Source organism: Camellia sinensis, chromosome 15 (genome assembly GCF_055761805.1).
Source record: "Camellia sinensis isolate YWXY chromosome 15, ASM5576180v1, whole genome shotgun sequence".
NCBI classification, from domain to species: Eukaryota; Viridiplantae; Streptophyta; class Magnoliopsida; order Ericales; family Theaceae; genus Camellia; species Camellia sinensis.
The window spans coordinates 133761056-133905234 of NC_138975.1; the positions used below are offsets into that span (position 1 = coordinate 133761056).

General features: G+C 36.1%; 7 protein-coding genes and 2 long non-coding RNA genes across 12 annotated transcripts; 3 read left to right on the plus strand and 6 right to left on the minus strand.

Moving 5' to 3' along the window:
• Positions 1-2849: 2849 nt before the first annotated feature.
• On the plus strand, positions 2850-5517 carry LOC145812674 (uncharacterized). The gene is made up of 3 exons (XR_014356098.1): positions 2850-3193; positions 4264-4943; positions 5023-5517. It is a non-coding gene; the product is annotated as an uncharacterized LOC145812674 (long non-coding RNA).
• An 18130-nt stretch (positions 5518-23647) lies between these two features.
• On the plus strand, positions 23648-24382 carry LOC145813301 (uncharacterized). Its single transcript, XM_082908593.1, has one exon. The coding sequence runs from the start codon at positions 23648-23650 to the stop codon at positions 24380-24382; it is 735 nt and encodes a 244-aa protein (XP_082764719.1).
• An 11644-nt stretch (positions 24383-36026) lies between these two features.
• Positions 36027-43226, plus strand: LOC145813755 (uncharacterized). Its single transcript, XR_014357003.1, has 2 exons — positions 36027-36519; positions 42976-43226. It is a non-coding gene; the product is annotated as an uncharacterized LOC145813755 (long non-coding RNA).
• LOC114273100 (F-box/kelch-repeat protein At3g06240) lies at positions 39554-50055 on the minus strand. The gene is made up of 4 exons (XM_082909689.1): positions 48622-50055; positions 47541-47754; positions 44401-44712; positions 39554-39752 (listed from the first exon to the last, which is right to left on the minus strand). Exons 1-3 carry the CDS (start codon positions 49800-49802, stop codon positions 44419-44421), a joined length of 1689 nt encoding a protein of 562 aa, XP_082765815.1. The 5' UTR covers positions 49803-50055; the 3' UTR covers positions 39554-39752; positions 44401-44418.
• Positions 50056-51666: 1611 nt separating this feature from the next.
• Positions 51667-59330, minus strand: LOC114273110 (F-box/kelch-repeat protein At3g06240). Its single transcript, XM_028214875.2, has 4 exons — positions 57959-59330; positions 55898-56108; positions 54598-54914; positions 51667-51894 (listed from the first exon to the last, which is right to left on the minus strand). Exons 1-3 carry the CDS (start codon positions 59128-59130, stop codon positions 54603-54605), a joined length of 1695 nt encoding a protein of 564 aa, XP_028070676.2. The 5' UTR covers positions 59131-59330; the 3' UTR covers positions 51667-51894; positions 54598-54602.
• Positions 59331-71620: 12290 nt separating this feature from the next.
• On the minus strand, positions 71621-75624 carry LOC145813429 (protein FAR-RED IMPAIRED RESPONSE 1-like). 2 transcript variants are annotated; one of them, XR_014356491.1, is made up of 2 exons: positions 75263-75624; positions 71621-72006 (listed from the first exon to the last, which is right to left on the minus strand). XR_014356491.1 is itself a non-coding variant. In XM_082908843.1 (2 exons), exon 1 carries the CDS (start codon positions 74374-74376, stop codon positions 73462-73464), a length of 915 nt encoding a protein of 304 aa, XP_082764969.1. In that variant the 5' UTR covers positions 74377-75624; the 3' UTR covers positions 71627-72006; positions 72109-73461. The 2 variants fall into 2 exon arrangements, 1 of the variants encoding a protein (XP_082764969.1); XM_082908843.1 differs by having other exon boundaries at positions 71627-72006; positions 72109-75624.
• A 7766-nt stretch (positions 75625-83390) lies between these two features.
• Positions 83391-89334, minus strand: LOC114273125 (F-box/kelch-repeat protein At3g06240). 2 transcript variants are annotated; one of them, XR_014357004.1, is made up of 5 exons: positions 87837-89234; positions 86547-86766; positions 85729-86211; positions 85274-85602; positions 83391-83727 (listed from the first exon to the last, which is right to left on the minus strand). XR_014357004.1 is itself a non-coding variant. In XM_028214883.2 (4 exons), exons 1-3 carry the CDS (start codon positions 89000-89002, stop codon positions 85279-85281), a joined length of 1710 nt encoding a protein of 569 aa, XP_028070684.2. In that variant the 5' UTR covers positions 89003-89334; the 3' UTR covers positions 83391-83727; positions 85274-85278. The 2 variants fall into 2 exon arrangements, 1 of the variants encoding a protein (XP_028070684.2); XM_028214883.2 differs by lacking the exon at positions 85729-86211 and having other exon boundaries at positions 87837-89334.
• A 35651-nt stretch (positions 89335-124985) lies between these two features.
• Positions 124986-127178, minus strand: LOC114273149 (uncharacterized). Of its 2 annotated transcripts, XR_014356271.1 has the most exons (3): positions 127033-127178; positions 125953-126556; positions 124986-125229 (listed from the first exon to the last, which is right to left on the minus strand). XR_014356271.1 is itself a non-coding variant. In XM_082907920.1 (2 exons), the coding sequence occupies exons 1-2, from the start codon at positions 126441-126443 to the stop codon at positions 125226-125228; spliced, it is 486 nt and encodes a 161-aa protein (XP_082764046.1). In that variant the 5' UTR covers positions 126444-127170; the 3' UTR covers positions 124986-125225. The 2 variants fall into 2 exon arrangements, 1 of the variants encoding a protein (XP_082764046.1); XM_082907920.1 differs by having other exon boundaries at positions 125962-127170.
• Positions 127179-130605: 3427 nt separating this feature from the next.
• Positions 130606-133041, minus strand: LOC114272941 (F-box/kelch-repeat protein At3g06240-like). Its single transcript, XM_082908858.1, has 2 exons — positions 131754-133041; positions 130606-130960 (listed from the first exon to the last, which is right to left on the minus strand). The coding sequence occupies exons 1-2, from the start codon at positions 132911-132913 to the stop codon at positions 130957-130959; spliced, it is 1164 nt and encodes a 387-aa protein (XP_082764984.1). The 5' UTR covers positions 132914-133041; the 3' UTR covers positions 130606-130956.
• Positions 133042-144179: the final 11138 nt, after the last annotated feature.

The following is a 144179-nucleotide window of genomic DNA, read 5'->3' on the forward strand; positions in this document are numbered from 1 at the left end:
ATTAACAATGAAGCAGAGCTTCTTGGAAAGCAACAAGAAATAAAACTAGGAGGAATAGTAGTTTACCAGAAAGAGAAAAAGCTAGAGGATTGAATGAAAAAAGAGAGAAAAATAGTCAAGAAGGCGACAAAGTTCAAAAATAAAGCCAAGTGCACAGGCAGTAATTATGTGAAGAACAAGAAAGTAATGACCCAAACATGATGCTAGCAACAGAAAGTGGATATGACAAGAACAGTTCCAGGCATTTTAGCAATAAGAAATCAAAAACTTGAAGACAGACGAGAACAGAAGGCCATAGATGGAAAATAAACAGATTCAAAGTAAATCAGAAGAGTTATGAAAGATTGAGCTTAATAAAAAAGTAAGAATTTATGAACCTACCAAATGAACGCCGATATAAAGATCGCCAGAGTCAAATAGGTGACTGGAAATCAGGAAACCCACCGGAGAGTGTGAACGGAGCAGTTGCAGAAAGCTTGAAAAGAGATCAATGAAGGATTAGGGATATTTTTTTGAAAAGAGAAAAGTTTTAGCATAGAAAGAACATGAATGAATGCAAAATGAGAAGACAAAGGGAACGAGCGAAAGCTTTGTTGAAAACTCAAAAAAGGTGACAAAGGAATTGTACCTTGGGTGACGTACCTGTCTGGCAGCGTACGCAGAAATGACGCAAACCTGATAAGCGCGTACAAGAAAGTAAGGGATGAACGTATGAACAAAACGGTTGAGGAGCGTATGCATGGTAGCTTATACGCAGTTGCAAAGCTTCTGGAGTTTACGAATTGATGGAACCATAAACCTCGGCTAGGAGGTGCGATCTCAAGTAGCCTGAAAGACATGAATCTTGATACTTGACACAAGTGGACAGTAAGGTCTAGGGAACTTTGAGGTCGGCGAGTTTGATCTTGGACAGAGGGGCACAGATGAACGAACAGTGCAGGTTCCATCACCTCAGAATGCCGAGGTAATAGAACCTAGGGGGCAGTTGTGGGGATATATTTTCTAAGTACCAACACGTGGCAAGATGACGTCGACGTGTCAGCCGAGGTGCCACGTGTCCTGGTCGTGACGCCGAGGTGATCTCGGCAAGGCCGAGGTTATCTCCGAAGATATCGGAATCTGAGATAAGTGGATAAGGGACAAGAGTCCTAGAATGAAAAGGGAACTCAACCTGGATGAAGGACATGAGTCCTAGAATAAGAGAAGACTTCAGTTTGTATTAAGATAAGACTCTTAGAGAGTTTATCCTAATCTTACTGGGAGTCCAAGATTAGCAGTAATCCTGAGTCCATAGAAGTTAGGCTTCTATTGAGACTAGGTTTATGTTGGCTATAAAAGAAAGGCACCCTCGTGGGTCTAAGGTACGCAATTTTTATGCTTTTTGATACTCAAGCTTGTGAGTTGGATAATTGATTTATCTTTGAGAGATATACTGACTTGATCGTCGGACTGCCCCCGGGTGGACGAACCACCGCCAGAATCTTCTCTTTCTGTTGCAGGTCAAGTGGGTGCCATCTATTCTGCCGGTGCTCTATAACTGGTTACTAAGCGGGCAGTGTGATCAAAAAATCACTCACACAGTTTGATATGTCATTTTATAATTATAGATCTGATTTAAAAATAAATGACTCATATTTTACAGTTTCATATGTCATTTTATAATTATAAATTTGATTTAAAATTGACACAGACTGTTTAAATATAATAGGTATATTTTCGTCTAAATAAAATTTATATAAAAGGCAAGAATATTTTTAAAATGTCTCAAAATATCAGAAATAAATTTTGAACCAACTGTTCCGATTATAGTTACAATATCTAAGCCTCTGTTTGGCAAGATGGTTTTCAGGCTTTTTTGGCTATTTTAGCCACAAAAAACAAAATAGGCTATTTTAGCCATAACAAACAAAACATCACATCCAACCTATAATCATTACATTCTTCTCTCACAAAAAAAGTCAAAAAAGCCAAAAAGCCCTTCCCAAACCAAGCTTTTTAGCCCAGGCTAAAATAGCCAAAAAAGCCAAAAAGCCAAAAAGCCAACCTACTTCCCAAACCAAGCCTAAAGGTTAAGGTGATTTTTTCTTTTTTACTTTTCCCTCTAAAATATCTCTCTCTTTCTTTTTGAGTTTTTTCATCAATCTACCCACCCACTTTTCTCTCTCACGTCTTACTTTTGGCGTATGAATGGTATGAATTGATTTTTTAATTTTTTAATTTTAGAATTAAAAAGTCTCGTTTAAAAAAATATATATATTTTAATTTTTTTGATAGAAATAATGGGCTTGTTTGGTTTGATTATGGGAGATGAGTTTGGGAGATAAAAAATACGAAAAGTTGTTTGGTTTGATTTTTTTGGAAAGATGTTTTGGAAAATTATTTTGAGAGAGAGTTTTGGAAAAAGTGATTGATTTGATGTGTATGAGAGAGAGATTTGTTTGGAAAACTTGTTTGGTTTACAAGTTTTGGGAATTTTTTTGGAAAAATTTGTTTGGTTTGAGTTTTTCTGAAAACTCATTTGTAGAGAAATTTTTCCAAAATTTTTTGAGAAATTCAAACCAAACGAACCCAATATGATGATTTTAAGCATGTGTTTGGCAAGTAGGTTTGCAGGCTTTTTTGGCTATTTTAGCCACAAAAAACAAAATAGGCTATTTTAGCCATAACAAACAAAACATCACATCCAACCCATAATCATTACATTCTTCTCTCACAAAAAAACTCAAAAAAGCCAAAAAGCCAAAAAGCCCTTCCCAAACCAAGCTTTTAAGCCCAGGCTAAAATAGCCAAAAAAGCCAAAAAGCCAAAAAGCCAACCCACTTCCCAAACGGAGGCTTATTATATGTGATGTTTTGTTTTATTAATCTATAAAATTTATAAAAAACTTGGTAGGTCGAAATTTGGGGCTCGAATGGCCGGATTTGATAGAAGGCGTCGGCAACCACTCTCTCTTCAAAACCCACTCCAAAATCAAACACTTTTCTCTCTCCTATCTATCTCTCTCAGACCAAACCCAAGAAGGCTGTGATATTTGTTCTATCTCTCCTCTCTTCAAAATGCACTCTTTTATTCCTCTCTCTCATCCTTCTTCGCTCACACTTGACAAAAAGCAACCGGAGTCGACATATCTCAACCGACGCCGGAGACTTGGTTAGTTATTCCTCATTATCGACCAGAACAACAAGAATCTCAGGTAAACCCTGATATCGCAAAACTAGGGTTATTGTTTTGATTTCAATTTCTGTAGGGTTTTTGTTTTGATTTCAATTTTTGTACAAAATCATAAATTGTGACTGTTTGGGTTTGGATTTTGCGTTTAATTTGTGAAACTAGGGTTTTTACTTTCTATCTCTAGCCTGCTAGCTCTGTAAATTGGTCTGTGATCTATAAAATAAGAATTTGATTTTTCCAATACCATTTCTACAAGTACCCATTTGGTGAATTTGGTTTTTCTTTGAAGAATTTAAGCAAACATTTGATGCTCTCCAGGGTTCTATCAAAAACCCAATTTAGGAGCATTGTTTAGAGACTCTACACATTTCAGTTCTTGTATAATTCAACTAGAATTTAATGTTTTCTGGTCCTGTTTTGCGTAACCCTTAAAGGGTCTATGCAACTACCCTTTGTTTGGGTTTTTGTGCTTTTGATTCATATCTTCAACTTCTAACAACTGGTATATTTCCGTATCAAGAGTTCTTTAGACTCCATTATTTCCTAGTTTGAATCTGAATTTGTTCTCATCATCTGTGTCAAAAAAATTAAGATATTCAAATAATTATTTTCTAGTTTGAATCTTATAGCATATTATTATATTCAAATGTGTTTTAGACTCCATTAGAACAAGTTTCTAAATTTTTCACTCATATTGAGCATATTTAAATTGAAAGACGTCATAGTTTTCCTTTTCTACCTCTTAAATCTTTATATATATTTTCTTTTGAGGGTTAAAATAAAACTGAAATGTTTAAAGTTAACATTGATGATAAAGAATGCTTACCTTTCTTACCTTATGTGCTTGAACAATAGATAAGCTGCTGGGTTTAAAGTTCTATATAAATTTGTGTTTGACACTGTAATTCCATGAGTTCTGTATAATTTTGTGCACGCTATTTAGTAATTCAAAGGTTTGGTCATTAGTAAATTCAGTTCTAGCTTGTTAAAGGATTTGAAATCCTAAGGAATTTTGAAATCTAAATTTAGTTCTAGTATTTCACAATAGAAGTTTACAATGGCATAATGAATACTCTTCGTTTGAACATGCAGGTTAGAAGGCCTAGTGCACTCAGTCAAGCACATCTAGCATGCTAATGCAGGCAAAGGCCTACTCCCCATCAAGCAAGTGCCCACTCACCCACATTCCAATCAACCAAGGGTAGCAACCTAAGAATTTTTCTTTTGTTTTGTTTGTGTATCAAGGGTAACAGAGAAAGACAATTGCTTTTGTGGGTTTTTGTTTTATGGACCGTTGCTGCTGCTATTTTATATGATCAATTGAATATTAGTTTATATTCTTAATATTTTTTTGTCATTGCCAATGGTTTATCTATGATGAATTTGTTTAATTCGGTTAGTGTTTAGTTGCCAATACATGTTCATTTTCATGTCACATAACTTTACATTACAAATTACCTGTTTGTTTTCATTACATTAGAAAACATTTTGTGTTTAATTGATTATGTTAGTTTTTCATTCCACATTTCAACCAAAACATCACAAAAAAATAGAGTTAATATTCAATTCACATAACATAATAAACATCACAAAAAACATATTCATTTTCAATTCACATAACAACATAAATATACAAAACACAAGTTCATTCTCATTTTACAAATAGTGGGGCTGAAGAAACAAGCTCAAAGCCAAATGGTTGGTGCAGTTGGAGGATTAATAAAGTTCATACAGACGAAGTGTCGCCTTCAACAGCATAGAAAACAAAACAGGTAGCTCAATCAAAAGCTTCCCTTAACTGGGGCTCTTCAAATAGTGATGTTCTACGTAAGGAATTTCAATCTCTATCAGGAAAGAAGAAAGAGTGGCCTTTCAATTCTTAGAAGTCCAGTCAAAATGAGGACTCTGGTAAGGAATGGAGGGTTGACAAAAAACCAAACTTGGGAGTTGAAGAAACAAGCTCAAAGCCAAGTGATTGGTCCAATTGCGGGACTAATAAAGTTCATACAGACGAAGTGTCCACAATAAAGGCACATCAAATGTGAATGGGCAACTCCGTCAAAAACTTTCCTTCACTACGCCTCTCCATCAGGACAACAATAAGAGTCACCATCCAATTCCTGGAAGTCCAGTCACAATGAGGACCACCGTAATGGGAAGTCAAGCAATGGAGGGTTCACAAAAAACAACATTTGGGGGCTAAAAAAACAATCTCAAAGACAAGTGGATGGTTCGCTTATAACACAGTTCTGGGAAGGAATGGGTGTTTCAAAAAAGGAAAATTGTTTGAGTATGAACCTCGATCATGTTTGTTTTTTTTAATAAAAATTTGACATATTACTTGCACAGTGTCATATACTGTTTTTAGAGTAAACAGTTCCATGTAAATTTACATAATTATTGAAAAACTGTTTTTGGAAATTCCAAAACTAAGTAAGTTTTGGATTTTAAATTTATAAAAATTATTTTTAATATATACAATCAAACAAAATTTTAAGTTTGACAAAATCTTTTAAAAAATGTAATTATAAAATTCATTTGAAAATCTAAAACCATACGAATCATCTATTTGAATAAATTCCATTTTAACCCAATACTTTTATATTCAATTACATTTTCATTCCAACAATATTTTCACCGTGCCTTCAGGCACTGGCATACACTAGTCTTCCATATCTATTGGGTTAAGTGGGTGTACGTGGGATTTGCAAATTTATTACGAGTGATTTGCAGAAAAAATCAAAATAACAATTAATCTTCCATAACTATGGGGTTAAGTGGGCGTGCGTGAAATTTACAAATTTGTTACGATTGATCTGCGGATGAGTACGTTACGACCAATGTTCAGTTGATGTTGTAAACGTTTACAAATTGAATATGCAAAAGTTGATTTTAAAATAATTACAAATGACAACAAAAAATCAAATAGCCATACTTTTTAATGAAATACAAATAGTTGGTCATAACAACGATTGATGCATAACTAAGTTAAACACAACATTGCCTACATAAGCTTCCTTTTTTTCATACATTGAGTAGTTAAGTCGTAGAGAGACTTGTCAAGGGGTTCAAATATCCGTCAAAAATGCCTCAGTGATGCAGTGACATTGAACAGAGTTAATAAGTTAATCCCCCTACGAATTGGTGAATTTTACATGGGCACAATAAACTTTGTACGCATGCGTGCTTCTTTCATACAGTGAGTAGTCACTTCGAAGTTACGATATCGAGGTCAGAAATATGGTGTTTTGAAGAAATTTGAGATTCAATCATAAAATCAAATGGATGAGGGTAGAAGATAACATGCTATACTAGTTCGTGACTTGTCAACATGCAGTGACTTATCAACTCAGTTTGGTTCGGTTCAATTGCTTTTTTCAGTTTTTCTTACATCCCTCATTATAGTGAGTTGTCACATCGAACATGCAAATGAGTTATGTTCCAAGAAATTCAAGTTACGTTTGTAACACCCCTCCCCCTTTTTACTAGATTGACAGTGTCACATGGCAACAGTGACTTTGCGCATACGCGTTAATTTTCACTGATCTACCTTACAGTGAGCATGCCTTTCTTATGTCGATATATGCAAATGGATTGTCAAGTCATGTGACTTGGTGCACAGGCATTGCTTTTCTCTGTTTTCTCATTACAGTGACAACTCATCTCTTGTTGATATATGTGGGATTGTCATTTCATGTCACTTTGTGCAGAGGCATTTATTTTCTTTGTCATCTTCTTACAATGTCTTTCTCATCGTTGTGTTGGAATATGGCGTATGTGTCAGGTCATCATTTGTAAGTGACATGAATACGAGCATGCCCTTCTTTTAGTGAGCATGCCCTTTTTAGTCAATTCAAAAAGTCGCATGGCAACAGTGAATTCACGGATTTACCTCACAGTGAGCACCCCCTTATTTTGTCAGTATATATACATGGATTGTCAAGTCATGTGACTTGGTGCACAATATTTGTTTTTCTCTGTTTTTTCATTCTAGTGACAACTCATACCTTGTTCGTATATGTGAGATTGTCATTCAGAGGCATTTATTTTCTATGGTTTTTCCTTCAGTGTCTTTGTAAAGCCATTCATAAACAACTATATAAACGACTAAAGGTGAAGACACAAACTTACAACTCATTTCGCCCTACAAAATTATCGTTCATTTAAAAAAAAATAACATGGCTACACGATTCATGGGAGAGAATGTGAATCGTAAAGGTGGTAGGAACTTGCAAAGGGGTGACAGTCCACGACAAGGAGGGGGAAGGGGACGTGGCAATGCTGAAAACGAAACAACAATACTTGTTTTAGATTATGCTTATGGTTAACGTGATAGGTTTGGGAAGCGACATTTTGTGACGCCCAAGTATTATTCAGTTCAAGGAGGTTCATGTATAGAGCCATCTGACAATCAAACAGGATATGGTTTAGCTGATGCTGCTCTTCTCATGTAGCCTGCACTATTTATAGAGCGAGTACAACTCGAAACCTTAAGTCGGGCAAATCAACTTAAGGTGACAAAAGCACGTTCTGTTGAGATCCAAAAGGAAGAACCTGATAATGTTGATCGACTATGTGAAAGACTACAACGTGAGATTTCTCAAATGCGATGTAGGTTAGCACGTGATATGCAACTATATATAGTTAAGAAGGATGCCCAGAAGAACAGAACAGAACCAAATGTCGCGACTATCAAGGGTATCATAGAGGATCCTGCACTTGTCTCTGACCCTGAGCTTTTGGATTATTTAGACTCTGCGATTGCCGATTTAAGCGCGAATTAGGTGTTTATGTATGTACTAGAGTATATTAGGTTATGCATAATTATGTAATGTGTGTGTTAGACTAAGTGTTTCCGTCATGAGTTTGTCAGATTTTTTGCCTAATATTTGTCTATCTAAGCATTATGTTTATGTATTGTGTGTTCAGTTCAGGGTGTCCATAATGTATTTTTGTGGGAGACTTATGTCTGTACTACCTATGTAACTAAAAACTGTTACATTTACATTTTCAGTTATGTTGTTTTCATGCCCATATGATTATTTACTAAGTTAGTGACTTTGTATATTATGCATTGAGTTTTATTACAAAAATGTTCACAAAATTTATTTTAGGGAAAATACACGTTCTCTTCACTTGTTAATCTTTTCAACTGTGACAACCCAAAAATGTAACAATTATTCATTGAATATAACAAATAACGTTCTTATTCATAAAAAAAATATACTACCAATTAAATAAAACAAATAACCTTTCTATTCATTCATTCATTGCACAACATCAGTCTTATGAAATAAACGAAACCAATTGAATTACAATAACATCAACTCCAACCCAATATTTACATTACATAAGTTCCTGTCCGTAATCATACACCAAATTACATACAAGTTACATTGCATAGCAAAAAATGAAAAAAGTACCATTCGTATATAAAAAATATATCACCAAAATTTCATAATTCCCGTTAGAACAAAAGTAACCATAACGCCAATGGAAAAGAAAAAACAGTACGCTACAATGGACCCACAAGTTTTTGCAGCCTAATACCATTGAAATTGGCACATGTGTAGTTTACTAAATGTTCCTCTTCGTTACCATCCACTTCATCAGCTGCACTTCCAAATTGTGTTTTCCCGGGCTGACCGTGTACGCATCTGTTCCTATAATTAATCAATTCATTGTGCGCCTCATTAAACGAGTTATACCTTTGGAATACAGTCCCACACAAATCGGTTAACTTCTTGGCTGCATTCTGCCCAGGTTGTGTAAATCCCGGGTGCCCTCCTCATAAACACAACGTAGTATGCTGCTATTTCCTACGACAATATGTAACATTTATCGTCATTGTAATGAAAGTATAATAATTTTTACAGTAGACAATTTCCATATGTGAAGCGTCATACATCATAAAAAATTTGCATTCTAACAATGTGTCCCCAACAATTACAACAAACTCATGCATCAATTTGAAAACCAGTTACATTAGGAAAACTTAAAAAGTTAAATTATAGCTATTTCCATGCCTTGCATTCTTCTAAAAGACATGGAGTTCACATTTTGGACTTCCCTACACACAACATTTACCAACTTTCCATCTTTTCGAACATTGTAATTTATATTGTCATGTCATAACTAAAATAAAAAACAATGCATCTAATAATAAGTTTAACTCAATTACAGGTAAAACTTTCAATACATTAAGTTTAACTCAATTACAGATGAAGCTTTCAAATGAACATAAACCTGACAAAAAACTAAATTTATTTGGTTATCAGTTTTGAAAACAATTTTCAATTGTATTTTAACTTTTCAGTAGTCTTCTAAAATAATTTTAATTTTTTTTTCCAATATTTACAATTTTTCCTAATTTTCTTATTCCAAGTCCTACATTAATGTGGATTACATTTCACGACCATCTTTTTCCTTTATTTTTAAAAATATTACCAAATTGAAAATTTTGAAATTTTCATTTGAAACATGTTGTCATATTTCAAAAAAGTAAATCCCAATACTTTCAACTACAACTCCAAATTGAACAACTGACAACTCAAAAAACAACTCATAACTCTTTTCAAAACTGAAGCCTCTATTAGAGATAACAAGTTCAAATACTCTTTCCAAAATAAATTTCAAAACACATTTCAAAAGTCCACCACTAAACCAAACACAAGCTATGTATTTCAATGTGATCATTTTCGTTTTTCATGACTAACAAATTGTTGATATAAAGAGGATAAGTGTTGTAATCGAAATAATGCACTTTACTTACGAAATAATTGATAATTGGGTGCGTATTATTTCTAAATCTTACAGTATTTCAGTGTCATTTATACTTTTCAGAAGAGTTCATAATTTCATGCAACTCCCTCACTTGTGTACTTCCTTACCAACATGAACAACCTAAAAATGACATTAGTCCAAACCGACAACAATCAGTCTATCCTTTAAGAACCTAAGTGCTACTCATTGCCAACAAAAAAATAAAAAGGTTCAAATAAGAATAAATTATTATTTTTCAGGGTTTTAGCGCAACACTACAAACTATGGAGTGACAGTTGACTACTTGTTGGCAAAAATATAGCAAAAAATATCCAGTAATACAAGATTCAACCAAAACAAACACACTTCGGCCAATATCTACGTCGTGCAGTTTACATTTTATTAAAGTTCCTCAATAGTAGGTTTGAAGAATTAAATATAGAAATATAAACACCTTATAGGGAATGAAAGCAAGCCCACCACAACAAATTTCACAATCCAATCTACTCGTGTACACCATTACAATTGTCAAACATATACCATTACAATTGTGAAGCATACACCATTACAATTGTGAAACATACACCATTACAAATCTCAAAAAGGATCTTCATTCAAACTGCCACAATTGCTTAAAGAAATCAAACGACGTTGAGAATTACATTAACACAATAACTTTGTAAAAACTTATGCAACTTCAATCACATATTACCCCTTCACAATTGTGACAGATGAACCTGTTCTGCAAGCTGTAGACCGCCCGAACTCGCTCCGCGCGCCCCCCCTTTCGGAGAGGGTGCGGATTTGGGTTCTAGCTACTACAGTTCAGACTCCTGTCACGGTTCTGAATCTAATCTCACACAGTGTAATGTAAGATTGATAAATCACCAAAGAGTCCAAATCCGACAAATCGTTTTAGAAAATCAATTTTAATCAAAAAGTGCCAAACATGGATTGTTTTGCTAGATTTTAGAGTCGCCACCTAAATATTTTGTTTTGAAAAATTTAGGAAACCCTGACTCGTGCCTAAGGCCACGTGTCCGTCATCACCAAAGTTACCTCGACTCGGGAACTTGGGTATGAGAGGGGAAGGTCCTGAAATGAGCACCCCCGCTCACCCGATCAAAGGATCAGCCTCTACTAAGCATAATATGTTGTTTTGAAACCACATGTGTTCTTATTCCGGTTTATTAATCCAAAATTACTATGTGATGCGCACAGCATATAAGTATAGACTCAATCACGCGGATTGGAACAAAACAACTCATGTTTGTTTTTGAAAGTGGTTTAAAAGTGCTACTCGCAAGTAAACTAAAGCGCGAATTTGCCACCCTCAAGTGGGCTTAAAACTCACAATCATCGAGTTGTTCCAATTCAAGCAATCAAGCCTTCGCCCACAGGCATTCATACAGTTATAGCAGTTAAGCAAATAGCCTCATGGCAAGCATGCTATCATGGAAACACTTACACACATACAAGATGTTAAAGCATAAACACTTGCAGTGTACTCCGAGCCAAAACAAAAGCTAGTTAGTAATCAATGCATGATCCTAACTATGTCAACAATGCCTAATGTAACACATGCAAAATGTAACTAAGTAGGCTCGGCTATTCTAAGATGGCATATGAATGTAACACTTGATAACATGCTTTGAAACACGTATTCAAGTAAGTATTGAAATTCAATGCAGTTTGAATGATGCGCCGAGCCCCGTGCATGCAATACGAATGAATGATGCACGCATGCAAAGCATAAGTATGCTAATTGAAACATGCCCTAAAACTAACCATCAAAAATTGGTAAATAAAAGGGAGAAAGACGTGAGGTTGGAAGACATTCACACACACACGCACACTTATTACAACATTTGCCCTCTCGACGGAGGGTCCGAATAAATCAACTAACTAGTTACGCTAAGCTAATTAATTACAAACCGAATTGAAACTAACTATACTAAGCTCATTAGAATATTACAAAGATGAAATAAATTAGCTAAATACATTAACTAATTAATTACAAAATCAGCAAATTAACTAGCTAAACAAAGCAGTTAAAATGGCCTCGAGGGGAGGGAGATATGCTTGCTCGATTGCCTCGCCCGGAAATCCATTGCCATGCTACCAATTGCCCCTGTTTGCACTTGATTTGATTTCTGAAAGTTGCACAAACTTCCAAATTGCTTCTGCTCCAACACAGGGACCCTCTGGTGGGCTGCCGACCAGAAAAAAGGGGCTGTAGACCAGAAAAACTGGTCGGCCGACCATCCTTACTGGTCAGTTGACTAGTTTTTGTAGTCGGTCGACCAGCTGATTCTCCAAACTCCAGTTTTGCTGCAACAGAGAACAGCAAGGGGCATATCAGTGTATTTGCAAGATATGTGTGCACAACCACCCTCCCTATCATTTCTCAGGCTTAAGGGAGTGTGGTTCTCGACTCTTGGGCCGCCAACCAAGCATCGCAATGCACGATGGCCGAGAAGCCAAGATTGCATGAGTCAATGAATGCACAAATAACACATAAGAGCCTTCACCTCTATCATGCATGACCAAGAGGGTTGGCGACCAAGAAATGCTACGCGTTTCATCACTTTGAGTATGAAACGTCTCTCATTTCTTGTGTTTGGATTAACGTCTGATCCAAACACATGCAATGCAACACAACATGTTATCTTTGACATGTTTTACTTGGTTCAATTTTGTTTACTCATTTTAGATTACCAATCCATCCTTTAATTGGTTAAGTCCAAAAGCGAGAAGCCCTCTAATTGGAAAGACAGACCAAGCCATAAGCTTCTTGAGCATGAAAGAAGCATCATGTTGTTGGTTAATAGAAACCTTCAAAAGAAGGCTAAAACCATTAGGCGTGAACGCCTTGATTTCACACTCAAACCAACAAAGGGCTTAAGACCTCTTTTAAAGCGATATAACAAATGAAAGATGGCATGCAATGGCATATATTTCAGCATTGAAAAAGGATGCTAAAGACCTTAAAGCATGCAAACAATGCAAGCATAACATGTTAAAGGCCAAAAACATCAAAGATAGTAAAGAGCATCTCACAAGAGACATGCAATCCCAAGCCTAAATGATTAAACCAACTATAGATAGACCTAAACCATGCCAAAACAGAGGCCAAAACATCCTGAAACTTGGGCACATGAAGCTAGAAATGCATGCTCATATGATGGCTCATAAACAAGGCATAAAGGCACAACTCTTAAACACAATTAAAGAGTGATAAACATGAGAATATGGAAAAGATATAAGCTCTAGAATACTATGCCAAATGATGCCAAGGCATGCAAACATCACAAATATAGCATGCCATAGTGCTCAAAACTCAAGACTAGCTAAGGCACTTGCACCATAGCCATATCAAGCAAGCCCCGAAGGACTAAGATCACTCAAAACAGTCCTAAAGCGTGCTAAATCAGTGGAAAAAAACATGTTCGAGTAGGGCACACACATGCTTGATTAATAGGCTACAACATCAAGCATGTTAAGCTAGTAAGCACTATTTGCACTACAAGTACAAAATGCAAGCAAGAAGTGGCTAAGCCAGCCAAAAACAGAGTTTAAGCATGCTAAAACAAGAGTAAAAACATGTGGGAGCATAGCCAAAATAAGCTAGAACGATGAGCCAAAGTAGCAAGCATGTAAGGCTAAATGGCAAGATTACACTACAAGTGTAAAAAGCATGTAAGAGGTGACTCAACCAAGCCAAAGCAAAGTTATGCCATGCTGAAATAAGCCCAAAAATAATCTAAGAATAAGCCAACACATGCTAGAAAAACATGCTCAATAATTAGGCCAACAAGGCATGTAACCAAGAAGCAAGGAGGGAAGGCCAACCCCTTCTATTTTGGACCTCAAAACATGGTTTCCACCACTGAAATAGCTCTGATTTTCAGTGGTAAAAAGGCCAAAAAATTTGGATTTGAAGGTGGTGAGAAGTTGCACAAAAAGCCTCACAAGCCAAGGAACAAAAGGGAGAACAACCCCCAAACTCACCAAGCTTTAAGCTACCACTTTTACACCTTAAAAACAGAGTTTCTGATGGTTCAAAACCAGCCCCAAAATACAACAAAACAATGGAAAAAGGGGGATAAAGCAAGTGTGCAAAAACAAGCTTGAAAGGAGGAAGTTCTTACCCTTGAAGCACCTTGAAGAACAGTAGTAAAACCAGCCAAAATCAGCCTTTTGGAGCTCAAAAAATGTCCCAAGCTACCTCAGCCCAAAGATGATCAACTTTGGTTAAGGATCTCTTTGCAAAAGTGTAGGAAATTCTCACTTCTAAGCCTAAAACAAGAGGAGAAAGAGAGAATTCTAGAGAGAGGGAAGAATTTGCTCACAAATCTTCTAGAGAGAGAGGATTCTAGAGTGAGAAGCTCCCCAAATTTTCTAAGCCTTAAATGTTCTAACCTTGTAAAATGGGAGAAATGCCTCATATATAGCAATATACAAGAGTTTGGTCAAAATAACTGATTATGGAACAGGTGGCACAACCCGGGAGCAGCTGGAGGGGAAAGATCTTCAAAATATTTGAGTTTGGGACCTTAGTGGTCGGTCAGCCACATTTTCTGGTTGACCGACTACCTTTTGGGTCAACCGACCACTTTTCTAGTCTACAGCCCATTTTTCTGGTCGATAGGAAAAATTTTGCTTTCCAAGTCCAACTTTAAATAGGCATATCTCTTTCATCTGGACTCCTTTTCAGGTCATTCTTGTGTCCAAAGTGAAGCCCCAGAAGTAAGCTTTCCAACGGTGGCAGCTTTGCATCAAAATTTCAACTGTGAAAAAAGTTATGCCTATTTTGGTGAAGCCACTCAGTTTCGATCCTACCCGAATTTATGCCGAACTTCTCCTCAACTAGTTTTCTTCTCTCCTCTCTCATTCAACTCCAAATCCCTAAACAAGGTGTTTTGAAAGATTTTTCAAAGATTTCATCTCTCTTTCATTCATTTTCACTTTATCCTCGCTCGGTTTACTGAAAAGCGCAACATTTAATGAAATGCGAGTCTTGGAACATCGTAGGAACTTTATTTCAAAAATATTTTGAAAGAGAGGGTTTTAAGGTCAAAAAACCATTCAAAATATCTTTGGTCCAAAATGAGGTGTAAGGTTGGGATTTGACTCTCCTCTTGTTGAAGGAATCAAACCTTTGCACTTCACAACTTTCACCACCAAGTAAGCAATTAGTGACGCCCAAGTCTTAAGGGTGGTAAAAAATGGGGTGTCTACATAAGCTCATAACCCAGTTGACATGTGGATAGAACAGATAATTGGGGTTCAGGGCCTATGGTGTCCAAACCAAGTTGTTGGTCCAATTGGGGGGCTCATACAGTCCAGTCAGAATATGTAGAATAGGTAACAGTTACAAACTTATGTTGCTTGGGGTTCTTCCAATACTGAGGGGAGCAAAGTTTAAATACAATATCAAACCAGGCATGAGAATGAGTCACATGAGTAAAGTTTAAATACAATATCAAACCAGGAATGAGAATGAGTCACATGCTAATATATGGAGTTCTAATAAAAACAGTGAGTCCAATGGTAGCAAGGAGTGGGCTGTTGACAAAAAATAGAATTTGGGAGACGACATGACGTCGAAGGCAAATGGTTGGGGGTCTAATAGAGGAGGTTGGGGTTGTTCGAGTGAAGAGGACTAGAGTAAAGTTGAATTTCAGAGCTGGAGAAACAATCTCAAAGCCAAGTGGTTGGTCCAGTTGGGGGGGTAATGCAGTTCAGACAGATGACGTGCCCTCTTCAACGATACAAAAAACAGAACAGGTAGCTCAATCAAGAGCTTCCCTTAACTAGGCTTCTTCAAATAGTGATGGTATGGGTACAAAATTTCATTCTCTGAAACTCAAGAAGATAGACTCACCATTGAATTCTGGCAAGTACAATGAGGATGACGACTCTATTACGGAAAGGGGGGTTGACAGAAAACTAAACTTGGGGGCTGGAGAAACAAGCTCAAAGCCAAGTGGTTGGTCCAGTTGGGGGACTAATAAGTTTCAGATAGACGAAGTGCCCACAATAAAGGCACACCAAATAGAATGGGCAGCTCCGTCAAAAACCTCCCTTCACTGGGCCTCTCCATCAGGACAGCATTAACAGTCACCATTCAATACCTCGAAGTCTAGTCAGAATGAGGACCACAATGATGGAAAGTCAACCAATGGGGGGTTCACAAAAACCAAAAATTAGGGGCTAAAAAAACAATCTCAAAGGCAAGTGGATGGTACGGTGACACCTCAATTCTGGGAAGGAATGGGTGCTTCACAAAAATCAAAAATTGGGGGCTGAAATAAAAATGAAATTTGGTGGTCTGGTAGGGGGGCCAATACAGCACAGAAACATGATAATCTCTCTACTAGACCACAACAAGCATAACACCTATCTCAATCCAAGACAACAGTTGCTTGGGGTTCAGGGGATGAGAGCCAGGGTATAACTACAATCTCAGACATGACAGCATAAACAATCTACTGTCAATGTCTGGAGTTTCATAAAAAAAACTAATTTTGAACTTTAATTCCCCTATCAAAAATGTAAACCCTAATTTATCCAAAACAAACCTCAATGTCGATGATGGAAGGGAGAGGTGCGACGATGTTTTGAGGTCTTTTTCTTCTTCTTTCTTGCTACAACTCTCGCGGTGGCCTTCTTCTTCTTGGCCTCCTCTGCGGTGCTCTTCGCGTCTCACCCTTCATCGTTGTTTGTCGAAGTGCAGTGTGTGTGGATGTGCTTCGGACTGTGGAGCATATATATCACCTTCTAACCCAAAACAAAGAGAAAATAATAATAATAATAATAACAATGAAAACGGCTTTACTAAAGCCGTATTAGAAAACGGTTTTAATAAACTCATTTTTTGAATTACATTATTTATGGCAATTTATATTTATGTTGAAAAATATTGGGAAAAAAAAAATACTAAAAAACGGTTTTAGAAAAACCGTTTTCTATAAACTCAAAATTAATGAAACGTTAAGTAAAAACGGTTTTTCAAAAACCGTTTTTGTGAAGGAAAATTTTATTATTTTTTTATTCTTTAAAAACAGCATTGGCAAAACCATTTTACAGAAAATGGCTTTAGGAAAACCGTTTCACCCTATAATGAGAATAAAGTAAAAAACACACCCTAGAGTGGGACTAAAATTTTGAAAATGCCATAGTCAGGAAAATTGGCCGATTTTGTCCCACGCCATAACACCGCACAAAATTATATTTTATTTTATATATACACATCCATCCATATACACATATTTATTCACCGTGCACACACAAAAGTGGTTCTGTCCCACGCCAACCACTTGGCGAGGCACACACAAAGACCAAATATCTTTTGAATTTTAAATTTGTAAAAATTATTTTTAAAATATACAATTAAATTGGCTTCCTGTGGCATTATAGGTTAAGACCAAAATAGTCACAAAAATAATAAAATACGATAAAAATTAATAAGATAAAATATCTAAATTATAATTATTTTAATTTTTCTCTCACAAATGTCAAAAGAATTAACAAGTTTATCTCAAACGAGACTTTTTAATTCAGGTTAAAATAGCCAAAAACTCAACCTACTTCACAAACGAAACCAAAATTTCAAGTTTGACAAACTCTTTTTAAAAATATAATTATAAAATTCATTTGAAAATTCAAACCAAGCGGACCATCTATTAATATTTTTTGACCTCAAATTTTTTTTTTGGCAACAGGTTAGATAAATTATATTTTAACCCAATAATTTTACATTCAATTATATTTTAATCTCGAAATTATTTTCACCTTGCCTTTAAGTACAAGCATACACTAGTATATATATATATATATACCATGTATATAATTTGATACCTATTTTATAAACACTCAAATATGTTATTAATATTAATTATGAAAGGTTTTAAAGAGTCTCAAATATTTTCTTAAATTATAAAATATTTTAATCTCAAAATTATTTTTTTTTTGGGGGGGGCTAAAATATATGCATAAATATCTACTTTTACCAACATACTCTTTTATAGTATTAAAAGTAATTTAGTTCATAAGTTGTAAAATTATAAATAATATTTTATGATCATATTATAAATAATATTTTATCGTAGTCAACTTAAACCGAAATGCTTTTTAATGGTTCATTGTTGTTTTTTTTAATGATTCACTCTTGTTTGGTTAAACATTTTCATAGTTTATTTTAATTTCAAATTTCATGAAATTATAAATAATGGTTCAGTCTTTGATTTACTCCAACAAACCATGCTCACCCATACTACCTTCCATCGTGGTAATTGTGGATTGCCAAATGGCCAACCTTATTGGTAGTTTTAAAGTGGTAATAGAATTTGCAGCGAAGAGATGGGCGATAGGACCGTTAGAGAAACCCAATGCTTCCATGGAAGCTTCACTGAAGAGATTGATCTTCTTATTTGTAGCAACAAGAAAATTAAGGGTACGGCAGGGGTTGAAGATAAGAGAATGGAAGAAAGCCCTGTGTCTGAGATGGGAGGGGAACTTCCTTCCTAAGATCGAGTACCAGACCAGATGATGGCTGAATCTTTCGAAGCCCTAGTTTCCCTAGATGTGCAATTGGGGCCATCCGAGGGAATCTATGATGACCGAGACTTGCTAATCGTGATTTTAATTAAGTAATTATGTGTTAATTCTAATTGAACTAAGTGCCTAGTAATTTAATTTGTGCCTATCTATCCAAATAGGGAAAAAGGTTACAACTTTGAAACTAAAATCGAAAATCTTATTGGGTGCACAAATTGAAATTGCGTGCATGGATGGGCTCATGGGAATTGTTAGAGCCATTTGAGAAGTTTAATCGAAAATTGATTCCGTTTTCTAAAATTTATTGTGATTGAATTAAGCCTTAATTGGAACTATTAATTATATTCCTACATGTTAATTATGTGATTTAAGTGTTATTGATTGTTATGAGATTTATTGACTTGTATTGTTTGAATAGATAGGTTAGAATGAAAATTAAACCTCTCTGATTCGCTAATTTTAACAAGTTAGAATTAAATCATTGGATAGGAATTAGAGCCTAATTTATATTAGTATAGTTTAGATTATTTAATGTAGATGATTAATTTATTTGGGTAGAAATGAGTGTTTCTTTTTTTAATTATTTATTTATTTTTATTTAATTTAATTGGAACCTCAATTTAACAAACTAATTGAAAAATTAAATAATAAATTGTATTTATACTCATCTCATAAATATAGACTAAGGTCAAGTTTGGCAACTCCAATATAATCTATTTTTTTATATTTTTTCCATCACATCACCTCTCTACTTTTTTGCACATCTTTTCGTAAAAAGACAAAAAGTGTACTTAAGTGCTTGGTTGTCTAAGTTAGTCATCTTTTTACACACCAAACAGACCGCGTAGACAGAGAATGGGGGGAAAAGTGAGTTAAGCTTAAGATCATAGAAGAGAAATTGAAAAGGAGAAAGAGGAACCTTAAGAAAAGCTGGAATTTTGGTCTTGAAGCATTAATTAAGGTAATAAATCATTCCAAATTCTTGGTATTGAAGCTCTATTACGCATCATCTTCCAAGATATAAGTTTAAATGAATTGAATTTGTCCTCAAATAGGAGATTTGCTCATATAATTGAGAACTTACGACATGCATGTTAAAACACATTGAAAAATTGATTAATTTAACTCATAATCATTATGTGCATGGCATATTCTTAAGAGAACTTGGGTTCTAAACTTGTTTTTAACTATGATTCATGGAGTTTGAGAAGAGATTAAACATGAATTAAGCTTGGGTTCATGAAAATAGAGATTTCATGTAACTAAGTTTTAAATAGAGGATTTGAACTCAAGAATGTAAAGTTGTGGGATTATATTGAATTCAAGAGTTTGATTTATTTTGTATGGAAATTGAGTTTCAAAAATGGAAGAATGAGTTGAATTTGATATTTAGAGCCTTATAAGAATTCAATTAAAAAATTCATTTAGGTTCGGAAAATTAGATGTGGTCAAATTAAGCCTTAATTGAGAATTAATTAAATTCAATTGAAATTGAGTTAGGCTTAAGATTATGGAAATAAACGTGAAGATTAATTATTTGGGCATTAATTTGCTTGAAAATGGAGTTGAAATTGCAAAATATATATATTTATGAGTTTCTGATTCAGTAATTTACACATAACTGAATAATTGTAATTTAATAAGTATGAGCCTAATTTAAGTTTGATTGTATAATTAGTGAACATAATAAGGGTTTGTATATGATTCGATTATTTATATTTAATTAGTTTGGGTAATACATAGTTAAACATATTTTAATTGGAAGTTAATAATCTAATTAATTCCTAACACTAGTCATCCATATTTAAGAGGAATGAAAGGAAGAAAATATAGGAACAACCGAATAAAAAATTAGAATCAAATGAGAGAAATCAAAAGACAAACAAGTAACCGAATTAAATTGATTGTAAGAGTGTAATTGTAATCGTGTTGTGCTTGACTTATTTATTTAGGTCAAACGTCGAACGATTACCACGTGTTTTTCAGGAGCCCACTGTGAGTAACAATGTTGTAAAGCTATGTTCAATTATAATTATTCTGAATGATTAACTGTACTGCTCTCTGAAATAATATTGTTTTCTGAATGAATGTTTATCCTATTTTATGAACTATACTCGTGGCATCCATAGCAATTGACTGTTACTGCTACTGTTACTGTTACAGAGATCTCTGTCAATTTCAATTGTTGGAACTACTGTTTACTATTTGATGACCATCAATTGACTATTCGGTCTTTTAAGACCTACTGTACTATTCTACTATTGGATTTACCACGTATGACTGCTATGATCACTATATGACAGATATGATATGAAATGTGAGATACTGATCGAATAAATGATTTACTAGTACAATTGACTGTTTTATATATCGAATGGACATTCATTCTTAACCTATTTACATATTTGTTATTCACTAGGCTCTAGCTCATTGTTTATTATATATATGTAGGTGATTGGACACCGGATCAGAGTTAGCGGCGTCGACCCGAACCCTGTTTTTGTCAAGCCAACTACTATACCTCACTGCAAGGTTCCGAACCATTGCATGTTAGGGTTTATTGGGTGATTCAAATTCACCCTTTTGACATTGTGTTTATGAGATAAGAATGTTTATTGAGTTTTGTTAACTGTTTTTGGCAATGGTATTTAATTCCCTAGCTTATGTTTTGTTATGAACACATATATGCTATGGACTTAGTGTTTGTATAATTACAAGTGTGTGAAATTTGTTTTGTTCATTTAAGTCTCCATAGCTCATTGGATGGTATTTTGTATTATTGATTAGCTTTCGCCAGCCTCTATTACGGGGTTATTGTCATTATTGTTAAGCAGGCCTTTGGTAATCACGGATTACTGGCCAGTTACGGTGCTAAACCTATAGGGGCGGGTTTGGGTCGTGATAGAATTGCAAAGGGACAAGCTTCTAGTAATCCATCTGCAGCAACAGTAGAGGTAAACCCAAGATCCTTCAAACAAGCTTTGCTTCACTCTCGATTCAATGAAAATCTGAACGAAAAGAACTTTGAATGCAGAATGGACAATCCCATATCTGAAGATGATGAGGAAGATATGGATGAGTAGGAAGTGAAAGAATTGAACTCTGATAAAGAGGTCAAGGGTGTACCAAGAGTTAGGTTACCCTCGGGGTTACTTCAAAAAGTAAGGAAACCATGGGGAAAATGCCTCATTGTGAGGCTACCGGGGAAAAATATAGGTTACAAACTGTTCACTTTTAAGGTGAAAAAATTGTGGGGTTTGTAGGGTGATTTTGAAGCCCTGGATATAGACCATGGATTTTATATTTTTAAATTTGACATGCTAGAAGACTACACTAAAGTCTTTATGGGTGGACCTTGAATTGTTATGGATCACTACGTGATGGTAAGGAAATGGCAGCCAGATTTTAAACCAAATGAAGTTGAGGAAGATAAAACTACAATTTGGGTGAGATTTCCTAATCTTCCTATAGAGTATTATAATGAGAGGGTGCTTGAAGGGGCTAAATGTGTAATGGGTCAGGTTCAAGCCTTGGGCCGGCCCAATCCGCTGAAGTCCGAATCCCAGTGGGCTGGATGAGTATATAGGCAAACCAGTTGAGCCCAACTTCATGATCTATAGTCCACCCAAGTCCTCAAGCACTTGGGCCCAACACCGCAATGGAAAGGCTAGTCCAGCCGTGGTGCTAGGCTGGGCCGAGCTGCGATACTGAATCCGTGGGCCGAATAGATAACTGGCCGAGCCCATACAAAGATATCCGAAAGGACCAACCCATCTCTATGAATGATCCTGTACAAGGCCGAGACAGGGCATAATGATGCCGAGCTGAGGTATATCAGTACCGAACTGAGGAAACCTCGCAAGGAAACGTGGAAACTGTGAACGTGTGCATGTGCAAGTTGCCACCTCAGCTGGTTCCCTACACCTAGAATCACGGAAGTTGTTGAACCAAAGGAATGTGGTTTGTTATCAGCATGATTACAATGAGTATACGCATTCAATGACAACTACCAGGTGGTCCCCCCTCTTGAGCAATGCTAAAAGGACACCTAGCAGCATCCAAGCTCCATGAACCCACCTTGAGAAGCAAGCAAGGAACACTATATATACAACACGAACTTCACATTGAAGGTAACGAAGAAGACTGAACAAAACAATTCCAAGCAAACTCACAAACTCTATTCGATATTCATTCCTTCTCCGATCACTAATTCCCACACCGGAGGGGTTATCCGGCCAACCCCGGCCCGACAACTCTAATGGTGCTTCTTGTGGCAAGAGCCTTAGTCCCTGGATAGTCCAACCGAGTGTAGGGCCCCGATCCATTTTCATCTAATGCGGAATCCGATACGCTCAATTGGTGCGATGAGCATGGATCACTTCATCTCTGAGCTCTGCATTCAGTTCCGGCGATGGGGATTGAGGACGTTCCACCTTCAGCACATACTCCGCAGACGGAGAAGACGAAGGACAAAGGTTTGGCACTCCCAACAGTCCCGGAGGAACAAACTGTAAACAATAATCAAACCCTTGAATCTGTCAAGCATCGATTACCCTTCGTTGGAGGCTCTTCTCATCACTTTCTTCTAGAAAAGGATTATAGAGATCGAATCATAGACTCTATGGGGATGGAAATACAGGAGCTGAAAGCCCAACTTAAAAGGATGTTGGGTGATCCGACGGAAAAGGAGACGGAAGCGGAGCCCTTTCGTTTACGGCGGAGGAGCTCATCCAAAGAGCCACCAGTGAAGAAATTCCCCAGGAATGAGTCTGGGCAACAAAGCCAGCCTATCTCGGTACAGAGTGAGGCAGCAAGCAGTCACACCCGTGGGTCACGCCGAAAAAGGGCCAAAAGGTAGAAGACCGTTAGTCAACAGACCGAATACCCTCTTCAGGACCTTCGTACTTGGTTGATTGGCAATAGACAGATTGAATAACATCGGGATTATCTGGACCGTACTGTTCACCAGAGAGAACATCGAGCGCTGGACAGGCTCGTCTCTTTACCATTCTCCCCGGAGATTGAGACCATGAGACCTCTAAAGAAATTCACCCCACCGAAGTTCACTCCATACGACGGGAAGTCGGACCCGCTGACACATATTAGTCATTATAGACAGATGATGTCCCTATGGAACTGAGATGAGGCACTAATGTGTAAAATCTTCCCATCCAGCCTGGGAGAAACTGGACTTCGATGGTTCGATCGTCTCCCTGCTAGATTGATCCATGGCTGGAAGCAACTCTTCGAAGAGTTCCTAGCCAGGTTCGTCTCCAACACTAAGATCCCGAAGGAGCCGGATACACTGTTCGGCCTCCGGAAGGAGCAAGAGGAAACGCTGCGCAATTATACTAGGAGGTACTGGGAAGAGTACAATGACTTGGAAGAAAATGTGTGCAACGAGCAGATGGCCGTTATGTCCTTCAAGCATGGTCTGCGCCCGGAAAGTAAGCTGAGACAATCACTTACCAAGCGCCTGGCCACAGCTTTGAAAGACTTGCGCGCCAAGATTGAGCAGTACGCTTGTCTCAAAGACGATCAGATCCCCGTCGAGGTAGCGTCAGCAGAACAAACAACTCGACATAAGAAGAGAACAGATCGAGGAGAACACCGAGGGATTGCAGTGAATAAGATGGATAAGTCCAAATCCCACAAAGCCGTTGTGACTGTATTCAAAGAGTCAATCTATCGAATCCTAGAAAAGATCAAGAGAGAGCCCTTCTTTATTTGGCCGTCGAAAATGTTGGGAGACCCAGCTCGGTGCAATCAGAAGCTCAGATGCACCTACCATCAAGACAGGGGGCACATGACTCAGAACTGCAGAGCACTAAAGCAACACTTTGAAGACCTAGTGGCAGCTGGACACCTAAGGGATTACATTGATTAGGATAAGGAAATGACCGAACCGGGGAACCCACCACCAGAAGCAAATATCGAGCATCCACCTCGGCTGATAATAAATGTGATCCACGGGACAGCGATTCAGGAATCTGAGGAGGCACTGAAGGAAGAGATTACTAAGGTTGCGCAAATTCAGCGGGTCATGTCAGTGGAGCCTGCATCAAAAAAGGTACGTACAGTGCCTAAATCCCCCTTGTGCACAGTTTCATTTACTAGCAAAGATTTAGAAGGCATACAGCACCCACATACTGATACATTAATTATAACTGTGGGAATTGGGAAATGATCTGACGTAAAACGAGTCCTAGTAGATCAGGGCAGTGCAGCAGACATACTGTATTATGATTTGTTCAGAAAGCTTGGTCTCTCCGAACAACACCTCACCCCAGTGGCAGCCCCGTTGGTCGGTTTCAATTGACAGCCAGAATGGCCGCTTGGCAGAATAGTGTTGCCAGTCGTGGTAGGGACAAAAACCCTCCAGATAGAGTTCTTGGTTATTAATACACTATCCCCTTACAACGCCATACTTGGCCGTCTGTGGATTCATCGAATGGAAGTAGTCCCTTCAACCTACCACCAGCTCATCTGTTTCCCAACGAAACACGGAGTAGAGCAGATCTCAGGGGATCAAGTTGCGTCCAAACATTGCTTCATGGCAACATTAAAGGCAAAGCAGCTCTGCAATCGGGTACAGACGGTAGAAGTGGCCGAACAGCCAGTCTTGGAAGATGTAGGGGGAATTCCAGAGGAAAAGATAGTAGAGGATTTAGAGAAAGTCTTGGTAAAAGAGGATGACCAAGAAAAGTACTTCCTTATCGGTACCTCGCTAGGCATTGATGAGAAACTTCAGCTGCTGGAACTGCTGAGGGAAAATGTGGAGGTATTCGCGTGGTCAGCATATGATACTCTAGGGTTGGACCCAGAATTTGCTTACCACAAGCTCAACATCAACCCATCAGCTCGACCTATTGTGCAGAAAAGTCGGAGATCCTCAGTTGAGCACACCGAAGCAGTAATTGCCGAAGTCGAAAAACTCCTGGCCTCGGGAGCAATCAAAGAAGTTCAGTACCCGCAATGGCTGTCTAATACAGTTGTAGTCAAGAAGAAGAACGGAAAATAGAGAGTTTGTGTTGATTTCACTTGCTTGAACAAAGCCTGCCCTAAAGATAGTTTTTCGCTGCCTCGCATTGATCAACTAGTAGACTTGACAGCAGGGCATGAACGTATGAGCTTTCTGGACGCTTATAGCGGTTATCATCAGATACCACTGTTCGGTCCAGATCAAGAAAAGACAGCGTTTATTACTCCAAGGGGAACTTACTGCTACAAAGTAATGTCATTCGGCCTCAAGAACGCCAAGACAACCTATCAGCGAATGATCACTCGGATGTTCAAGGACCAACTAGAAAAACCATGGAAGCCTATATAGACGATATGGTAGTAAAAAGCAAGCTCGCTACAAATCACCTCACAGGGTTGAGAGAAGTTTTTGGCATCCTAAAAAACCACCAGCTTCGCCTCAATGCCTCGAAATGCGCTTTCGGGGTAGGAACAGGGAAGTTCTTGGGATACATGGTCACTCACAGAGGTATCGAAGCGAATACGGATCAAATCAGAGCAATACAGGATCTTGAAGTACCAACAAAGGCTAAAGAGTTGCAAAAACTAGCCGGAATGGCAGCCGCACTGAATCGGTTTATTAGCAAATCCTTAGATTGGATGAAGCCCTTCTTTCAGCTTTTAAGGAAAAAGACAGCATTTGAATGAAGTAGCGAATGTACCGAAGCACTGCGAAGTCTCAAAAGATTCCTCAGCACACCTCCTCTACTGTCCACTCCAGAGCTGGGAGAAGAGCTGTGCCTCTATCTAGCAGTCTTAGATCATGCCGTGAGCGCAGTATTAATTCGAGAGGTTAACAAGGAACAGAGGCCTGTATATTATGTCAGCAAGACTTTATTAGATGCCGAGACACGATATCTACCGTTGGAAAAATTAGCATACGCGCTGCTTATCGCCTCAAGAAAGCTGCAACATTACTTCCAGGGGCATACTATAAACGTCCTCACTGAATTCCCCCTTAGATCTGTTGTAGCGACCCTAATTTTCTTAAGTCATTATTTTATTATTATTATGGTTATGATTATCTTATTTTATTGTTGGCTTTATTAATTAGGGGGTTACATGAGATTTAATGTGATATTTAATGGATTTAATGTTGTAATTATTAATTGGGTGGTTACATGAAATTTAATGTGATATTTAATGAATTGAATGTTGTACTTATTAATTGGGTGGTTACATGAGATTTAGTGGGATATTTAATGTTGTAATTAATAAATTTAATGTATCTATATTTAATCTTATATATATAGTAACATAGAAGTATTCAACTAGGTTGGAGAGATCAAAAGAAAAGAGAAGAAAGAAAACAAAAAAAAAAACGAGAGAGAGAGAGAGAAAGAGGAGAGGGAAGAAAAGGAAAGATTAGGGTTTGTTTTGGTGGCTCTATTAGTTTGCCAGATATTCTTTGATCTTATATAAAATATTGTGAGTACAAAACCCACTTCCTTTGATTTATGTTTAATTCGTGTTTTTTTTAATCTAGTTATATTTTTTTTGATGTTGGATTGATTTTGTATTTGCATGTAGATGATGGATTGATTTTTCTTATTTTGATTAGTTATGTATGTCTTGTTTCGGGTTTTTATATGGATTTATTTTATGGTTGTAATCGCACTCATGGTTATATGAAAATAAAATAAATTAGAAACCCATAGATAAATTCCTTATACTCCACCATGACTCCATGGATTGTTGTTTTATTTGAGTGATGGGGAGAAAGAGTGTATAAAAAAGTGAGGATTATGAGAGTTGTTTAATGCCTTATGCCCGGCATTGTTATATTTGTCTCATGATGTTGATGAGATGCTCGTTCTCATGAGTAGACGAGTGCTTTGATTTACGCGCGTACGTATATGCTAACCATCCGGGGAGCGTGAGTCAAACTCGGGACGATATCCCCGTGCAAGTTTGGCTTCGGAGCGGTGTTAGGTATACGGGAGGCACATGGGATATATGTGTAGGCCAGAAGGGGAGAGCCGAAGTGGTGGAGTTAAGGAACAAAGAATTTAATTATGAGTTGATTGGTATAGTGTGAATTGTATTGATTTGTACATGTTGATAAATAGTAAACGATTTCGATAAATTATGAGATTTGAACAGAGGCATGCATACGTGATTTTGGACAACTTTTGTGTTGTAGCTTTTATTTAAAAAGATCGATTAGAACTTATAATCGGATGACCTTGGTTATTGTCGGTTTGATTCATTTTGATAATGCAGATTTTATAGGCTGTTTTAACCCACGAAACGAGCTCATTTTTATTGGTTTCTCGTAAATTGATGTAAAACATTATTCTGTACAACTTTTGTTCTTTGAGTCTTGGTCACTTTGAATTATTTAAGCAGGAAACGGTGCATTTTTATACTTCTTTAGCAAATTACTTATGATTATATTATACTAACTTTGTTTTGCAGGATGGTGGGTCTTACTAACTTTTTATGCAGGGCTGACCCACCATATTTTTAATTATCTTTTGTTTATTTATAATCAATTTATATTTAGTTGTGTAAGGGCAAGAAACTAAATGCCACCGTATCTCTGGAAACTACCCATTCGTCTCAGTGCGGTTGGAACTACTTGTCTTGTCCCGTAACAAGAATTAACTATATTGTTGTTTGTGTCTGATGGGCACGTGGGTATCAATTCTTGTACTCATACCAATATACCTGTATACTGACCCGTTTTGTCTCTTGGCAACTCGGGTGCGTTCTGTTTGAGCACAGCCGAGCTACCTTTGCAGGATTAGTTGAGGCTACGGTGGTGACGTGGAATTACGTTAGTTGTTGGACTTGTTATTCGGATTTCTCATGTTTTCTTGAGCTTAGGGTGGATAATCGTTTATGTATTTATTATTTGTTTTTATGACTTTAGTATTGGAATAATTTGGCATGATTTGTAACCGTATTTTATTTAAGTTGTTTGGACTAGTTATTTTAATGTTGAGGTATTTGTTAGTTATAAATTTTTGGTGGATGGTTTAGTTGGCGTTTTAGTTTTTTTGTTTCACCCTTAGGATTTGGATGATGGAATATTGATTGGGGTTTAATCCTAATTTAATATTTAATTGTCCAAATTTTGGGGCGTGACATCTGTGTTCAGCCGAGCCAATTTCTCTGGCCGAACAGCAAAATGGGCGATAGAACTTGGTGAGTTTGACATTCGGTATCAACCCAAGACAGCGATCAAGGCCCAGATCTTAGCGAATTTTGTCGCAGAATTTGCTCCCACCCAGAGCACCGAACCGGGGGATCCGCGTTCGGCACAGGTGCCATGCACTACCGAACAAGGAAAACCCTGCGCTTCAGAAGCTTGGAAACTCTTTATTGGAAACATCTAGCAGCTCTATGTTGATGGATCGTCCAATAACCGAGGCTCGGGGTCAGGAGTAGTACTTATTTCACCAGAAGGGTTTATCTGGGAACAGGCTCTCAGACTCGGTTGAAAGGCTTCAAATAACAAGGCCAAGTACGAAGCGTTATTGGCTGGTTTACATAGCGCCGAACACTTCAGTGCAGAACAACTTCTTGTTTTCAGCAATTCACAACTAGTGGTCAACCAGCTTTCTGGGGTCTATGAAACACGAGATGAAAGAATGGCTATGTACGCAGGAAAGGCCAAGGACCTGCTCAGAAAATTTCAATCCATACGAGTAGAACGAATTAGTCGGGACAAAAACAGCCACGCTGATGCTCTAGCATGCCTAGGCTTATCAGTAGATACAAAGGATGCCAGAAAAGTTTGGGTTGAGTTTGTACCAGAACCGAGTATTGCGTCTCCAGTCCTCTGCAACAACTTAGAGCCGAGCTGGATGGATCCGATATTTGACTTTCTGAAATCTGGTGCACTCCCCGAAGACAAAAGGGAAGGCAATAAGGTCAGACATAAGTCAGCTCGATTCTGGATCTCACCATCTGGAAAGCTATACAGACGCTCCTACCTTGGCCCCTACCTTCTATGTGCGCATCCAAATCTCATCGAGAATGTTCTCTACGAAATTCACGATGGGATTTGTGGATGCCACGTTGGCGGAAGGTCACTGGCACACCGAGCCCTCACTCACGGGTACTGGTGGCCACGGATGCAACAAGATGCGCAGCAGTATATACAGAAGTGCGACAAATGTCAGAAGTTTGCTCCACTTATTCATTAGCCAGCCAAAACTCTCACTCCACTCACCAGCCCATGGCCCTTTACGCAATGGGGTTTGGATATTGTCGGACCATTGGCACGGGGCACTGGAAACAAGCGATTCTTCATTGCCGCAACCAACTATTTCACTAAGTGGGTTAAAGTTGAGGCGCTGGCAAGTATCAAAGAAGCGGACACGAAGCGGTTTGTTTTGAGGAGTGTTGTGGTCCGTTTCAGCATTCCGCGGGTACTGATTGCGGATAATAGAACACAGTTCGATGGTAAGGTCTTTAGAAAGTTTTGTGCCGACCTCAGAATTGAGTATAGAAACTCTTCTCCAGGATACCTACATAGCAATGGGCAGGCAGAAGCGTCAAACAAAACCATCATCAACGGAGTGAAGAAGCGGCTTGAACATGCAAAAGGCAGATGGGTTGAAAAGTTACCTCACGTGTTATGGGCCTACCGAACCACAGCACGACGCTCGATGGGAGAAACACCATACTCTTTAACTTATGGAATGGAGGCCATCATCCCGCTTGAAGTAGGTCTCCCAACCCTTCGATCTGAATTATTTGAAAGCTCCAATAACGAGGAAGTTATTGCGCAAGCACTGGATATGGCAGAGGGCCGAAGAGAGGCAGCGCTGATCAGACTTGAAGCGTATCAGCAGCAGCTCATCAGAAGTTTCAACCAAAAAGTTTTCCCAAGGCAATTTACACCAAGAGAATTGGTTTTAAGGAAAGTTATGGATCACAAAAGGGTGCCTGGCGAGGGAAAACTTGGGCCTAACTGGAAAGGTCCCTATAAAGGTCCCTATAAAGTCACAGTTGTTGTTGGAAATGGAGCTTACTACCTAGAGGATCTGAATGGCAAAGCTATACCTCGACCCTGGAACGTAGCAAACCTCAAGAAATATTATCAATAGAATTATCCCCCAACTTCTCTATCAGAATGTAAAGACATTTATCTGTTGACCAATGCAAATGTTTCCCCATTTCTCTTAAATTTTTCAAATTCTTGTAATTAGCTTTGATGTTTATCAAATGGAATTAGCTTTGGTTCTTACCAAACGGAATCAGCTTTGGCCTTAACCCAAACGGACTTAGTTTCAGAACGACTGAACGAAATTTAGATTTGGTTAGTACTCAAACATGCTAAGTGGTATTGCTTGGTGGAATTATGTTTGGCAACTAAATTGGACTTTAGCCGAGTGGAATTGCTTGGTGGAAACCGCACTAACATATCTTAAGTAAACATCTCTATTTAGCCAAGTGAAATTGCTTGGTAGAAACCACACTAATGTATCTTAAGTACACATCTCTATTTAGCCAAGTGGAATTGCTTGGTGGAAACCACACTGACATATCTTAAGTAAACACCTTTGCATCTACAGAACTTCTTAAATATCAACACGTCAACACGTCAGTACTAATGCGAACAAACAAAGTTGGAACAAACTTGGCCAAGTTTAGCCAGGAGCAGGCCTCCAGCAGTAGTCTTACTCAACTCCAGCTAGGGGCAAATAATTGTTTTTTCAAACCAAGCTGGACCTGAGTTAGACGCCTTTTCATGCCTTTATTCCGTTCAGGCGCTCTTATGCTATCAAAGTTGAAACAGACTTCAGCGGTTCTACCTAAGAGCACAGTCTTCAGTGCCGATCTTACTTAGCTCCAGGTGGGGGCAAACAATTGTTTTCTTTCAAAACCAACCCGGACCTAAGTAAGACCCACTTACGAACTCAAGCACAGCCATACCACATATCCGTTAGCCACACCGAGCATCAATCCGGCCCCGAGGTCCCAACAATGCTCGGCCGGAGGGCAAATAGTACAAAGCCACACCGAGCATCAGTTCGGCCCCGAGGCCCTAATAATGCTCGGCCGGGGGCAAGCAATACAAAATCAGCCAGAGCATCTATTTAAAAGCAGCACAGAACCAGATCGAGCATCTATTCGGCCTCGAGGCCCCAACAGTGCTCGGCCGAGGGCAAGCAGTATAGAAAACATTCAGTCTTAAAAGCCAAACAAAAGGCACAGATGGCCTCACAACCAGCAGCAAAGAAAAGAGAACGTAAAAATTGTCTTGGCAAGTGCAGAAAGAAAGCTCGTCATAGAGACCGAGCCATGGTACATCAAAGCAAAAAAAAAAAAAAAAAAAAAAGCAAAAAAGTTCAAATCCTTTCAACATCAATTTTCATCAACAGAGGTCAACTTAGGAGCAGCATCAGCAATTTTGTCCAGGCCGTCTGCGGAAGGAAAAGTAGAGAAAGCTCCAACTTCCTGAGAAGTAGAAGCCTCCTTAACCACATCTCTCGTGGCTTCAGTCTCTGGGGTTTTAATCCCTTCAACATCCACCGTTTCAGTGGCAACATTCCTGTCCTGGGTCTTGCTTGCAGAATCATCGTCTGGGGAAACTTTGGCTGGAAGAATAGCAGGGGTGGAAACAGTCTTCGAACCCAAGGATCTCGAAGGAACGGGGACATCCTGAAACAGGGAAGAGCCTTCAAGAACCAGCGCAGCAGTCAAGGCACTCGTCCAACCCTTCATGAAGAGCTTATCTCGCAGCACTAATACCTCTTCTTTATAGGCAGCCCCGGCTTTATCCCAACCCTATTGCCAGTGTTTGGCTTCCAGCGCAGAACGCTCTGCAGCCATCACGGTGATAATAGCCTCCAATTCGGCCACTTTCCCCTTAAGTTAAGCTTGTGTCCCAATAGCAGTCTCCTTCAATTTTTCAGCCGAAACGACAATCTTGTTCAAACGAAATGCTTCCCTCTCAGCTGTTCGGCGTCCTTCCTTCTCTGACTCCAAGTTTACCATCAGTCTTTTCGCGTTCATTGCGGCCTCCAGCACGGCTCTTTCTAGCTCTTCAGCATGAGTAATGGACAGATGCATTCTCTGGATACACTGCAAAGGACAACGAAGAATTAAGAGAAAAGGAGATAGCAACGCAACAGTAAAGACAAGTAAAACAGGAAACACTTACAGCGGTCATCATCTGAAGGGTCCTCTTTAGGATAGAAATATCACGGGGCCCATTATGGTCGGCCATATCAACTGGCATCAACAAAAACTTAGTCAAATCAAAGGCAAAATCTTGTGAAGCAACAACTGAATCAGAAGTGGAAATGGGCCTGCCCTCATGCGATATTGGCGGCTCCCATTTCTCAAAAGCATCATCCTTGGCAGGATCCTCAGAAGCTTCTCCCACCACTGCTTTGCCAGCCTCCTTCCTTCTCTTTTTTGCTCAAGCAGCTATTGAAGTTGAGGGCTTGGCAGCAGTCGCAAGGATCCCAGAAGCTCCAACCTCCATCTTTACCTCCATGAGGCTCTTCACCTCGGTCTTTCTCAGAGGGGTTTGCAAAGCATCGAAGGCTCCGAAGGCCTCGGCCTCTAAATCCACCAATACCCTTCTCTTCACCGCAGACCCGCTCCCTACGAAACTGGGAGCGGGGGAGGGCGCTCTCTCAGCAAGTGCACCCAGACTCTTGCGACAGCTCGTGACCAGAGGAGTGAGAGACGTGTCGGTCTTGGTATCAGAGTCCAGAAGGGCAGCAGCGAGCCTTGCCTTCTTTGGAATAACGGAGCGGTAAGTAGACTGGTAATCCAACAACTCGGGTATAGATCTCTTTTTATACCTCAGGGCAGCTTTTATGGCCTCAGCATTCTCTCGGTTCGGCCTTCGTTGGAAACGAGAGGTCTCTGCAAAAAAAAGAAGTGACCCGTTAGAGCAATATCCGAAATAGAGTAAGAAATACAAAAGTCATTAGAAGGAGAGGCCCGAACCTGGGTAGCCATCTTTTTGGGGCATCATCTCAGACTGAAACTCAGTTCCGGCAGGGAACTCCCAATTTCCACCAACTTGTAAGAAATCGTCGTTGTGTTTATCCGAATCAGGCAGCCCAGTAACCAAATGGCAATCAAACGAGCGAACATGCAAGTAATATGTATTGTGGTCTTTGTTATGAGAAAGAGTATAACAACCTAAGATATCCCATATGTCAAGGTTCAAACCCAATCGTCTATTAAGGGCAGATACGCCGCAAACAACACGGAAAAGATTCACAGATACTTGCATTGGGGTTAACTGGACTTGATGCAGAAACCGGCGCACCAACGAGTCAAGAGGAAACCGAACCCCTCCCTCGACTATGGCCGCGATGGGAAAAGTGATGGTATTCCTCGTGCCCATACGCTTGGCGTCTACTTTCGCCAATGAAAGGGTAACGTCGTTAGGAATATTATAGTCCATGCGAAACATAGCCATGGCCTCGGGGGTATCAACCAGTGAACGAAATTTTCCCATTCAACAAACCTAATGGGACAAAGGTAGGACTCAGATAACAGAGTATGAAATACAGACAGTAAGTAGGCCAAACAAGATGATCAAGATAGGAAGAAGCAAGAGAAGAAGAATCACAGGAGGACTTACAGAGATTAGAACAGTGGCACCAGAGCAAGATCAGCAGCGAAAAAGTCTGAGCAGAGCACCAACGAGACTGGTTCAAAGGAATAGGAAGAGTTCTTTCGCTCTCTTTGGAACTCACTAGAGGAACGAGAAAAGCAAATGAAGGGATTTGTATTATTAGCCAGAACATTAATTGCACCAGTCGACGCGCAGGTACACGGAGCACGACCTTCGGTACGGAATCGACGCACTATCTCTGCACACCTATCACACGTCGCCACGTGTTACGTGAAAGGACGCATGCAGAAATTGTGTGTCAGGATTGAACCGTCACCAAGGCCGAACTGGTGGAAAACCGAAACGACGCGACGCTTGGAGAGCAGAACAATAGCTCCCTCCAAGGGGAACCTTAGCGCGAGCTAGGGGGCAAATGAAGGGGCTAAATGTGAAATGGGTCGGGTTCAAGCCTTGGGCCGGCCCAATCCGCTGAAGTCCGAATCCGAGTAGGCTGGATGAGTATATAGGCAAGCCAGTTGAGCCCAACTTCATGATCTACAGTCCACCCAAGTCCTCAAGCACTTGGGCCTAACATCGCAGTGGAAAGGCTAGTCCAGCCGGGGTGCTAGGCTGGGCCGAGCTGCGATACTGAATCTGTGGACCGAATAGATAACAGGCCGAGCCTATACAAAGATATCCGAAAGGACCAACCCATCTCTATGAATGATCCTGTACAAGGCCGAGACAGGGCATAATGATGCCGAGCTGAGGTATATCAGTACCGAACTGAGGAAACCTCGCAAGGAAATGTGAAAACTGTGAACGTGTGCATGTGCAAGTTGCCACCTCAGCTGGTCCCCTACACCTAGAATCACGGAAGTTGTTGAACCAAAGGAATGTGGTTTGTTATCAGCATGATTACAATGAGTATATGCATTCAATGACAACTACCAGGTGGTCCCCCCTCTTGAGCAATGCTAAAAGGACACCTGGCAGCATCCAAGCTCCATGAACCCACCTTGAGAAGCAAGCAAGGAACACTACATATACAACACGAACTTCACATTAAAGGTAACGAAGAAGACTGAACAAAACAATTCCAAGCAAACTTACAAACTCTATTCGATATTCATTCCTTCTCCGATCACTAGTTCCCACACCGGAGGGGTTATCCGGCTAACCCCGACCGGGCAGCTCTAACGGTGCTTCCTGTGGCAAGAGCCTTAGTCCCTGGATAGTCCAACCGAGTGCAGGGCCCTGATCCATTTTCATCTAGTGCGGAATCCGGTACGCACAGTGCTGTTCCACATAGCAAAATTTCCTGGTGTTCCACTGAAGGTAGATATCAATACAGCAATGGCGGCGATGGGAAATTATGCGAGAGTTTGTCTGGAAATGGACCTACAGAAACCATTGATCTCCCACTTCTCCATTGGTAAGTATAAATATAGAATAGAATAAGAACATATTTACTCAGTCTATTTTTTGTGTGGTAGGATTGGTTATTGGAGAAAAAGTTTCATCGATAAATCAGCACCAGTGCCAAAGAAGACAACCCTAAATGAGACCATTGTGACAGAAGACAACCAGCTAGGACCAGGCTCATCTGACATATCAAGCCTAGGGAAGGAAACTAACAAAACAGAGAAAGAAAGCCCAAGATTTAGCCCATGGACTAAAGCCCTCAGCAAAAGGAGAAGAGTTAATAATGGTAAGGCCCAAAAGGCTATCATTGGCCAACAATCCAACAAATTTGAACTACTTCAAGAAGAACAAAGTTAGTCTTAAATCCAAGAAGCTTAGTTAAGGCAGGAGATACAAGGCCCAAGCCCAAGTCGAAATGAAAATAACTTTAGATATAAGGCAAAGGCCCAAGATCCAAAAGAAAGCAGGCTCCAAAATAGAGCAGGTAGCATTTCAACAAAGGATAAAACCAAAGAGGAAATTTGGAGAGGAAAGAAACCAATGAATAAAAGTTTGTCACAGACTGAGCTTGTTATCAAAAAGTTTGAAAAGAAAGTTGTCAGTTCCCAAATGCCAAAGCCAAAAACATCCCATCCTCTTACAACCCCCAACTACTCCATCCATACCTCTACATTTAGACCCAACTCCACCTTCATCACCCACGTCAGTATTAACCCTAACCCTGAAATTGTTCCTAATCCAGTATCTCAGAACAAGATTGTCACTCGTGAACTACCTGATAAGGACGAAGAAGATAAAGGCCAACAACCCAGTGGAGATAGAGCACCACCAAGTGGCTCACCATTGAGTTATGATTCTACTAGCACCAGAGAGAGAAGCATGTTACCACATCGATTTAATATGGTGGGTAGAAGCAGTGGAGCTAGTCCTCAAGCCATGGTGGAAGACAGAAGCCAGCCAAGAGAGCCACTTCATAATGGTAACTCCACTTAAATCTATGGAGGAAAGCCATAGTAGGATCAAAGCTATTGTTGTTGGAGGTAACTCCCCACTACCTAATCTCAACCAAGTATCATCTATGGATCTACTACTCTGGAACTGTAGAGGTGTCGGTTATGGAATGTTTAAGAGAAATTTTGAAGATCTTATGAAGAATTAGAAACCTAATATTGTAGTTCTCATGGAAACTAAAGTCGAACTGGGTACGATGGGTTTGTTCTTCAATAGGTTAGGGCTTACTTCATCTGCACATGTTGATCCCATTAGCAGGAGTGGTGGTATCTGGTTGCTTTGAAATCCTAACCAAGCAAATGTTAGAGTCTCACAAGTGATTACGGCAACTATTTCTCACCAAGGTTACCCAAATTGAATCTTATCAGCTGTCTATGCGAGTCCTATTTAAAATATTTATAATAAAAAAAATACAATGCACAAATGTAATAAATACAACATACATTAAAATAAATAAATAAATAAATATTTACAATAAAAAATGGTTATCCTAAAAAGATAAAATTAAGAAATTTTTTTTAAAAATAAACCCAAAATAATTTCAAAATATAATTCACACTTATTTTCAAAAATTTATTTTTCAAAATACAACTTAAACTCAAATTATAATTCTAAAACTAAATCAAAATAACCGTGACTTTTTAATAATAACTTTTTAACTATTTTAACTAATTCCCAAACTCACCTTTATTCTTCAATTTGATAATATTTCCTCCGTCCTAAAATATTAACCCTTTATTTCATTTTTTATTGTTCTAAAATATTAATCTTTTTCAAAAATCAACAACTAAAATAGTATAAATTTCTTATTTTTCCATTCTATTAAATTCATTAACACAAAAAATACAATTATAACAATTAATATTCTCTAAAAAATATACTATTAAAGAGTAATTTTGGAAAATCAATGGATCCGTTTGATTAAATTTTAAAACTATGATTTGAGTGAAGTTATATTTTATGTTTTGAATTTTTAAATTATAATTTGAAAAAAAGAAAATTTGTTTGGTGAATTTTGAAAATTATTTTGAAATAATTTATAATTTTTTATTTTGTTTTTTTTGATTGATTGATATATAAAATATGAAAGAAGAGAAGAGATATAAGAGAAAAAAAATGATTGATTGATTAATTAATAATAATAATACAATATGAGATGAGTTTTAAAAATAATTTTAAGTTATATTTTAAAAATATGTTAGATTAACATATAACATTTAAATCATGATTTAAAAATAGAATTAAATTTTGAAAATAAAGCAAACGCTATTAATATTTTTAAAATACAATAATTATATTATTAAAAAAATTATTATTTTAAGATAGAAACAATAACATATTTGACTTAGAATTTTAAATTTGAAAACACATATGAGGTGTTTTGAAAAAATAATTAAAAATTAACTTTATAATTTTTTTTATTGTTTTTACTGTTTCATGTAAAAAAATAATATAATTTAAAATAAATTAAAAACTGACTTTTAATTTTTTTTTTTTTTCTTTTTTTTTAAGAAAGTTGTCAAAACAGACCTGTATATATAGATTGATTAATTAGATGATTGATGGATGGGATTGGCTGCAGCCATCTACCGATGTGAATTTGACAGATCTTTGTTTTGATAAATGAATTCAATGAAGGAATCTGTGATCCTTATCTTTACAAACTCATGGTAGAGAGATGGTTCTCGATACAATGAATTCGTATTCAAATAGTTTAATTTATAAAATTAATTTATAGTATATATAAAATTATCGAATCAAATAATAAATTATTTAAATTTAACTTAGATCTTATTTGGTAATATTATTTTTTAATTTAAAATTTTAAAAATTATTAAAAAAATTAAAAAGTCAATAATTTATATTAAAAATAAAAAAATTTATTCTTTCTACTTTTTATATATCTTTTCATAAAAAATCATTCCAAACATATTTAATTTTTTTTATATTATATTTTAACTAAAAAATAAAAAAATTACAAAACGAGGCCTATTCACCTAACAAATTAATCTTAAATGAGCTTTTAACAAACTCAATACAATCCAAGCTCGAATAACTTCATTCGTTCAATAGAGTCCAGATCCCCTCCTTGAGCCCCTCCTTCATTCCCTCCTTGTAGGGGCCTTCGGGTCCACTTTGAGGCCCAGTTTTGATAATCTGAATCGTTCATATTTTTAGATTTATTCAGTATAGTATACCTGTAAAAAATCAAGTTGATCGGATATCAGAAAGTATGCGTTCAGAAAATTGGGACTACAAACTATTTTTTAATAAACAGTTTTCCGAACACATACTTTATGATATTCGATCAACTTGATTTTTTACAGGTATGATATAATGAATAAATCTAAAAATATGAACGGTTCGGATTATCAAAACTGGGCCTCAAAGTAGACCCGAAGGCCCATGCAAGGAGAGAATGAAGGAGGGGCTCAAGGGGAGGATCCCAATTCCGTTCAATAACTCTAAACTACTCCCTGATTTATAAGCCCAACCAAATAAAAGTAAGGGCTAGTTTGACATGTACTAAATAAGTCAAAAAGTCACTATCTTATTTAAGTCACATCATCTTATTTAAATCACATCACCTCTCTAACACATCACATCAAACCCAACCCAAACCCAACCCAAACCCACCAATAAATCAAAAAGTACACTTTTTTAGGACATCCCAAACCAACCCTAAACTAGTTCTTTTCTCATAAACACATCCTCAGATATGTCACGGCTGAGCTCCAAAAAAACAAAAAACAAAAGAGGCTTTGTTTGGCAAGGAGTTTTGAGGTTATTTTAGTCACAAAAGACAAAATAGACTATTTTAGCCACAACAAACAAAACGTCACATCCAACTCATAATCGTTACACTTTTCTCTCACAAAAAAAGTCAAAAAAGTCAAAAAGTCAAAAAATCCTTCCCAAACTAAGTTTTTTAACCCAAGTTAAAATAGCTAAAAAAATTAAAAAACCAAAACGCCAACCCACGTCCCAAACGAAGGCAGAAAGAAATATGTAAAGGGAATAAAGTTAACAATTCAAGTTGATTGCCAATGCAACTCGACAAAGTGCAAAATATATAATTCCAAATTAAAATGCAAATGTTAGCATTACAACAAAGTACACTTAAATTCCAAAAATTACATCATCAGCTGAGACATTTAGATATTAACATTCATACCTGGATCATCATCATTACCTTTAGATGCCCTTGAAATTGAAATAGGGGAAACTCATATCAACTCAACCCTTCTTTCAGATTAGGTCCCTGATAAAGAAATCACCAATTATAGCTCATATTAAAATAAATAAATAAAAAATTGGGAACCTTTCTACAAAATAATTAAGTGCAAATGTCAAGTAGATGCACACACAAACATTCCTTAACAAGCAAAACTAATGAAACATAGGACAACATATACCTCATAATGATAATATACCAATGTCAAATTAAAACAAGAAAGTCTATTCTTACAACCCAAATACAAAAACTTGTACTTAGCCCAAACATGTTCCAAACGCGTCAAATCCAATTATGCTAGTTCATGTTAAATGTGGCAGTTGATATGTAAGGTTTTACTATTGTTTTTGCACCTCAGGTGGCCAAAAACAAGTTTACGTTTTTTTGAAAGGAAAAACGAAGGAAAAAAATTCACTAAAAATGAAAAAATATGAAAACATAAAAAACTTAATTTTTAGAAAATTGAAACCAAACAAAGTGAATGGTTTTACTATTATTTTTGCTCTCCTTTTCATCTCTCTTGTGCATATTTCACTGACACCATACACAAGACCTATGTCAAGTAATCAACATCAAATACAGGAGCATCTTCAGCACATCCATTGAGTTCTTCTATCCTCCCAGTCAAGGCTCAATTGTTCTATACACCAAATCATTCAAGCAAAATTCTGCTGACTTATTTCTCTCCCTATGTACCTATATTTTCTTCTTCTTCTAGAATCTAGATCTTATTAATAAGTAATAAAACGTTGGCTTGTGTGTGAACTCCCAGTCAAGACATGTATCTCTGCACCAAGGCTCGAGCGTACTTAATCTACTTGCTTTGTACCTAGATCTTAATAAGCTTAAAAGTTTGTTTGTGGCATAGCTTCCACTTTTGGTATAAAGGCTTTTGTAGTGATTCTTCTTTTGTTCTTCTAGATTTTAAAGAGCTCAATTCTTTTGTTGAGCATTTTTTATCTGACATCTTTGTTTGTAGGTTTCACCCCTTTTGGCATCTTAATACTACATTTATTTGGAGAAAAAGAAGCTTGACAATAAAACCAGATTACCAATTACGAACACTTCACCTGTTCATTGAGTGTTATAGCGATTCCGGTTTCCCCCCGTCATATAGAGTGTTCCGAACTTAAGTTCCGTGGTTGGTTGTTGTTATCTATATCTTGTTTCCGTCATTTAATTCTTTATATTTGAGTTTTGGGATGTGTTGGGTAAGTTTGGGACAAGTTAGTTGGGTGTTGGAACAAATGGTTACTGTTCAGAATTTGGCATCTTCGCTCGAGCGAGGCTTTTTGCGCTCGAGCGAGCCTTAGATTTTTGCTTCTTCGCTCGAGCAAGCTTTCTTTAATGTGTCTCTTGGCTCGAGCAAGCACTTTTGCGCTCAAGTGTGCGTCTGCGTCTAGTTTGGACCTGAAGGTTGGTATTCTTCGCTCGAGCAAGCTTTCCTTTGCTCGAGCGAGCAAGCTCTATGTTTTGTGTTCCTTCGCTCGAGCGAACACTCTTGCACTCGAGCGTGCGTCTGGGTTGCAGACCTGAAGCTTTACATTGTTCGCTCGAGCGATGCTTCCTGCGCTCGAGCGAGGTTCTTTTGTGTCTGGTCGCTCGAGCGACCACTCATTCGCTCGAGCGAGCCCTGTATATATCAGATCGCAACATCGTGATTTTAACCACTTTTTCATCCCTTTTTTCACTCCAAACCCTAGATCCGACTCCCTCTCTCTCTGAACACTCTCTCTCTCTACAAATACACCTCGTTGTGGTGGTTTTCTACCCTAATCCCTTTGTATAAAAGCTTGAGTATTGCGTAGGCTTCGTTTTGATCCGAAAATCCTTGGATTTAGAGCATCTTGAGTCTTCCTTTTCGTCTCCTTTGGGCTTCTCCTTTTGAGGTAGGGACAATCTACTCCTTCCTATGTGGGTGTTTGGAAAATGGGTTTTTATGTAGGTTTTTTTAGTTGTAGGATATTATTGGATAAAAAAATTTTGATGTTTGGGAAGATAGTTGGATTTTTTTGTGATTGGATGTAATGTTTGTGAGAGAAAAAGTGAAATGATTATGGGGTTGGATGTGATATTTTGTTTGGATTTGTTTTTTTTTATTTTGCAAAAAGTTTGTCTTTTAGTGTAAAAAATCAAAAAAAATTCAACACACAAACTTCCCAAACACCACCTATGGGTTTTGACATAAATATTGGTTATTTTGTATAGATGGTGGTGTTTGAGAGTTTTGGGTAAAGTTAGGGTTTGATTAGAAATTATAAAAGAGGGGTTTTCATGTCTTTGGGCTCCTTTGCGTATGAGAGGTCTTGAGATTGGATCCATTTGTGTATAATTGATGAAGTTGAGTATTTGGGACTTGACGTTTAAGGATGGGAAGTTTTGCCCTAGTTGGAAATTAAATAAATTATTTGGTATAATATGAAATTGATTTGAAGATTATGAAATTGGAAGAAATTGTAATTAAATGGTGTAATTAGATTGATAAATCACTCACTCATGGATAATGTAATAATTTATCTGTTTGATAGATTTGTTTATTTATCTAGAGATAACTATTTTAGACAATCGGTGGAGGATAGCTATAGTTGTTGTAAAACTATATGATGATTAGGTAAATTGAAACTAATAAAAGGAATTATGTTACTAAATATGACGGGTATATGTGCTTAAATTGATCATTGTATATGATAAAGTGTTTAAATACATTGCATATATATATTTGCTTGGGAGGAGATAGGGAATGTACTCCATTGTGTGGGAGGAGATAAGGGATGTACTCCACTGTTTGAGAGGAGATAGGGAAAGGACTCCATTGATAATTAAGTTGACCAGAGTGTCCAGGATGAAAATCCCGAAATCTTATATACGTTTGAATAACGTTGATGATTGAAGTATGAATAATATGAGTTGTAGTCTTATTTTGAATTGTTGACAATTGAAGTGTTAATAATATGAGTTGTAGTCTCATTTTGAATTACGGATAATTAAAGTGTTAATAAAATGAGTTGTAGTCTCATTTAAATTGTTTGGATAAATAATGAAATGTGTTTATGAATCGATTTGGATAAATAAATGGAAGTGGATTGAAATACTGTTGTAAGTGTCGATTAATTTTGAAAAGGAGATATGTTGGTTTACAAGTGTTGACCATTTATCAAATACTAATGTTTTAGTCTTTTCTCATATTTAATTTAACACATCTCTACTGGGCTTTGGCTCACCCTATTTAGGACACCATTTTCAAATACAGGTGATATGCCGCCTTCAAGATCTTAACTTGGGAGGCTTAAGAGTTGAAGACTCTGTTTTTGTTATTTGTTTTGTTGATTTCAAGTAAATGCAAGCCAAGGGCTCTACTTGTAAAGAGTTAGCACTCTTCTTTTGGTTGTATCCAAGTGTTGACTTGGAAAATTCTAAGCCTGTAGGGTATCTACTTTTGTTGTCAACATGTAACATCTTTTGTAAACAGGACTCTGATGAATGAAAACATGATGTTTCCTTTAAGATTCTAGGACTTGTAAATGATTGATTATGTATTATTTTGAAGGCATTACATGGACCTTTCCTCGAACCTATTATGCCTCAACATTTAATTGTCCAAATCCTTGGGTTTAAAAGGCCCAACATTTTCGGCAACCTTGTGTCCGATAAGGAATCATTAATTAGGACTTGATTTTTTTCCTCTTTTCTTAAGCCAGCCCAATTTCAGAGACATATTTCCTCTAGGCCTTAATAAAACTCATTCTATCTTACAAACCCAACCCCTCACTAACAAACTCCTTATTATTACACCCACATTATGCAGGTTCTGATTCTTCTTCAACTTCATAGATAAATAACTTTTAGATAGTTTTATATATTCATTATATGCCATAAAAAGACAAGCAATTATTATGTCATATATATATGAATTTTAATTCAAAGATAATAACTTTTACATAGCTTAAATATTTATTATTTTATTATTGGATTCCAAGTTATTTTATTCAAAGTTACATGTTTCATGTTTGTCTAAGCAATCCAAGTCTGAAATTTTTTTTAAAATAGTTGGACATGATTGGCAAGTGTCCAACAAGTGCCCGTGTCCAACACGACATGCCACCTATGTGGAAGTGTTTGTGCTTCGTAGACGGTTAACTTCATTCCCTCTCCTCTTAGTCACATTTGAATTTACCTCCCCAATTAAATTTCTTGAAAGGGACCAAAATTCCTAGGAATTATTAGATCAATTTGGCAACCCAACCACCATTTTGTTCTATTGACCAGTCCTCATTGAAATAATATCTGACACCTCAAGCAACAATAACGACTCACCACTCCTATCACCATCAAGAGAAACCCATAAACCATATGCCAACAACGTTGACAACATTTAAAACATTAAAACTAACAACTAGACAAGGTTTTGAATAACACTAGCAAATGTAAGGTAATTAAAAGATGATACATGAATATATATGCATGAAAGTATATAATACAACAAAAATCAGAAAACAATTTTGCCAATAAGAAACAGTTCGTGCAACCTCTTCAACATATTGATTTTATCTAAAGATACTACAAATATCATAATATTTCCAACTCAAACAACACGAAAAACAAGTGAACTCATAGATATATTAATAACCAAAAGCACACAATTCAATAGAAATTTTTAATAAGCTTTAGATTGTACCTGGAACATGGCTGTGCATTAGATGCCAGCACTGTAATCCGTAGGTTTTAACGATTTGCTAATGATCTGCATTATCATATCCTTTATTTGAGACAACTTCTTCAGCCCTTCAGCAGATTCAGCCTTCATTTTTATTAAATCTGCCTCCAAATCCTTGCCTTGGCCTGAGGAGGTGCATCCATTCGAATCTTTGCCCTTGACGCCCACACCCTTGCCAAGAACACTACTGTTGCTCAGTTTCTCAGCTACATCACAATCATTCACCACGGAACCTTGAGAAGTGGCAGTGAGCATCATCGAATCAATTTGTTCCTGAAAAAAATATATTAGATACATCAAAAACATCACACAGTAACTAATGAATGCCAGAAACTGCATAATTAGATTGACTTATTATGTAAGCAAAGTCACATTCCTTTTATGTTAATTCATACTATTTATGCTTAATAAAGTTTCGAATACATCGTAGGGATCATTTCAACAATTAAAGTGGAGTATATGAGGAAAAGGTCGGCCCAACTCTTGGATACACGATTTGCATGGCTTATATGAAAATTAAGCAAAGTGAAGAGAGGAAATGTGTTTCAATGTGTGGGCCGAGGCCCAGCTGTAGATACACACGAAAGGCCATATTAGTTGTGGGGCAAGAATACCAACCAGACCCTGTTTCTGGATAATCTATTCAACCACAACTTTTTTTTTCTTTCTATAGTGTACTAAATTATTAGGCATATCCCATGACTCCTGGGCAGGAATCCCATGATGTTGCCATAAAAGTTCCTTAACACTTGTTCATATAAAAAATACAATAAAAATTCACCTTGAATTTACATGTCACCCAAGGTTCTGAAAAGCGGTTGTGGACGCCGTAACGGTGGCAGTGGCACGGTTGCGGTTGCGGTTGGGGGTGTAAAGACCGTAACATAACGGTTGCGGTAACCGGAACTGTGAATTTTTTTATTTTTAGCATAATTTTAAAAAAACTTACCAATGCGCATATTTTTTTTCCATGATCATATTTATTGGGTTTAAAATAAATATTGATCAATTGTTGTAAATTTTTAAGTATGATCCAATATATTTTATATTTTTAAATCACTATAAAATGAGTTTTTTACATTTTATTTTAATAATTAATGACTTTATATTATACAAAAAATCCATCACTAACTATTATATATAAAATAAATAATGACAAAAGTAAGAGAATAAATAAGAGCCTAAATATATATATATATATACATATTTTAACGAAGCCAAATAGATAATGATCACATTTTTTTTTAATTTATTATTATTATTATTATATATAGATAGACACACACAAACAAAATAATTGAGTGATAGCAGCTGAATAGAATAGCATAAGTCTTACAGTTTTAACAAATCAATAACATGTTCTTCATATTCCCTCTTCTCTCTCTATCTCTTGCTCCTCCATCTTCTCTCTTTATCTTCCCTCTTCTCTCTATCCCTCTTCCACCATTTTCAGCTTTTTTTCTGTTTTTTCAAAAGAAACAGTTCGGAACCGTTACGTAACGGTGCGTAACAGGCTGTTATGACCGCTACGACAGCCACTTTTTAAAACCTTGATGTCACCCTAAATTCCTAACTGGAAATCTATTTCAGTTGCTTTCCCTTTCCAAAAAGTTTGTTTTCCTAGAATCGACATGCTCATTCAAGTACCACCCATTCAAAGAGAATTTGAAAATTTTGCCCCAAGTCCTTAACACTTGTTCTTTTAGACTTCATTTCTCCTACAAATATGTTTCTCTAGCATCCAAGAATACCAAACAATTTTTGAGAGAGATCTTTTCCTACAATACAAATATGTTTCTTTAGCATCCAAGTGTGAATCCTACTCATTCTGCAAAAACAAAGTGTTAATGCCACTCCCATACTATTTGTCTATGAAGCACGGACACCTCTCCGAGGGCTCCGTACCAGTGTCAGACACGTGTCGGACACGGACACGCGTCGGACACGCGGTTGACACGTGTCTGACACGCACCAGAGAGTGTCCCATTTTTTTTTTTAATTTTTCAACATCCGGACACGTTCAGGACACGTTATAGACACGTTTGGGACACGCGCGGGGCAATTTCACAATTTACTAAATATTTTTGGGGTCGATTTGTAACTAAGCAAAAACAAATCTGCGATTTTGCCCTAATCTACTTCAAACTACTTCGAAGAGTAGAGAAACGGCAGAGAAAGGGTGAGAGAGAGCACCTGACTTCGTTGTTCGTCGTTCGTCTTCGTCTTCTCTCCTCGTCGATCGTCGCTCCTCGTCGGGTGTCTGTCGTCGGTCGTCTATCGTCGATCGTCTCTCGCCCTTCTTCGATCTGCGATCTTCATTCTTCGTCGATCGTCAGTCGCTCTCTCTCTCTCTCTCCCCCTCTGCTCTTCTTTCCTCAGACGATCGAACTCATCTGATTTTATCATATTTTTTTCTTTTATTTTTTTTTCTTTTATTCTGATTTTAATTTTATTTTTTTTTTCTTTTTTCTGATTTTAATTTAATATAATTTTTTCTTTTCTTTTATTTTTTATTTTATTCTGATTTTATTTAATTTTTTCTTTTCTTTTATTTTTTATTTTATTCTGATTTTATTTAATTTTTTCTTTTCTTTTATTTTTTATTTTATTCTGATTTTATTTAATTTTTTCTTTTCTTTTATTTTTTATTTTATTCTGATTTTATTTCATTTTTTCTTTTCTTTTATTTTTTTTATATTCTGATTTTATTTTTTCTTTTCTATTATTTGAGTATATAATTTTAATAATGTATGTTTATTAATTTTATTATAGGAAATTTTGAAACAATTTTATTTTGTATATTTTATTACCTTTATTTGATTTTTTTAATAATTTTATGACATATAATAAATAAAATTAATTATATATACTGAACGAGTCCCCAACGTGTCATGTCCCCTATTTTTTTAAAATTTACGTTTTTGCGTGTCCGTGTCGTGTCGCGTGTCCGTGTCCGTGCTTCATTGCTATTTGTGCAAACGGTGGATTGTTTTTTCCAAGGTTCCTTAATACCCATTATCATAAACCTACTTCCTTGCATTTCCATCAGTTAACTTGTCAAAAATAAATCAATCAGTTAAATGCAAGTTTATAAAACTTACGTTGCTTGAAACATCCCTGAGTTGAAGTGGCAAAAAAAAAGTAAAGAGTTTGGCAAAGTCCTCAGCATTGTGTTGAGGCCCCATTCTTGCCATGGCCTCAATTGCTACCTCTATCTCTCTCTTTATCTCTTCAAATTGGAGGCTATATTTACGATGCTGCCTTCGAATATCAATCACAAGTGCATCAATTCGTGCTTGAGAGCTTTGGTCAAACCTGGAAACCGCAAAATTAAATGCACAAATTAATAAGAATTCCAATGCATTACAACTTGATAACAATTTCGACTGCCTAGTGTGGAAATCAACATGTCAATCTACCTTCTACAAGAAACAAATAAAAACAAGGATATATAACCATACATAAGTGACCACTATTCCATTTATCACCACACTCTACAAACCATTTATTTATTTATTTATGATAAACCACAGGCATTTTTTTTTTATATTTTTTATGTCTAAGACAATAGGAAAACTATGAAAAAAATTATCAATATTCTCAACATGACTAGCACAAAACCCACCCATGTGGAGAAACAGCAACATTAGGCCTCCTCTTTTGGACCAAGTCACAAGTATTAATCTTACCGTGACAAACTGTCCACAAAACCCGCAACTTTTATGGGCACTTCAGCCTTCTACTGCATCATTGACTTGACAGACCAAAAAACCAGAATAGACATATCATCAATCAAATAATAGAATATAATATGGCATGTATAAGAAACAAGGCAATTACATCAACAACAACAAAAAAAAAAAAAAATTAGCAAGTCTTGGCAAGCATGAAAAGAGTCTCCGGATTGAATATGGATTAAATGTTACAAGTTCAGCATACAAATTCATCTATTTCCCACCAGTTTTTATGAGCTAATATTTAATCCCATTATCAACCACTGCCACAAAAAAGTATTCAACACTGCTGACCAGTGTTCATAGCATTCCGGAACAATTTAACATCCAAAACCTGAATATTACGGTTTGACATATAGGCAGGCAACCAAATCTAGTGGTATATAATATGAGTAAGATAAAACTGAGAAAATTAAATGATGAAATTTGAGTTGAATCAAGCTTTTACCTGTCTTTCGTCTTTCTGCTCACTCGCCTTCTAGAAAATGCATCATTTGGTTTATCGAGTAAGATTAGGTTTTCCTCATAAGTATCAACAACAAAACGGTATGCAGTAGCATAAACTCCCAAATTCTTGATTTGCTGGCTCGAAGGGTCATATGAAGATAGCACCCAATCACTTGGTGCATTTGCCTCCAATAATATATGACCATTATTCCGTACACCTAATAGCTCCGTAATTCCTCCACTTAGATCAACGGTGAACTGTTTACACAGAGAATCAACTACACCATACTCTTTCATCATCCAAATGGAACAAAACTTGTTTGCAGCAGTATTTTCGTAACATAACAGAGAAAGCAATCCTCCAAATACTGAAGTACGGACCTCGGTTAGTGGGCCTACAATACCATCCGGTAACAACATCATTTGAAACACCTCATCACACAAATCAAACGACAAAATCAACTTATCATTGGTTTTCTTCATAGTCGCAACAAAATGAACCGCCCCTTCTAAATAAGCAGCGAAGCGCCCTGAATAACTTATAGTAATCCCATCCGGATAAGAGTTGCTCCCTGTGCTAGACATTCTCCACGAGCCCGCATTAAGGGAGTAAACCTCAATGTGTGTTGTAGTTGTTGGCTGCTTCACATTGGGCAATTTAGTTGGATAAAAGTCCGCTATTCTAACCAATTTATAATCGTTGGTTCGGGGAACAAATCCAAACCCATGATAATGCATAGGGGTCTTGACAGTAGGCTTGGGCATAGCCATGGACTTTCTAATCGATGGGTTCCAAAGAAAATACCGATCTTGTTCGTGAAGGCAAAACAAACCTTTGACAGACCCAATTGCGAAAAAAAAGTGGAGACGACGACTCTTAATTGGGAATTCAAGTTCTTTATATTCATCAAATGAGTCTTGAGAATCAAGAAATAGTTTGTAGTGCTCTGTTCTGGGATCCGAAGTAGAAACACATTGCCTAACGATCATGAGTGGGAGATTATCATAACTGTTTATGTAGGTATTGGAAGTAAGAGAGTGATTGAGGTGGGTATTGATGAAATTAGGGCTAGTGACGAGAGAGTACCATGATTTGGAAACAGACCTGAATTGGATTAGGGGTTTGGTGGGTAGTCTGTGGAGGATTTCAACCACAATTTCGTCTGGAAAAAGGTCCGACATCGATATGACAATTGAATCGTGCTTGCTTTCTCTTCTTCTTCGTCTAGGGCTTGAGTTCAGCTCTCAAGCATTGGGGCTTTGGATACGTGTTCTGGTATTGTATTGGCCAGAATAGAATACTATCAAATATGAAAATTTTAAAGACAGTCACCCGCGAAACTCAACCGCTGTCTAATCATCAAATAGATTTTGAAAACGAAAATGAAAAAAAAGGGAAAAGGGGTGCCGGCTCACTGCTGTGCCTATTCCACCCATAGTTTTGCTTTTTTTTTTTTTTTTAATATAATTTTTCCTTTGTTTTTTTTTTTTTTATTAGTGCGTGTTGTATGCATGGCACACCCTGCTGTAGGCACCGCTTGTTCGAAAAAAAGGGGCGGTTAAGTTAAATTCCCTAAAAAAAACAGTAGTGATTTAGACGTCTGAAACTTCAATTCCCAACACCTTCACACACACGTGGCGAGTGATGATTGGAAGAGAAGAAAAAAAAAAAAAAATGACCAATCAAAAAAGAAAAGGGGTTAAAGGAGGTAGGAGAAAAAGGGGTCCTACTCTTTAGTTGCAAATCAATCCGATTCCAATCAATTTGATTCGATTTTTTTAACGTACAATTCAATTTGATCCGATCTCGATCATATCTGCAATTTGATTTGATTTTTTTAATATGCAATTAAATATAAGTTTTAAAATAGACGAATCATATTTTCAATATAAAATGTTAGTACTAGTTAGAAATTCAGGATTCATTTAGAATGTGAATTGTTTTTTAATTTTTTAACTATTTTAATTTGGAATTAAAAAGTTTTGTTTTGAATAAATTTTTAAGTTTTATTTTATTTTTTGAAAAAAAAAATGATTATAATTTAGCCTATTTTATCTTATATACCTATTTTAACCAAACTAATGTCCAAACGGGGCCTCAATTTACAAGTATATTGGACTGTTTACCTACTATAAACACTCAAATGTATTATTAGTATTAATTATGGAAGGTTTTTGGGTCTCCAGTATTTTAATTATTCATACATATGTAAATTATAATTTTTAATTTCACAATTCATCAATTATGAATAATATTTAATGATCATATTATGACTCTATGAGTGATTATAAAATTTTTAAGAAAGACAATTTCAAACCTAACCAAAATGTTTTGAGTAATGCTAAAAATACTAATTAGTGCACCAACTAACACACTACAAAACATACATGTAAACTCCACCACTTGACATCTTGAGTTATGTTATGGATCCCAAATAAATTACCAAACAAATCACCAAATCTCTCACATTCATATAAGACTCACACAAATCACATCTATGTGAATCCCATACCCATGTCAGAAATTTGGTAATTTACTTGAAATCCATAACATTTTCCTAACATCTTACATAATATTGTTTTTAATTAGTATATTTATTGATACACTAATTAGTATTTATGACATTACTCAAACGATTGTAATAATTCAATCTGATTTGATTTCAAATTTCATAAAACCAGTAATAGTTTGATCCTTGATTTACTCCTGCCAACCGTACTCACCCCTACTACCTTTGGCTAGTGGCAATTGTGGACTGCCAAATGGCCAACCTCCAACCACTGGTAAGTTTTCAATTACCTTCTTATCACCTCTAGCGAGCATCTAATAACTCACCAAACATGTTTCTTCATATTAGCTTTCAAAACATTTATGTACAAGAAATAAGATTTTGTTTCTGTTTTTTTGAAAAGAAAAAAAAAAAAAAAAAAAAACACTTATTTCATGTTTTATGTAATCAAAATACTGGGTTACTAAACAACAATATAGAGTTAAAGAGCTTAAAATGCCAGTTGCAAGAAACATTATAAGATGAAGCAAAAAATATATAATAAAAACAAAATTTTTATACTCCATAATCATTTTACTCCTAAAAATGATATTTCCACTGAACATAATTCAAAACAATACAAAGCCATTTCATCTGATGTGCCCCAAAAGAATCAGAATAACAGAGGTAGTTCTATTAGATAAAGACTGAGTCATATGTTTTGTCATCCACTGGGACATGCTTTGAATCCATTGAATATTTGAAATCATTCATCTTTGTTTTACCTGCATTATTTGCAATCTACAAAGTTAATGTACACAAACAGCATGAAAATCTATAATAAATATGCTTAATTTAAATGCTACTAAAAGCAAAACAGAGAGATCCATATATCAACAGATCATTTGAAAGTCAAAAAACAAATATATTATTCAAATGTGTTACATATAGCATTTGAACCAATTGTGTTCATCCCATTTGAAACAAACTATTTCTTTTCCTCAAAACAGTTGTTAGGTCAGGTAAGATCAATTTACTCATCAACAGATGATCTCATACCAACATTATCATTTTGGGGTTAGAGATGTGAGATTTATTAGTTGTACATTCAAATGCTAAACAACTCATTACAGAACACTTCGATCAGGTATACCAGAAAGCATCCATATGAAATTTTACAATACCTTGATATGTTGCTTTCACATCATTTGAGCACACCCCCACACACTTGCACTCTTAAGATTGATCTTCACTTTTAGTATATATATTATCATTTTGATTATTCATCACAATTAAGTTTTTGGGTTTGCTTTATTTGTGTTGAGTTTTAAATTTTTACCAACCCAATTCACCCTCTTCTTGGGTTGTCCACCAGGTTAAGAGATTCGACTCTTGATTTTGACTCAACTGTCTAAGAGTAAATTATAGCAACCATTGTTGGAAATTCTTATGCGGCAGACCAATTGACCACTACACCATTGCCATTGTTTAATGGCACCAACTACACCTATTGGAAGGTGAGATTGAAAATTTTCATTCAAACCATAGACTATAAGTTGTGAAGTGTCATAGTTATTGGCTCCGAAGTACCGTCCAACACCATCCATGGGCAAATCATGCCCAAGGAAGAACTTGAGTGGGAAAAGAACGACATGAAACTTGTTCAAAATCAATGTCGAGGCCATAAACCTCGTAACCTCATGGTTGTGGTGTCAGGAAAAGAATTGGGTTGGGTTGGGCTGGGAGGAGTTTTGGCATAGGATTCAACTGAAGGTAGGGCTAGGAGATAAGAGTCCATTTTTGGCATGATAAGTGGTGTGGGGATACTTCTTTAGAGTAGCTGTTTCCTTCGATGTTTGGGATTGCAAAAGATTCTGAGGTTATGGTGGGGGCGGTTCAAACGGGGCAAGGACAGGCGGTGGTTTGGAACGTGCGACAACATCGTGACGTTCAAGATTGGGAGGTAGATCAATTAGTGGAGCTATTGGATTTCTTATACAGGTTGCAAGCTGGGAGTGTAAGGGAGGATTCTATGGTTTGGGGCTGTCCAGGCTCTAAGGGGTTATTTTTTGTGTGTTTGTACTATGGTGTGCTTGTTCATGTTGATGCAGTTTCGTTTCCTCGAAAATGTGTCTGGGTGTTGGGCACGCCATCCAAGGTAGCTTTCTTTGTGTGGACGGCGACCTTAGGACGTATTCTGAAAATTGATAATCTGATTTATCATGGCCATATACTAGTGAATTGGTGTTTTTTGTGTTGTGGTGATACTGAGTCGGTAAACCATTTGCTCGTTCATTACCCAGTCACATCTTAGCTTTGGATGCTTATTGTGGCAATTTTTTTTTGGGGGCAAGGTTGGGAGAAGACGTCAAAAGGCATGGATGATTGCGTCTCACTGTTTAATGTGGCTTATTTGATTGGAGCATAACAGGTGTGTCTTCCAAGGAGTGTCTCATTTGATTTCTTGGCTTGGAGAAGCGGCTGTTTTTGGTATTATATAATTGGGTTACAACGTTGGCTGATCCATATGTTTTAACTTATGTAGATTTTGTGGACTTGATAGCTTAGCATTTTTTTGCTTGGGGGTTTGAATTTTGTAATTTTTTGTATCATCTTGATGCTTTTCTAATAAATTTGCTTATTTATCACCAAAAAAAAAAAAAAACCTCGTATATCATGCTTCAGATCATAATGAAGTCAATACAATCTCTACATGTGAATCAGCCAAAAAAATTTGGGATTATAAAGAGGTCACACATAATGGACAAATCAGGTTAAGGAATATAAGATTAGCATGCTTGTTCATGATTATAAGTTTTTCAAAAATAAATCTGGATATTTCTGAAATGTTTGAATTTGGTTCCCCAATTAAATTTCTTGGAATGGGCCAAAATTCCTGGGAACTTTCCATTATAATTAATTTGGTTGGGCAGCAGGGCTGATAAGTAATTATGTTCAGTTGGCGGTCTGCAAACTTTCAAGCAAACATCAAAAATTTTTTAATTGCTCCACTTTCTTTAGAACAATTTGGCAACCCAATCACCTTTTTGCTCTATAGACCAGTCCTTATTTTTAAAAAAAATATCTGACACTAACACCTCAAGCAACAATAACAACCCACCACTCCTACCACCATCAAGAGAAACCCATAAAACATACGCCAACAACAATGACAACATTTAAAAAAAAAAAACATCAAAACTAACATCTAGATGAGCTATTGAATAATTGTAGCAAATGTAAGACAACTAAAAGATGATACAAGTGTATCTATCCATGAAAGTATATACTACAACAAAACTCTGAGATAATTTTCCCAATAAGAAACACTTTATCTGAACTCTTCAACATATTGATTTTATCTAACAAGATATACTAAAAACATAGCGTATCCAACTTGAACAACACAAAACAAATGAACTCATAGCTATAGTCATAACCCAAATTACACAATTCAATAGAATTTTTTAGTAAGCTCTGGATTGTACCTGGATCATGGCTGTGCATTAGTAGAAGCCTGCACTGTAGGGATGAATGGTTTGCCATAGGTCTGCAATAATTGATCCTTCATCTCAGACAACTGCTTCAGCATTTCAGTACCTTCAGCCTTTATAAACTCTTCTGCCTCATGCCTCGTACAATCCTTGACTTGACCTGAGGAAGTGCAGCCATTCAAATCTTTGCCCTTGATGCCTACACCCCTGCCAAGGACACGACTGTGGCTCCGTTTCTCAGCAGCCACATCACAATCATTCACTGCGGAACTTTGAGAAGTGGCAGTGAGCCTTGTCGAATCGATTTGTTCCTGAAAAAATATATTAGAAACATCAAAAATATCACACAATGACTGATGAAAGCAGAAAATTGAATAATTATATTGATTTATTATGTAGGCAAAGCAAAGTCACATTCCTTTAATGTTAATCCCTACTATTTATGCTTAATTGTGTTCTAGAGTTTAATTTACATTATCAGGATTAATTAAAGTGGAGTTCATGAGAAAAAGGTGGGCCTGACTCTTGGAAACACAATTTGCCTGGCTTAGATGAAAACTAAGCCAAGTGAAGAGAGGATATCATTTCAATGTGTGGGCCCAGCTTTAGATACACAGTGTCGGCATGAATTAAAAGTATTCTTGGCCCAATGAGAAAAAAAAGAGGAAAAAGGCTTCAGCATTTACTCTTTTGGCAAAGGCCATGGTGGGCCAGCATCAATGGCAATAGTGTCTCCGCTGCGTGATCAACACACACATCGTAACAAAAGAGACCACATGTTGATCAGAAAAATATATATATACGGTGGCCGAGCACTCCAGCTGTGAGCCACTGGCACTTCATCACTCATGAGACCCTAAGTCATATGAATTAGTAATTTGACTCTTTAACATGCTTCGGGCCATGTTCAAAATGGTTCAGTTCATATGAAGTAGCAATTTGACTCTTTACTACATTACTCTCCATAACTTGCAACTAAACACCGTAGTAATCACCATTACATGCAAGAAAAAACTCACAAAATAATAAAAAAAAATTTTTTTTTTCAACATCCCAAACAAGTTTTGAGCGACATCGTTTCCTACAAATATGTTTCTCTAGCATCCAAGTGTTAATCCCACTCATTCTGCAAAAACAAAATGTTAATGCCAATTCCATACTATTCGCGCAAGTGGATAGTTTTTTCTAAGGTACCTTAATACCCATTATCATGAACCTACTTTTCTTGTATATCCATTAGTTAACTTGTCATAAAAAATATCCATAAATAAAATGGAAGTTGTAAGAAACTTACATTGCTTGAAAAATCAATGGGTTGCACTTGCGAAAAAATAGTCTGGAATTTGGCATAGACCTCAGCCTGTCGTTGAGGCCCCATTCTTGCTACAGCCTCTTTTGCTTCCTTTACATTTTCCTTTATCTCTTTTAAACAGAGGTCAATTTCATTTCTCCGCCTTTGAATATCAGTCTTAAGTGCCTCTATTCGTGCTTTAGAACCTTGGTCCCTATAAACCACAAAATTAAATTCACAAGTTATCAATTCATATTGATAAAAATTCCATCAACTTGATAACAATTCCATAGCCAGGTGTGAAAATCAACATGTCAATCTAACCTTCGCCAAGAAACAAATACGAACATGGATATATAACCATACATTAGTGACTACTGTTCCATTTATCACCACATTCACTAACAGTTGTATTTACTTGTTTACTTTTTGATAAATAAAATTTTAAATTCTTGTGTTTAATTTAAGGTAATGAGAGGCATCATTAGGATTGGAGTGTGGTTTGTAGTTTATTTTGTCATAATTGTTCTTTTGCTGGTTTTTGTCTCATAGTTTAACCATTATTAGGTAGGACTTCTTATCAATCAACAATGTATGTAATTATCCTTTCATATTAATAAAATTTGTCTTCCTTCTTCTTTTTATAAGAAACAAACTTTTAGTCAATAAAGGAAAAGGTGATAAACAATTTTGTTGGACAAACCATTCAATTATGTTACCAGAAAACACTAATACCTTAGCGAATTATGTATTGGTAGGTACACATGTTCCGAAACATGGTAGACTTCCATTCCAAAAAGATAAATTTAGTGATCCGAAATAATGGCTTCGTTTGGGAAGTTGCTATTTTAGTAGGCTATTTTAGTTTTTGGCTATTTTAGTAGGCTAAAATTTTTGTGTTTGGGAAGATGATTGGATTTTTTTGTGGTTGGATGTGATGTTTGTGAGAGAAAAAGTGAAATGATTATGGGTTTGATGTGATATTTTGTCTTATTAACTATTTTAGCCTATTTTGTCTTTTTGTGAATTTTAGCCTAAACTAAGCTATTTTTTTTCTTGCCAAACACCCCCAATGTCAAAAATTATTTCTAATATATTTCCTTAAATGTTATCTTTTATGAGAGAAAAAAATCAAATATAATGAACATAAATCTAAGGTGAGTTAAGATTTGATAAGAAAAAAAACATCAAAAAATCAAAAAATATATATATATATATAATTATTTATTAGATGCCTAATAGTTAAAAGAAATTTACTCTAGAAGTGCCCTTAAATTCTTAAGCGTAATATATACAAATTTATCCCTATCATTCCACATTTTAGAACATGTAGCATACCACGTTCCCATTCCCGTTCGACGTACCGAAATGATCCACGTTCCAAGTAACATAAGTCCAATGATATAAATGAAATAAAGATAAGAAATAAATTCCACAAACAAAAATTACAAAGAAAGGATAATATCGAAATTTCTTAGTGGCCAAAGCTTGCAATGAAGCTACAAACTTAACCCTCTCCCATAAATACTGCACTTTCTCATCTTTATCTTCAAAGATTTTGTTGCTTCCCCAAATCATCCTACAAACAGCCGCAATCACACACAACCAAAGAGTACAGGGCCTTTTGCCAAAAAGAAAATAATGGAATATAATATGGCATGTATAAGAAACAAGGTACCACAAGGTAATTACATCATGTCAAAAGGTAATCTTAGCAAGTCTTACCAGAATGAAAAGACTCAAAGCCATCTCCAGATTGAATATGGATTAGATGTTACAAGTTCAGCATATAAAAACTGTAACTACATAACATCAACACAATCTATTTTCCACCATTTTTTACTAGCTAATATTTAATCACATTATCAATCACTACTACCACAAAACAGTATTGAACAATGCTAACCAGTCTTCATAGCATCCCAGAACAATTTAACATCCAAAACCAGAATATTAAGATTTGACATATAGGCAGGCAACCAAGTCTAGTGGTATATTTATACTATGAGTAAGATAAAACTGGGAAAAGTATAATTTGAAATTTGAGTTGAATCAAGCTTTTACCTGTCTGTCCTCTTCCTGCTCACTCGCCTTCTAGAAAATGCATCATTTGGTTTGTTGAGTAAGATTAGGTTCTCCTCGTAAGTATCAACAACAAAATGGTTTGAAGTAGCATAAATTCCCAAATTCTTAGTTTGTTGGCTCGAAGGGTCATATGAAGAAAGCACCCAGTCACTTGGTGTTTTTGTCTCCAATAATATATGACCATTATTCCGTATACCTAACACCTGTGTAATTCCTCTGCTTAGATCAATTGTGAACTGCTTATACAAAGAATCAACTACACCGTACTTTTTCATTATCCAAATGGAACAAGACTTGTACGCAGCACTATCTTCGTAACATAACAGAGAAAGCAATCCCCCGAATACTGAAGCCCGGACCTCAGTTCTCGGGCCTACAACGCCATCTGGTAACATCATCGTTTGAAACACCTCATCACACAAATCAAACGACAAAATCAACGGATCATTGGATTTCTTCATTTTCGCAGCAAAATGAACAGCCCCTTCTAAATAAGCAGCGAATCGGCCTGAATAATCTATAGTAATCCCATCCAGATAAGAGTTTCTCCCCGTGCTAGACGTTTTCCAGGAGCCCGCATTAAGGGAGTACACCTCAATGAGTGTAGTTGGCTTCTGATTGGGCAATTTGGTTGGATAAAAGTCCACTATTCTAACCAATTTATAATCGTTGGTCCGTGGATCAAATCCAAACCCATGAGAATGCATAGAGGTCTTGACAGTAGGCTTGGGCATAGCCATGGACTTTCTAATAGATGGGTTCCAAAGAAAATACCGATCTTGTTCGTGAAGACAAAACAAACCTTTTACAGACCCAATTGCTAAAAAAAAGTGGAGACGACGACTCTTTATTGGGAATTCAAGTTCTTTATATTCATCAAATGAGTCTTCGGAATCAATAAATAGTTTGTAGTGCTCTGTTCTGGTATGGGTAGTGGATACGCATTGCCTAACTATCATGAGTGGGAGATTATCATAGCTGTTTTTGTATGTATTGGAAGTGAGTGAGTGAGTGAGGTGGGTATTGATGAAATTAGGGTTTGTGATGAGAGAGCACCAGGATTTGGAAACAGACCTGAATTTGATTAGGGATTTGGCGGGTAGTCTCTGGAGGATTTCAACCATGATTTCGTCTGGAAAAAAGTCTGACATAGCTATAGGCAAGCAAATCTCCTTTTCTTCTTGTTGTTGTTGTTGTTATAGGGCTTGAGTTCAGGTCCCAAACATTAGGGTGGGATTAGTGTTGTTGTTATAGGGCTTGTTATAGGGATTGGTGTTCTTTGGAATATGAAACAATTAAAGACGGAGTCACCGGGAAGCTCGACCCACCCAGGATCGCAATGGATAACATGAAGTCGCAATCTAATACATTGGTTTTTTTTTGTTTTTTTTTTATCTATTGGATAAAGTAATTGATATTCTTTAAATATTTACAGGGAATGAATTGGGAATGGCTACTTACTAATTTTTTCATTTTTTTTTTTTTTTTTTTTTTTAAGATTCACAATCAAAACTACATATACATTCAATCTTTTTATTTATTTATTTATTTTTTTTTAAGGTTCACAACCATTTTTTTTTAAAAATTTTAAGATTCACAACCAAACCTAAATATACATCCAATCTTTTTTTTTTTTTAAGGTTCACAACCATTTTTTTTTTTAATTTTTAAGATTCGCAACCAAAGCTAAATATACATTCAATCTTTTTTCTTTTGTTTTTTTTTTAATTTTTTTTTTAGGTTCACAACCATTTTTTTTTTTAAGATTCACAATCAAAGCTAAATATACATTCAATCTTATTTTATTTTATTTGTCTCAACAATAAAATCGAATACACATTAATTAAAATTGTCACATTATTCTTGTCAAATTTTATGCATATCTAGAATTTTTTAAATTTATTTAAAAAAATTAAGGACGCTGTCTAGTACAAGTTTCGGTTTGCTTTTCTATGTTATTTTATTTTGTTATGTATTGTAATTTTCATAATGGTTTGCTTGTTCTGAAATTTCAATTAACGAGTATGAATCTATTTATTTTATGTTATCACACAATTTATACAATATATATATATATATGAATGTATTTGAAAAATAAGGAAATTGTAGATAATCGAAACAATCATGAGTCGTGATTGGTTAGAAATGATGGGTACAAAGATTTATTTGCTTGGAAAAACAAAAAAGGGATACAAAGTCTTACTAAATAATTTTTTTAAAAATAAAAGAATTTTTCTTAGTTATAAACAGATTTAACTGAAATTAGTTTGCTTCCCAATGTTATGCTTCATTTATTTAGATAGAAAATATTTTTTAATGAAAAATATTTTTTATAAAAAAAATTAAAAATATATTTTTTTATATTTGGTGGTGGTGGTGATGGAACGAAGGTAAAAGTAGAGATTGTGACATAGTGGTGGGGTGATGGTGGCAGTGATGATGGTAGTGGCTATGGCAATGGTAGTGTGATAGTGAAAGTGAGAATAGTGGTGATGGCGTTGTGAAATTAGTAAAAATTTAATTGAAAAAACATTTTTTATTTTTTAAAAGTAACAAACAACAAAATTCGTGGAGGACTAAAGGAAGAAGATGGATGATGGATTGGGTGTAGTAAAACAGAGATATCTTAAAATGAGTGGTTCAGATTTGTTAAAAGGTATAATTAGATTTTGGATAAATTAAAATGAATAGTTCAAATTTGCTAAGAGAAAGATGGTTTAATGTCTAAAATGTCCGTGGCTAAGAGATCAACAAACAATTCCTTGTTTATGCCATGATGCAATTTAATATGGGTCTTATAACACTTTCTTCAAATAGGTTCTTTCACATTTTATTTCTTCAAACAGGCTCTTATAACATTGTAATCAGGTTCTTATAACATGTAGGAGAGAGAGTGAGAGTGAGAGTGAGAGTGAGAGTGAGAGAGAGATGGTTGTAATTTTTTTTTTAATCTTCCACGTTCTTCCACATTTTTTTTTTCAATTACCAAAACTTATTTGATTGTCTCAAAATTATATATTTGATTATTATAAAAAAAAACTTTTTAATTAATTAATTAATTAATGTGTATTTGATTTTGTAGTGAACCTTAAAAAAAAAAAAAATTGTTAACATTAAATATATTAAAAAAGAAAGAAAAAAATTTGAAGGTCTATTTAGCTAAAAAAAAAAAAAAAGTTGTTAACATTAAATATATAAAAAAGAAAAAAAAATATTGAAAGTATATTTAGCTTTTGTTGCGAACCTTTAAAAAAAAAAAAAGAGTAAAAGTTGTTAACATTAAATATATTAAAAAAGAAAGAAAAAAGATTGAAGGTATATTTAGCTTTTGTTGTGAACCTTAAAAAAAATGAAAGTGGTTGTCAACATTAGATATAAAAAATAAAAATAAAATAAAAATGGGGATTAAAGTGGGTTGGGAAAAATCCAAACCCATTAAGAAATGGGGAGGGTGGTACCCATGGGGAATGGGGAATGAGGAAAATTTATTATAGGGGAATGGGGAATTAATATCCACCCCATTAACCCCTATTGCCATCCCTAGCTCGACCGCTCTCTTGTCAACGACGAAAATCTATACTATCTATATTATGCCATCTCCGACGGTTCACTAATTCCAACATTAAATTTAAATTTGGTAAAAAAAAATTACTTTTTATGCTTCAACGGTTGTACCAAAACAGTATTAAATTGAGAAAATATCAAACGTTTCACAAAACTGAAGACTGCTCGCTCCTTTTACCAATTCATTGTGCATAGCCGTTAAAGCAGAAATTTGTGAAAATTTTACACATGGTCGACCACCCGGTTGACCAACCGGTCGACCAGCTCATGCAAAAATTGGCCTGCGAACTGGTTCAAATGGTTCAAATTACTGGTTCAAACGATTCAAAAAAAATTTGAACCAGTCGACCCACCAGATATCCTTTCCTTTTTTGACGCACACTACAGTAACCATAACCATTGAAGCAACGCGTATCATATCAAGAAAATCAACTTTTTTTTACTCAGATTTGGTGAAAATTTTGCTAAACCATTGGAGATGCTCTTAAGGGGTGGTTTGGGATGATCTAAATAAGTGTATTTTTTTACTTTTTATGAAATATGGATTGGGTATGGGTTGGGTTTGAAATGATGTATTAGAGAGGTGATGTGACTTAAATAAGATGATGTTACTTAAATAAAATAGTGACTTTTTGACTTTTTTAGATCATGCCAAACAAGGCCTAAGTATATTATTATCTATATTAAACAAAAGGGGATTTTTAACCCAAGATCTGTGGGAGTTTCAATATCTCAATTTGAATTTTTTAAATTTTTTATTAAAGAAAAAAACTTAGCATTTATTGATTTGGTCAAAATTTTCTGATCAACATTTATTAATTTTTTTTCAATCTACATGTCTTTCCATATGCCTGCATTTATTGATTTAGTCAAAATTCACTAATCAGCATTTAAAATCCCCCCATACAAATAATTATAGATACCATTTTAAACTTCTCCCATACACTATGATTAGTGATAATATTATTAAATTATTTTTCTAAAAAATCTTAAAAAACATAATTAATATATTAAAAAAATCTAAAATAAATATAAATATTTATAATTATCTCGTACATAGCACGTGTGATAGACTAGTATTTTGAAAACGAAAATGGAAAAGGAAGTCGTTTCCCTCGCTAATGAAAATCAAATTTTTCAATGTATGATTGCATCTAATACGCCAATTATGGGCTCGTTTGGCATAAATTTTTTTGGTTTTTTTTTTAGTCCAAATAATAATAATAATAATAATAATAATAATAATAAGTTTTTTAGTCTAATAAGACAAAACGTTACATCTAACCTATAATCATTATATTTTTTCTCTTACAAAAGTCAAAAGTGTCTTTTGGGAAGCAAAAAAAAAATTAGTTTTTAGCTTTTTTTCCATTTTTGGTCACATCACCTCTCACATTTTTTACCCACAAAAAGACAAAATAGGCTAAAAAAATCAAAAAAAATTAGCTTTTTCCCAACTTTCCAAAACACCACAAAAAAATGCCAAAAAATCCATCTCAAACAAGGTTTTTTAGTCTCAGGTTAAAATAGCTAAAAAACCAACCTACATCCCAAGTGAACTCTATATTTCATAGTTTGATATGCAATTTTATAATTATAGATTTGATTTAAAAATAAGTGAATCATATTTTATAATTTCATATGTCATTTTATAATTATAAATCTGATTTATAATTAAAACAGACTGTTTAAATGAAAAATGATTTGTAGCTCGAAATAAAGAGCTTGAATGGCCCGGATAAAAAGCAAGGTCTATCCTTTGTCCTTAGATTCCAATATAATCACTCTCTACTCACTCTCCAAAATATCATCTCTCTCTCCAAAAGCATTTGACCCCTCAATCTGTTCGAAATCCTTTCATCCGATCCTTTCATCCTTTATCCCTATGTGAAACATCCGACTCTCTTCAGACTCCAAAATATCATCTCTCTCTACTCACTCCAAAAGCATTCGACCCCTTAATCTGTTCGAAATCCTCTCATCCGATCTTCTCATCTTTCATCCCTCTGTAAAACATCAAACTCTGTGAACGAATAGAGATAGATCTTGAGCTACGGGTGTCGACTTAGGTAACGGTGATGTCGGACGCAATCTGTGTTGGCTACCATAAAGTCGTATAACGATGCCGGAACAAAAGGTAAACCCAAAATCGCAAAAAAAAAAAAATTGAAGTTTATATGTTGGGTTTATGTGTTGGCTTCAATTTTCAAACAAATTCATCGCAGCAGACTGTCTATAGTTGTATTTTGTTTGTAATTTGTGTTAGGGTTTTGGTTTTGCCTTGAATTTTTAGAACATGTTTTTCGGCCTTATGAATTAATGAATGTTAGGGTTATGATTGTTAGGGTTTGGGCATTATGGGTTTTGCCTTCAATTGTTTTTTGTTATGTTGATTTTGAGTTCTTTACCTGTAGACACCCCATTTTTTACAACCCTTACGACTTGACCGTCCTCGCATGTACACCCGATGATGAGTCTATTTGCACGCCAAGTGCTCGAAGTCCTCAGCAGAATATCACAACTTTGAGCCTTTCAAACCTTGCGTCTTTTTTGTCTCATTTTTGGACCATGCCTTGGTCTTTTCAGCTTGCAATCTCTGGTGGCCTGCCGGTCATCCCTAGAGTCTGCCCGTTATCAATTTTGGTTTGCCGGCCACTGATGTAGCTTTCTGGCCACCAGTGTTTTCTGTAAATATTTTATGCCAGCTGTTTGCACAGATGCATGCATCTGTCCACACATGTAGGGCTGGATCTCCTTGAGGGAATTTCATGTTTTCTATATATAAAGATCCCTTCTCGCTTGTAGCAAGGTTAGAAAATTTTGAACTCAAAAATTTTTCTCTCTCTCTAGCATTTCTCTACATTTAGCCTCCAATTCCTTAGCTTTTGCCTATACATCCTTAACCAAATCTTCTCATCTTTGAGCTGAGGTGTTCTTGAGCTTGGTTTGAGCTCTAGAGGGTGTACTTGCTTGGTTTTACAGCTTGGAATTGTTCTTCTCTTCAATAAGTATAATATTTACTTTATTAGCTTGGTTTGCATACTTGTTTTTCTATCTTTTTCCCACTGTTTTTAGCCTGTTTTTGGGCTATAAAAACTCTGTCTTTGTGGGCTGAAATTTTTGGTTTTAGGCCATTTAAGGTAGGGGTGGTTCACCATTCTTTGTACCTTGTTTGTAAGGCCTTTCCACTAGTGTTTCCCACTTTCAAACTATCTTTTTCCAAACTTTTAAATACTGATTTTTAGAACTTTTTCAGTGGTGAAAATAATGTTTTGAAGTCCAAATTTGGAAGGGTTAGCCTCCCCTTCTTGTGTCTTGTTTACTAGTTTAGTTGGTGCCATGTGTTAGCTTATTTTTCTAGCTTGTTTTAGCTTAAATCTAGCATGTTTTAGCCTCTGATTTGGACAGTTTTAACTTTGTTTTGGGTTGGTTAAGTCATTTGAGTCTTGTTTTGCATGTTTCTAGTGTAATAGCCCTCACAAGCTTGGGGTTTTAGGCCTTTAGACACCACTTGTTTGAGTTGATTGCATTCTTTTTGTGTTTTTTTCCACTTAATTTCAGCACTAATAATCTCTGCAACATCATTCCTTTCTTGGCTTTAAATTTTTCTTTGAAAGTGGTTTTCAAGTCACTTGCTTGCCTATGACAACCCTCACGACTGATTAGTGCTAATCTATGATTAAGCATGTTAAGTGACTGATTGACTGAAATTCTGAACTGATTGATTGAGTGTATTAGTTTAAACGCATTTCTATATGTTTTACTGTTAATTGATCTGTTCATATTTTATCTTTGAACTGTAAATTGAAGGCCTTATCGGTGACCGAACCAGAAATTGATTAGTGTTCCATGTTAATTAGAATTTATGAGATTTTATGGTATGTTTAATTGAAATTTGATTTGGTATGATTAAATTAGATTAAAAAGTTGTACTACATCAATTTGAGTTATTTACCAAATTGCCATTAGTGGATAATGCTAGGCCATCTTTTAGTCTTGTTTCACCTAGGCTTGGCATCACATTTCTTCAGCCTTTTCTTGAGCCTAAACAGATTAGAGAGAGAGAGAGAGAGAGTTAGGAGAACTTTGGTTTCATTTAGAGAATTACTTGGAGAACTTGAAGAATTGAAGAGAGATTGCCTATTTGAGCTTCTAGCCTTGTAATTGAGGACCTAAGGTAGGAGAATCACCCTCTTGAACTTGTATTTAAGTTGTATCTTGCATGTTTCATGGAAGATTAGAGTTTTAAAGTCAAGAATTGGTTTAAATGTTGAATTGAAGCTTAAATCCATACATGCATGTTTACATTGTTGAGTTTTGAGTTGATTTCATGGAAATCTTCACATGCATGTCCATATTCTAGCTTTGGTCCATGATTTAAGTATGTTTTTGGAAGGATTGACTCATTTGCTCTTGTATTAGAAGCTTTGAAGTTGATTAAATTCATGCATGTTCATACACATCATGTTCTTAAAGTTTTGTTTGGAAATGGCTTCAATTGAACTACCTTTGGGCTTTGATTTTGCAAATTGATCTTGGAAACATGTCATATTATGAGTTCTAAAGTGTTTTCCAGAAAATTAGCCCAAAAGGACCGGATTTGATGCTTTAAAAGTTGATTTTGAGCTTGGAGGTTCAATCTGGAAATTCCAGATTTTGGACCCACGCTCAAGCGTAAGACTTCACGCTCGAGCGTACACTCTGAATACATGCATCCAGCTCGAGCGGGGAAAGTAACGCTCGAGCGTGAAATGCGCGTATGCAGTACTTTGCATGTGTTTACAGTCCGCTTGAGCGAGGGAATACACGCTCAAGCGAGGACTTGTGTCTCACACTCGAGCGTGGATCAAGCGCCCATCGAGCGTGATTTTTGTGCATCCAGTATTTTTACTATAGTTTACAGTCCGCTTGAGCGAAGGAAGTCATGCTCGAGCGGAGATCCTTTATCTGCATGTCCGCTCGAGCGTAGAAATCCACGCTCGAGCGAGACCCCTGTTTTCTGAAAATTTTGAAAAGTATTTTAAAGTACATCTTTGCATCCTTTTTCCATCCTAGGCATTCCTAGGCCATGTTTAAGGTATCTTAATGAGGATATTGATGTAAAACCACACCGAGTCAAGATAGAGACTAAGTTATTATTTCCTAAACGTACAACTTAGTGTGTGTTCATCTTGTAACTGTGTAGTGTTGGCATCCGAGGACGCTCTAGCCTATCTGTAGCCCAGTGCTCTGTGAGTAACAATGTTGTAAAGATATATTCAATCATGAATATTTTCTGAATGATTAACTGTACTGCTTTCTGAAATGATATTTCTTATTGAATGAATGTTTGTCCTTTTTGGGAACTGTATTCGTGGCATCCATAGCAATTTACTGTTACTGTACTGTACTGCTACTGTCACAGAGATCTCTGTCGGTTCTCAAGTTGGAACCACTACTGTTTACTGTTATGATGGCCATCAACTGATTGTTCGGTCTATTAAGACCTACTGTATTGTTTGCTATTGAATGTACCACTTATGACTGCTATGATCGAATAACTGATATACTGTTCAAATGACTGTTTTAAATACTGAAAGGACATTCATTCCTAACCTCTTTACGCATATGTTATTCACTGAGCTTTAGCTCACTATTTATATATATATATATATATATATATATGTAGGTGTCCAGGCACCGGATCGGAGCTAGGAGCGTTGGGTTAAACTCCTTTTTTGTCAAGCCAACCAACGTGTCTCACTGCGAGGTTCCAAGCCTGACCAAGTTAAGGCTGTTCTGGGGTGTCTTAGTTCACCTTCTGTCTCTGTTTTGTAATATTGTATAGACTTGTACTGTACTGCTCTAATAGGGATTAGGTCCCTGTCCTGGATGATTGTATATGTATGTATATACTGTTTTGGTTATCATTGTGAATATGTTATGAAAAAATCTTCTTGCATTCAGACTGTCACAGCTCATTAGACATCTTTCATTTACTATTTTGGCTTCCGCCAGTCCTTGTACTTTGTATCACTGTCATTACTGTTAGGCAAGCCTTCGGTAATCACGGATTACTGGCCGGTTACGGTGCTAAATCCATAGGGGCGGGTTTGGATCGTGACATTGCCTAAGTGTGAAATTGAGGTTTCATACTAAATGGTTTAATCCCTTAGGGGGTTCATTACCAACGGTATAAAGCTTCTTTCATACCCAAAGCAACTTGTGTTTTGAGCCCTCTTTCCATTAGAGGACTTTAATTCATCATTGGACTTAATTAAATTAAAGAATGGTTGGTAAGTTAAAATGAGTAACTAAAATTTGGGAGTAAAAGTGAGCAAGATAATAATTTGGTTGTATTCAATTGGACATTAATTGAACACAAGGAAGCTTGGGCCATTTCATATTTGTTAGTGATGAAATGATCCAAATCTCCAAGGTCAACTTATTCCCTTGATCTTTCACGAAAATGAAGAGGTTTGTGTCTTATTTTGCATTTATTAAGCTTGCACATCTTGAGTCACAAGCCATCATGCAATGAAATTGCTTGGGTTGGTGATTTGTGGTTTAAGTTCACCACTCATTGGATTTGCTCATGAAAAGGAGGGTGAATTGTGCAAACAATCCTTGAAAATACCCTGTATATGCTCTGTTTGTCCTCTGTTGCAGTAAGATGAACCTATGCATCAGTAGCCGACATGCCATTTTCCATGGCTGGCAGGTGGCCGGCAAACCACTATCCATGTCCAGTAGGCCACTTTCATGGCCGGTAGGTGGTCGGCAAGCTTTACAAGTGGCCGGCTGGCCACTGATGCAAATTTCAGCAGATTGTTGGTAAGGTGAAGCAAAATGGTTCTAGAAATATTCAACTGTACAAACAGAGGCATTCGTGAGCAAAACGGTGGTCTTTTCGGGTGATATTCGAGCATGCAAATGCACATCCTTCGTTTCCCGAGGCAGAGTAGTTAGATGCTTAGTTTACTTACATTTGTATTGTAATTATTTAGTGAGCTAATTAATTGATTTTTTGTTGTAAAATTAGTTAATTAGTTTAGCTAGTTATTCATTTTGGTTTGTAATAATTAACTTAGCTTAGTTAGCTAGTTAGCTTTATTCATTTGGACTTTCCTTCGTGAGAATGCAATGTAATAACGTGTATGTCTTCCAACCCCGCGTCTTCTCTTTTTTATTTACCAGCTTACGATGGTTAGCTTAGGGACATGTTTCAATTAGCATACCTTATGCTTGCATCCATTCATCTTTTATTGCATGCACTGAGGCTCGGTTTATCATTCTAATTGCATTGTTGTTTAAATACTTAGTTGAATACGTGCTTAGACAGCATGCTATCAGATTGATTCATACGCCATACTAGTAACCGAGCCTATTAATTGCATCCTTCGCATGTGTTGCATTAGTCATCTTGCCTAGTTAGGAATCATGCATTTTTTCTAACTCTTTTGTTTTATCTTGGCTTGGAGTACTAAGTGAGTTTTTAGTGCTTTAGTATACTTGCATGAGTGTGAGTGATTGCCATGACTAGCATACTTGCCATAAGGCTAAATGCTTACTTGTTAAAATGTTTGAATGTCTGTGGATGAAGGCTTGTCGCTTGAGTTAGAATAATTCAATGAATGTGCGTTTAAGCCCACTTTGTTGAGTGGCAAATTCACAAACTTTAAGCCTACTTTGTTAAGAGGCAAATTCAAACCATTTTTGAAAAACAAACATGAAAACGAATTATTCCAATTTGAGCAAACTAGTCTATACCTTGTGTGCACGCATCACATAGTAATGCTAGCCTAATAAACTAGAACAAGAGCATATAATGTTGATAAAAATCATATCATGATTAGTAGAGGCTGATCTTTGATCGGGCGAGTGGGGGTGCTCAATTCATGACCTTCCCTTTCGTACCTAAGTTCTCGAGCCGAGGCAACTTTGGTGATGACGAACACGTGACCTTTGGCACGAGCCATGAGTTTCCTAAATTTCTCCAAAATAAAATATTTATGTGGCCACTCTGTATCTAACAAAGCAGTCCAATTTTGACATTTTTGATTAAAAATCAATTTTCCAAAACGATTTGCCGAATTTGGACTCTTTGGTGTTTATCAATTTTACATTGCATTTGTGAAATTAGATTTAGAACCACGAGAGTCCGAACTGCAGGACTTCTTTTCGAACTTCCACAAGGGGGCGCGAAAAAGGCGAGCTACATTACCCATTATTCTCTAACTCAATTTGATGGCAAATGTGAATGAACATCCATAAATGATTGAAATCTAGAAATGTTCAAATGTGGTGAACTTAATTTACTTCACAAGGTTCAATTAGAAAAGCATGGACAACAAAATGCTTAAAACTATGCATTTGAAATTTTATTATCTGTTGATGAAATCTATGCATTATGGATTTTGCCTTTAATTTTTTTTTTTTTTATGTTGATTTTCAGTTCTTTACCCATTATTCTCTATCTCAATTTGATGGCAAATGTGAAGGAACATCCATAAATGATTGAAATTTGGAAATGTTCAAAAGTGGTTAACTTAATTTATTTAACAAGGTTCAATTAGACAAGCATGGATAGGTCGATGCTTGAAAGTGTGTTGGGTTATTTGTCCATTATTCTCGGACTCAATTTGATGGTCAATGTGAATGAACATCCGTAAAATGTTGAAATATGGTTAACTTAAGGTCATAAATCTATTGTCAGTTTGTCAAATTATTTTAACAAAGAAGGATGTCTTTGTTGAATTATATGCTATCATCAGGTTGAACAGGGTTTATGTGTTGGGTTAGAGATCATAGTTATAACCAACAAACATGTGTATTTCTTGTTTAGTGAAAGTGTCTATGTATCATGTCTATGTTTTGTATTTTGTATGTAGATTAAAAATGGCTTATTCATCTACTAACAATAGCAACATAAGATTAAAACCAAGATTGTGTGATTGTGGGAGAACATCTGCCATGTACATTGTCTGAACCAATAAGAATGAAAATCAAGGACGTTTGCTCTTTGTTTACCTATCAAAATATGTAAGTAGTAAGGAAATTTGTTGGGAAATTGGTTAGCTTGATTTCATTAATTGATTGGCATGCATTGTAGAGTAATAAAGAACACTACAATTACTTCAAGTTCGCAGATGACGATGACGACGACATGATCTCCACAATCCGTTCCAATGCTGTACCTCGTAAAGCTATAAGAAGCGAAGAATTTAACGATCTAAGAACGAGGGTTTCTGAGATGGATAATGAAATTCATGACCATGGTAGAAGACTACGAAGGACAGAGAATAATTTCAAGGCGATGCTCTATGTCATTGTTTTTTGTATTGTTTTCAATTTTATAATATAAATTACTGAGTTGTTAGCTTTTGGGGAATTTCATGGATGTACTTATGGATTGAATGGACTTGATAGATTATGGGCATGTGTTGTGATGATTTGAATGTGGGTAATAAAAAACCTATTATGTTTTCAATTGTTGTTCATATGATAATAATCTCATCCTTGTTCTACTGCTTCTGAAAAATGAATAAGGCTCCTATTTTGTAGAGTTTTAGTAATTCATATTTGGTGGAAGAGGAGATGAACATAAGGCTCCTAATGGGAACAGTTCATAAATGTAGTTCCTCGTTACTAAAAAAGGCTGTGATTTGAAGCAAATCTAAAGTGTATACAACTCTTTCATTCTACTAACAATGGGAACACATATTGCACTTCAACAAAAGAACCATAGTCCAGAGTTCATTTAAAAGATGCCGAGGAAGTATCTTGGATGTTTCTATTGTTCAACTCAACAACCATGCTTATCACTTCAAAGATCCAAAAGGCCTGAAAATTAAAGAAATTTCCATCCGCTATTACAGATTATCAAGAAAAGCTCATTTGACAACCAACTCAAGGACATCAGCAGCATATGCTTGTCTAGATGAGAAAGTCTGCATTATCTACATAACTTTTTGCACATGTCCAACAAACAGGAAATTTAATCATAACAAATTTGACACGATAAGGAAACAACATAATTTTGGTAAACCTTGCAACAAGCTGAACATAATGCAGATAACCTGCTTACAAAAATGGCAACATAATTATCCAAAAATATGAAAATGGCAACATAACTATCCAAAAATATCAAAATGGCAACATAACCTGCTTACAAAAATAACATCTATCCAATTGAACTTTCACTCATAATTAACCAAAACCTGCTTCATTTATAAATCAAGGCAAACAAAATCTACAAATTGTAACTAACGCAAATGAAACCAAACTATCCAAACTTTACAAATAATAGTCATCAAATAACTGATTCGGCACTAAAAATGAAATGGGGCATTTGAATCTACATCTATATTGAAGTCAATCAATTTTGTAGCTAGTGTCGAATTTTGACTGCTTATATTCATTCCTACTTGAGTATGAGATGTGTCTCCAATATTGTCCACCATTTGCATTGGGGTAACCCCTGCCTATAAAAACAAAGTTCGTATTACAAATATTGTCCACAAACATATTGAGTAATATGAAATTTAATGGATGTAAAGATTTGTGCTCATATCTTCAACACATACCAGTACATACATACTCTCTTGCGTGCCATTCATGCAAGGACAGTAGTAAGACTGAGATTACGACACCTTATAATCAAATAATAACATGTGATTAACAATTTGACAGATTAAAATAAAAACAAACAAAATCAATATAATTATGAGAACACACACCGGATGGTACATAGTGTCTTGCACACCTTCCGTAAAAGCAAAGTTTAAGTTACGAAGTTTACCTTGGCGCACCTTACCACCCTATAGTAACAAACATTGGCTAATAATTGAGGTTAAATTTTTTTTGAAATGTACATATCAAACAAAATGACAACTTTACCTGTGCATTTGTAGCCTTCATATTCTTTCCCTTCAATTGATTCACGATTTCATCAACTTTGCTAACCTTTCGTTTGGTAGATGGACGGCCTCTTCAGTAAACAACCAAAAGATTGAACACCCTGCGAGTCATGCTTACTTTTGTAGTACTGCGACCAGGTGGACTTTTCGGGGAAGTATTAGAAGGTGGTACTCTACTACTGCGTGGCACATTACTCACACAACCTGATGTTTTTTTTTTCTGACCTATCCTTGATTTCCTTCAACCCAAGTTGCATCACTTCGTGATTACCATCATCATTGGTAGCAAGTTCAAGAATTTCATCAAACGTCTTGTGATACGTATCATGTAACTTTGCATTGACAGCAACCCCGGAGTTAGTATATATGGTTAGAATGCATGTGTATCCTCGTTCCAAATCTTTTCTTCATATATGCACAATGTATTTATTTGGAACCTCATAGATGCACCTCTCAATGAGCACATTAAATGAATGGGCACATATAATGTCCCTAAACTCAAACAACCGACACATACATTGGATCTCGCATTTAGTTAAATTGCAGTACATAACAAATTCCACCTTCTTTATCTTCTCACTGACTAGAACAGCCTCCTTCACATGATAGGTACAAATTGATCCCTCATCTTTCACAAGAGTCGCATGACAGTACAGTAGACGCTTCAATTCTTCTTGAACCTCATTAACTTTTGTATTTGTGTAGGCTTTACGAAATTTGCTTCTCAAAATGATACACCGTTAAGCAATCATAAAATTTGTTACGAGATTTGAAGTCTATTTTGGTCTCCTTCTCCACCTTACTTCTCAAGGCATTGTCATATTGCTCAACAAATTGCTTTAAAGTAGTCTTTGAGTTCACATATCTATCAAAAAATTCATTCATGCTCTTACTTCGTTGTGTAGTTGACATGCCAACCCAAAAAATGTCTTTCACATAGGCAGAAATCCACCTATGTCGCTGATCGTATAATACCCCCAACCATTCATTATCATAAAGACTGAACTTTGCAAGCATTGCTTACCATTCTTTATCAAATTCATTTTTTTTGAAACTATCATAAACAACATTTTGCAAAGCGAACTTTATAGATTCATATTGGAAATATCCCCTCAATTTCTCTGGAATTTTCTTCTTTATATGCCATAAGTACCATCGATGTCGAGATTGTGGGAATATAATTTCTATGGCATATTGCATAGCTCTACACTGGTCAATTATTATGGCTTTTGGGTGAGCATCTGACATGCAACTTAACCATTCTCTAAATAGCCAAACAAATGTCTTTGTGTTCTCATTACATAACAATGCACAACTAAACAAAATTGATTGTTCATGGTAATTAACTCCAATAAATGGAGCAAACGACATACCATATTTGTTTGTCAGATAGGCTGTGTTAAATGAGACAACATCCCCAAATGCTTTATAAGCCGCCCTACTCCTTGCATTTGCCCAAAATAAGTTTCGCATGCGACCATCTTTATCTAAGTCAATTACAGAATAGAAGTTGGAATTTTGTTGTTGCATGTTAGGAAAATAAAGTGTAAGAGAATCAACATCTCCTACTCCAAGTCTCAATTTTCTGGCATTCTCAATGTGATTCCTTACATCTCGTTCATCAAATATTAATGTCTCATATCCCCCCGCTTCAACAACTATAGAATGAAAATTCCTAACCACCCCTATCCCTGCTGCATCATTTATTTCTATTCTCCTCTTCACAAGAGTAAGAATCCTCTTATTCATTGCAAAATGCCGTGAGTCACTAGGAATCAAGTCATGAGTATGCTCAAGCACAACTGTGGTTAACTTATATCTTCCATCCTTTTGTAGGCTGGCTCTTACCCTTGCTTTACATTTAATTTTGGATGACAAAGATGGTTCCAGGGATTTACTTCTGATCTTTTTGTTCTTTTCTGCCCCCGAGTACATTCAATTCCAAAGTATTTTACTTCCCCATTATCTCCAATATTCTGTGTTCTATAAGCTATAGCAAAGCCAAGGTGTTTTTCATATTTAGCATAAAACGCGTACATTTCTTGCTTTGAGGTAAAATGCATACCCTTCTTCGGTTCTTCAACTTCACCACTCTCATTTAATGAAAGATTGTTCTTCGATTATTCAATTTCCTCAATCCCATTGAATGAAGTATTGTTTGAATCAATGTCTATTGTAGCTTAAAACTAAAATATAGATTCACAATGAGAAACAATATACAATCCTAAATACTTCCAATGAACACACTTTTATTTGAAAATAAATCAACTAAAGAACAATAACAACCAAATCAGATAGCAGCTTCAAACTTAAACTAAAATTTATTGTCCAAAAGCCCAATAAAGCACAAAATTTGTTTTAGACAAGGAAGCTAAAATAGATCAATTAGAATGGAGACAATAAACTTGTTTAGTGAATAGTTTTTACAACCATTATTAGGAAAATTTCCTAAAAACAAACTACCTTATATGAAAACACAAACAAACAAAGCAAATATTTTTAGATGCAGTTTCAAAAACAATATGAGGTTCTGATATTAAACTCCACAATGATTTGTTTCAAACTCTAAATTTGTTTCAAGATTTCTCCCACAAAATCTCTATTTGTTTCAAGATTTCTCCCACAAATTTCAGATCATCAATCAATATGTTTGTAAACCTTAACTATCCTAGATCATTACTCCACCATTTCAACACAAGCAAATCATCGAACACCTTAAGAGCAGAAAATCCAGGAGCTTACATTCCAACATTTCATAGGCGTATATATATACATATTACACAAGAGGGTAAGGAGGAGTTGAAGTTGAAGACACACATACCTGTGAGTTGAACAAACACATAGGTGAAATGCGATTCACAAAACAGGTTGGTGGTCAGCAATTCACGAGTAGAAAGAAATGCAAAATGCGATTTAGGCAAAATGCGATGCGATTCACAAACAAAAATGTGATTCACGAACAGGTCGGTGATCAACAGTTGCACACAAGTTGGCCAATAGGTCACGAGCTATAGTTTCGTCGTCTTCTCTCTCTACTCTCGCTTCGTCTCTGTTTTTCTCTCTATTCTCGCTTCGGCATTGTTTTGGAAATTAAATGCGTGCTGAGTGAATTTAGATATGCGATTGGGCGAAAGAGAAGACAACCCCTTGCCAACTCATTCGGGCCATTCGAGTTGAGTGAAATTCGAGCTACGTAGTGGCACTGTTGTTTAAATATAATATGTATATTTTCATCTAAATAAAATTTATATAATAAGATATGAAATTTTTTAAAATGTCTCAAAATATACATTTTGAACCAACGGTTCAGATTATACTTGCAAATATCTAAAGGTTAAGATGATTTTTTTATTTTATTTTTTTACTTTTCCCTCCAAAATCTCTCTCTCCATTCTTTTTGAGTTTTTTTACCAACCCACCCACCCTTTTTTGTGTCTCTCGTCTCACTCTTACTCTTACTTTCTTAGATTTCAACTTTCAAAAAACTCTCTCTCTCTCTCTCTCCAAGAAGAGGGATTCGGAGAGACCCACGCTCCTTTCATTTTCTCTCTATTCTATTGCTAACTATATAATAGAGTTTATACAATATTTGCTAGGCTACAATCTTTGACTCTCTGTTCATGATCTTGATGATCTTGATTCTGTGATGCTGTGATTATCTCATCACTTTTCAATTGTGGAGGTTAACGTAAAAGTGTTTTTTTTTTTTGGAGAGGGGGTATAAGAATTTTATAAATTGCTCCACTTTGATATATAAAAAATCATTATCATATAAAGTTGATCAGAACATGTCAATGATGTTCTAGTTCATCTACCTTGCTGGAAAAATATTTTTTGAAAGTAAAAAAAATAAGTGGAGAGAGAAAAAACTTTAAAAAATACTACCAAATTGTCTGATAGCACAATGTCTAATGTTTTATGTTTGGGCGAGAATGGTTGGTTTAGGCACGGTGAAAATAATTGTGAATGTGGTTAAAAATTGTTTGTCTTGTATAATTGTAAATGTAATTAAAAAATGTTTGTCGACAATTTTTTATGTTGTGCTTTGATGGTGGGTATATAGGTTGGTGTTTTGTGTGGTTAATAGCTGGTGTTTGTGTGGTGGTGCTTTGTCTTATTTGATTTGTATTTTATTTTATTTAGTTATCTTCTTTACATAACATATTCTTTGTTCTTCACCTTGTCATATGTCTCGAATTTGCCTTATGGCTACATATTGCCAATGTCAAATACACAATTGCTATGGTGAGCTAGCTTTGTTTAAAGATGCATGTACAAAAGTGTAATTATCTTCCTCAAAAGAGAGTAATACACTTTCGTTGTTGGATTATTTTACTTTTTATTTTTAATAATTTGAAAACATAACTAAATATAATAATTACTTTTTATTTATTTTAATTTTTTATTAAATATATTTAATATTAGTCTTATTTTAAAGGTATATTTTCAATTATATTAATTTTATAAAATTAAATTTTATATTAAAAATTATATATAATTGAATATAAAATGAAAAAAATTAAAATAGTTCTTTAAATTTTTTATTAGAAGAGAGAGAGAGAGTGTGTGAGTGAGTGAGTAGTGGGACGTGAGAGAGAGACTGTGTCAGAAAAAAAAATATATATATATATATATTTTAGTTAATCTGAATTGTAGATTTTGGAGTGTTTTAGGAACAAAACAAAAAGTTAACTTTTAGCTTTTTACTCATTTTGAGTCATATCATTTCTCACATTTTTTACTCACAAAAAAATAAAATAAACTAAAAAAGTCAAAAAGGTAATTTTTTACCAACTTTCCAAAACACTACTTTAACTGGGGTGACGTGATCCAATCTGAACCGTCCTCTAGAAGAAAGACTGGAGAGAGAGGTTAGAGAGGATCCTTACTTCCCATGCCTTTGGGAACAAAATAAAAAGTCAGTTTTTAGCTTTTTACCCATTTTAGATCACATCACCTCTCACATTTTCTACTCACAAAAAGACAAAATAGATTAAAAAAGTCAAAAAATCAACTTTTTATCAACTTTCCAAAACATCACAACATCACACAAAAATATATTTCATTTTATATAAATACATCCATCAATACACATATATCTGCTAAGTGGTTTTGTCCTGCTCCACAACTACGGTTATCCAAGCTCAGTCCAAGTTGTGCCGAGACCTGTCCAAGCCCGCCCAGGCCTGAATTGTAACCCGGGATTGCCTGTCCAAGCCCGATCTAAGTTAAACCCGAATTGCCCGAGTTGTCCGAATTGTAAATGAATTTTAACTTTTTTTTTTTTTTTTCTAGCTACGTTATTAAATTATTAAAATTTAACTATATTTTTTATTTTTCATATAATAACACAAAAACAAATAATTTATATAATGTAAGAAAGATGCCATTATAGTAATCCTTACAATTTATGAGTGGAAAGAAAAAAAGAAGTAAGATTTTATGCTATTCGTATATATAATAATATATATTCAATATGATTTAATAATTTAAATTACTTTAATATCATGTAATGACTAATAATTTATATGTATATTTAATATTTTTATATATCTATATATGTATAATTTGGGTTGCTCAGGTTATTTGATGTCTTTATCCAAGCCCGTCAAAATTTAATTCGGACTTTTAAATTTTTGCCTAAGCCTGTACTAAATTCAAAAATATCTTGTCCGAACCCTGAAAAAATTTGGACTGAATTCGGGTTGCTCTGATTGAACAGGCCCAAGTTGCTCCCCTATCCACAACACCCCCACAAAATTATATTTTATTTTATATATATACATCCACCCATACGTGCATATATCTATTCATCCATGCACACGCAGGAGTGGTTGTGTCCCACGAGTCCAGATCCTCAGCCGTACATCCCTGCGGCCCTTTCCAAAACGACGTCATTTTGGTGTTTTTTTTTTTTCCCCCCCCAAAAATTGAGTTTCCCACTTTTCTTTTCACTTTTATGATCTCTATTTATCCCCAATAGAGATGAGAGGCGCAGCTGGACACAGAGAGAGAGAGAGAGGCAGAGAGACGATCAGCGAAGACGGAGGGACGCGATTCCCGCAGCGACGCGACGGCGGCAATCTCCCCTTCTCCTTCTCTCTCTCTCTTCTTCTTCTTTTTCTTCTTCTTCTTCTTCTTTTTCCTCCTCTTCTCCTTCTTCTTCTTCTCAACATACATAATTCTACCCAATCATTGAAAAATTTCTCTAAAATGCTGGTGTAAAGTAGTTTTTTTGGTAAATTTTGAGTATGTAGTGCTGTTTGCTTTGCATTGAACTCTCCCCATTTCTTTACAAATTGAGAGCAAATCTTTATTGATTTTGGTGGTGAAAACAAAGCATGGATGAAAACAAAAAAATAGAACAACTTTTTCTGAAAAAACTCAGAAATTTTTCAACCCAAATGGGTTGAGAAGAATCTATAAAAACTTATATATAAATAATTCTACCCAACTTTTCAACCCAAATGGGTAAAATTTTTCAACCCAGATGGGTTGAAAAGAATCTACATACATAAGGTTGAAATGTCTATGAAAGATTTGAGATCCAAATTCAAATAGGAGAGGAAATTTTTTTGACTATTGTTCTTTGTTTTTGTTTGTATATATATATATCATTAAAAATCTCCAAATTTTTTTTTTTTTTTTTTGAATGTGTGTTCTGTGCAGGTGTGGGTGTTTGAATGGTTTTTTTTTGTTGTTAATTTTCACTTGTTTTCTTAAGTGTTGTTCTTTGCTTTTGTTTGTATATATATATATATATAATTAAAAATCTCCATTTTTTTTTTTTTTTGAATGTGTGTTTTGTGTGTGTGGGTGTTTGAATGGCCTTTTTTTTTTTTTTTGTGTGTGTTAATTTTCACTTGTTTTCTTAAGTCATTGATAGGTTTATGAGGGATTTGAGGAGGAAAACCCAGATGAGAAAAGGAGATGTTCGAGAACAATACCCACAAAAGAAATTGCAGACAAGTTTGCAGAGAGTGAAAAGGAGAAGTTGGAGAGAAGACGTCTTAAGAGAGGGATTCAGAGGGTAGGTTCAACGGCTGGAAAAAAAAAAAAAAAAAAAAACGAGGTCGTTTTGGCTCGGCGGCAGAGAGGGCCGCAGGAATGTGCGGCCGAGGATCTAGACTCTGTGTCCTACGCCGATCACTTGGCGAGGCACACACGAAAACTATATGTTTTGAATTTTAAATTTGTAAAAATTATTTTTAAAATATATAATTAAATTGGCTTCGTTTGGCATCATAAGTTGAGATTAAAATAGTCACAAAATGACAAAATATGCTAAAAATTAATAAAATAAAATGTCACCTCTAAATTATAATTATTTTAATTTTTTTCTCATAAAAGTAAAAAAAAATAAAAAAAATATCTCAAACGAGACTTTTTAGTTCAAGTTAAAATAGTCAAAAACTCAACTTACTTCACAAACGAAACCAAAATTTAAAGTTTGACAGACTCTTTTCAAAAATATAATTATAAAATTCATTTGAAAATTCAAACCAAACAAACCATCTATTAATATTTTTTACCTCATTTTTTTTTGCAACAGGCTATGTAAATTACATTTTAACCCAATAATTTTACATTCAATTATATTTTAAACTCAAAATTATTTTCACTGTGTGTTAAGCACAAGTATACACTAATATATATATATATATATAGTATGTATATAATTTGTTACCTATTTTATAAACACTCAAATGTGTTGTTAACATTAATTATAGAAGGTTTTAAAGAGTCTCAAATATGCATAAGTTTCTACTTTTACAAACATACTCTTTTACAGTAGTAAACTAATTTCACAGATCAGAAGTTGTAAAATTATGAATAATATTTTATCGTAGTCAAATTAAACGAAATGCTTTTTAATGGTTCATTATTGTTTTTTTTATTTTTTTAATGATTCACTCTTGTTTGGTTAAACATTTTCATAGCTTATTTTAATTTCAAATTTCATAAAATTATAAATAATGGTTCAGCCTTTGATTCACTCCTACAAACTATGCTCACCTAGGAATGGCAACAGGGCGGGCGGGGCCGGGGATCACACTCCCCGTCCCCGATATGCTCACCTAGGAATGGCAACAGGGCGGGCGGGGCCGGGGATCACACTCCCCGTCCCCGATATGCTCACCTAGGAATGGCAACAGGGCGGGCGGGGCCGGGGATCACACTCCCCGTCCCCGATCCCCGATGGTAAAATTTTTCTCGTCTCTGGCCCCGATCCTCAACGGGAGCCCTATCACCGTCCCTGTCCCCTCCCCCTAATGGGGATCGGATTTTCCCGACCCCGAAAATTCCCTGGACCACAAAAAAGAAAATAAAAAATAAAAAATAAAAAAATATCAAACCCAAACAGCAACAAACAAGAAATTAACAAAATCAATGATCAACAACATCATCAACATCACAGATTCACAAAGAGAGAGAGATATCTGAATAGAGAGAGAGATATGAGTAGAGAGAGAGAGAGGGAGAGAGTCGTGGCGGAGTGAACAAACACCGGCGGAAGAGGAGGTGGTGCTCGGAGGAGGAGGTGGCGCTCGGCGACGGCGACAATGTTCGGTGCTCTTGAGCATGAGATTAACGGCCGAATCGGCGCAGAAGAAAACCCTAGGGCCGGCCAAATCGGGTTTAAATGTTCTGGAATGTTGGAGGGGTTCGGGGGAGTGGGAGGAGATGTCAGGGTCGGAGTACATAGGGCTAGAGGAAAGATCGATGGCGATGTGATCCGTGGAGGAGGGAAGTGGTGGGAGGATTGGTAAAGGAAGAGGTGGCGGTGAGAGATGGTGAAGAAGAAAGAGAGACCAGAGATAGTAGAGAGGAAGAGAGATGTGAGGAATGGAGAGACAGAGAAAGTAGATCTGGAATGGAGAGAGAGAGTACATCTATATGAATGAGAGAGAGAGTAGATCTAAATGAATAAAATATAGAGATGAGAATCAAAAAAAGTATATATTAATAGAAGATAGAGGTGAGAATCAAAAAAGTAAATATATAATATATATATCAATCAGGAAGACAAACGGGGTGGGGCTCGAGGCCGAGGCCGAGGCCGAGGCCGGGACTGAAACACGTATTCCCGTTCCCAGCCCGAATATCATTGGGGATTTAGGTCAAGTTTGGGAAGACTAAATAAGTGCATTTTTTGTCTTTTTAGACTAAAAAGTTGAGGTTGAAAATATGAATGTTTGGGTTAACTTTTTGACTTTTTATGGAAAAATGTGTAATAAAAAATTGTAAAAATTGATTTGTAGGAGAAAATTAGAATTGGGAGTTGTGTAGCCGTAATTGTTGACTTTTGGTGAATAGTGATAACTTTTTAACTTTTTGAGTAACTTTTTGGCTTTTTGACTTTTTGGGGTGTTCCCAAACTTGGCCTTATTTTTTATCACCATCCTCGGCCCGTCGGAATATTTTTCAGAGAATAACCGTTATATTCGGGATCGGGGGTCAGGCCCCCATCGGACCGATTTCAGATTGTCATCCTTATGCTCACCCCTACTACCTTCCGCCGTGGTAATTATGGACTGCCAAATGACCAACCTTCAACCACCCTTGGCAAGTTTTCAATTACCTTCTTGTCACCTCTCTCCTGTGAGTCTTCAATACCTTACCAAAACATGTTTCTTTATATTTATTTTGGGCAAATTACATATACCCTTCGAGGTTTGACTAAATTACATATATCCTTGAGGTTTAAGAAATTACAAATTTTCCCCTGAATGCTATATTTGCATAACAAATTATAGGGTAATTTGTTATGAAATTTAAACCTCAGGAGGCAAATTGTTATGAAAATACAAACCTTAGGGGGCAAGATGTAATTTCTGAAACTTTAGGGAGTATCTGTAATTTAGCCAAACCTCAAGGGAGGAATATGTAATTTGCCCATTTATTTTCAAAACAGGTATGTCTATCAAAGGAAAATTTACTTATAATTTTTATATGAGAAAATGTTAATTTATTTAGTCTTAACAGTTTTTTTATGAACTAATTAGTCCTTTTTTTAAAAGTTATATTTATTTAATTTGTTGCTATTTGAATTTAAGTGAATACATTTTTATGACTCATTTTTTCAATTCTCTTAATTCGTTTTTAGAATGGAAATGGAAAGGTGAGGTGCAGATGGATTGGTGGTTGAAGAGTTGATTGTCAAGCGTAGAAATATATATTTCTGTTAGTGTAATTTTCTAGTGTTGATTAGAATGTTACGTTTAGAAAAAGCACACTAAAGAATTTATGTGTTTCATTGATTGGAGTTTTTGAAAAAATACATTAAGAAGTTTTTTTGTGAAATGTTACATTGTTATGCTTGACAAAAGTATACTAAAGAGTTTTGTAGTGTGTTATATTGGAGTGTTATCTTTGAAAAAAATATATTAAGAAATTTTTGTATGTTACATTAGTTGGAGCTTTATATCTGAAAAAAATACACTAACAAGTTTTTTTAAAATGTTACGTTGTATATTTGAGAAAAAAGTTTATTAAATTTTTTTTTAATATATTATATTTGAATATTACGTTTGAAAAAGTATACTATTTTTTTTTTTAATGTGTTACATTAATTAAAGTATTATGTTTGATGTGTTATATTTAAGAAAAGTATTAAAGTGTTACGTTTTTAGAGTGTTACATTGAAATGTTACATTTGAAAAAAGTATACTAATAAATATTTTTTTTTAAATGCTATGTTTACTAATTTCAACATTATCCGAAAGTCCACATTTATCCCTTAACACATAACACATGTGTGTTTATATTTGATCTTTTATGTAATTCATACTAGAATATAACCTTCGAGTTAATAAGAAAAAAAAGGAAGATCAAACAATTTATAAAATCACTATTTAAGATTTATTGGTACTTTGCCCATAAGTTTTTGTTTTTGTTTAAAATCAAAAATAAAAAAATAAAAAATAAAACAGAAAACAAAAAACTTCTTTCTTGTTTGGTGTAAACAAAATACTGGGTTACTACTAGTAACAACAATATACAGTCAAAGAAAACTAGAACGCCAGTTGCAAGTCACATTACAAGATGGATAAAAAATATATAACAAAAAAAAAATTCAAATTCCATGATCATTTTGCTCCTAAAAATGATATTTCCACAGAACAGAATTCAAAACAATACAAAACCATTTCATCTGATGTGCCCAGAAAGAATCAGAATATCAGAGGTAGCTCTATTTGGTAAAGACTGAATCATATGTTACGTCATCCACTGGGTCAGGCTTTGAATCCATTGAATATTTGAAATCATTCAACTTTTTTTTACCTGCATTTGCAATCAACAAAGTTAATGTACACAAACAACTTGATAATGGATAATAAAAAGGCTTAATCTAAATGCTGCTAAAGAGATTCATATATCAACAGATCATTTGAAAGTAAGATCAATTTACCCATCAACAGATAATCTCATAACAATATTATCATTCTAGGGTTAAAGATATGAGATTGTACATCTACATTCAAATGCTGTACAACTCATTACAGAATACTTCGATCAGGGAAAGCATCCACATTAGATTTTACAATACTTTGCTTTCACATCGTTTGAGCACAACCACATACACACTCTTGAGATTGATCTTTACTTGCATATTTTGTCATTTCGATTATTCATCACAATTGAGTTTTTGGGTTTCCTTTCTGTGTGAAGTTTTAAATTTTTGCCAACCCGATTCAGCCCCCTCTGGGGTTGCCCACCAGGTTAACAACTGGTATCAGTGATTCGAATTGTGATTTTGACTAAACAGTCAGCAACCATTGTTGGGAAATTCTTCTGTAGAAGACCAATAGACCGGCTAGACCACCAGCATTATTTGATGGCACCAACTACACCTATTGGAAGGCGAGAATAAAAATTTTCATTCAATCCTAGTGTCATAGTTAATGGTCCCAAAGCACCATCCAACACCATCCACGGACAAATCATGCCTAAAGGAAGAACGTGAGTGGGATAAATGACATGAAACCTGTTCAAAAAACCTCTTTTATTGTGCTTTAGATCCTAATGAGTTCAATAGAATTTCTACATGTGAATCAGCCAAGGAAATTTGGAATTATAAAGAGATCACGAATGAGGGGAAAAATCAAGTCAAGGAACATAAGATTAGCATGCTTGTTCATGATTATGAGCTTTTTAAAATAAATATAATGAATCCATTTATGAAATGATTGAATTTGCTTCCCCAACTAAATTTCTTGACATGGGCCAAAATTCCAGGGAACTTTTCATTATTGTTTAAGTAGCAGGGCTGATGAATAATTACACAGTCAGTTGGTGGCCCGACCTTCCAAACAAACATCAAAATTTTTTAGTGCTCCACTTTCCTTCTAATTTATTAGAAGGATTTGGCAACCCAATAACCCTTTTGCTCTATTGACCAGTCCTTGCTGAAAATAATATCGGACACCTCAAGCAACAATAATGACCCACCATTCCTACCACCATCAAGAGAAACCCATAAAACATACTCCAACAACACTTCAAAACATCAGAACTAACAACAAGATGAGGTTTTGAATAACTCTAGCAAATGTAAGATAATTAAAAGATGATATAAAAGTATAGCTATCCATGAAAGTATATATATGACAAAAATCTGAAATAATTTTGCCAATAAGAAATAATTTATCCAAACTCTTCAACATATTCATTTTATCTAACAAGATACTAAAAACATAATGTTTCCAACTTGAACTACACTACAAAAAAAAAAAAAAAAAAAAAAAAAAAAAAAAAAAAAACTCATAACTATAGTAATAACCCAAATTACACAATTCAATAGAAATTTTTAGTAAGCTTTGGATTGTACCTGGATCATGGCTGCGCATTAGCAGACGCCTGCACTGTAGGTATGAATGGTTTGCTAAAGGTCTGCAATAATTGATCCTTCATCTCAGACAATTGCTTCAGAAATTCAGTAGATTTAGCCCTTCTTTTTATTAACTCTGCCTCATACTCCTCATCGCTCGTACAATTCTTGCCTTGACCTGAGGAAGTGCAGCCATTCAAATCTTTGCCCTTGACACCTACACCCCTGCCAAGGACACGACTGTGGCTCAGTTTCTCAGCAGCCACCTCACAATTATTCACCATGGAACTTTGAGAAGTGGCAGTGAGCCTCGTCGAATCGATTTGTTCCTGAAAAAAAATATTAGAAACATAAAGAACATCACACAATAACGGATGAATGCCGAAAATTGCATAATTATATTGCTTTATTATACAGGCAAAGCAAAGTTACATTCCTTTTATGTTAATTCCTACCTTAAATTAAAGTGGAGTTCATGAGGAAAAGGTGGGCCTGATTCTTGGAAAGACGATTTGCCTGGCTTAGATGAAAACTAAGCCAAGTGCAGACAGGAGACGCGTTTCAATGTGTGGGCCCAGCTTTAGATACACAGTGTCAGCATGAATTAAAGGTATTCTTGGCCAATGAGGTAAAAGAGGGAAAAGACTTCAGCATTTACTCTTTAGCAAAAGCCATGGTGGGTCAGCATCAATGACAACAGCGTTTTAGCTGTGTGATCAACACACCCATCGTAACAAAAGAGACCACATGCTGATTGGAAAATATATATTAACGGTGGCTGAGCACTCCAGCTGTGCGCCAGTGACACTTCATCACTCATGAGACCCTAAGTCATATGAACTAGCAATTTGACTCTTTAACATGCTTTGGGCCATGTTCAAAATGGTTCGGTTCATATGAAGTAGCAATTTGACTCTTTATTGCATTATTCTCCATAACTTGCAAATAAACACCCAAGCAATCACCATTACATGCACGAAAATATAACTCACAAAATAATAATAACTAATTCAACTTTTTTTCAACATCCCGAACAAGTTTTGAGCGATATCTTATCCTACAAATATGCTTCTCTAGCATCCAAGTGCTAATCCCACTCGTTCTGAAGAAAGAAAGTATTAGTGCCACTTCCATACCATTTGCGCAAGAAGTGGATAGTTTTCTCTAAGGTTCCTTAATACCTATTATCATGAACCTACTTTTCTTGTATATCCATTAGTTAACTCGTCATAAAAAATATCCATAAGTTAAATGGAAGTTGTAAAAAACTTACATCGCTTGGAACTATAATGGGTCGCATTTGCAAAAAAATAGTCTGGAGTTTGGCATAGACCTCAGCGTGTTGTGGAGGCCCCATTCTTGCTATGACTTCCATTGCTTCCTCTACCTTTCCCTTTATTTCTTTTAACTGGAGCTCAACTTCATTTGTCTGCCTTTGAACATCAGTATTAAGTGCCTTTATTCGTGTTTGAAAGCCTTGGTCAAGAGTCAACCTAGAAACCAGAAAATTAAATTCACAAGTTATCAATTCATATTGATAAGAATTCCACCGCGTTACAACCTGATAACAATTCCCATAGCCAGGCGTGGAAATCAACATGTCAATCTAACCTTCTACAAGAAAAAAATAAGAAGGATATATAACCATACATAAGTGACTACTATTCCATTTATCACCAAATTCACTAACAGTTGTATTATTTATTTACTTTTGATAAATAAATTTTTAATTATTTTATGTTTAATTTAAGGTAATGAGAAGCATCATTAGGATTGGAGTGTGGTTTTTAGTTTATTTTGTCATAATTGTTGTTATGCTGGTATTTGTCTCTTAGTTTAACCATTATTCAATCAACAATTTATGTAATTATCCTATCATATTAATAAGGTTTTTCTTCCTTTTTTCTTTTTATAAGAAACAAACTTTTATTCAATAAAGGAAGTGATCACCAATTTTGTTGGACAAACAGTTCAATGATACATCAATGAAACAAAGATAAGAAATAAACTCCACAAAAACAAAAATCACAAACAAACTGCAATCCAAAGAAAGAATAATATTGAAATTTCTTTGTGGACAAAGCTTGCAATGAAGCTACAAACTGAAGCCTCTCCGGTAAATACTCCACTTTCTCAACTTCATATTCAAATAAGGGAATATAATATGGCATGTATAAGAAACAAGGTGTCACAAGTTAATTACATAATGTCAAAAAATCTTAGTAAGTCTTACCAGAACGAAAAGAGTCAAAGACATCTCCAGATTGAATATGGATTAGATGTTACAAGTTCAACATATTAAAACTATAAATACCAACACTTCGTCTATTTTCCACCATTTTTTACTAGCTAATATTTAATCCCATTATCAAACACTACCACAAAACAGTAGTATTTAACAATGCTGACCGGTCTTCGTAGCATTCCAGAACAATTTAACATCCACAACCAGAATATTAAGGTTTGACATATATGCACACAACCAAATCTAGTGGTATATACTGTGACTAAGATAAAACTGGGAAAAGCAAATGTTGAAATTTGAGTTGAATCAAGCTTTTACCTGTCTTTCCTCTTCCTGCTCACTCGCCTTCTAGAAAATGCATCATTTGGTTTGTTGAGTAAGATTAGGTTCTCCTCGTAAGTATCAACAACAAAATGGTTTGAAGTAGCATAAATTCCCAAATTTTTAGTTTGTTGGCTCGAAGGGTCATAAGAAGAAAGCACCCAATCACTTGGTGCTTTTGTCTCCAATAATATATGACCATTATTCCGTAAACCTAATACCTGTGTAATTCCTCTGCTTAGATCAATTGTGAACTGCTTATACAAAGAATCAACTACACCATACTTTTTCATTGTCCAAATGGAACAAGACTTGAATACAGCACTATCTTCGTAACATAACAGAGAAAGCAATCCCCCGAAAACTGAAGCCCGGACCTCGGTTCTCGGGCCTACAATACCATCTGGTAACATCATTGTTTGAAACACCTCATCACACAAATCAAACGACAAAATCAACGGATCATTGGATTTCTTCATATTCGCAGCAAAATGAACAGCCCCTTCTAAATAAGCAGCGAATCGGCCTGAATAATCTATAGTAATCCCATCCGGATAAGAGTTTCTCCCCGTGCTAGACATTTTCCATAGGCCCGCATTAAGGGAATAAACCTCAATGTGTATTATTGGCTCCCCATTGGGCAGTTTAGTTCTGTTGGCTATTGTAACCACCTTATAATCATTGCTTCGCGGATCAAATCCAAACCCATGATAATGCATAGAGGTCTTGATCGTAGGTTTGGGCATAGCCATGGACTTTCTAATCGATGGGTTCCAAAGAAAAAACCGATCTTGTTCGAAAAGGCAAAACAAACCTTTCGCATACCCAATTGCGAAAAAAAAGTGAAGACGACGGCTCTTTATTGGGATTTCAAGTTCTTTGTATTCATCAAATGATTCATCAGTATCAATACACAATTTGTAGTGCTCTGTTTTGGTATAAGGAGTAGAAACACATTGCCTAAGTATCATGAGTGGGAGATTATCATAGCTGTTATTGTAGGTATCGGAAGTGAGCGAGTGATTGAAGTGGGTGTTGATGAAACTAGGGCTTGTGATAAGAGAGTACCAAGATTTGGAAACAGACCTGAATTGGATTAGGGGTTTGGTGGGTAGTCTGTGGAGGATTTCAACCATGATTTCGTCTGGGAGAAAGTCCGACATTGCTATTCTTCTTCTACTTCTTGTTGTTGGATGCGAGAATGAGGAAGCAGATACAGATTCTGTGCCCTAAACCTAAATGTTTGAATCAACCTCAGCAGTGCTTTCTCTTCTTCTTCTTATAGGGATTGAGTTTGGGGCTCACAGATTTTGGAATTGGATTGGGGGTTGTTGACGGCAGTGCTAGGCCGAAACGATATATATTCCTCGGAAAACTTGTTTCAAATTGTTGTTGAGAGATGAGGTTGTAATTTTATGTTTAAATTTTAAATTTTGCTTTTTTGATTGAAAATATTTAAGTTGTTTAATGATTGAAGAAAAGTAATCGGTAATTTTAACTGAGGGTTGTCCCGAGTAGTCGATAGATGTGCTCCTTACATTATTATTTAGGATTCGATTTTTTTAATCAAATTAGTAGGAAAATATTTTTTTATGAATTCTCTAATTTTAATGTGGATGATTTGCGTGTAAATTAATTCAAATATCCATGATTATTGAATTAAAAAAAAAGTAATTAGTAATTTCTCTAGCTCTAACATGGATGATTTGTCTTCAACTGGATGAAGAAAAAAAATTCATCAAAGTGTGCTTAAGTTGATCCGAACCCTCAAAACAACTTAACTCTAGAAAAAAAATATTCCCTCCGTCCCATAATATTAGTCCCTTATTCCATTTTTCATTGTCCCAAAATATTAGTCCCTCTTCAAAAATCAAGTACAAAAATAATATAAATTTCCCATTTTGCCCTTCTTTTAAATTCATAAATAATATAAAAAGTACAATTATGACATTGATATTCTCAAAAAAGTGTACTATCAAAGGGTAATTTTGGAAAATCAACTTTTTAAAAGTACAATAATTGTACTACCAAAAAAAGTTGGATTCCCCAAAAGGGACTATTATTTTGGGACGGAGGGAGTAGTAATTTTGGATTATAGAAAAAAAAAAAATTATTAGATTATAACAGTCATTAATTATTAGATAGGAAGAGCATTATTGAAAGAAGAGAAAGAACCAAAAAAAAAAAATAATTCACATTGATATCAGTAGGATAGTTTTAAAAATTTTCTTTAAGAAGCATGTTGGTGATAATTACATATAAAACATCAGAAAATACAAATAATAAAAGTTACAATAACTACTATAAGGGCTGAGGCGCGGGAAACTCGCTCTCTTTAAGGAGATTTAAGCCCTCTGCGATTGGGTAAAGTCTCACACCGGTGCAGCAAAAAAAATCTTGATTTGTCTCCCTCATGATACAACAGCCCGACTAAGTCGTATGATTAACCAATACTGCACAATTGATTGAACCTAAAGCTTTATCACATACACCCTTTTTATTTGCCTGATAATCTCACATAAAGCATAACAAAGTAACAAAACTTCTTCTCATATCACCCAACATAGGAGATTAGCCCAATATATAAAGCCTTTGTTTGGGAACTTGGTTTGGGCTAAAATAGCCACAAAAAACAAAATAGGCTATTTTAGCCACAAAAAACAAAACATCAAATCCAACCCATAATCATTACAATCCTCTCTCACAAAAAAAGCCAAAAAAGCCAAAAAGCCAAAAAGCCCTTCCCAAACCAGGCTAAAATAGCCCAGGCTAAAATAGCCAAAAAGCCAAAAAGCCAAAAAGCCAACCCACTTCCCAAACGGAGGCAAAATTGAAAACTTGTTAGACAAGATTCTTGGTGGATAAGTTAACTAGAGACTTAACCAAGACTTGGTGTGGATAAGAATTAGTTGGAGACTTGACCAAGACTTGATGGACTTGAATGGTGAGCAAACTTGGTAGAAAAGAAAAGAAAAATAACCTATAACACATTATAATATTAAAATATCTGCTAACATTCTCCCATCTATTTTAATATTATAGGTAACAAAAACTGAGATTATTAGACAAATAAGGATATTATGCATCGTGGTAGGTGTGCTCTGGATTGAACCTCCATTAGTGAAACAATAATATCTACTCCAGAGCCAATAATATACTCAGCATTGAACTACGACTGCTTAAGGGAAATAAATAATTATTGCACACACATAATATTCCAGGTGTTCATATAAGTTTTAAAAACTAGCACATTGCGGCCTTGTGCGATCCCAGGATTCATGAGTGTGTTTGAGAATTAGCCCAAATCTCATAGGTAGCGGCCCCACTACCACACTCACATAGGTAAATTCTGTCAAGGGTGCTCCTGTAACTATGACACCCTACTCAATAAGAGTTACAGAAATTCATTAAGAGTTTTTTTAATAACTCAACATTTACAACGTTACAGGATAAATGCACTTACATCATAGGGATGGGTAAAAAGTAATTTAGTGCATTTCTCACGACCATCATATGATCGTTTTTCTCATTGAACCCAGTTACAGGATCTCTGGTCCCTAAGTTGAGTATCCTCATATATGGGATGGGGTTGAAGCCCATTGAATATGGCTCCTACTATATTCAATGGGCTTCAACCCCATCCCCCTCGATGTATTCTAGACTCTATCTCTTGCTAAGGCCTTAGTTAATGGATCTGCAAGATTATCACCAGATTTAATATAATCCACATTTATGATGCCATTATTCATATAAGATCTCACAGTACTGTGTTTTCTTCTGATAGGTCTGGATTTACCGTTATAATAACGGTTATTAACTCGACCAATTGTTGCGGTGCTATCACAATGAATCAATATAGGTGAAATCGGTTTTTCCTAACAAGAGATTTCATTTAACAAATCTCTTAACCAATTTGCTTCTTCACTAGCTGTAGCTAAAGCAATAAGCTCAGCCTCCATTGTTGAATTAACAATAATGGTTTGTTTTTTCGATTTCCAACTTATAGCACCACCTCCCAATGTAAATAAGTAACCAGTGGTTGATAATGAATCACCTGACAAGGTATTCCAATCGGCATCACTGTAACCTTCAAGTGCTGCAGGATACTTATTATAAAACAAGCCATATTTTATAGTACCAGATAAATATTTCATAATCCGCTCAATGGCTAGCCAGTGATCACTACCAGGCTTGCTAGTAAACCTGCTAAGTACTCCAACTGCATAGACAATGTCAGGTCTGTTGGAAATGGTTATAAAATTCTAGGTAAAACCATAATTTTTTCCCTATGTTTGGTCTATTTTTTAGGTGGGCCCCGTGCGTCGATTTTCATGGGTCAAAGTGGTAACGCGTTCTATGCCGTGTTGTGATTCACATGGTATATTTGGTTGCTCAAAACCATTACCGAGTGAATGAAAAATTGAAGCCAAAGTGTGCTCTATGGAAATGGAGTTTTGGTGAAAATTCCTTATGGTTGTAAAATGACTTGTCCCACATTGATTTGGTGAGAAGTTTTGAATGGGTTTATAAGGCATGGGTTTGGTACTTGGGGTATGCCCCAATGGGTACCCAAGTGTTTTAGAGGGAGAGGTTATGGGCAAAATGGGCTAGACTTAGTGGACCCAAAAATCACCACACACGCGCGCGCGCGCCGCCGTCCGCCCGGTCGGGCGGGCTGGGCCTGGCCTGGGCTTGGATGCATGGTGTGAGGTTGAGTTGGGCTTATTCGGCCCAATACTAATCTTTTTGAGCCAAAAACATTTGAATTTAATTTTATTTTTGGTAAAATAAAATCCAGAATTCAAATTAAACCGAAAATAAACTGGTCCGGTTTTACTGTACACCCAAACAGGGCCCTTCCCCTTTTTATCTGTTCAAATTTGAATCCAACAGGTTTGTTTCTATTTATTCAAATTGAACAGGTTTCATATCTGTTTAAACAGGTTTTGCACCTGTTTAATTCAAACCCAACAGCCATAATACCATCTATAAATAGGACAGCCCTCATTTGGATTTTGCAACTCTAATTTCGTCCTTCATAATTCTACAAATATTCTTTTCATATTGCTGCATTGTTTTCTTCTGTGAGAGAGTATAAACACTGAGTGTGTTCATTAGGCAAACAATTTGTAGTAGATCATTTTATCATGGGAGATAGACGTCCGAATTCTGAAAGCACCGTGGAGAGGATGAATTTGTCTTAAGAACACAGTGTCAAACATTGGACTTGATCAGATAATTATTCAAAGAAATTAATCAAGTAAGTTGTTTGATTTTATTATTCTGTTTTATTTGTTTATTTAATCAGATTTTAATTTTGTTTTTATAACAAAATAAAATCAATTTTATTTATTTATTTTTATTTCGAGTTTGATTTTTGTAATCAAACAAAATTCTTTCATTTCTTTTATATTCCGGTTGTTGTTAAGTACACAACATAATTTCATCTTTTTAAATACAGTGAAGATTGTCCAACAATCTTAAGACAGATCCGTCCTTGGTATCTTCATTGTATTTAATTTTCTGTAATTTCATAAAAACATATTCTAGTTAGAAAAATAAATAGTGATTTATGCTATTTGACAGATAGTAGTAATATACTGTCTCTTTTCTTTGACAACTAGTAGTAATATACTGGTGTCATTAACAATTGCAGAATATTAATTTGTACTACAGAAAATTATTGTGGTATTTTATTTTCTAGTTTTAGTAACAAGAAAAATAAAATTATATTATTTTCTAGTTTTAGTAACAAGAAAAATAAAATTATTTTGTGTTATAATTTATTTTCTGATTTTAGTAACTAGAAAATTAATTTTGTTAATCAATCATGTAACTTTGTGTTTCGGTTACAATCTGTACATTTTATACGTGACTTACGGTTTTGTTTGGAAGGTCACTTAAACCGTTTGTGAAAAGGTGTTAGTACTTGGAAGTATTTGATTCTGGAATTAAATATTAGTTTTACAAACTAATTTTATTTTTATTACGAAAAACCTTTATGGTAAGTTTTTTCTTTATTGGTTTACTGATTTATTCTTTAATTCTGTGAATAGTTTCTGCACTTGAGTCGGAAAATATATATATATATATATATATACATTCACAAGAACATTTTAATGTATATTTAATTAGTTTATTTATGGACTAATCAAACTAATTAAATAAAGATATGTTTTAAAGTTTAAAATTTAAAACACGTTGAATTTTATTTATGGGTTTTTTATCTTATGATGAAAGTTATGAGATCATGCATGATTAATTTATTTTGTTAATTCATTATTTTTAGTTGATGCGTTTGATATGCATGTATTGATATCAACTCAAGTTATTTCTTTAAAAACTAATGTCATGTGAGTTGGAATGATAAATTGATATGTTGACTTTGAACATAAGCAGATTAATTTGAATATTTTTCATCAATTTTGAATGGGTGTTTAAACACTAGAGAAATTTAAACATGAAGATGTATGTAGTTATATCGTTCCATTTATTTGGAAGTAAATTTAAGAAATTTTTTTATTATTAGTTTGTTTTAAATTTGTAACATGAGATGCCATTAATTATTATTTTACTTGCGTAGTAGAATTTGTTAAACCTTAAAACATTATTTTAATATGGAAGTGTATTTCTTGCATTAGAAGAGATAATTTAGTTTTCTTTTATCACAAATATTTTTTGTGATAGTGTTACTTATTCGTAAATGAGTTGCAAGAATTTATACAATCAAATGAGATTTTTGATTTATTCATTTCCTAGGCAAAATTTTTATGAGGATATGATTTTGTCAAAACATTAATTCTGATTTGTGTAGTCATAGTTATTTTGGAATTTTTATTTGAAATTTATGAATCAAGCACATCATAGACAACAAGTGATGGATGTTTTATGTTGATTTATATTAGAAGTGATAGGGGTGGTGAATATGATGCACCATTAAATGAATTTTGTACACAACATGGCATTATTCACCAAACTACAGCACTCTTATTCTCTACAGCAAAATGGAATTGCTGAAAGAAAGAATAGAATCCTAAAAGAAATGATGAATGCCATGTTACTAAGTTCAAGCTTACCACAAAACTTGTGGGGGGAAGCAATATTGTCTGCTAATTATGTTCTTAACAGAATACCCCATAAGAAAACCAACAGCACTCCTTATGAATTATGGAAAGGTCGGCTGTCTTCCTACAAATACTTAAAAGTGTGGAGGTGTTTGGCAAAAGTTGAAGTTCCTGTTCCTAAAAAGACTAAGATTGGACCAAAAACAGTAGACTGTGTGTTTATTGGTCATGCTCAGAATAGTAGTGCATATCGGCTTTTGACTTATAAATCAGAAATACCTGATATAAATGTGAACACTATTATAGAGTCAAGGAATGCTGTGCTTTTTGAACATGTCTTTCCTTACAAGAAAAGACAGAAATTAAGTTCACAGGAAAGAACTTATGATTGTACACAAAGTCAAGAGACTAATGACAATCAAACACAAGAGACTAGTAATGGTCTCGACCAACAAAATTTAACTAATGATGAACCAAGACGAAGTAAGAGAGCGAGAACATCAAAATCCTTTGGTCCAGATTTTCTGACATACCTGTTAGAAAATGAACCTCAAAGCTTTAAGGCAGCAATGACAGGTCCTAAAGCACCTTTGTGGAAAGAGGCTGTTAATAATGAAATTAAATCCATTATGCAAAATCATACTTGGGAATTGGTGGATCTTCCACCAAGTTCTAAACCTCTTGGATATAAATGGATATTCAAGAGAAAAATGAAAGCAGATGGTTCAATAGACAAGTATAAAACAAGACTTGTAGTTAAAGGTTACAGACAAAAGGAAGGTCTAGACTACTTTGACACATATTCTCCTATGACAAGAATAACATTCATTCGCATGCTTATTTCTATAGCTGCGTTGTTTAATTTAGAAATACATCAAATGGATGTTAAGATAGCTTTCTTAAACGGTGATCTAAATGAAGAGATCTATATGGAACAACCTGAAGGGTTTGTAGTATCAGGGCAAGAAAATAAAGTTTGTCGGCTTGTAAAGTCTCTTTATGGATTAAAACAGGCACCTAAGCAATGGCATGAAAAATTTGATCATGCAATGCTTACTAATGGGTTTAAGATAAACGAATGTGACAAATACGTCTATGTTAAAAACACTGACCAAGGATATGTCATAGTTTGTCTTTATGTAGATGACATGCTTATCATTGGAAGCAGTCAAAACATGATCAAATCAACTAAGCAGATGCTTAACAAAAGATTTGATATGAAAGATATGGGGGTTGTAGATGTTATATTAGGAATGAAAATTACTAAAACATCTGACAGATATGCATTATTTCAATCACATTATATTGAGAAAATTCTTGGTAAATTTATCAAGGATGATTTGAATTTAGCTAGAACACCTGTAGACATCAGTCTTTATTTATCGAAAAATAAAGGTGATGCAGTGTCTCAGTTAAAATACTCCCAAATCATTGGAAGCCTAATGTACCTAATGAATTGTACTCGTCCTGAAATAGCTTATGCTATCAGTAAATTGAGTAGGTACACTAGTAACCCCGGAGAAAACCATTAGAAAGCGATCATTCGGGTTCTTAGATATCTAAGATTCACTCGTGATCATGGTTTGAACTTTACTCGATATCCAGCAGTACTTGAAGGTTATTGTGATGCAAATTGGATATCGGATACAAAAGATTCAAAATTCACTAGTGGATATGTCTTTACTCTGGGAGGCGATGCTGTTTCTTGGAAGTTCACGAAACAAACATGCATCGCACGATCCACAATGGAATCCGAGTTCATTGCTTTAGACAAAGCAGGAGAAGAAGCAGAATGGCTTCATCACTTCTTAGAAGACATTCCAATGTGGCCAAAACTTGTGCCAGCTATTTGCATTCATTGTGATAGTCAATCTACAATAGGCAGGGCACAGAATCATATGTATAACGGTAAGTCACGACATATTCGTTGTCGACATAATACCGTTAGGCAGTTGTTGTCAAATGGAATAATCTCAATAGATTATATAAAATCTAAAGAGAATATTATGGATCCGTTAACAAAAGGTTTGACAAAAGAGCTAGTGTATAGTTCATCAAAGGGGATGAGATTAAAGCCTATTACATAAGAGTCGTCATAATGGTAACCCTACTTATATGACTGGAGATCCCAAGAACTAAATTCAAAGGGACAACTAAGTTATGTATGGCTCGCCAGAAATCACCAAAGGATTAAGTTCCTACCCATTCTTATGGTGAGAGTGATATCTGCAACATGTGTTGTCTGCAGGGGTATAAGGATAAGCTTTACTTTTAATGATTACTTATATCTTGATTAAGGCATAAAATCAAGACGAGTATAAGGAGATACTCACAATAAGAATCACCTATATGAGTGTCGAATTGGGGCCGGTTCTATGAGAATGAAAAGGCTAAATTCTTTAGAAACATTCATGAAAACCAGGAGCGTTCAAGGCCAAAATGAATACAACAGTGAGAGCCACGATGTGTTAGAAGATATTTTGTGTGAAATCTATTGTCTTGGCTTACACAAACGGCTGAACATTTCAAGGCATCACGTCCATTGGTTAGCCAGTAAGTCCGATAGGTTATCACTAAGGAAGGTTCAAGGCCGAAAGCTACCTATCCTGATGCAAGATATTTTCGACTTATACTCTTTCGATAAAGTCTGCTTATTGTTGCATTTTCGTTGTCATCAAATTCTATTCATGTGGGGGATTGTTGGAAATGGTTATAAAATTCTAGGTAAAACCAGAATTTTTTCCCTAAGTTTGGTCTATTTTTTAGGTGGGCCCCGTGCGTCGATTTTCACGGGTCAAAGTGGTAACGCGTTCTATGCCGCGTTGTGATTCACATAGTATATTTGGTTGCTCAAAACCATTACTGAGTGAATGGGAAATTGAAGCCAAAGTGTGCTCCATGGAAATGGAGTTTTGGTGGAAATTTCTTAAGGTTGTAAAATGGCTTGTCCCACATTGATTTGGTGGGAAGTTTTGAATGGGTGTATAAGGCATGGGTTTGGTACTTGGGGTGTGCCCCAAGGGGTACCAACATGTTTTAGAGGGAGAGGTTATGGGCAAAATAGGCTAGACCCATTGGACCCAAAAATCACCACACGCGTGCGTGCGCCGCCGTCCTCCGTCCGTCCGCTCGGGCGGGCTGGGCTTGGGCGCGGGTGCGTGGTATGAGGTTGGGTTGGGCTTGTTCGGCCCAATACTAATCTTTTTGAGCCAAAAATATTTGAATTTAATTTAATTTTTGGTAAAATAAAATCCAGAATTCAAATTAAACCAGAAATAAACTGGTCCGGTTTTACTGTACACCCAAACAGGGCCCTTCCCGTTTTTATCTATTCAATTTGAATCCAATAGGTTTGTTTCTGTTTATTCAAATTGAACAGGTTTCATACCTGTTCAAACAGGTTTTGCACCTGTTTAATTCAAACCCAACAGCCATAATTCCATCTATAAATAGGATAGCCCTCATTTGGATTTTGTAACTCTAATTTCGTCCTTCATAATTCTGCAAATATTCTTTTCATATTGCTGCATTATTTTCTTCTGTGAGAGAGTATAAACACTGAGTGTGTTCGTTAGGCAAACAATTTGTAGTGCTGCTATTGTTTGTAGTAGATCATTTTATCTTAGGAGATAGACGTCCGAATTCTGAAAGCACCGTGAGAAGACGAATCTGTCTTAAGGGCATAGTGTCAAACACGGGATTTGATAAGATAATTATTCAAAGAAATTAATCAAGTAAGTTGTTTGATTTATTATTCTGTTTTATTTGTTTATTTAATCAGATTTTAATTTTTTTTTTGTAACAAAATAAAATCGATTTTTATTTATTTATTTTTATTTCGAGTTTGATTTTTGTAATCAAACAAAATTCTCTCATTTCTTTTATTTCTTTTATATTCTGGTTGTTGTTAAGTACACACAAAATTTAATCTTTTTAAATACAGTGAAAATTGTCCAACAAGATCTAGTACAGTCAGTCGCATGATGCAAGCTACCAATCATACTAGCATATTCCTTTTGATTAATTACATCCTCATCATTTTTAATAGGAAATAAACGCACATAAGGATCAAAAGGAGTAAGAACATGCTTGCAGTTATAAAAATTATATTTTCTCAAAATTTTCTCAACACAATGCGAGTGATCAAGAAATATACCATTACAAGTTTTGGTAATTTTCATTCTCAAAATATAATTAGCCTCATTAAGATTTTTCATATCAAAATGGCTACTAAGTATATTTTTAGTTTCCACGATGATATGCAAATTAGAGCCAAATATAAGTAAATCATCCACATAGAGGCTAATAATGACATGTGAATTTTCTTCAGATTTATAATAGATGTATTTATCACATTTATTCGTTTTATAGCCGTTCTCAATCATGCAGAAATCAAATTTCTCATGCCACTGTTTAGAGGCCTGTTTTAAGCCATAGAGGGATTTAACTAGCTTGCACACTTTACTTTCTTGACCGGGTTCCACAAAACCCTCAGGTTGATCCATATAGATTTCTTCACCCAGGTCTTCATTTAAAAAGGCTGTTTTAACATCCATTTGATGAATTTTTAAATCATGAATTGCAGCCACTGCAATTAACAATCTAATGGATGTGACTCTAGTAACCGGAGAAAATGTATCAAAAAAGTCAAGATCTGTTTGTTGTTTAAAACCTTTTGCAATAAGTCTTGCTTTATATTTAGCAATAGTTCCATCCGGTTTAAGTTTTTTTTCTCAAAACCCATTTACAGTCAATAGTTTTACAACCTGGTGGTAAATCTATTAATACCCAAGTTTTATTGGATAATAATGATTCTACCTCATCATTTACAGCCTCGTTCCAAAAAACAGAGTTAGGAGATGCCAAAGCTTCTTGTAAAGTTAATAGAGTTTCCTCCACATTAAAAACATGATAATCAGGGCCAAAATCTTTTTCTAATCTGGTTCTTTTACTCCTTCTAGGTTCAAAAACTGCAGTGTCTTGGTTTTGTAAAAGAGGAGTAGAGGAACCAGTTTCAGATAAAATATTTTCTTGATAATTTTGACCCCCACTATTTTTAGATTTAAAAGAAAATTTTTCTTCATGAAAAATTGCATCACCTGATTTAAAAATTATTTTGTTTTCCATATCAAAATATCTATAGGCTGTACTATTTGTTGCATATCTAAGAAAAGCACAAGTGGCGGCTTTCACACATAATTTAGGTCTTTTAGGGTTCACAAGTATAACAAAAGCTAGACAACCCCAAACCCTCAAATATCTCAAATTTGGCTTATGCCATTTCCACAACTCAAAAGGTGTAACTTTTGTTTTTTTATGTGGTACTCTATTCATAACATAACATGCAGTTAAGATTGCTTCTCCCCACAAATTTGAAGGAGCACCTGCTTCAATTAGCATAGCATTTGTTAAATCAGTTAAAGTTCTATTTTTCTTTTTTGCTACACCATTAGATGCATGTGAACATGGTGGAGTAGTTTCATGGATTATTCCCAAAGACTGAGCAAACGAGTTGAATCCAAAAGATTCATACTCCCAGCCTCTATCACTTCTATATCTTTTAATCTTTTACCGAATTGATTTTTAACTTCAAGAAGGAATTCTTTGAATTTTTCAAAAGTATCACTTTTATTTTTCAACAAGTATACATAAGTGTATTTTGAAAAATCATCAATAAAAGTGATAAAATATCTATTTCCACCACGTGTTAAAATTCCTTCAAATTCACATAAATCAGTGTGAATTAATTCTAACAATTCAGTATTTCCCACCACACTTTTATGAGGCCTTTTAGTTATTTTTGCTTGACTGCAAACTTCACATTTCTCAAACTTATTTGTTAGTGTAGACGTCCCCCGAATGCCCCGAGAGGGTTAGTCCCGTTCTGTTCATTTGGGGTTACCACAGTTCGGACTCGACTTGTGTCACGGTTCTTAATCTGAACCAAAGAGTCCAAATCTGGCAAATCGTTTTGAGAAACAGATTTTTGAAAAAGTAGTGCCAAACATGGACTGCTTTGCCAGATACAGAGTCGCCACCTAAATATTTTAAAATGAGGGAATTTAGGAAACCCTGACTCAGTGCCGAAGGCCACATGTCCGTCATCACCGGAGTTGTCTCGGCTCGGGAGCTTGGGTACGATCGGGAAGGTCAGCTATGAGCACCCCCTTTCGCCCGGTCCGAAGACCGGCCTCTACTAACTGCGATATCCATTTTTGAAAACTTTATATGTTCTTAAACCGATTGTTAGCCTAGAATTACTATGTTATGCGCGCAGCAAACAAGTATAGACCAAATCGCCCAAATTGGAATAAAAACATTTCATATTTATTTTGAAAACGGTTTGCTACTCGCAAGTAGGCTAAAATACAGATTTTGCAACCCTCAAGTGGGTTTTTGGAAAAGATGGTTTTGCCACTATCTAGTGGGCTTAAAAAAGATTGCAGTTTTAACGCATTATCCCAATTGAAGCAATTTGACCTCCACCCACAGGCATTCAAGCAGTTTATCTCATGTAAACACTTAGCCGCATGGCAAGCATACTATTATGGCAGCATTCACACGCATGTTGGATGCTAAAGCATAACCACTTACATTGTACTCCGTGCCAAAACAATAAACTAGTTAGCAAATGTGTATGTCCTAGTTCATGTTATTTTGCCTAATGCAACACATACAAGATGCAATTTTAGTTAGGCTCGGTTAACCTAAATATGGCATACGATATGCAACCAACTGATTCATGTATTCAATTTTGAATTTTGAAAATACGAGTGCGGTTAGTATGATGTACCGAGCCCGGTGCATGTCAACAAATGCATGAATGCACGCATGCATATCATAAGGTATGCTAATTTCGAAAATGCCCTAATCTACCATCATAAGTAGGTAAATAAAAGGGAAGAAAGAAATGGGGATTGGAAGACATACACACACTCACCCACACTTATTACATGTTTACCCTCACTCAGAGGGTCCGAATGAATATTACAGTCCCAGATAATAAACAAATAAAATTATTACAAAAATTTCTAATTTAATTTAAAAGAAAAGGTGGCAAAGGAAAGAAAAGGGTAGCCGCAGCCTCTGCCTCGGGATGCGCGAATGATGCATGCTCGAATCCGTCTCGTCCGGAAAACCCGTACTGTACTCCTGCCGCCTCTGTTTGTACTGCCTTGTCTTTCTGAAAATTGCCAAAGTACTGGAGCAAGTTCCTTGCATCCTGCAGAGCACCACCGGCCGGACAGAATTACCACCGGCACTTCACAATTCCCATCGGCATTTGTTGGATTCATCGGCACTCCAGATAGTGCCGGTCGGCACTAAATTCTGCCGGTCGGCAGAAACTTCCTGCAGAAGACAATTTGACAGCAAACAGAGAACAGGCAGTGCATGGTATGGAGTTTTTGGACACATGTAAGCATGGTCATACTTCCTATCATATTTTGAACTCAAAGAAGCATGACCTTCGATCTTTGAGCCATCAATGGTGCATGATGACTCAAGGGATCAAATTTGCCACTTAATGTAAGGATGCATGCAACAAACACAATGAACTCCGAAACCTTATCATGGCGAAGTCAAAGGCCTCGGGGACCGAAAATTAAGACGCGTTACATCACTTGTGGTATGAACGCCCCTCAACTCTCGCACTTGGTTTGACACCCCAAACCAAGTAATGCAATGCATGTTATGCAAAACATGGCTCAAAATGCAACATGATACAATGCGCAAGGTATGCCAAGAATCATGCAACTAGTATGGCAAGCATGCAATATTAGACATACAAGGCACAAATGTGATGTAAACATGGACGCTTTGAGCAATAGAATCATCATGCTACAACAACATGCGACGCAACCATGCATCAATCACGAAGCAATCATGCAAAGATGGCTTAAAATGGCAAAGGGGCAGACCCTCACCCTCCTTAAAACAGTGGCCAAAAGTGTCCAATAGATGGACCAATGTTCATGCCAACATGCAAGCTAAAAGTCCTATGGTTAAGGCACAAAAAGGAAACATTTCACTCTCATCAACATGACCACTCATGGCAAGATCAAAACAAAGTAAAAACAGAATTTTTGCATGCAAAATGGGACCCCAAAAACTCCTAATATGGCAGCTAAAGCATCTCCCATGAAACATGTGCACTAAGGCTCATTCCTAGGCATAAGAGGACACATCCTCAAGGCATTAAAGAGGCCATGCACGCACACATATAAGCATGATTCTTGGACTAAAACATGGTCCTTAGATGATGTTAAATCATGAGGGTAATCACAAACATACATGCTAGAAGTCAATATGCTCAAAGCTTTCAAGCCAAAATACAAAGCAACCCTAACAAACATGTCAAGCATGATCAAATGGATAACCTCCAAACTTTAAGCATGGAAAAACAATACCAAAAGCTTCATGGGACCAAGCCAACATACACAAGAATCATGGCCTAATCATGATATGTACTTCTAAGCAAAGTAGAGCAATACAAAGCAAGTATTACAAGCATGCAAGGAGGCATAAATCCGGCCAAAAACAGAGGTTGCATATGACCTAAAATACCCAAAAAAAATCTGAAATGAGGCCAAGGATCATCAAGCACACATGCTACCCTTTTGAGCCACAACTCAAGGAAACAAAACCAAGAAGGGAGAGGGGTGTCCCTCCCCTATGCAAGACTTCAAACCATCCTTTTTTGACACTAAAATACACTGATTTTCAGTGGTCAAAAGACCAAAACACTGAAGTAAACAAAACCTTATGAAAGGAGCGCCAAAATGGGTCAAACAAGGCTTAGAAGGGAGAGTTTGCACTCAAACCACAAAATGACCTTAATGAAAGTGCTAAAGCAGGAAAATACAAGCCCTTTTTATGTTATACACAAGAGCTAAAACAGCAAGCTAGATAGGTAAAAAACTATTGCAAGTTTGGGGAATATAAATCAAGATGCTCACCCTTGAAGAACCTTTGAAGAACAAATGGTCTAGCCTCCTTCTTTGGATCAAAACCAGTCCAAAACTCAAGAAACAACTCCTCCAAGTCCCTCAATCTCGGAGTAAGGTGAAATGGTGTGTGTAATGGTGCAAAAGTAAGGTAAAAACCACATTTTGAGCTAAGAAACACACACAAAGGAGGAGAGAGGGGGAGGTATAGAGATAATATGTATCTATATCTCAAAGGTCTGGTTTTTGGTTGCAAGAAGCTAACCTAGATCAAAGAGGAAGACGCTCCTCTTATAAGACTCCCTCTTGCAAAGCTTATTCAACAAGCTTGGCTAGAGGGAAATCCCTCCATACACGTGTATGGAGGGGGGAAGAGTTGGTGCCAGCTATCACAGCTGGCACAAAATATCTCCATAAAGTGGATGAACAGTGGTCGGCTGCACAAAAATGCCATTTCGGCAAAAAACAGTGCCGACCGGCAACAATCTATGCCGACCGGCAATAAAATGTGCCGACCGGCAAACAAAAGTGCCGATGGCAGAAAAAGACCATCCGGTGGCCTCCAGCCACTGCCGGTGGTCTGTGGGGATGCCTCATAAGGCATTCCCTGCCCTTCCCAGGCAAAACACAAGTGTTCGGTGCAAAACCAGACACTAAACGGTCAAGTTTGGAGATCCTGAGGCAGGGCGCGCGAGCCAAGACCTCCGGGAACTCCAAACGAACACGATCACGATCACGGATGATCACCGAGTGTTCAAACGGTGACGTCCAAGTCTTGAGGACGGTCAAAAATGGGGTGTCTACAGTTAGTCTGGGAATTAATCCTAAATTACTCATGACTCCCATATATCGGCTATTAATATGACAAAAATGAGCATGCCAAAAATTCATAGAAGACAGCATGTAAACAGAAACATGTGCTTTCTTATTCTCAACATTTAATTTCAACATTTCATCACAGACATACCTTTTCCCCACAAATATGCCTTTTTTAGTAATTACATATTGGTCAGATTCAATAGTCTGCTTAAAACCAGCTTTGTTGAGCAAATAACTTGACATTAAGTTTTTTCTCATGGACGGTGTGTATAACACCTCTTTTAAGACAAGCACACGTCCAGAGGTAAAATTCAGCTCAACATCCCCATACCCGAGCACCTTGGTTAAACTGGAGTCACCAAGCATAACAGTCCTCTCCTTATTAAAAGGAGTGAAATCTTTGAACCAATCTTTATCATAGCAGACATGCCTATTGGCACCAGAGTCTGCCCACCACCCTTCCACAGATTGAACCATAAAAATATTTGTAATCATAGTCACAAATGGTTCCTCGGTAACATTAGCCTGTGGTCGAGACTGTTGTTTCTGAAATTTACAAGTTCGAGCAATATGTCCACTTTTGCCACACACAAAACATGTTATATTTGTCAGATCTTGTGAAGGGGGTTCTTGGTTCCATTTCTTTTACCTCGGGTAATTTTTATTTTGTGGCCTTCTAGTATTTTTTCAAATTTTCTTAACTGGCTTCAAATGACTATTTTTATGAAATCGACCTTTAGGTAAAGTATTTCCAGAAGTTAAATTTACCTTTGTAGTGGAATGCTCTTGTGTCATAAGCGCATCTTGTCCTCGTGCTTCTTCCTCCACCCGAATCCGTGTGATTAGAGTCTCCAATGATGTCTCTTTTTGCTTGTGGTGCATTGACTTCTGGAACTCCCTCTAAGATGATGGAAGTTTGTCAACAATACCTGCTATAACAAGATTATCTCCAATTTTGACGCCTTCGGATATAATTTCAGTCACTAGCATTTGAAAATCTTGAACTTGCTCCACCATTGATTTTCCATCTATCATTTGATAGCAGAAAAAATGGCTTGCAGCATATTTTTTAACGCCTGCCTCTTTAGTGTCATATTTGTTCTGCAAGGCTTTCCAAATTTTCTTGGTAGTGGTGTAAGTAGTATCATAATAATCATAAAATTGATTTGAAAGACAATTCAAAAGATAGTATCGACATTTATACTCATCTGTATTGTATTTCTCGATTTTTTCAAGATGAGCAGCATACTCCTCGTCGGTTATCTCTTCATTGGGGACTTTGATTGAATTTTTCTCGGTCAGGATATAGGCCACCTTGAGGAGACTGAGGTAGAAAAACACTTTGCCTTTCTATCTCTTGAAATGGGCTCCCTTGAACCGGAAGGGCTTGTTGAGATCGCCGGTATTCTCGTTGGGCTTCTCTAGTACTGGCTCCATGACTTTTTGCTGATTGAATCTCCTTAAAATTGTTGGTGATAATTACATATAAAACATCAGAAAATACAAATAATAAAAGTTACAATAACTACTATAAGGGCTGAGGCGCGGGAAACTCGCTCTCTTTAAGGAGATTCAAGCCCTCTGCGGTTGGGCAAAGTCTCACACCGGTGCAGCAGAAAAAACGTTGACTTGTCCCCCCAGGATACAACAGGCCGACTAAGTCGTATGGTTAACCAATATTGCACAATTGGTTGAACCTAAAGCTTTATCATATACACCCTTTTTATTTGCCTGATAATCTCACATAAAGCATAACAAAGCAACAAAACTTCTTCTCATATCACCCAGCATAGGAGATTAGCCCAATATATAAAATTGAAAACTTGTTAGGCAAGGTTCTTGATGGATAAGTTAACTAGAGACTTGACCAAGACTTGGTGTGGATAAGAATTAGTTGGAGACTTGACCAAGACTTGTAGGACTTGAATGGTGAGCAAACTTGGTAGAAAAGAAAAGAAAAACAACCTATAACACATTATAATATTAAAATATCTGCTAACAAAGCATAAAATAATAAAATATTTATAATTTTTTTACATATTTTATAAAGACTTTTACAAATGATAAAATACTTTTTATATATATCTAAGCACTTTTTATATATATTAAGAGTAATGACAATCTGTTGGCTTTTTGGCTTTCGAAGGTTACTTTTGTAATTATGAGCGTGCCAGCAAGGATCAATCAGTCCTTACAGAATTATAATTGCCAAACAATTATTCAGACGATTGTGTTATGGTTCTTTCGGCCTCACTAAAGAGGACTTTTACTGGTGGCTTACTAGTAATTTGACTTCAAAGAACTTGAGCATAAGAACAGTTAAATAAACTGAAGCATTTCATTAGTATGAAAAAACTTACAATGATCTTAGTTCCGTAGAGAATTACAGCGGCAATATACTTCGAAAACTACTCCTACAAATGAAGTGCAGCGCAGAAACTTAAAGTACAAAAACATAAAGGACAGGAAATAACACTGGAATATGTAAAGTAATTCTTTTGATCGTCCTCCTCTTTTCTTTGAGATCCTTCCTGCTATTTATACTTTCCGAAGATAACCATCGAATTGTACTTCAAACTGTCGAACTGCTCCTCCGTAATTGCTGATCATGCTACCTTATAAGTAGCTCCACTACGCCTTTACTTGCAGTTAGGCTTCCCTCTTATATTCGAATTTGAATGTGAGCAACCGTTGAAGCCACGTCACTGTACGTCTCTTTGTTGATCCGTTACTACTCAGATCTTATAACAACCAATATTAATTGCCACGTGTATGATCAGGATCGAAGACCTACCTGGTATCTCCATATTACCCTCACTTTGTCACGTGTCGAATTGTCATTGGCTTAGTACAAAATGTATAGCCAACATTACCCCCCGCACTAATATACCCAAGACTTGGTGATATTAGTGGATCAGAGTCCCTTTTCCCACGTCTTAGAACGTGCATGGGTTTTGCATCTCCCTAGAAATGCAACTGTCTCACACCATCTGTATTAATACTCTCGTCTTGATCCTTTAAGTACTCTCACTGTCTTATTATTCGAACAGACTGATACATTTCATGGCCAAATTAATTCTTTCCTCCAATGATGAAGCATACGAAGAGTCATATGTCAATGCCATTCCTCGTCGAAAGCATGCATTTATTAGCCACCTTTACCCACCTTTCTATATTCAGGTCATGGACGTCTTTGCAAATTACCGACCTTTGGATTACAAACACATTGCTCTTAATCCTTCGATTCAGAAGGCTACAAACAAAGACATAAGAATTTTCCCCTCTGACCTACCTTTACAGTTCGAACAATCTGCTCTCAAACCTCTGATTCGTAAAATTGCAAACATGGATTTGAGCAACTCTTCTTCGCAAATTTTTGTATGGGATAAAGCTGCAACTTCTTCTTCTTCTGGAGGTTCTGACTGGACAAGCTGGTCAGTACCTGAGACTTATGATTTAAAGGAGCGAATCAACCACCATTTTGTTGAGTTCACTGATCCTTTAGAGTTTCCTTCCTATGCTCGAAGTTCAGTTGTTTATCCTTATGTACCCATTGACCATCGGCGTAGTCTGGAGGAGAATCTTCTTGTAGCATGGTATACATCTTCCATGCCTACAAAGATAGTGCACTCTGCTCCTCGCCCAGAAGAAGCACAAGGGTATAACCCATCATTCTTAGCCCAGAAGGCGAAAATCTGTTCTTCTGACTGGCTTGATTATATTAATGCCTTTGTTCCTTCTGCTCTCGTATCATCCTCGAAAACAGAAGAGTCCACACCTTCTTCTACGTCTCCCGAAATTGATTCTCCCCTACCAATTCTTTCCTGGGCAGAAAAATTAAAGATTGCCCTATCCACGGAGAATGTCTTTCCACCCTATAAACCTCTGCCTTCTCCTACCCCAGCTGAGCGAAAACAGGCTCAACTTCTGCTTGCAGCCTTCTCTCATTTGCCCTTTAATGTCCTCGAGGACGAAGTCCCTCTCAAGAACCTTCGATGGGCTTGTGACATCATGACTAGGGGCCATGCCCTTAATCCCCTTTGCTCAGGCAAAACTTCATATGTTTCTGGACTAACTTCCATTGCTTCTCCACTGGCATCGCAATTCCATGGCTACTACACAATCTTTAGACCAGCTTTCGTCCCTTCGAATTCATGCTCAGTACGAAGCAGAGAACTTTATTGAAGAATTCAATGATTTCAAGAATAAAGATTCTGCGTATTGGGATGACTTAGACATTGATGAATTGGAACAAGGGTTAAGAGAGGTGGCCTTCGAAATAAAGGCTGAAGAGCTCTACTATGAAGTGAGAGCACATCAACTTATGCAGCCGATGCTAGAAAATTTAGAAGATAGAATAAGGAAAGAACAAAAGTTTATTGATCATTGTTGGACTAAATTTCATGATCTTGTTATTTATTCCATTCTTTATTTTTATGAGCTCGAGTTTATACCGAGATAGGGTCAGCTGATGTAATCGCTCTGATCTTAATATAAACAAAAATTGTCTTTGTTTGACCCTGTCTTCAATTGTATTTTTACTTGTGTTTTAAAAGTCAACTCAGAGCTTCGAACTTCGAACAATTTCATCCTTTGAATCTGGACTTAATTGTTTTAAATAAAACACTAAATGAGCCAATTGTAACCTTTCCAATTTGTGGAATAGAGTTTTGGCTAATTTTCAATTGGAAACAGTGCTTCGAATCTAGCAATCCTACATTCAAAACCTGTTTTGACCATAGTCAACATCTAGTCACTGCCATTATTGCTTTTGATGTTTCGAACACCAAATCCCATCCTTCAAGAAACTCAAGTTTTGCTTCGAAGGACATTACCTTTGTTAAAGAAATTCAAGTTTTGCTTCGAAAGACATTATCTTTGTAAAAAACTCTAAAAACAGGTCTTTAAGCCCTTTTAAAATAAATACTCGAGTATTTTTATTTTTTGGGTAGGGCAACCCACTTCGAAGCTGGCTTCTCTGTTTTCGAAGCCGTTTGACTCGGCTTCGAAGCAAAATATCTTACTTCGAAGCTAACCTTAACAACCGGGCTTTGTTTTTCCCTCCAAAAGCACCAATGTTGAAGGAGACTTTTGTACTCGTACTTTTAATACTTAACAGCTCATGTGATATATTTTCAAATACGAGGGCTTTAAAAACCCTTTCGTTTTGTATTCTGAAATCATCTGCTCTTCTAATCGCACAAACCCCTCTTATTACCGATCGTCAGCTTCTCTCTACTTCCTTTCCCGAAGAAAAGCATACCGTCAATGGCTTCTCCTTCAGTATCAGTCGTAGAGCGTATGAGCCCATCTGTGGCCCTGAAGAGGATTATTGATGCGGAATGCGAAAAGTACAAAGCTGGGGAGAAGAGCGCTATTGATGGACGCATCTTTGTCCCTCGTCGCCATGTGCAGTCAGACTATGTGCTCGGACCCATATTCAAAGAGGTCCTCACTGAACTCCCAGCCCTGTATCCCCGACTGGAAAACCAATGTCTTCTCTATGAAGGTGGTCTTGATTGGAGGAACTGGAGGGTAAATCGCCCCCACCGATGCTGGCCCACGGTGAGACCAGAGTGGCAAGAGTGGTATGATCGGGTTATTCCTGCTAGGACCCTGGACCTTCAAGAACTCTGCCTTCTCGATGCTCTCAGACTGTCTAGGGTAACTATTTCAGAAGACCCTTTCCTTGTTCCCGCTGCTCTATGTTTTTGGAATCCTGTCTTTAACTTTTTCTAATTTAGATGTGGGATGATGGCCCCTACTGTTCTTGATATTTGCCATTTACTGGGACTATCTCCTATTGGCACTCCTTTTGGACCAGATTATCCTGATTTAGCAGTCCCTTTCTCTCTCCCCTCCCTTAACTCATCTTATAGTGATTTCGCTAGGGCTGAGAATAAAAGACAGGGCCCTGTGACTGATAGGGAATTTTTTTCTTTCTTATTGTATTGGCTTTGTAAATTCCTTTTTTGCACTTCCTCTCAGAGAATTATGCCTGAATTTGCCCCTCTTACCAAAGCCTTTGTTTTACAGAAAAAGGTGGTCTTAGCCCCACATGTTCTAGGGCACGTATATAGAGTCTGCTCCATTTTTTGTGAGAAACCCTTAGATGCTAATCAAGGGGGGCCATTCTGGATCCTTCAGTTTTGGCTTTTCGCCTATTTTACTGAATTACAATCCAAATGCCTTAAATTTTCCGAGCCAAACCCTCTTACTCATGGCATAAGGATAGCCAATGCTTCACTTTACCCTTCTACCTTTGCTTTTTTACTTCTCTTTCTTTCACCAGCTTCCAGCCTCCCTTCCTATTTACCGCTTTCGTCCCTTCGAACCTTCCATTGGTCCATCTTGGTTGAGGAATTTTCTAAGTGACCAGTCCTGTACTTCACTTATTCACCAGGATATATGGGCTTCCATTCTGATTCCCAGAGAGTTATTCATCTGGACTTTGAACCCGAAGGCCTACAAATGCATTGCCGAACCTTACTGTCCAGCTCAGTTTGCTAGACAATTTGGCCTCACACAAGGAGTCCCAATACCTCTCTGTAGCAATACAAATCTCAGCCTTACCAGAAGGGATTTGAAAGTTAGGAAATCTAGGCTAGAAGAGGCAACTTTGAAATTTGTAGATGACTTAGCCACCTTTGAATACACCCCTTTCATTCCTCAAGGTACCGTGTTGAAGAGGTACCAAAATTGGTAGGTGACTAACATGGAGATTTATTTGGCCATTCCACCTTTAAGCCTACTAACAGTGTTAGATGTGATCAAGCCCAAAGAAACTGGGGAGGCCACTTCTTCCACTGTTTCAGAATTAGCACATGCTGCTTCTGCTGCTTCAATTCCTCCCAGAGTCACCCGTGCTGCTTCGAAGAAAGGTATACCCTTGTCTCTTCTCCTTTTGTCTTTCATAATGCATTTTGCCTTATCTTTAATTCTTCTTTTGTGGAGGTGGTCAATCTCAAAAGAAGAGGAGCCTCTTTGAACTCGAGAAGGGAACATCCAATATTCAAGGGAAAGAAAAGGAAGAATCAGATGAAGAGGAAGAGTTATTTTTGAAAAGAAAGCAAAAGGCGATCATTTCTTCATTCGACTCGGTGACTGCCAGAGAGTCAGAAGATGAATTCATCTCTTTGGAATATGGATCGCAGCTTGAAGAACTTGAGGGAAAAGTTGAGAAAGAAATTGAGAAAAAACAGACCCTGCCAACACAGATGAAAAGGAAAAGAAAGGTGACTGTCTCTCCTTCCGATATGGTCGAAGACTCTGATTTTGAGACAATCGCCACAGCCATAGAGAAGATAAAAAAGATGTCTGCTTCCGTTCCTATCTCAGTCAAAGATACCATCCATGAAGCAGCCGTCAAGACAATAGAGCAAGAACATCCTAAAGCCATGATTGTCTTTGAGAGGGCTGAGAAGAGACGGCAGCAACAGTTTCTGAGAGATGAACCTGCTGCTGCTGACATACTACAAAGGGAAACTGTAAGAAGGCAACAGACTGCCAGAGATTACACCCTTCGCAGTTCCCCCATTATCGCCGATACTTCTGGAGCAGGTAATTTTATGCTTCTGCGATTTTTTCCTCTGTTAGCCTTTGGTATCGAGGTTTAACATTGCCTTACATTTCTTCCTCTTGCAGCGGCAACTCCTGAGTTCATCTTTCCGATGAGACCTCTCTCAGTTTCATTCGAGGTAGATCAGATGCAGGATGTAGGGACTACTCAGACCATACTTCCATTTTTAGGGTCTACATTTTCTACACTTTTCCTGAGGCCAAGCATCCCTGCACCTTTTCCTCTTGGTTTGGCCCCCTATCTTTCTTACTTGACTCTTGACTTTCCCCAGTTTACTTCTTTACCGAGTCTTGCTCCTCTCTCTCCTTCCAAGGAGACTCCAAGTGTTACCTTGTCTTTGATGAGTGCTGACAGCTCTCCAATTCGTGACTTGCCATCTTTACCTAGCTCCAGCCCTCCTTCTCTTGATTCATTGGTGACCAGGACCATGGAGACCATCAAAGATGCTCCACCCATTTCTCCTATTGCTATGCAATCTTCTGTGTCTCCCATGGCAACTCTTTCTGCTCCCCTCATGTCTACTGATGAGATTGATATTTTTGAAGCAAGATTAGCTAGTCTTTTTGACATCACTTCTACTTCTCCTACATTCGATGAGGAGACTGAGCCATTAGTTTTAGCTGATTCTTTGCTGGAAATTTTTGAGAGCTCTCCTTCCTCTAGCAGCCAACCTTCTGTGCCTTCTATAGACTTGGACACCTATCTAGACCTGCTAATTTCTTTTTCGAGGATTCCCTTCGAGGCTCTACAAAGGCCTATAATAAAAAACGGGTTTCTTCAATGCTGCAAACTTGCTGAGCAGTCTGGTATGGATGTCTCTAACCACCTATCCCAGGCAGCAGCTACCATCGATTTTTACATCAGCATCTGTCATGCTGCCAAGGCTGCAGATGAGAAATTGGTCAAAGATCAAAGTTTTGTTTCTCAAGTGCATACTGAAGTATCAACGCTTAAGGAACAACACTCCTCTGCCTCTCACTTTCGAACTCAATTGCTGGAGAGGAAAGCTCAACTCGAAGAAGAGCTTTCTGCAGTGAATCAAGCCTTACTCCGAACTGACCTCAAACTGCAAATCACCAATCAAGGACTGGCTGATCAAAAGAAAGATATGACTGCAGCTATTCAACTGTTTTCATCGTTTACCAATAGGAAATCTGTTGTACAAAAACAGCTAAAACATTGTAATGATTTTTGGGCCAACTTGTGGCACAATGTACTTGACTCTTTATAAAGCATTTCCTTGTTTACTATTTTATGTTCTTGTACTCACTGTTTATTTTATTCCCCGTGTTTCCCAAATAGTTGGAAAATAAGGTTTTAAATATCTGCCATTAATCTTTTTGGGATGCACATAACCACTCAGATCTTTCAAATGGTATGCCCCAAAAGGCAAAACTCTATGAATTTGATATGGTCCTTCCCAGTTAGGTGACCATTTGCCAAATCTATGGCTTCTAATCCCTATTGGGAGTATTGTCTTCCACACCAAATCACCTTCATCAAAGCCAATGTGTTTGACTTTCTTGTTATAATTTTTGGCTGCTTTCTTCTTCTGAAAGAGAATACTATTTAATGCCAAAATTCTAGCTTCATCTATATCTTCTAATTCCAAGCACATACTTTGATAGTACTGCTCAGGATTCAACTGGTCTTGGCATCTTACCCTTAAGGATTTAACATTGATCTCCACTGGTAACACTGCATCATGCCCATAAACTAAGGCATAAGGAGTGACTCCTGTGCTTGACCTTGGGGAAGTTTTATAAGCCTACAATACATCTAACAATAAGTTGTGCCAATCTCTCGGATTATCTTCCACAACCTTTTGTATTCCCTTTTTTAAGCACTTGTTAGATGACTCAGCGTGACCATTGGCTTGTGCGTAGTATGGAGTGGAATTCACAAGGCTGATCCCGAACTCAGCCACAAAAGACTTCACCATTTCCCCATCAAAAACAGTCCCATTATCGACCGTTATCGTTTGTGGGATGCCAAATCTATGGATCAAATCTTTAATGAACCCAATAACCTTCGTCTGATCTACAGCTTTATATGGTTTGGCTTCGACCCATTTGGTGAATTAATCAGTAGCCACCAAAATAAAACAATGATGCTTCGAAGAGGAAGGGTGTATTTTCCCCATCATATCCATGGCCCATCATCTAAATGGCCAAGGCTTTACTACTGCATGTAGATCAGTTATGGGCACATGCCTTATTGTACCATGCTTTTGACATGCTTGGCAGCCCTTTGCATATTCTATGCAATCTTTAAGAATAGTCGGCCAATAATAGGAATGTCTTCGAAGCAGCCATCTCATTTTTACACCAGGCTGATGTGCACCACAGATACCTTCGTGAACTTCAGCCATAGCTATTAATGCTTCTTTTGGCCCTAAACATTCTAACAATAGGCCATCTCCCCCTCTTTTGTAGAGATCATTGTTGTATATGATATATTGCACAGATTGCAATTTAACTCTTCTGCTGGCTTTCGAGGATGGACCAGCCAAGTATTGTATTATTGGATGCCTCCAATCCTGTTCTTGCAGATCATTATAGTTGATTTCCAGGACCATGTTCCTCTTACTTAAAGGAGGTATAGGTTTTTGGTATGTCGTTTGGCTTACATCCCAATGGGTACCATCTTTACTCTTGAAATTCGAAGCTTTCTGCGCCACATCGTTAGCTCTATTATTTAAGAATCTCGGGACATAAGTTACATTTACTATTTCAAATTAAGAGAGCAAATGTAATGCGACGACATAATATGGCAGCATACTTATACTTTGACATTTGAAAATCCCTTTTACTTGGTTAACGACCAATTGGGAATCTCCAAATATGTCAACTGCATGTACTTGTAATCCAATAAGAATTTCCAATCCTACTATCAAAGCTTCATATTCAGCTTGATTATTAGAACAAGCAGTTTCATCTATTCTGAAACCATGTGTGGTTTCAATTCCTTGTGGTGACTTGATTACTATACCAATTCCAATTAGGCCATTGGCTTTCGATCCATCGAACCACATTTGCCATGGCTCGACACTAGCCATACTGAGTTCCATTATTTCTTGACTCTCTGTTTGAGATGGATGGTCTGCCAAAAAATTGGCTAAAACTTGTCCTTTCACTGCCCTTTGGGGCACATATTCTAAGTGAAATTCTGACAGGGCTAATACCCATTTGCCAATTCTTCCCCTCAACATAGGTCTAGATAACATGTATTTAACCAAATCTGTGGTTGCAATTACCAAGACAGTTGTAGGCAAAAGGTAATATCTTAATTTCATTACAGCAAAATACAATGCAAGGCAAAGCTTTTCTACAGCTGAATATTTACATTCGCAAGAATTTAAAAACCTACTAAGGTAATAAACAGCTTGCTCCTTGCCTTCCTCATTGTCTTGGGCCAAAAAAGCTCCCAATGAATCTTCTGCTGCGGCTATGTACAACTTCAAAGGCTTAACGCCATTTGGTGGCATCAGTACCGGAGGGTTGGCCAAGTAGGCTTTGATTCCATCGAAAGCACTTTGATGCTCCGTTGTCCACACAAATTCCTCTTCATCTTTCAGCCTTAATAAAGAAGAAAAAATTTTAGTTTTCCCTGCAGTGTTAGAAATGAATCTTCGAAGAAAATTAACCTGACCAAGGAACTTTTGTAATTCTTTCTTACTTGATGGAGGTCTGGCTTCAATGATGGCTTTGGCTTTATTCTGGTCGATCTGTATTCCTTTATTGTGTACTACATAGCCCAAGAAGTTTCCAGATGATACGCCAAAAGCACACTTAAGAGGATTAAGCTTCAATTTGAACCTTCTCATTCTTTCAAAGGCTGCCTCTAAGTGAAACAAATGTTCCTCCATGGATTGGGATTTAACCACAATGTCATCAATATAACATTCCAAATACCCACCAATAAGGTCATGAAAGATAGTGTTCATAGCCCTCTGATATGTGGCCCCAGCATTCTTCAGGCCAAACGGCATTTTAACCCATTCGAAGGTCCCAATATTCCCAGGGCACCTAAATGCTGTCTTGTGAACATCTTCCTCCGCAATGCAGATTTGGTTATAGCCTGAGTGTCCATCCATCATTGATAAAATGTGATGTCCTGTTGAGCTATCTACCAACAAATCTACTATAGGCATAGGATATTCATCTTTTGGAGTTGCCAGATTTAAGTTTCTAAAATCAATGCATACTCTCATTTTGCCATTTTTCTTGACTACAGGTACAATATTAGATAGCCACTCAACATACCTGGCTGTTCTGATAAAGCCTGCCTTGAGTAGTCTAAGAATTTCTTCCTTGACTTTCTGGATCGCCTCTGAACCCATTCTTCTTGGTTTTTGTTTGTATGGCTTGAAGTTAGGCTTCATGGGAAGCCTATGTTCCACTAATGACCTATCCAATCCTGGTAGTTCATTGTATGACCATGCAAAACAATCTTTATATCTTCTCAGAATAACCAACAACTGGTCCTTATCAGGAGAACTCAACCAAGCACTTATATAAATGGGTTGTTGTACAGAATCTTCCCCAAAATTTATTTCTTCTAAGGGGTCTTGTATCTGAGTACCTACTGGAACCCCTTCTTTGATCTTCTCTGACTTCGCAGGAATCTCCTTGCTGTGTTCTGCTTCCAGGCTCTTTGATTCCTCCTCTTTATTCTCCTCCTCATGGACAAAATCTGTCCAAAAGGATTCTTCTTCCTGTATTTCTTGGACTTTTGTTTCTATGTCCAATGCACAGTATTTATCAAAAGTTAAAACTCTGGCTTGTTGCTGCTCCCGCTTGCAGCCAATCATCATGACTTCTTCCTCCTGCTCTCGAACTTTCTGGACTATTGACTTTATATCCAATATTGAAAATTTGATTAAAGCCAAAGACCTGGCTTCTGGTGCTTCATCTTGTTGCCTATAACCAGGCATCATTGTCATCTTTAACCTCTAGCTTTTCACCAGCACTCTCCTGGACTAAATGCTTCAGGTGTGCTACTTCCTTATCAGTCGTTTCTTCGGCTGAACCATCGAATTCCATCAGTATACTGAGCGGTGCCACGCCGTCAATATACAACTTGGCTTCTGCGAAATCAGCACAGGCTACGAAAGGTTGAGGATCTGCATTAATTTCCTCCGTCTTCCTATTGCCTAGAGCTATTATCATTTTTTGATGCAAAGAGGAAGACACACATTTATTAGTGTGGATCCAATCTCTACCAAGTAAAGCATTGTACTTCGCATTGCTATCGATGACGAAAAACGCCGTCATGCAGTCCTTGGTTCCCACACTCAAGTTGATGGGTAGAATTCCCTGGGCCATCTGCTTGTCTCGGGCAAAACCAGCAATGGTTGTACTGGTTGGGATCAACCTGGGATTCCTCTTTCCTAATTTCTTCAAGGAGGATTTCGGTAATACGTTCACCGCCGCTCCATTATCCACTAAGACTCGGTTTAATTGAACCCCATCGAAGAAGGCCTTAATGTACAAAGGCTTAACATGCTGCGTCATGGAATTCGAGGGATATTCGAATGGATATGAGAGGTTAATGCTTACCACTTCCTCGCTCTCATATTCAGCTTCCATTGGGGTAACCATTTCGAAATTATCTTGCACCATACTCGCTTGTGAATCTTCACTAGAGATCGGAATTGGATCAGCTTCCTGCCCCTCTTGATTCTCATCTCCAGCTTGGAATTCCTGTGGTAGTATGTGTACCATGTTCACTGATACCGGGGGAAACGAGCCAAACTGGATGGCTGGCTGTACCTGTTTCCCCTCTTGGTCACCTTGGTCAATTTCTTCAGAAACATCCTGCATGATGCATTCTGGTATTTCATTGCTAACGGGTCCCTTCGAATGATTTTCCTCAGCTGGCTTTCCAACCAGAAATGTTTGCTCAGCCATGAAGGCTTCGAACATTTCTTCTTCCACCATTTCTTTCTTCTGGCTTACGCCACTATCTTCTTCCGTTTCGCTACCACTCTCCATCAGAGCTTTCTCCATCCCTGCTAGACTTTCCTTCTCTCTGGCCTTTAGTTCAGAATGAACCTTGGCCAACTGTTCTCTGCTGCGGTCCACCTCGTTTTGTATAACTGGTTTCGAATTATGGTCTGACTTTCGATTCTTCTTTTCTCCTATCTGGATCATCGAAGAACTCTCTCCACTTTCTTTCAGGTCTCTCTGGTATTGGGTGTACCTACGCTGAATTTTTCTCCTTTGTGATCTGGAAATAACGGGGACCATATCTGGTTCCCTCGTTCTTGGGTGTTTCAGCAATACCCAGTTATTGGGGGCCACCAAAGGAGGCTTAACCATCCTACTTTGATTTCCAAAATTCCTTTGGGAAGGCATTTCCCTAGGTTTGTTTTGCATCACAAACCAATCTGGGACTCCAGGTACCCACGAACTTACTGACCCAGACGTTGAACCGCCTCTTTCTTCTTTCGAGGTCACCTTCGAGGCTGGCTGTGAAGACAATTGTTTGGCCCTGTCTCCAAGCTTTGAGCCTGATTCAGGTTCTCGGTGATGGTGATCATTTTCTGTCCTTCGTGAAGCTGGCCCAAGGGACCAATTCCTGGCTTTGATACCAAAACCTGAACTCTTCTCCAGCCTTCTTTCAGAATGACTACTCTCCAACCTGTAATAGTTAGGAGATCTGGACTCATAGAAGGGCCTCTTGCCTTTAGCATACATTCTACCAACTACAGGTTCAACCACTAATGGCTGCTGCCTAACATTAGCTGGATACGGCCTTTTGTTATAAGCATTGGTTGGTTTGGGACGCCTCTGCACAGCCCTGTAATACTGCTTCCCATCGACTGGAAGGCCCTTCAACCACTTATAACTCAGTCTGCACCTGGGACACATTCGTTGCATTACGGCTGCCTCTAGGGAGTCATCATCCAGTGCTTCTTCATCAGAGTCTTCCCTCTGATGTGGGAAATCTCGTCCCATGGCTGGTGGACTTCTAAGGTCTTTTTTAGTTGCTGTCTGGTTGGCCACATGCATCTGTACATTGACTTCCTCCAATTCTTTCAGAGACAAGTTCTGAAAGTCTGACATAATGACATTGGCTGCCACCTCTCCAATTTCTGGAAATGGATTGCTATCGATCCCCATGGCCTTTTCAGCTTTGGCTGGGAACTTCAAACTCCCCTTCCGAATTTGTTCTTGGATCCTGTCTCGAAAAACAACACAGTTTTTAGTCGAGTGAGACCAAGAATTATGCCATTTGCAATATATTTTTCCTTTAAGTTCATCAAGAGATGGAATTTTAACACCCTTTGGTAACTTAAGGAAGTTGGCCGCAAGAAAATGATCAAAAATGTCATCTGCCTTAGTTAAATCGAAAGAATATTTCCTGTGGAGATCTTTCTTTTTAAACTGCTGGTCAATTGTTGTATCTTTATGGATTAATGCTTCACAGATCATAGGCTCTTTTCCCACAATCTCTGCTGCATCAATCTCATAATTAGGATCTTTGTAGTATGTCCTATATGATGCATTATTTCGATCCTGTTCCTCTTCTAATAATGCTTCATATCTAGATACTTTATAAGTCAGTTCCACTAAATCTCTAAACTCTGTTGAATCAAACTTCTTTCGAAGCCTGAACTCTAGGCCATTCTGGGTCAATCTTACAAATTCAGTTTCTGGCAAGATTACTCTACATTTATTTCGAGCCCTCTTAAATCTGGAAATAAACTGAGTAGCTTTCTCTTCAGGCCTTTGACTCAATCTGGCCAAGTCTGCCATGGAAACTTCTGGCTCTGATTGGAAGAACTGGGCATGAAATGCCTCTTCCATTTGCTGCCAAGTCTGGATGGAGCCAGGTGGAAGGTTAATATACCATACAAATGCTCCTCCGGTTAGAGAATTTGGGAATAGTCTCAACTTTATATAGTCATGATTGGTAAATTCACCACATTGAGCGGCAAACCTAGCAATATGTTCTACTGTGGATTGGTTTCCGTTTCCATGAAAGAGGACAAAATCTGGTATCCTGAAACCTCTTGGATATTCATGTACCCTATCGACCCATTCTGGGTATGGTTTTCTATACACAGGGGTCTGGACCCCCCGAGCCATTGGTCCACACAACTCCCTAACTATCTCAGTGATCTGGTCCCTAGGGACCATATTTTGCGCCTGCTGAACCACCATTGGGGGAACAAACACAGGATTTGGTGGACAACCTTGTGCTTGTGGTCCTCTTGGTCCATAAGGTGGTACATTTGGGACTGGCTGTCCCTGTGGTAGAGGGTGCTGTTGGGGGTGTAGGTAACCTCTTTGAGCCTGTCCTGTGAAAGGACCCACGAAAGGTGCTGGAACAGGTATTGTATCCCTTCCACTTGTAGGAAAACCTTCCAACCCCCCGGGTATAAATTCAAATAAGGGATTATTGTACCCCCTGGTGCCAGGTATGGCTTCGAATGTGGGATTTGGAATTATTCTTATGCCATTTTCTTGTACCGGGCCAGATCCACCAATTTGCATGGCTTCACTGTTGAACATTGAGGCATTCTGGCCTGCTACAGGCCTTGAAATGGGTTCGTACCAAGATTGAGGTGGTAATCTTTCATGAATCTGATTACTGGTTTGACCATTAGAATGTCCATTAGCTTGCATAGGCTGTTTGTCTCTAGCCAATCTTTGCTGAGGGACATTCACCTCCTCTATGTGTCTTACATTCGTTGGTTGGTGGTTATTCATTCGATCCAAAAAGGATACTGCCCACCTTTCCATTGTGTTTATTAATTGCTGTCCCATGGCATCTACCAAGCCGCCCCACGGATTGACTGGCTGAGTAGATGGGACACTGGATGGTCCAATTCCTTGGTCTCGTCCATTATTACGAACAAATGGTATTTGCTCTGAAGTATTGGTCTGTTCGACCATGGGTTCTGATAGGATAGGAGTCTCCACAGGATGTGTTATCACATTATCCTCTGGATTGGATGTCTCCACTTCCCCTTCCACGCCTTCTTCCAAACGTTCATTTTCTCCTTGTCTCCTACGTCTAGCCATTTTTTAAAAGGTCCCACCGGGCGTGCCAAAAATATATGTTGGCTTTTTGGCGTTCGAAGGTTACTTTTGTAATTATGAGCGTGCCAGCAAGGATCAATCAGTCCTTATAGAATTATAATTGCCAAACAATTATTCAGACGATTGTGTTATGGTTCTTTCGGCCTCACTAAAGAGGACTTTTACTGGTGGCTTACTAGTAATTTGACTTCAAAGAACTTGAGCATAAGAACAGTTAAATAAACTGAAGCATTTCATTAGTATGAAAAAACTTACAATGATCTTAGTTCCGTAGAGAATTACAGCGGCAATATACTTCGAAAACTACTCCTACAAATGAAGTGCAGCGCAGAAACTTAAAGTACAAAAACATAAAGGACAGGAAATAATACTGGAATATGTAAAGTAATTCTTTTGATCGTCCTCCTCTTTTCTCTGAGATCCTTCCTGCTATTTATACTTTCCGAAGATAACCATCGAATTGTACTTCAAACCGTCGAACTGCTCCTCCGTAATTGCTGATCATGCTACCTTATAAGTAGCTCCACTACGCCTTTACTTGCAGTTAGGCTTCCCTCTTATATTCGAATTTGAATGTGGCAACCGTTGAAGCCACGTCATTGTACGTATCTTTGTTGATCCGCTACTACTAAGATCTTATAACAACCAATATTAATTGTCACGTGTATGATCAGGATCGAAGACCTACCTGGTCTCTCCATATTACCCTCACTTTGTCACGTGTCGAATTGTCACTGGCTTAGTACAAAATGTATAGCCAACATTATCTTACCTTTTTTTCTGTATTAATTGATGGAGCTGCTACGAGTCTACGATGATAATCGTATGATGATATAGTTTTGTCCTATTAACTTCACTTCGATTTATTTAATTATGATTATAGAAATTAAAAATTGAGAGATTAAAATAAAATGTTGATAAAAATGAAAAATTTAAAGTAAAATTTTGATAATATATATATATATATATATACAAGTGCTAATAAGGCAAGAAAATATTAAATAGGACTCACGTGTTGATCTTTATCTGCTTCAATTACAACAGATGGATAAAAGAATAACATTATGAATTTGATTAAAAATGTATAAAATTAATTATCAGTATTAAAAAAAGAGATTAAAGTGAAATTTTAATAAAATCATAAAGATGTTAAGTCCTCGTTTGGTAAATATTTTGGGGCTAAAAAAGTACAAGAAAACAAAATAGGTGACAAAATATTATATCTAAATCATAATTATTATACTTTTTCTCTCACAAAAATAAAAAAAAGTCCAAAAACAAAAACCAAATGAGGCTAAAAAAGCCAAGCTAAAAAAGTCCTACCACAAAAAAGTTGGCTATCGTAACCAATGCCAAACGAAGCTTAAGTACGATTAACTTAATTTTTCTCTTTTGTGACTTTTTTTTTTTATTTTTTTATTTTGTAATTTGTTTACTTTTTAAGTATTTCTAAATTATAAAACCGTGAAAAAATAATTGTTAAACATTTGGATAAATTACAAATACAGTCCCTGAGGTTCATTTAAAGTATAGATTATCCCTGTAATTTAAGAAATTACAAATATTCCCTTGTTAAATTTTTATTTTAAACAGAATTAACTATAAAAAAAATTCATAATTATTCTCCCATACAATAATAAAATTATCTAAATTATTAATTGAAACATATTTATAACATTATTAAAAACTGTTAATTGACTTGATAATTTATTAATAAAATGGGCGATTTGTTATGAAATTAGAAACTTCAGGGGATAAAATGTAATTTCTAAAACCATAAAGGACGATTTATATTTTAATCAAACCTATAGATGTATTTGTAATTTACCCTAAATATTTTATTTTTACTTTGACTACTTCTAAATTAGGGCTTTAAAAAAACTAAAAATGATTAAATTTGGAAAAAAATTAACTAAAAATATAAAGAGGGAATAAGCAAAAGAGTCAAATTTATGTGGATGCCATTTGGAAAGAAGTCATATAAATGTATGGTAAAATTTTTAGTAAAATATTTGAGATATCTAACATTTTTGTTTAATACCAAAAAGCTCACTTTAATCACTTTAGAAAATCATTAGAAATGTCCAAGAGTTAAAAATGTGCCAAACAAATTAATTTTTTAATAAAGCTTATTTTTAGCCTCTAATCTAGTTTTTTAGTTAACTCTCAAAGAATAAAGAAGACCTCTCAAAATCTCTGCAAAAGGTACCCAAAAAAAATAAAAATTAGTGTTAAACAGAATGAACATAGAGCAAAGATATGAAGCATGACTCCACCACTTCATGAATAAAAATATGATGATGTTCCAACAAAAATATACGGACAAAAATATATGATTACGATCTTAGAATGCCAATTGCAAGTAGGGATGGCAATTTGAACTCGGCCCGACGGGAACCCGATCCTCCGACCCCGATTTGAATGGTTTTTCTCCGAAAAATACCCCCGCGGGGACGGGGATGGTATTCGAAATTAAATCTCCGTTCAGTTTCAGACCGGGGACGGGGATCAGTGTTCAAGCCCCAGCCCCGGCCCGTCCCCGTCCCCGTCCCCGAATTTTTCCCGAAGTAAAATTACCATTTTACCCCCTTATATATATATATATATATATAAATCAACCATTTTCCCCAAACACAACACAGTAGCAGCACCACTTCTCTCATCACCGACTCTGTCGTCTCTCTCTCTCTCTCTCTCTAAAACGCTCTCTGCCGATCTCTTCTCTCTCTCATCGAGTCAAAACCCTAAAACAAAACCCTCTCTGTTGCCACCACCGTGGTCTTCCTCCGAGAGCAGTACAAGCCCTCTGGATGCGATTCACCAAACCGATCAAGTTCACCATGGTGGCCATCTTCTCCAAACCCCAGCAGATCTCAGTTCAAAACCCTAGAAACTTCAACACGAAGAGCCACTCTCTTCTCTTTTCTCCTCTCTCCCTCTCGGTCTCACGCTTTCTCTCTCAGATTTGATCACACCCCGTGAATCACCAACAGATCTTGAATCACCACATCACCGATCGCCAACAGATCGTGAATCACTCTCGGAATCAGATCGTGAATCAGCCCTTAGATCATGATTCATGGAGTGAACCGTGAAGCTCTCTCTCTCTCTCTCTCTATATATATATATATGTATATTTTTAGATGATGAACTTGTTGATGATGAAATTTTCTGAAAATTTCTGAAATGTTTTTGAAATTTTTTTTGTTTCAGATTTGTTTTTAGATGATGAACTTGTTGTTGTTGTTGATGATGAGTTGTATTTTCTGAAACTTTTTTCAAATGATGAACTACTTGTTGTTGATGATGAAATTTTTTGAAAATTTCTGAAACTTTTTTGAATTTTTTTTTTTTTTTTTTTTTTTCAGATCTGTTTTTAGATGATGAACTTGTTGTTGTTGTTGTTATTGTTGATGATGAGTTATATTTTCAGAAACTTTTTTTAGATGATGAACTTCTTGTTGTTGATGATGAAATTTTCTGAAATTTTTTTTAGCCGGGGAATGCTCGGGGTCGGGAAAACCCGATCCCCGTTGGGGGCGGGGGTGGGGGTAGTGACAGATTCCCCGTCGGGGATCAGGGCCGGGGAAAATTTGAGCATCGGGGATTGGGGACGGGGAGTGGGATCCCCGACCCCGCCCCGCCCCGCCCCGTTGCCATTCCTAATTGCAAGCGACATTACAATATGCTGCAAAAATAATAATAATAAAAACAAAAAAACTTCAAATTCAGTAATTGTTTTCCTCCTACAAATGATATTTCCACTGAACATAATTCAAAACAATATAAACTCATTTCATCTGACGTGCCTCAAAAAGATCAGAATATCAGAGGTAGTTCCATCTGGTAAGGACGAGTCATATGTTAAGTTATCCACTAGATCATGCTTTGAATCCATTGAATAGTTGAAATTATCCGACTTTGTTTTATCTGCATTTGCAATCAACAAAGTTAATGTACACAAACAACATGATAATCTATAATAAATAAGCTTAATCTAAATGCTTCTAAAAGCAAAACAGAGAGATCCATATATCAACAGATCATTTGAAAGACAAAAGAGAAATATATTATTCCAATATGTTATATAGAGCATTTGAACTTATTGTGTTCGTCAAACTTGAAACAAGCCATTTCTTTTCCTTAACAGTAGTTAGGTTAGGTCAGGTAAGGCCAATTTTCCCACCAACATATGACCTCATACCAATATTATCATTTTGGGGTTAAAGGTATGAAATTTAGTTGGAATGAAGAATCCTCCAAAGATCCATCTTCCAAGTTGGAATAGTGTGGACTCCCATGGAGTTTGGTGGTTTGGGTTTGCATCCTTTCGGTTCTTTTGCTTGTCATAATATAAAGCCATTACCACAATGAATCCAAAGATCCATCTTTCAAGCCATTACCATTTGATGCACTTGCTAATGTTTAATTATTGACCACTACCACAAAACAGTATTTAACAATGCTGACTGGTCTTCATAACATTACAGAACAATTCAACATCCAAAATCAGCAGATTAAAGGTTTAACATATACATATATTTTTTTTGATAAATAAGGGTTTAACATATAGGCAAGCAACCAAATCTAGTATATACTATGAATAAGATAAAACTAAGTAAATGTTGAAATTGAGTTGAATCAAGTCTTTACCTTTCTTACATCTTCCTCTTGCTCACTCGCCTTCTAGAAAATGCAGCATTTGGTTTGTTGAGTAAGATAAGGTTCTCCTCGTAAGTATCAACAACAAAAGGGTTTGCAGTAGTGTAAATTCCCAAATTCTTAATTTGTTGGCTTGAAGGGTCATATGAAGAAAGCATCCAACCCCCGCTTGATGTTGTTGCCACCACCAATAATACATGACCATTATTTCGGATACCTAATACACGCGTAATTCCTCCACTTATACCAATTTTGAACTGTTTATACAAAGAATCAACTACGCCGTACTCTTTCATTATCCAAATGGAACAAGACTTGATCCCAGCAGTATGTTCGTAACATAACAGAGAAAGCAATTCCCCAAATACTGAAATACCAATCTGAGTTCTCGGGCCTACAATGCTATCTGGTAACAGCATCGTTTGAAACACCTCATCAGACAAATTGAACGACAAAATCAATGGATCATTGGATTGCTTCATATTCACAGCAAAATGAACCGCCCCTTCTAAATAAACAGCGAATCGCACCGTATCACATATAGTAATCCAAACCGGCTAAGAGTTGATCGCTGTGCTAGACATTTTCCACGAGCCTGCATTAAGGGAGTAAACCTCAATGGGTGTTGTTGGCTCCTCCTTAGTTGAATAATTTTTGGCTATTCTAACCATCTTATAATCGTTATTCTGTGGATCAAATCCGAACCCATGATTAAAAGATGTCTTGATTGTAGGTTTGGCCATAGCCATGAACTTTCTAATCGATGGGTTCCAAAGCAAAAAACGATCTTGTTCGAAAAAGCAAAACAAACCTTTCGCATACCCAACTGTGATGAGATGACAACTCTTTATTGGGATTACAAATCGTTTATATACCTCAAATGATTCATTACTATCAATATAGAGTGTACAGTGCTCTGTTCTAGTATGTAAATCACAAAGACATTGCCTAACTATCATGAGGAGATTATCATAACTGCTTTTGTAGGTATTGGAAGTGAGTGAGTAATTGAGATGGGTATTGATGAAATTAGGGTTTGTGATGAGAGAGTACCAGGATTTGGAAACAGACCTGAATTGGATTAGGGTTTTGGTGGGTAGCCTCTGGAGGATTTCCACCACAATTTCGTCTGAGAGAAAGTCCGACATCGCCGTGGTTCTTCCTTCTTCTAACGCTTGAGCTCTCATTTATTTTATAAATAAAAAAATAAATTACAAAAGCCTGGTTAAAATGGGAATGGTCTTATATAATAATTTAATTGATTTTATCATTATATAAGAAAGTAATTAAGAATTTCATTTTTTCTTTTGATTATGTTAAGTAAATTTTTTTAATGAGTTGATATTTATAATTTTCATAACTACATAAACAATTTATATTTTAAATAAATCTCAAATAACGTATTTATAATTTAATCAAATTTTAAATATTTTTTTATTGAAAATATTTAAATTGTTTAATGATTGAAAATAAGTAATTAGTAATTTTTGACTCCTGTTGAATGGAAATTTATTAAAAAAAATTTATTTCAAGTACTTCTATTTTAAATAGTTCATAAGATATTCTTATATTTTTATGAATAATTTTACCCTTACAAATATTTTATGAATCCTTAGTAACTGGGTGATGTGAATATGCACATTAAACAAATTTGATAACGTGAATATTCACGTTGATAATGTGAATGTTCATATTAATGCACACTTTACCATATTATTATTAGGGATATTTTAAAAATTATGTCACCCTGTTGGCAAAAATATGGTTTTGGCCAAATCGACAATGTTGATTCTACATAGAAGATCAATTTTTACAAACAACAATAGATCAAGCAATTATGATTGGTGTTCTATACCTTGATAGATGCAAGAATTTCTTTAGAAATTTTTATGTGAAGAGAAGCAAAGTAAAACAACAATTAAAACTTGATTAATAATACTTAAACTTGTCATTTAATTACAAGAATCAAATTACATGACTTAAGCATTACAATCGATCGACCTGAAATAAGTTACAAGAATTGAAATTAACTATTAAAAATTACTCTTAGCTACATAGATTTAGATTACTCCTAAATAAGTTATACTACATCTAAATTTCACAAGTGTTGTAAATTAGGTTGCAAATTCTTTTCTCCTTCAAATTTCCAACTTTTATGTTGCTCCATTGGCCAAGAGATGTGGTCATGTGTCCATTTGCTAGCATCTCCCACTAGTCCATGACTTATAACTACTGCAACTGCCTTTAGTTTCTAAAACAACCATGTGTCATGCCTCTGATTTCTCTCTCCAAATCACCATCTTCACGCCCACGATTCTTGGACCATGATTGCTCATGTTCTTGCTCTTTGACATGTCTGTCTATAAGGAATTTTAAATTTTTGTGCCAACAATGCCCATTCATTCAAGGCAAAATTCAAGGTAAAGCTATGTTCGGTCTTGAATGAATATCCATCAACATGGACATACTTTGAAGGCCCAATCAAATAAAATGGCCCAATAAGAAGGGACAACCCAAAAAATATAAACGCAAAAATTTTAAATGAAAATCCACTTATGCTTCTTCACTCTATATTCCCTTCAGATCTCAGTTTTAATATTTATTTACCTAATAATATACATTTTATATGCAAATGGGGTGGTGGGATAGTCTCAAAATTAGTTAATATAGCTCACATACCCAATTATCAAAACAACAATCATAGAAATTTTCTTTAAGAAACATAATGGTAAAATATTTATAATTTCAATATATTTTTTAAAATTAATATATTTTTCACATATATCTATGCACTTTTTCATATAGCAAGATTAGTGACAGTTTTAGGATTGTTGTTACTATTTTTCTATATTAATTGATTGGAGCTGCTATGATGACTGTATGATAAAATAGTTTTATTTTATTAAAATTTCACTTTGATTTGTTTATTTTCAATTATGATAATGAAAATTAAAAATAAAGAGATTAAAGTGAAATTTTAATAAAAATACAAGAACTAAAATGAGAATTTGATAATAAAAAATGGTAAATTATAAAGACATCAATTGAGATTTGAAAAAAATACAGTAAGCATCACAATTTGAGATTTTAATTCATATAACATTTAGCCACCTTTTTGTTAATAATTTGTTAGTTATATAGATTAAAAAAATAATGTTATCATATTTTTTACATGAAAATATATACTTTATATTGTTTTTATTTTTTAATATTTTCACACCATCTGCATTATTTTAGGTCCATTTAACCTTACTAAAAGCGATGTCAATGTAACTATATCAAAATTGAGAGGCTTAAGGCATTTTTTTCAAATCTCAATAAAAGTGCTAATAAGCAGAAATTATCTACTGGGTCCAGAACACCACGTGTTTATGTGCCTAACCAATGAAATGCTATACTTTATCCACTTTCTCTTTATTATTAGGGTCATGTATTCATTTAATCCCTTACTATTGATTGAATATATAGCCAATGTAAAATTTCTAAAATATAGAATAATTACTCGCTAATAAGGCAAGAAAAATAGGAGGTGTGGCTCGCATATAAATCTCCATCAAGCTTCAATTACGATAGATAGATGGGAAAATAACATTACAACTTTACGTAAAATGTACAAAATTAATTGTCACTAATGAAAAGTGAGACTAAATGAAGATTTTGATAAAAGTATACAGATGCTAATCATAATTAATTTCATTTTTTTTTTCTCTTTTGTGAATTTCTTTTTATAAAATTTTTACTTTTTAATTATTTCTAAATTAAAATGCCATAAATAAAATTAAATTAGTAAAAAAAATTAACTTTACTTTTTACTATTTCTAGATAGGGTTGCAAACAATCCGAACTGTTCATGAACTCGATTCGACTTAGTTCGTTAAATAAATAAAAGAGCTCGAGTTTGACTTTTAGACTCGTTTTGTAAATGAACCTAAGTCAAATAAACTAGATTCATTTATCTTTATTTAAATTATAGAAAAAATATATTATTTATATATTAAATAATATAAAAATATGAATACATAATAGTATACATATATGATTTATATGTTAAATAATATAAATCATAATAAAATATAAAAATATATTATTTATATATAGTAAAAAAAATTACTATCAAGTTTCAAGTCGAGTTTGAACTTTGATTCATATTAACAAGTCGAGCTTGAATTGAATAATCAAGCTTGATAAAAAAAATAAATCGAGCTCAAGTTCTACAAAATTCGACTCGATTTGATCCTATTGACTAAAAGGCCTTTAAAAAAAATTAAAAATTATTAAATTTGGGAAAAAAAATTAACTAAAAAAATCAAGAGAGAACATAAAGTCAAAAAATTTATGCCAATGCCACTTGGAAAAATGTCATGCGAGTATTTAGTAAAAATTCAAGGACAAGATTTGAGGTCTCTAATATTTTTGATAACAAACACATTTAATGCCAAAAAACTCCCTTTTGTCACTCTAGCAAATTATTAGAAAAGTCGAATAGTTAAGAATACGTCAAACAAATTAATTTTTTATAAAGCTTATTTTTAACTCATAATATAGCCATCTAACTCTCAAAGCATAAAAAACACCTCTCAAAATTGCTGCAAAAACGTACCCAAAAAACAAAAATAGCGTCGAACAGAATGAACACAGAGCAAAGATATGAAGCATGACTAGAGCATCTCTTTAATGAAAATATGATAATGTTCAACAAAAATATACTGACAACAGTATACAGTTAAGAACTTAGAATACCAGTTGAAAGCGACATTACGAGATGCAGCCAAAAAATAATAACAAAAACAAAAAATTTCAAATTCCATAATTGTTTTGCTCCTAAAAATGATATTTCCACTGAACACAATTCAAAATAATACAAACTCGTTTCATCTGATGTGCCTCGATAGGTTCAGAATATTGGTAGTTCCATTTGGTAAGACAAGTCATGTCATCTCATTCGCTAGGTCATGCTTTGAATCCATTGAATATTTGAAATTACCCAACTTTGTTTTACCTGCACTTGCGATCAACAGAGTTAATGTACAAAAACAACATGGTAATCTATAATAAATAAGCATAATCTAAACAGAGAGATCCATATATCAACAAATCATTTGAAAGACAAAAAAGAAATACATAATTCCAATATGTTATATAGAGCATTTGAACCCATTGTGTTCATCACATTTGAACCAAGCCATTTATTTTCCTTGGGAGATGATCTCATACCAATATTATTATTTTGGGGTTAAAGATATGAATGAAGAATCCAAAGATCCATCTTTCAAGTTAGAATAGTGTGGACTCCCACAGAGTTTGGTGGTTTGGGTTTGCATCCTTTCGGTTCTTTTGCTTGTCATAACATAAAGCCATTACCACAAAGAATTCAAAGATCCATCTTTCAAGCCATTACGATTTCATACACTCGCTAATGTTTAATTATCAATCAACCATTACAACAAAACAGTATTTCACAATGCTGACCAGTTTTCATAGAATTATGAAACAATTCAACATCCAAAATCAGCACATTAATGCTGTGTTTGGTTGGGGTATTTGGAGAGGGATTTGGAAAAAGAAATGAAAAAAGTAGGTGAAATGTGAATAAAGCATACCTATATTTCACTTACTTTCACACACATTTTCCCTTTTCCTTTCTAAATTCCTTCCCAAATTCCCTAACCAAACACAGCATTAGCATAAGGGTTTGACATATAGGCAAGCAACCAAATGTAGTATATACACTATATGAGTAAGATAAATCTGCAGAAAGTAAATGCTGAAATTGAGCTGAATTAAGCTTTTACCTGTCTTTCCTCTTCCTCCCGCTCACTCCCCATCTAGAAAATGCATAATTTGGTTTGTTGAGTAAGATAAGGTTCTCCTCATAAGTATCAACAACCTTAGGGCATTCAGTAGCATGAATCCCCAAATTCTTAATTTGCTGATCCGAAGGGTCATATGAAGAAAGCACCCAATCCATAGCCGTTTTTACATCCAATAATACATGACCATTATTTCGCATACCTAATACCCGTGCAATTCCTCCGCTTAGATCAACTGTGAGCTGTTTATACAAAGAATCAACTACGCCATACTCTTTCATTATCCAAATGGAACAAGACTTGTACCCAGGAGAAGCAAATTCGTAACATAACAAAGAAAGCAATCCCCCGAATACTGAAGTAATGACCATAGTTTTGAGGCCGAAAATACCATTCGGTAACAGCATCGTTTGAAACACCTCATCGGACAGATCAAAGGACAAAATCAATGGATCATTGGATGTCTTCATATATCCAGGAAAATGAACAGCCCCTTCTAAATAAGAAGTGAATCGCCCAAAAAAAGCAATGGTAATCTCATCCAGAAAAGAGTTGCTCGCTCCACTCAAGATTTTCCACGAGCCCGCGTTAAGGGAGAAAACCTCAATGTGTGTTGTTGGCTCCTCATAAAAGTCCACTATTCTAACCACCTTATAATCGTTGGTCCTCGGATCAAATCCAAACCCATGATAACGCGCAGGCTTTTTGATCATAGGCTTGGGCATAGCCATGGACTTTCTAATCGATGGGTTCAAAAGAAAAAACCGATCTTTTTTGAAAAGGCAAAACAAACCTTTCGCATACTCAATTGCCCAAAAAAAGTGATGATAATAGCTCTTTATTGGGAATTCAAGAGCTTTATATTCATCAAATGAGTCCTCGGAATCAAGAAATAGTTTGCAGTTCTCTGTTTCGTTATAGAAAGTAGAATCGTATTGCCTAACTATCATGAGTGGGAGATTATCATAGCTATTTATGTAGGTATTGGAAGTGAGGGAGTGAGTGAGGTGGGTATTGATGAAATTAGGGCTTGTGATGAGAGAGTTCCAAGATTTGGAAACAGTCCTGAATTTGACTAGGGATTTGGTGGGTAGTCTCAGGAGGATTTCCAACACAATTTCGTCTGGTATAAAGTCCGACATCGCTATGGTTCTTCTACCTGAAACCGTGCTCTCTCTTGCTCTTCTTCTTCGTCGTCGTCTTCTTCTTCTAGGGCTTGAGAGTTCGGCTCCCAAACTGAGATTTTGAAGTAGGCTGCGTTTTTGTTTGGTTGGAGGATTTAACGAAAGAAATAAAAATGGAAAAGTATAAAAAAAAGGGATAAATTATCTATATCTCTCTTGAGGTTTTATAAAATTATAAATTCTTTTTGAAGTTTTAAAATTATCTACACTTTTTGAGGTTTAGTTGAATTACAAATTTTTTTAAAATTTAGTTAAATTACAAATTCTCCCATGAGATTTAACTAAATTATCATTTTTAAATAAATTATGAAATGTCAAATTAAAATGGAAAAACACTTATTACACTATAAAAATAAGATTTTACAGTCCAAAATTTAGGGACAAAATTATTTTTGTTGCGAAAAATGTCGTTATTATATTTTTAGCTATGAAAATTGAACATTAGTGATCAATTATTATCTTTTTAGTAGCAAATTTTTTGTCTCAAAAAATAAATTATTTTGAGATCAAATTATTTTGTCCTAAAAGTCTATTTATTATTGATATTTTTGAAATTTTATCGCTAAAAACCTTATTTTTTACTTTTCAGTGCGACTTTTTAGTGGCTATCCTCAAGACAATAGAAATTAGTTCCTAAATGTCTTTTGTAACAAAATTTTCACTTTTAGAGATCAAAAAAATTAGTCTATAAAATTCTTATATGTTGTATTTTAAGATTGTGAAAATATCATAAAATTAACAAATAATTAAATAAGATAAAAACACAAGAAATGACTTGTCAAATTCTTTTTAGAATATGTTTGGTTTAATTTTTATAAATTTATTTTTAATTTTTTTTTTAAAAATTAAAAATTAATTTGGTTAAGAAATAAAAAATAAAAATTTATTATTATTTTTATATAATTTTATCTTTTGAGGGGGTTAGAAACAATTTTTACAAATTAAATATATTTTTTCATATTTTTTTATTAAATTAGTTTTATTTTATTTTTTTAAATTCTAAATTTTTTTTCTTAACAACAAATCAAACATGGTTTCAAAAACTTAATTTTTTTTTCATCTAATATAATTCTTTTGTAAATTTTGTTGATTTATCAAAGGGATTTCAGTAGGGATAATATCGTCCATTAATTTATTTTTTGGTAATGTCAGTTAACCATTCTTAACATTTACTGAACGATATGAGTTAAATTGTTATGCGAATATAAACCTCGGAAGACGAGATGTAATTTTTGAAATCTCAGGAAGAATCTGTAATTTAGCTAAATATCAAGGGAAGTGTAGGTGATTTGCCCGATAAAAAAATATAATTTTATTTTTTGTTTAGTTGTAATGGAAAATATAGAAAAAAAAATGACAGAAAAATATAATATCACTTTTTATTTTTTGAGTTTATTTTTTTCAACTCAACCAAATATACATGAGAATTTGAAATTAGGCTCATTGCTAATTCTCTTTTCATTTCTCTCATCACATCCTTTAATAAAAAACAACATTAGGCTCTTTTCTTCCTTCATTTCCTAACTCAACCAAGCATAATTGGAATATGAATCATATCAATTTTTTCTCGTTTTCTTTCTATTTTTCTAATCAAACCTTCCAATCAAACCCAGTTTAAAGTTGGAGAAGAGAGAAATTATTTGGCAAGTGTTTCAAATTGATTTTAAGGGTTTAACATAGACAATTTTTTTAATGTAAAAGTGTAATTTTATTTTATTTTCTTACTATTTATTGTTGGAATTTTAATAAAATAAAATTAATTATTTCCATGTAATTTGCTTGACCGTTATTAACATTAATATTGATTTTAAATATTTCGGTTACAAAGCTATTATTAAGTTTTATTATTATAATTATGTAATGATTAATTGTTATGAGATTTTCACTTATGTATATTCCTTTGTTTTCTAAAGATGGAGTAGGAAAAAAAACCACAAGAAGACATATATCTATATAACAATGGAAGGGTGAGTTTGAAAATGTCTTTGAAATTAATGGTTTAGATCTATCTAATTTAAAAAGCAATGGCTCAGATTTATTCTTAAAAATATATCTCTCACAAACAATCTTTAATGGTTTAGATTTGTCCAATTTAAAAACAATGGCTGAGATTGAAAAGAGTTTCAATGATCTAGATTTATCAATGATTAAAATTCAATGGTTCAAATTTGTTTACCAATCTACTCTCACCAACCCACTGCACTTACCAGGAAAGGCACTCTTTACATCATTTCTTTACATCATATGTATCATCTGTATCAATGAACAAAGAGCTCTGAGAAAGCTTTGAAGAAGGAAGAAAGCTCTGAAGAAGGAAGAACAAAGCTCAATTGAAAGCTCTCTTCTCCACCATCACCAGGTAGGCTCATCTCGTCATCCCCACCTTCAGTTTGTTTTTTCCTGAAGCAAAAATGTGTCTCTTCAAACATTCGGAGGGTTTCTTTTTGAAGCAAAAATGTATTTGTTTTTTCAAAAAAAATTCTGAAGCATTTGTTTTTTTTCAAAAATATTTGTTTCTGAAGCATTTGGAGGGTTTGATTTGTTTTTTTCAAAAACATTTGTTTCTTCAAGCAAAAATTCTGAAGCAAAATTTATCTTTGAAGCAAAAATTCTGAAGCAAAACATTTGTTTATGGGTCAAGATGATTTGTTTGTGTTTCTTCACTTACTCTGCCTCTCTTTCCCATGTTAAGAGATGGATTCATCTCTTTCTTTTATTGAACCCTTCATTGATTTCATTGAAATGTGTCTATGTATTTTATTTTGTCATGAACAATAGTAGGTGTGTATTGGGTTAGATTGGGTACTGAATTAGATTGGATTAGGTTTTTTTAAGATTGTTTAATCTCTTTGATTTGTGTTTTGTACTAAGATTATGAGACAAAAAAATTTAACAATTCTATAAGTTTGATCAATAGCGTATTGGCTATAAGTTGATTCTAGGGTATGTAAGTTTGATAAATTTGAGTTTAAATCAACCTTCTTAAGAATCAACCTTCTTAAGAATCAACCTTCAAAAACATTTGTTTCTTCGAGCAAAAATTCTGAAGCAAAATTTAACTCTGAAGCAAAAATTCTGAAGCAAAACATTTGTTTATGGGTCAAGATGATTTGTTTGTTTTAGATTTGTTTGTGTTTCTTCACTTACTCTGCCTCTCTTTCCCATGTTAAGAGATGGATTCATCTCTTCCTGTTATTGAACCCTTCATTGATTTCATTGAAATGTGTCTATGTATTTTATTCTGTCATATTGTTTTTGTGATATTCTGTCATATTGTCTATGATATGTATTTCATTCATTGTGATATTGTCATATTTTATTCTGTCATATTTTATTCTTTCCCATATTTTATTCTGTCATATTGTCTATGTATTTCATTCATTGTGATATTGTTTTTGTGATATAGTAGGTGTGTATTGGGTTAGATTGGGTACTGAATTAGATTGGATTAGGTTTTTTTAAGATTGTTTAATCTCTTTGATTTGTGTTTTGTACTAAGATTATGAGACAAAAAAATTTAACAATTCTATAAGTTTGATCAATAGTGCGTTGGCCACAAAAGTATTTAACAATTCTCTAAGTTTAACAATTAAGAGTTTAACAATTTAGATTATGATTTGTGTTTTGTATAAGTTTGATCAAGTTTGATTAAATTGATCACAAAAACAATTTTATAGAAAAACAATATCACAAAAATAAAGCTAAATTTGATCAAACAATATCACAAAAACAAACAATATCATTATCAGGTGGGTTGGATATGGGTTTTCAATTCTGATTGCTATTTTTTAGTCTCTTTGGAAGTTTCGGAATGAATGCATTTTTAACGGAGCATGTGTAGAGTGGGTAAAGGTGTTGGATTTTATCAAGGTCAAGCTTTGTTTGTGATTGAGGGATGGAGATTGTTTGGAGTTTATTTCAATATCTGACTTTGTTATTAATTTTTAAGAAATCTTGAGGGGCTCTGTTCTATAGATGGGGTTGGTGATTGTGGCTTTATTTTTGGATCTTTGGGGTGTTCTCAACTTGATCAAACAATATCACAAAAACAAACCCAAAAAAGAAAAAAAAAAATTGATCAAACAAGCTAAATTTTATAAGTTTGATTCACCAAGTGGGACCTTGTTTGCACCCTGTTTTATTTATAGCAAAAAGATCTGGTGCCAACAAGAGGGGTTTGCACCCTGTTTTATAGGGCTGTTTGCACCCTGTTTTATTTTGTTGCATAATCAAAAGCCCATTTTATTTTGCACCCTGTTTTTGGTGATAAAAATTCTTATAATCTTTAATAGCCAAAAACAAAAATGTTAAACATTTTAAATTTTTTATCAAATGTTAAACAAAATAGATTGGGTTTCAACAAATGTTAAAATTTTGTATTGTGTTTTTTTGTTTAATAATCAATTGGGTTTCAACACTCATTTCTCTCTCTCTCTATCAAATGGGGGTTAAGGAAAAATGGATTTCAAATTAAGAATCATTTTTGTTTCATCTTAGTTAAATGGGTTGAGACTTTATTTAATTATCAATAGTCATATTTTTATTCACCAAATATGGGTTGACAAAATGACAGTTTGTCAGAATTTTAAATTTTTTATCAATTGTCTCAGATGTCTCAAAATACAAAATGAAATTCTGTATTGCGTTTTTTTCTTTAATAATCAATTGGGTTTCAACACCCACTTCTCTCTCTCTCTCTCTCTCTATCAAATGGGGGTTAAGGAAAAATGGATTTCATGTTAAGAATTATTTTTATTTCATCTTATGGGTTGAGACTCTCTTTAAAAAAAAAATTCTGAAGCAAAAATCTCATTGAACCCTACCAATGACAAACCGAAATTGAAATTGAAACATTATAGGGATGAAATTGAAACATTAAATTGAAACCCAAAAGATCTGGTGCCAACAAGAGGGATTTGCACCCTGTTTGCACCCTGTTTTATTTATAGGGCTGTTTGCACCTTGTTTTATTTTGTTGCATAATCAAAAGCCCATTTTATTTTGCACCCTGTTTTTGGTGATAAAAATTCTTATAATCTTTAATAGCAAAAACAAAAATGTTAAACATTTTAAAATTTTTATCAAATGTTAAAATTTTGTATTGTGTTTTTTTGTTTAATAATCAATTGGATTTCAACACCCACTTCTCTCTCTCTATCAAATGGGGGTTAAGGAAAAATGGATTTCAAATTAAGAATCATTTTTATTTCATCTTAGTTAAATGGGTTGAGACTTTATTTAATTATCAATAGTCATATTTTTACTCACCAAATATGGGTTGACAAAATGACAGTTTGTTAGAATTTTAAATTTTTTATCAATTGTCTCAAATGTCTCAAAATACAAAATGAAATTCTGTATTGCATTTTTTTCTTTAATAATCAATTGGGTTTCAACACCCACTTCTCTCTCTCTCTCTCTCTCTCTCTCTCTCTCTCTCTCAAATGGGGGTTAAGGAAAAATGGATTTCATGTTAAGAATCATTTTTATTTCATCTTAGTTAAATGGGTTGAGACTCTCTTTAACATTTTTATTTCATCTTAATCAAATGGGTTGAGGTTCTCATTAATCATCAATGGTCATATTCTTACTCATCAAACATAAAAATAGATTCGTATACATTTTTAGTGTTGAGGAGTGCTCTTACTAATTGTGTGTGTGTGTGTGTGTTTTTTTTAATCCTTTTGTCTCATATTTCCTTAGTTTTGATTCTCAAGCAGATACTTAGGTTGGGAGGTGTGGACGTCCCCGAACGCCCCGGGAGGGTTAGCTCCCGTTCTGTTCATTTGGGGTCACTACAGCTCGGACTCTTAAAATGTCACGGTTCCTAATCTGAACCAAAGAGTCCAAATCCGGCAAATCGTTTTGAGAAACTGATTTTTGAAAAAGTAGTGCCAAACAGGGACTGCTTTGCCAGATACAGAGTCGCCATCTAAATATTTTTATTTTGGAAAATTTAGGAAACCCTGACTCGGTGCCAAAAGGCCACGTGTCCGTCATCACCAAAGTTGCCTCGGCTCGGGAACTTGGGTACGATTGGGGAAGGTCACTTCGTGAGCACCCCCGCTCGCCCGGTCATAGACCGGCCTCTACTAACCATGATATCAATTTTTGAAAACTTTGTGTGTTCTTATTCCGGTTTATTAGCCTAGGTTACTATGTGATGCTCACAGCATATAAGTATAGACCGGGTCGCCTGAATTGGAACAAAACATTTCATGTTTGTTTTTGAAAATGGTTTGCTACCCGCGGGTAGGCTTTAAAACATTTGATGATTTATTCCAATTTAAGTAACCCAACTTTCACCCACAGGCATTCAGGCAGTTATATCATATAAGCACATAGCCTCATGGTAAGCATACTATTCATGGCAGTCACTCACACGCATGCAAGGATGCTAAAGCATAAAGCTTACCGAGTACTCCAAGCCAAAATAGGAATTCATTAGAAATCATGCATGATCCTAACTATACAGAAATGTCTAATGCAACACATGCAAAAATGCAAACTATAGCAGGCTCGGCTATTCTAAGATGGCATAGAAATGTTACAACTATCATGTATTCAACTTTGAAATTGAAAATACAATGCAGTTAGTATGATGCGCCGAGCCCGGTGCATGCAATACAGATGAATGAATGCAAACATGCTGTCATACTGTATGCTAATTGAAACATGCCCTAATCTAACCATCGTAAGCTGGTAAATAAAAGGGAAGAAAGACGTGGGGTTGGAAGACATACATCACACTCACGCACACTTATTACAGTTGTGCCCTTGCGCAGAGGATCCGAATAAATAATACAATCCAAATATTACAGTCCCGAATAAAAGAATATTACAGTCCAAAATATTACAGAATCCTAATTAATTAATGAATTAACTAAGAAAGCAAATAAAACTGGCGTGCAAGCCAGGGACTGCTTCGCTTCTGATGGATGATGCATGTCCGAATTGTCTTGCGCGGAAATCCACCGGAATGCCCCAATTAGCCTCTGTTTACACCTGTTCTTGAAATGCGTGCCAAGCCCCAAAAGGTTGCTGATTCTTCGTTTTGCTGCAACAGAGAGCAGGAAAGGGGCATAGCAATGTATTTGCACAGATATATGCATGTCTCGATCCTCGTGCCACCAATCACGCATACCGAGACATGATGGCCGAGGAGTCGAAATGCACAACTCAATATAGGATGAATGCACATGAAACTACAGCTAAAACCTAACTCCATCATGGATAATCCGGAGTGTCGGTGACTGGGGAATTGAGACACATTTCGTCACTCGGAGTACGAAATGTACCTCGTTTCCCGTGCCCGGGCTAACTCCTATTCCGGACACGATGCAATATGCATGATATGCATGAAATGCAACTAAGATACAATCCTAACATACACAATGCTATGGAATGACATGCCTCGAAATACGTGTACATGGGCGCGCAAACCGAGGAAATGACAGAATGTAATCTAAGATACAACCTAGTATGTATTATGCTATGAAAATGAGGTGCCTCGAAATGCGTGCACACGGGCACGCAAACCGAGGCAATGACGAAATGCGATGGAAATGAGGTACCTCGAAATGCGTGCACAAGGGCACGCAAACCGAGGCAATGGTAAAGTGTGATGAAAATGAGGTGCCTCGAAATGCGTGCACACGGGCACGCAAACCGAGGCAATGGTAAAATGCTATGCAAATGACATGGGAATGTGATATGGGCTTATACCAACATGAGAGAGCCTCAACCACACTCACACAGGATGCCAGCGGATAAAAAAAGAGTGTCTCGAAATGCGTGCACACGGGCACGCAAACCGAGACGGTGACAAAATGTGATGAAATGACATGAAAACATGATATGGGCTTATACCAACATGAGTGAGCCTCAGCCACACTCACATAGGATGCCGGTGAATGAAAAAGGAGTGCCTCGAAATGCGTGCACACGGGCACGCAAACCGAGGCAATGATAGAATGTGATGAAATGACATGAAAACATGATATGGGCTTATACCAACATGAGTGAGCCTCAGCCACACTCACATAGGATGCCGGTGAATAAAAAAGGAGTGCCTCGAAATGCGTGACCGAGGCAATGATAGAATGTGATGAAATGACATGGAAACAGCATGCAATCATTCTAATGGAATTTCAACAGTAAAATATGGGGGAAAACAGTCCCGAAATGAGGCGGAATGACATGAAATGCAAGGAATTGTCCCGAAATGTGAATTTAGGCACCCGAAATGACCTATAGCTATGCCAAACATGCACAATATGGACATGCAATGCAAAGACAGAAGCTAGACAGTCCCAAAAAAGGCACTTTCACAGTTATAAACATGGCCAAACAGCAAGCATAGGTATGGCAAAAATAGCATGCAAGAATAGAGGCCAAGAGAGGGGTAATGAAGCAAGTGATATAAGAAAAACCCAAACTGAAATGTGATGCAAAATAAGGCTTAAATGTGGCTATAACATGAGGTATACAAAATAATCACCAAACAGCCAAAGACCCTTAATAAAACATGTAGAATGGACCAAAATAAGCACTTTTCCAGAACTGTAAAATGGCCAAAAACAAAAGCATGGTAGGCTAACTAAACATGCAAGAATGGGGAATAAAAGAGGGATATAACATGAAGTGACCTATGGAAGCCCCAAACCATGAAAGGACCTAAATGAAACATGAATTATGGACCAAAATAAGAACTTTTTCAGAACTGTAAAATGGCCAAAAACAAAAGCATGGTAGGCTGCCATTGCATGCAAGAATGGGGAAGAAAAGAGGAGTATAAAGGTAGGTACAACATGGAAATCCCAAATGGTGTTGAGCCATTCTTCAATGTTGAAGAGGGGATCAAAATAAGCCTAATATCAGTTTACAACATGCTCGAAAATAAATTGCTCATGGGTCAAAAATAGCATGCAAAATTATGACATACAAGAGGATCAATGAAGCAAGTGTGTCATGGAGGGCTCAAACAGGGTTGAGCCCTTAATGAAAAGTGAAGATGAGCTCAAAAGAGGGCCCTTTTCAGTTTGGGCCGGAGCTTGAAACAAAAAGCAAGTGGGGCTTACAAATAAATCAAGAAAAAGGGTCAAAATGAAGAAAATGTTACTCACCCTTGAAGACTCAAACTTTTGTTACTTCTTGGATGAATTTGCAGCTTCTTTGGCCTTTGAAAAACCTTCCTTGTTGCTGGAAATGAGGTGGTGATGGTAGAGCTTGGTGGTGTAGAAGGAATGATGGTTAGGGACTTAGGTTTTTTTTTTAAGAAATGAGAGGTATGGAGATGGAGTTATGTATGGAAGCTTGAAGAAGAGTTTTTCTAACCCCAAAATACTACAAGGCTTGCTTGCTATATAGGCCAACAAAGGGGTGTAAAGGTGGGGGAAAAGGAGAGTAATATTCCCCCACGAAATATCCCCCAGATAAAGATCTTTTCTGGGGGATAAAGCCTCACAGCTGTAAAGGGAACAGTGCAAGGAATACGGCCGGCCTGGTACTTTTGTTGCAGGTGGCCGGCCGGCCACACCCCCTAGCCGGCCGGCTAGGGGTCAAAAGGTTCAATGAGATTTTCTGGCCGGCCACCAACTGATGGTGTTCTCCTATGTGTGTACAACACAACCATGTGGTTAAAATTCCAAGAAAGTGGGTCCAAGGGGTTCAACATTAGCCCGGAAGGAGGGGGTCAAAAGGGTCAAGTTGAATTAATGGCCGGCCATGAACTTTTAGGGTCCTCTCATGTGTGTACATCACAAATATGTGGTTCAAAGTTCAAGAAAATGGGTCCAAGGGGTTCAACATTAGCCCGGAAGGAGGGGGTCAAAAGGGTCAAGTTGAATTAATGGCCGGCCATGAACTTTTAGGGTCCTCTCATGTGTGTACATCGCAAATATGTGGTTCAAAGTTCAAGAAAATGGGTCCAAGGGGTTCAACAATAGCCCGGAAGTGCGAAAAACGGGCGCCGGAGGGTGTCGGAGGATGTATAACTGGTTGCTGCAACAATTGCTGGCCTCCCACCCTTCAGTGACCTCCCTGGTGATAAAACAGAGGTACCTGCAAAAAATGAACGAAAACCGTTGCAAAACGAATGTTCGGGGGCCAAAACACGCAGTTCGGGGCCCCGGAAACTGCCCGTTAAACACCGAAAGTAGCGTTCAGCCACGAAGTGGGTTTCTCAGACCCCAGTGTCCCTCAAAAGGGAGCAAATAAGATGTATGCCAAAAATTAGAGCAATAGGAGATGGTTAAGCGGTCCCGAACCGAGACACACGGCCTAACGGCTCCGAAAATCGGAAACCGGACTCCGAAATGGGAAAAATGGCCTACGGCCACCAAATGTAGCCTACGGACATTGAGAGATGGTCTACTGGACCTCTCCCTCTCCTCAGGAAAAGAAACAGAGAAAACCGAGTCTGGTTCGCAAACCGAGACAAGGTACAGAAGAGGGTTCGGAAGTCCGGAGGCAGGGCTCACGGCCGCGACTCTAAAACTTCTGAACGAGCACATTATGCAACATCACCAAGCGCTCAATCGGTGACGTCTGAGTCTTAAGGTCGGTCAAAAATGGGGTGTCTACAGTTGCCCCTCTTTGACAGAACTCGGAAGTCATAAGTGACGGGAGTGAATGTCAAAGCCCAGAGACGACCCATTTTTGACAAGGCCGAAGACTTAGACAAACAGACAGGATAAACAGAGATGCGCCCGCAGGCATGCCCGCAGGCAGGGGGCAAAATGCGAATGATATGCAAGAAGCCGAAGGTAACCCAATGATCATGCAAATGCAGCAAGCTGTAATGAAGCAAGTATTCGCAAATAGATGCAACAGTTTTAAGCAAGAATGCAAAGCAACAACTACATTTCATGCAGTTAAGAATGCGGAGGATTATTCAATCCCCGCCACGTTTCACACGGAGAAGATACGATACCTGCGCGATTCGTCTAGTCACACCAGCCTCAATTGAACCGTACATACAATATCGTGCCTGCAAAAGAGAGAAATTCAACGAGCACAATATGCTAACAACATGTATTTAATGTGATTCCGAAAGTTCGACACACGCAGTGCCGGTGAGTGAATGCATCGCAATGCAAGAATGGAACATGCGTGACAACGCATGCTCAAACATGGAGGTATGCCAATATCAAGGAATGTATATGACAAGGCAAGTATGCTCATGAGAATGTAAGATAATGTGACACGAGCATGAATCAGGGTG

Excerpts from the sequence above, each read along its gene's own strand:
- LOC145813301 (XM_082908593.1), top strand. The coding sequence starts at position 23,648 with ATGTGTAAAATCTTCCCATCCAGCCTGGGAGAAACTGGACTTCGATGG.
- LOC114273100 (XM_082909689.1), bottom strand. The coding sequence starts at position 49,802 with ATGTCGGACCTTTTTCCAGACGAAATTGTGGTTGAAATCCTCCACAGA. Across the intron at positions 47,755-48,621 it reads AGCAGAAAGACGAAAGACAG|GTTTGACCAAAGCTCTCAAG; the intron begins GTAAAAGCTTGA and ends TGCGGTTTCCAG. Across the intron at positions 44,713-47,540 it reads TCAGGGATGTTTCAAGCAAC|GAACAAATTGATTCGATGAT; the intron begins GTAAGTTTTATA and ends TATTTTTTTCAG.
- LOC114273110 (XM_028214875.2), bottom strand. The coding sequence starts at position 59,130 with ATGTCAGACTTTTTTCCAGACGAAATCATGGTTGAAATCCTCCAGAGA. Across the intron at positions 56,109-57,958 it reads AGCAGGAAGAGGACAGACAG|GGACCAAGGTTCTAAAGCAC; the intron begins GTAAAAGCTTGA and ends TGTGGTTTATAG. Across the intron at positions 54,915-55,897 it reads CCATTGATTTTTCAAGCAAT|GAACAAATCGATTCGACAAG; the intron begins GTAAGTTTCTTA and ends ATATTTTTTCAG.
- LOC145813429 (XM_082908843.1), bottom strand. The coding sequence starts at position 74,376 with ATGTACTCGGGGGCAGAAAAGAACAAAAAGATCAGAAGTAAATCCCTG.
- LOC114273125 (XM_028214883.2), bottom strand. The coding sequence starts at position 89,002 with ATGTCGGACTTTCTCCCAGACGAAATCATGGTTGAAATCCTCCACAGA. Across the intron at positions 86,767-87,836 it reads AGCAGGAAGAGGAAAGACAG|GTTGACTCTTGACCAAGGCT; the intron begins GTAAAAGCTTGA and ends TCTGGTTTCTAG. Across the intron at positions 85,603-86,546 it reads CCATTATAGTTCCAAGCGAT|GAACAAATCGATTCGACGAG; the intron begins GTAAGTTTTTTA and ends ATTTTTTTTCAG.
- LOC114273149 (XM_082907920.1), bottom strand. The coding sequence starts at position 126,443 with ATGAAGCAATCCAATGATCCATTGATTTTGTCGTTCAATTTGTCTGAT.
- LOC114272941 (XM_082908858.1), bottom strand. The coding sequence starts at position 132,913 with ATGTCGGACTTTATACCAGACGAAATTGTGTTGGAAATCCTCCTGAGA.